Source organism: Passer domesticus, chromosome 2 (genome assembly GCF_036417665.1).
Source record: "Passer domesticus isolate bPasDom1 chromosome 2, bPasDom1.hap1, whole genome shotgun sequence".
Taxonomy (NCBI): Eukaryota; Metazoa; Chordata; class Aves; order Passeriformes; family Passeridae; genus Passer; species Passer domesticus.
In genome coordinates, this window is record NC_087475.1 from 100643573 (window position 1) to 100787751 (window position 144179).

Genomic DNA, 144179 nt, shown 5'->3' on the forward strand with positions numbered 1-144179 from the left:
CTGTTGAGTCACAGTGGCATGAGTATGAACAAGTCTCTACAAGAGTCACAAATGTGAGAAAAGATAATTATATCTGCACTGCACAGATATTTCCTCCTGACAATCAGATTTAAATCAAGGCAATTGGAAAAGGGAAAACTTCTCAGCGATTTCAGTTATGTTTTTTTATTAAACACCATGCAAAATTTGTTTATAATAGGGTAAGTAGATTTTGCATTTAAATAAAATTCTGATTTTATTTATCCAAAATTAACAAATTTTGCTAATTTTAGTGGATAAATAAAAAAATCCAATCACTGTGCAACTAACATTTGTAAAATTAAAAGTGTGAGATTGATATTTTCTGTCTAGACCTCATATTCTGTTGTATTTATGCAATGAAATCATTACTTCACTATTACTATATTCTAATGAAAAAAAAATTTAATCCTTTTTTTACCAAAGGGGACAAAAAAGTGAAGCTAGGTTTCGACACTCAGCACAGTACAGTTGAATAGATAGAAGTTTCCATATCATGGCCAGAAACACACTGCTGGCTCTACACCCTTGCCACAATGCAGAGAGAAACTGACCTGTGCATGTAAGGGAGATGGTATTAAAACTAAAAGCATGAATTTACTCTGTATAGTTTTTTTTCTCCCCACTCTACTCTGCAGATTTTATTAATAAGATCTTCAGGACATTTTTTGTGCCCTTTTATGAGTTTTTTAGGACTGAAAGACACACATAACTTGAAGATTTAGTTATTTAGTAATTTCTCTGGCCCATGAGAGACAGATAAGATATACTATACAGACATTTCTTTCCAGGAAAAAACAAAAACAAAACGAAACCAAACCAAACCAAACCAAACCAAACCAAACCAAACCAAACCAAAACAAAAAAAACACCAAAAAAAAAACCACACAAACAAACAAACAAAGCCAAAGAACATAAAATGATGATGCCTGCTCAACACTAGGCATTGGGAATTTTGAAAACTGCATCTTTGATCCTATTTTTCTGGCAAAAGTTTTGAACTGCATTTTGTTACTTAATTCTCTCTCAGACTCTATGAAGTATGTGGTGTTCTTGTTACTGAGGAAACGTTGCAAATGTCCTACCCTTGTTGCATTATAAATGGTGGCACAGTATCTTTGTGCTGTTCAGAATATAAAGAATCAAAGGAATGGAGAGCCAGAAATCAAAGGATTGCAGCTGGTAGGCAGTCAGTGTTAAACTGTTAAGCAATGTTCAAACTATTTTTTCACTATTTCTAAGATTTTCTTTCCACATCCAGAATGGATGTGGAATACAGTCTTTCCTTGAGTCTAGGAGAAGAAAAACAGAAACCCACAGGAAAAATTCGAATTTCACTTTGTAACTTTAAATATTGTATGGAGTTAACAAACACAATCTTATTTATTCCTATTTAATTAATTTTATAAATACCTATTTTATGAACTTCAAATATGAGATTATTTCCTATTAACCATATGAGTCATAGGTGATAGATTTGTAAGAAATAGTTGTATTATTGTTGTTTATTATGTACATAGACAGTTTTTTCCCAGAACAAATCAGATTTTGACTTCTGATACTAGCTGTTTGTTTACCATAAGGGAAGTAGTAACAGCAAAAAAAAGGCAGCTGGAATGAATCTATGCTTTTTGAGAACCCTTACCCTTCACTTGAATGACTGTTACTCTGAAGCAAGACAAAAGATTTTAACTGGTTGACCTTTATGGAGAGATAAAACCTAAACCCAAAAATTTTTGTCAAATGTTTTGGGAAACTGTAGTGTAGTATTTGCATTCACAGAAACTACTATTCAGTGAAATAGATGATGATGCCAGTTCAATACTTTTCCATATCTTGAGAGGCTGGACCTCCAGCCATCTACTTTTTTATAACAAAAAGGAGAAAAATAACTTCTTCTTGTATTTGTTCTATACTACTGTGAAAGCATGGCCTATGTTCTGAACAGAAACCGTATAGATAGTGTGATTTGGCCTAAAATGAGGCTTTAAAGATAATAAAAGACATCATTTCACAGGGACAAAAATGTTCAACCAAATCGCATAGACAAAACCATTGAAACAGCATGGCAACCAGGTCAGATGCACTTTAAGATGAAAAGTAGAAACTTCATTTTCTCCTTCCTTATGTCTGAAATTAAGTAACACTTAATACCGTATGGTATTATTTTATGACTCATACAGAACATTCTAAATATCAAGAAGAGATGCATCAGATTTCATAAAAGTTTCAAAAAGAATAAGGTTTGGGTCCAGTGTACTGCTCTGTACCTGGCAGTACAGTTTGCCTTACAGATGGAATGAAATGTTTTACCCTCTGAAATTCAAGGAAATTTATTTCTGTGCAATCTAAGAACTGTGGGAAGTAAGATAACTCTACAGACAAACACAATGATTCATGGTTAAAGATAACAGCAGTTCTAAAGAGACCAATTTTGATGCGGTTACATGTTATTTTCTGCAAGGGACACTTTGATCTCAGGCTTGGGTGGCAAAGCCTTCTTGTGTGCTCTTGCTGAAACTCTCTCATCACCACACAGGTTTGTTCTTCTGTACTGCCTGGGGGGATGGGCTGTCCAAGCCTAGATGCTTCCTGGGGAAGAGCTGGCATACAGAAAGCAATGTTGTATATGGTGCTGGCAATTCAGCATGAATAATAGCAAACCTTCTTCCTTCTTCCTGTCCCAGTGCTACTTATACACACAGAAATAGCCTCAGTGTCTTGCAGATGTTTCTTAATGTCACTGGTGTCAGCATTATCTTTACTTAAATATAAGGCACACTTTCAAGACTTTTGCTTTGAAAGTTAAGGGGCATGGCAATTATGTTCATTAGATATGAAATTAAATCCTCTTAGTTTATAGTCTATACCTGTGAGAAAATAGATTGCATAAAATTAAAATATACACTTGGGAACAAAGACTCCTGGACTCTCTGCTCCAGGCAGGTATTACCTATTCAGCAAGTCACTGAGCTGTTTATGCATCATAAATCCCATCTACAGAAAAGGAATATTCTAGTCAATAACTCTAGAAAAATACTAATAACCTACAGTTAACAAAACCCCCAGAAAACGAGGGGGGGTGGGGTGGAAGGTTCAATGATAGGGATTTTTATGTTTATTTAAATATCGGTGAATTTTATCTTTCAAGAAATCACAAGTTTTGATTTAAAAAAAAAGAAAATATAAAGATGTGTGTGGGTGAAGAGACAAAGCAGTCTATCAAAAAAGGAAGAGACTCGTTCTGTCCAATAGATAACCTGAAAGAACACAGATTATTATTCCATCTAACTGAAAATCATAACTGCATTTTAAGAGGAATGGGAAGTATTTATATTTAGCAATATATGCTCCCATCTTATACTCACTAGAGATTAATGAGCATTCAAATAATGAGCAAAATCTGCAATTAGAAATCATTTGTTATTTGGAAGGTGTCATTGATCAACATCAGCTTTCAACTGTATATTTGATTTCCATTAAAAATTATTTATTTTTCTATTCTTAGTAAGTATCCAAAGAAAGATCCTTCAGCTCCCATTCATGTGCACAGCCTGTGATCATAGATCAGACAGGGGTTGTTAATTTCTGAGGTCCTTTCTTGAGAAAATTTGTATGAGCATGCTTGAGAATGGTGAGAAAACAGTGTATGCTTGGTGTTCTAAAAAATTGTCTCTAAAAGTGCAGCTTCCCAATGCTTCTATAGCCAACAGAGAATTCCTGTTTTGTTAATCTGATATGCCAGTTTGTCTCCTTTGATTCTTCTATGGAGCCTGGTATGATGATGTTTCCAGATATGCCAGGTGCCTAAAGTGAGAGTCAAGGTTTCTACATAAGGAAACAATGCAGCTACAACAAATAGAAAGATGTTAATGTCACTAATGCTTTTCCACTCTTTTTGGAAAAAGAAAGTTTTTCTAACTAACAATAATAGTGGAAAAAATTCCATCTAGTCCTCAAGGAACAGAGTTAGAATTTTTATGAAGATTTTTCATCTTCACATGACTTATGAAGTGATGGAAAATTATGCATTGCCTCACTGCATTATCACAAAGCATATGTATCATGGTTTCGTTTGAATGACAAATTTGACATTTCTTTCTCTGTTATTAAAATTTAAAAAACTGCAAAACCTAAACCAAAATAAAAATAAATAGATAAACAATGTGAAACAAGCAAAGTAGTGTAATTAGATGTACTGTGTGAGGAGACGGTACATTCATTGAAGCAATGAAATTATGTTGCTTGAAGAGAATATAAACATTTTTCCATTCACCTGCCATTTCTTTTGCTGGTATTAACATCCAAAAGGATTTGGCCAAAGAAGCATAGGAGCCATTTTGAGATCTTCAGTGTCATGGAGCAGTCTTCACAGCTGTACACCAGCAGGGGATGCCAAAAGAAAGTGCAAAAGTCATCTTGTCCCATGAGCATATACCTCAAGGTATTTCATACCTTGGTCTTTGAACTCTGAAGTCAGAAGGCTGAAAAAAGAGTATTAGTAGGAAAAAGTTCACAGAATAATCACTCCAATGTAGTGATTAGTAATCAAGATGCAGTAAAACTTTGTAATGGAAGAAGCAGACTACTGTATTGGTATGCAAGTAGTGCTCTGAAAAATTTGAAGATAATAGGACTATTCCATGTAATAAATAGTAGGGTTGTAAAGAATCAGCCAATATGTATCACCACAGGAAAAACATCTCTGTTTTTTTTTTTTCTTTAAAGAAGTATCGAGGTCTGTTGTGGGAACTCAGCACATCTGGGTGTCCAGAGCTACCGAGACAACTCTTGGGGGGCTCGGAAGTCCTGGAATGTTGCCAAAAGTGTCTGGTGGCTTGACTTTGACCCTTCTAAGGAAGTGTCATCTGTGTATGAGGAGATGAGAGATTTTCAAGTTTGAATGGTGAAGGGATGATATTCACTGGGTGAAACATAGATTTTAAAGCACTGTACAGGGGGGTTTTGAGTGTTGTACAGGGGGGTTTGGAATCCTGTACATGGGGCTCAAGAGTCCCAAGATGGAGTGATTTGGGCGTGCCCTGTCCTTCTTCTTTCTTCTCCTTGGCATCCATGTTCAGGATGATGTTGGCACGTGTGGATTGGTTCATGGTGAAGGTGCACTTGTTAACAAGGGTGAAAAGTATTGGAAATAGAAGGTAAATATATTGTATGTAGTTTTCACTATAAAAGACACAATGGCCCCGTGGGCGGGAGAGAGTGCTTTTGGCTGCCTTGCTGATCAGACCTCAGCTGGGCAGACAGAAAAACTTTGTAGATAAGAAATAATAAACACAATTGAAGATCGAAAACTCAAGAGTCCAGACTCATTCTTCAGAGCGTGGCCTGCCCAGAACCACCTTTTCCTGTGTCAGGGCAGAGACAAGTAACAGCGGACCCCGACAGTCTGTAATTATGAGTTTAAGCCATCACAAGTATATATTAATGCATTGACATTTCTCTCTGCATTTGGCAATTGGTTTATAGGTTGCCTTATGATTTATCATTTATAGCATATCACTTTTAATACCTTTTTCTAATTGAAGTTCTATTTATATACCCGGTGGTAATTAAAACAATGACTTTTATTAAATGATGTATAGAGTTGAAATATTTTGCTTTATTAATTCCTCTTGACATGTTTGTTGGTTTTAACACACTTTTTCTTTGCAGCATCAGCATTTTGTGGTGCAGTTGCATTAAAGTAACAGAGCTAGGCAGACATTCGACCAAAAGACTTCAGTTATATGATGCTCAAAATTGTGAAATGTAACTGCTCAGTTCCAGCAGTAGAATTTACAATGCAGATGATTAAGTTTGCATAAACTGTGATTTCCATAAACCTCTTTGAATACTAGAGTACTTGACATGGAAAACAGAAAATAAGAAAGGGACAGACTCAAGTGAGTTGCTTAAACTGAACTGTCATGGTCTGGGAATCCCAAGACATGAAGGATGTGAACCCATTGAAACAAATCCAGAGGCGGCCATAAGGGTGATCAGAGACCTGGAACACCTCTCCTATGAGGGCAGGTTGAGAGAGTTGGGTCCATTCAGCCTGGATAAGAGAAGGCACTGAGGAGAACTTACAGCACTCTTCAAGTATCCAAAGGGGATCTTCAAGAAATCTAGAAAGGAACTTTTTGCAAATGCATGTAGTGGCAGAACAACGGGAAACATCTAGCAAATTACAGATCCATCTACTTTCTATTGATCTTGTAAGACCAATCATCCCAGCTAGCATTTACACCTCTAAAAGTTATGGGAGTTTGAGAGAAGATGCAGCCACAAAGAAAAGGCAGCTTGGGAAAGAATGTAAATGAAGAAAATGAACTGGCATCCATATGTATATATTACACGGCTATGTTCACTATGGCTCAATTTGTTCAGCAGAGAGCTTTTTTTAGTGACAACTGACCCTTTTTATGGCTTGTAACTTAGGTTTCAGTACTGTGCTTGTCAGATCTTGGTGTCATAAATACTTTGCAGAGAGTGATGTATCTGATTTTGACAGAATAGGGTACTGTTAACCTTGACACTTCATCCACCTCACATATATGTGTCCTGATACTGCCTTAAAATTAGCAGAGGAATCTGAAAATTACCAGGAAGTTGAAACGGATGAGACTAATGTGGTTATATATATTAAAATATTTTTGGTATAACCAAAAATATTTTAATATTTTATGTAATATGGTATCTTTTCAGAAATTTTAAAAATTATCCTGTAACTAGCAATGATATTCTCTTCCGCAGTTCAACAGGCTACATTAAGTTATTACTTCCATTGTTCAAATTCCATTTCTTCAACGAACATGTTGATTATTTTCTATCTACAAGGTTATTCTTTTCTAATCGTCTATTGCAGAAATGGTAGTTGGTTTTGCTGCATTGCAGCATCAGTTCATTGCATCAAAAATCTGTGCATAATGGGGAGACAAACCTCCAATCTTTAGGACTTCTGCTAGCTTTTATAATGTTTCATTTCCTTCATACTTTATATTATTTTCTTTCTGATTTCTTAGAAATTGATAAAGAAGAATACACAGACTACTTAAGTTATACAAGTGCAGAACCATTCTTCTCTACAAATTAGCTGCTGAAAAAATTAATTTCCCTTCTTCTTAATGTTGTCTAAATCCCAGTTTCCAAACATACCCTCCATCAAGACACTGGACATCTCCTTCTATTCACCTCTATCTGCTGTTATCAATCCACACATTTCCTCCAATTAAAAACTCAAAAAACAAGCTTTAAAAGAGCTTTTCCCTGCACAGGAGCATACTGAAAATATTTCTGTTACAGTAGGACATAAATAAATAAATAAATAAATAAATATGTATTTGATCTAATTTGCATGGCAACAAAATCTTTTACCAGGAAAAAATATACTATCAAAGTGTAAAATATAACAATTCAAACAATTAAGTTAGTCAGGTAGAAAAGAAGAACAGGTTCTGGAAACATGTTCTGATGAAAAGAATGTCTATTCACCTTCACTGATTCCCTTCTGAAACACACTGAACTTCATTCTTTCTTGACATGTCAATTTGTCTACTCCAGCAGAACCACAGTGGCACTCCTGTTCTGCAAGGTCTCCAAAGTTCGAGGCTCTGAAGACTTGCTATGGACTTTTCTCATGTCTTCTAGCCATTAGAAAATTTAAATAATAATTTGTTTTATTCTTTCTTATGTCATTCACTACATATACATGTTCTGGTTTGAAAGCAAAACCAGTGAGACACCCCAAGTAAGAAATACAATTTATTAGGAAAAGGAAAAAAACCCCAAATACATGCAATAATACAAAAGAAAAACCTCTGACAGAGTCAGAATACAACCTGACACCCTGGTAGTTAGGGTGGTGGTAGCAGTGTGGATGAAATAGTCTTGTTGAAGTGGAGATCCTGTAGAAATTATCTGGTAGCCCTTGTCCTCTGGAAACCAGTGGGTAAGGGTGGCCATTCCACTGGGAATCCAGTGGAAAGACTACATGTTGTGTCCCAAAACCCAGATTATATCCAGGTGGAGATGCTTAGCTCCTCCCTCCTGGGCAGAGCATCTCACAATGGGCTGATATCATTCTCTGAGTCATGCGGTGGGTCCTTGATTAAACAGAAATTACTCCCAGAGGGAGTTATCTCTGTGTCACGTGGCAAGACATTGATGGGCCCATTAACAGGAGATATGGAAAAAAACAAAGCCCCTCCTGGTTTCAGCATCTCTTGAGGATGGGAAAAGAATACATTTTTATATTGTAACCTAGGACAATACAGGCTGCAGGTTTTTACATTAACAGGAAATTTGTAAGGATTTGAAAAGTATCCTCATACCAGAGCCACAAAAGTATTCTCATATCCTTTTTAATCCTCTTCAAACTAAGCAATTCTCACAATAACCTAACTCAGGAATGACTTGCAAGTGAGGTGAAGAAGCACAGCTAAGATAAGTAGTTTTCAACTGCAGAGAATTGTTTAGGGACCCCATACCCTAAAATTTTAAATTAGGAAGCATGAATGGACCACTTTTTTTCCTTAGTTGACTACAGAGCCAGCAGTACTTTGCGGGAGGGTGTTTGGATTAAAGATGACACTGGCAACTAAGAGCATGGCTACACAGAAGATGCTACTTTTAGACCAGAACATTCAACTACTAAAAGGCAGATAGGAGAATATCTGACTAGTGACAGCTCTGACAGGAAGAGTCTGAGGATTACCCCGTGGGGTAATCTCATTGTGTGTTCCCATTGTGGGAACATATTAACACATTTCAATTTAAAAAAAAAACATCCATTTCAGAGGACCAAGCATCAGTGAAAATAAAAGGTCAAGTAAAGACATCCAAGTGTTCTTCTTATCAGAAATGTGTTCCTCCATATGAGAGTATTTAAGGACAGCATTCATAAGGAAAGGTGTGCCAGTTAGAAAACCTGTAGAACAATGCGAGACAAATTTACACAATATACATCATCAAATGCAAAATGAAGAAATAATCATTTCAATCTTCCATGGAATTAATTACATTTTATTTGTTATTTTCATTTCAGCTGCTAAATTATTTTTTTTAAGACTGAATTTTATGAATTCAGAAATGCTATCTTTTTGAATGTCTTCATACCCATGCTGAACACTGAGGTGACAAAGAGAACAGCAGTGGAAGGAAACCTGGTCCATTGCCCCCTCCTTGTAGCTTTAGGCCAGTGAGTGATTAGAATTTGGTCACTTCATTTGAGATAAATAGCTTTACCAAGATAGAGTATTATCCAGCCTTTATCTTTCCTCTTAGAGCTGTTCCACTTTGTAGTCATAAATTCTTGACTCGGTGAGAAACAGTGACATTACAGCCATGGATGTTAGAGTGTACTGATGGGAAATGAAGTTTTCCTTGCTTCAGTAAGTATTCAAAATTCATCAGAAAGAAAGTTCAAAGACCAGTAAGCCCCACTCAAATGACCTAATTAGAATAGTCTGTATGCATAAGAGACATCAAGCAGGTGCTCTCGTCTGTTAGGGGAATACCCAGCCAGTACATTATTGTCTAGTTAGGAGGCAGTAATTTTGGAAATAATTTAGTTTTTTCTATTTCAAGTGAATGGTTAATACATTTTATTACTGGATAAGGTAAAATAATGTCTTCTGCATCCTTTCAGACGGAAAGGTTACCTGGATATAAAGCTGCTCAGCTCCATGATAGGATGCTTTGTCTTAAAAAGGAACTCTATTCTTTATCCTTTTGGATTGCTTCCATAGCTTTTCACTCACTCTTTCAGGTACCTGTTAATATGTCCTATTATCCCATGCTAATTTTTTATGGGTGTAGTCACTGAATGGCACACATTCCATTAAGTCCACAGGCCCTGTTGAGATGGATCCACAGGTCTCAAGGGTGTTATCAGATGTTATTCTGAGGCCACTCTTAATAACGTTTGATGGATCATGGTGACAGACGCAAGTGTCCCAGAATATTTTCAGAATATTTTCATTTCACTTGTTACCTTAAAATTACTTAATTCTCATGTGCTGTATGTCTAGGAATATTTTCTTCTAAAAGTAGAAAAATTAGATGACATATTTTCAGAAGAAAACATTGCTTTATGCAATTTTAAACCATCATGATATGGAAGAATTTATTTGTCCCTCACTAAGGTGGAATAAGTATTTTAATCACAGACCATTTGCAATGAAATACTTTACATTTTTAAGACGCTTTCAGTCAATTTTGATCCTCATTGCTTATTCATCGTAAACAGTAATTTTTCAGTTAATGGAAAGTATGTGTGGTAAATCTACATTAGTTAAAACACCAATTCCTACTAATCGTTAGGCTGAACTACAGGAAATAATGTTCCAAATTATATTTTGCCTTCTTCTTTGGCACTTCATGAAATCCTAACACCCTCCATACCAGCTGAGCAGGCCTAACAATGCTGCTGCAAAAGTATTGTGAAAAAGGTAGGCACATTTTCACAGATGCAGAGGAAAATTCCCTTGGTTGATGATTCCTCAGGGAAGTGTAGCAAGTTATGTACCCTTATCTACTGTGCAATATCTAAGTTGGTGAGTTCACCATCTGTCAGCATCACTTTAGAAAATAAATGTTCGATCCGCAAAAAAAAATTTCATATGTGCTGTCTACATGCTTCATTTCAGCCAATGAATAGGCTATGTTCCATCAGCAAGGTGTTTATGGCCATATGTTTCTTTAAACTGTGATAATTCTTTATTTTTTTCTAAATCAGACAGTGTCTATTCATAAGATTCAGATGCCCATGGTAGGGGTGAAATTAAGTTTCATGTTCACTGAGTCAAAAAATATCCTTCTCGTTATCTTTTTATTAACATGTAACATCAGTCTGAGAGCTGAAAAAAAACCCTTAATTTGCAGGTTGCCAAGTACCATCTATGCAATGCAAATTCTACCTGTTAAATCACACCCACACATTGCCATATAATAAATACTACTATCAATGCCTTCACAATTTTTTCTTCATCATTAGGTATTTTGGTGAAGTGAATGATTAGAACATAAGCAAAGGCATTTGTTCAAGATGCTCCAGAAAGAGCTGCGGTCTGTTCTCTTCTTTGCTGCCTTTGTTAGCACTGAGCTGTAAAAAAAAGAAAGATTACTAGGAAAAGTGTTACTTTTAGTCTAAATTTGTAAATTATGTTTGGAATACCCTGTTAAATGACAAGATACTATTTTAAAATATGGCGTCTTAAGGGGAAAAGTCAGCTTTAAAGAGGTTTTGGGACAGTTTCTGGAAAAAAAAAATCGGAGGCATCTAAGGTCTTTAGCCATACCATTTTAAAGATTGATCTAAAACACAGTTCCTTCATACAGGAATAACAGAGGACCATAAATGCAGCCCATTTCAAAATGGAGTTATAGATGTTTCTCGTTGGGACTACTGGACATAATTCCTTGTAAAGTCAAGGGACTGCAGTTAGCTCTCCAATAATTTCCTTCCCTGAAATTCATTTGCATTTGCTCCTTTGTCCAGAATCCCCATTTATTAGTGACGGTGTACTCCATCTATGCATTAGAATATGCAACTAGAGTGTGTGTCTCATACTTTCTAGTTAAAATTGGCTGGAACGGAATGGATATTTACAGTTGCTTGTATACAATAGCCTTATTTTGACAAGTTTTCTTTAGACAATGTTTAAGCAGCAATAGCAAATAGGAAGTACAGCTTGCAGGAGAGAAAGACACTCCTCTGCTTTCTCAAATTTCCTGTAGTTAAATACACATCAAAAGGCTTTTCATAGTACTACTACTGTCTTGTAGGAATACTTGATCTAATCCTACCTTTGATAAAATTACTAATGGGCTACTTTTCCACAAGGCAGAGGTTTTTTTCTTTTAGTAATATATTTTTTGTAAGTTGGAAACATGAACTTGTGCACCAGTCATGTGGAATGTACTCCTACTTCTTAATAAGTTTCACAGCCTTATTTAAAAAATAATTCACTCTGTGTAACTTCAAAATAAGTATTCTGGGCATCTTCATTCTATTGATGTAATTTTTTTTCTACCATGCTGCTATTTTTTTATATTACACTCATTTTTACCAATAGAAATATTTTTCCATGACACCTATGGAAAATACCTATGTTTACTCAATACTGCAGCATCAGTACATTGTTTAGAATTATTTCAACATGGTCCCAAACATATCCGACAGCTAGACAGCAGAGGTTAACAACAGTGAATGGGAATAACTTCTGAACCATTTCAGTAGATTTCCCAGGAAGGGCTTGCTTTTTGCCGCTGCAAATTTTCCCAGAGATATTGTCTGGTTAACAGTTGCATAAAAAGAGTATTTTTGCACAAACCTTGGGGCAAGCTCTGTCTCAGATTTACTAGTGAATGCAAAGAGGGTAGAAGTGCTGCTTCAAACCCCTCTGTGCACTTTCTCTGCCAAGAGGGGGGTGACTCCAGAAGCAAATTTTTGATCTCTCTTCAGAACACAAGGCATGTATTCACCTCCTTCATCTTTTTCTGGAACTCATAGCATCTGAAGACTAAGAAGCTCTCTTGCTTGCTAAAGTGTGTTCAGCAAAAAAACCTTGTCCCATCAGCAAATTTGAACACAACTACAATAGAGTCAATTCCAATGCTGGCAGGGCAATATTCGAGCAAAGTAGTAACATGCCACTATTAGAAAAATATTTGTGTAATATTAAGTAATCGGAGGGAAAAATATTTGTGTAATATAAAGTAATTGGAGGGAAAAATAGAATTGGGAAGAACTGCACATTATTCTGGAAAAAACCTCCTACCACAGTCTTACAGACATAATTTGCTGATATCATTTTTAGATGGGGTTTAAAAAAAAATTATGAGACAAAATATTACTGCACCTTTATGCTTTCTTAATATAAGTACAGGCATTTCTTAACAGAATAGAAGCCATTTGAATATGTACAATTGGCCTTTTTAAATACATATGTTATAGCACACTGTGAAATTAATTTGCCATAAATAGAAATTCAAAGATTTAAAACTATTTTGAATAGAGTAAGTCTAATGTGGTAGAAGAAGAAGAAAACAGCAGTTTTCTTCTTCTGGTGAAAAAAAAAATTGAGGAAATTGTACAGTGCATGTGTATTGTTTCACTTCCTGAAAAAGAAGTAGGTTTGCTATTGCCAATGGTTTTCATTAGGAAGGAAAAGATTCCTTTTGGAAAAAAACCCTTCAAATTGACTTGACATAAATGTTATGGCACTTAACTTCACCAATCATGAACAAAAATTCTCATCACTTGATATGGAAATCATGATGGTAATGGAGACAAGGATATCAAAGCCATGTATCAGGAACATAAAAAAGCATTAGAATGCAGGTAAGACTGAGCTCCTGTACTAGTGAGAAGAGAATGCAACAAAGCCATTTTCCTTAAAGAGTCTTCAGGATTAACAGCAGATCATATTTTTTCACATGAAGTATTTATGAATAGAATTAACCTTTAAAATAACATTGTTTTCAAAAACCTGTTTACAGTATCTCATAATGATACACAGCTCTTATCAATAGAAAAAGAAAAGTACTTTTTTTCAAACTGTTGTGCAATCTCAAGCAATCTACAATAAAAATAGTATTTTTTCATGCTGGGAATTATGCTAATTACAAAAATGCCTTGTAGCACACTTGGCACTGTAGTCTTTTGATTAACATAGTTTTATTGATTGATCAAGTTTCACACTGACTATTTTTCAACTTTTAATAATGACATCTTTGTACTTATGCAGCATCCATGAAGAATTTCTTGGGTATTATTTTGTACTCGATCCTAGATGGCAGGTTCTCCATTCTGCCATCTGTCTAGCTTTCCTGTTTGATGCAGCTTCTGAGACATATTTTCAGAATTGAGGCCTACCTGCAAGAATGATGCTAAATACATGCATTTTATTCCTTGGTTAATGCAAAACTATTTTTCTTTTACAGCACAATAATAATAGGAAAATAATGATGGTAGATTAAATTCTTAGAGCAATACAAGGAGGAGTATTATCATCATTAGAAACCAAGCAAGTCATATTTATTGCTCATGTAGTACAAGAACTAATGCAAATTACTCTGTAAATTCAAAATGAATCTGTATCATAGGAGCGTATTGAATGTTTCTATAGATATTTTGCTTAAACCAGAAAATTAATTCTTTTTTCAGCTAACTCATATTTGCAATCTAACTTTCAACTACTACTTTCAAATGGTTGAAACATGTCTGTTTATAAAATGATAGGGTATAGTACAAAATACCAGATCTGGTCATATGGAGGGGCTTGACAGCTGGTCTTCAAGCAAAGCTGAGTTAATAGAAGAAATAACAATGGATGATTTTTGAGTGTATCCATAGCAAGGAAGCAGACAAGGCCGTCAGCATCGAAACAGATTAGAAAAGATACATGAACATTTCTGTAAGCTAGGCTACGTGCATAAGTAGATGTGAATAAGTGCCTTATAAAATTTATGTAAAACTTTTGCCAATTATATTGACGTTAATTGCTTTGCACCAATGAATATAATAAGTTATTTTGATGTCGTTCATGTCTTAAGATCACACTTTGTTAAGAGTATGTAAGCTGGAGAACACACAGAATAAAAACCATTTTCTTCTTGGATCCTGATCACAAGTGTGTATGTCACGTCTGACCTAACGGTGACAAGGTCATACACATTCAAAGGAAAAAAAAGATCAAAGGGCAGATTCATTCACATCTGCAAGCCCCCAAGAGGGTACAGGTCAAATGTCCTCAGAAAACTAGGCTAGTGGCACAAATTCTCCACGTTGACACCAGCAGAAGCAGCTTTATAGGGTGCAATCTTGCTTACATAACCCTTCAGAGCAATCTTCTATACCCCTGCCCAATACACCTTCTGGTCTATTCCTTGGGCTTCACGTTTGCATTTCTACAGAGTCCTGCAAACTGACTCAAAGTTTAGGTAACAGATTTCCAAGATTTAGAAATATTGTGTTAAGTTTATTTATTTCATATTTCATCCAGTCTAAGCATACTCTAACTTTCTGAAGTGAAACATGTCGAGTATGTCTCATGTATTTTGCATCTTAGTTCTCCTTCACATTAAAACTTCTCACAGACTCCTGTGATGCCTTACTGCAAAAATATATAGCTGCAAAGAGTGGTTGTGGGAAGTTTGAATAGCCAGAAAACTATGTCAACAATCTAACAATAGAGCCTTGAATTTCTGAATGTAATTGCACCATGTAAGGTCAAAAGATAGTATTTCAATTATTTTCATATAAAAATGAAAAAATGAGTGTGAAGAAGAGAGAATCCAGATAGACTTTTTTTTTTTAAAAAACATTTCCAGGAAAAAAATAGTCTTAACTTAGAAGCATAGCATTAAATATTTTTATACAGCATGAGTTCTCATTACCTAATCATATGATTTGTATAATTGAATTGGAAACCAGGAAATAAATAAAGAAAAATATTCAAGCTATAAAAGATGTGAGTTTTCTCTTACATTTTAAACTTTTCTTTGTATATCCAATTAAAAAATATTAGGTAGCTAAATGGTCACCCATTATTTTAAAAAGCATCTGGACATAAAAAATAGATAAATTTCTGCAGGACTTGGATGTCAGGTATTCCTGAAAAGCTTTATTTCATTGCTTCCCAACCCTGATTCAATCCACTTAAACACAGCTGTATTTCAGATGCTCAGTGAAACTGTGCGTGTAATGCATGTAGTTTACAAATAATCTGCAGAAAAAGCTAGATAGATTTGAAGATCTTTTTCTGTAAATGGAATTTAAATTATTGGTACAAATACACAGATGGGATTTCTGCTGTCTTCTTCAGGCCACTTTCTCCAGAGAGCTCTCCATTAAATCTCTATGGTTCTACCCTTCTGGTGATCCAAAGTCAGCACTGGCTGCACACTGAGCGTTTCTGTGTCCAGCATCACGTGAGCCATACTAAAGCCTCCGTGTTGGTATAAACAGAGCTAGCTCAGCTGGCTGACAGCAGGAACTTAAGGGACAAGATTGTGCCCTGATTTTGTAATACAGATTAGGCACTAAGAAGGAGGCTGGAGGATTTGAATATTTCTGCATCCAGCTTAAGCAACACTAAATCTTGGTCTTTATCTGAAAAAACTAGGTGAATTAACCCATTTGGCATTCATATGCCAAAAATGTCAGTAATACACCAGGAACTGTCGAAAGAGTAACAATTCCAAGCATTATTTTATAAAAATAATTCATTTGAAGAAGTGAGGAAGAAGGATAAAACATGCAAATATCCTACCCTGAGAATAATTTTGTTGATTTATACAGGTTTGTCATTATATTCCCATCTTATACATTGGACATGTGTGCTTGTGCTGACACAAATATTTGCAAAACTTACCAGATAAACCATGTTATCTTCAAACAGCAAAACATTTCTTTATGGTTGGATTTGCTAATTACATTTAGACTCAACGTTCTTAAAGGTCTTTTCCAACCAAAGGGATTCCATAATTCTCTAAGTCACACATCCTGCTCGTCCTGGTTTAGGGCAAATTTGGGAGAAAACTGCCAAAAGGGGCTCCCCCCACAGAAAGCCCATCCACATGGCCCCTCCTCCGAACCGGTTTGGGAAACATTTCCTTGGAGAGAAGTGGAAAAAACCTGTTTATTTAACAGGCAAAGCACTCCCCAGCACAAAAAATGAACAATACCATATGACAAAACTCATTCATCGCTCTGAAGAGACGACAAACAATTAACCATACGATTTCAATGGATCTCTTTTACTTTGTACAGCAGCAGATATGGTTTAGCACTCCACAATTCAGTCCCCAAAAGTCAATGGGTGTGGCAGATTTAACCTAACTGCCCAGTTCACCAGAATCCTTAATTATCTTTAAAAATGCTTTGCTATATCTCATTATCTGGACATGTCTCCCTATCTCCACTTTGAGCTCCTTGATCTTTCATGTACAGGATGAGATCCAATTTACCTTAGCAAGGATATAGCCTTTCAAAACCACATCTTTTATGTTCTGTATTCTTACAAGTATACTTCTACTGCAGGGAACAGTTTGGAAGATCCTAGTTTTTTTGTTTCTCAGATATGTTGCTGCATAAAATAGCTCTTCTTTTAATTTTTTCCCTGCTAAAGTACAGGGTCTGTGCTTAAATGATTGTGATGCTAACTCATTATTGTATATGCTGCAGTCTTACAGAGAATGCAGCAAAGTTTTCTCTTCTTCTGAGGACATTTTACTATTTTTATGAGAAATGCTGAAGGTCTGAATTTAGTTGCAAAGGTCACTGATTCACAGATTGCAAAATTGTTAAGTCTAGTAACAGTAGGAAAAGTGTGCTGTTGCTGTGTGTGTGAATGTCATGTCAGCTGTTGTTGGGATAAAAAGCATGAGCATAAGCAAAGGTATCTGCATGGGTATAAAAGAAATGAATAAGAAGACATTTGTTGTGATTTCTGCACTAAGGAACAAGAAGATGTATGAAGCACTAATTTCAGTGGCTAAGACAGTATCATCCTTGGGCCAGTTCTCTTCAACATCTTTTTAACGACTTGGACACGAGCCTTGAAGGAATATGAAACAAGTGTGCCAAAGACACTAAATTGGGAGGAGCTGTGAGCTAACTCCTTTAAAGATGGAGAGACCTCGCAGGGAGATCTTGACAAATAAGAGAGATGGGCAATTCTCGCTGGCTGGGGGGTCTATGTACAAATCACAAATGGAACGGGACTACTGGTGTGGGAATCCATGGGATTAGAGGATTTTAGGAAAGATGGGAAAAAGAAAGGCCTCAGAGACAGTAAGGATAGTGAAATGCTAAAGCAGCAGAAAAGATACATCGGCAGTAGCGAAGACATGCGAAATAGAACAATAAAGCTGTGTAGTTTGGCTTAAGTTGCAAAAAATATTTATAAGGTTAAATATGAATAGGGCTCTATGCCTCTTCTTTTATAAACGAACCATTGTATGAGAGAAAAAGCTGCTATTGTTTTAACCAAAGCTACGTGTGCTTCATGTGGTTGGATAGAACTACTGTCCATATGCTTTTGCTCTATGTAATTGGCTGAAACTGAGTCTGAAACTATCTTATAATATGTTGCAACATTAAGTTTCCTCGGCCTGCTGTCTGGATAGCGAGCTGCTCGCATCGATCCATTGCCATAGTCATGTAATGAGACTGATGCTTTTTAAATAAACAGCTCATGATGTTATTCAGGTGTGGTCCTGTTCCGTTCGTGTCTGTATATAAACTGCCGGCATCATACTGGGGAACGCGTCTCAAGCTATTGTATTTTCCAGCATCAGTCTCATTACATGGGTATGACAATGGGAAGATGCCAGCAGTTCACGTCCCTGGCAGCAGAGAAAGAACTTAACGTTACAACTTACTTTAAAAGTTTTTTGACCAATCACACAAAGCAAAAGCATATTGACAGTAGTTCCATCAAATCACTATAAGCACACATCCCTTCGGTTAAAACAATGCTTGCTTTTTTTGAATACAATACCTGCTTGTAAGCCTTAAGATACAATGCACAGTGCTCCATTATTAAGCTTAGAACTTCCTAACATCTTGAGAGATAGACTTTGCTGTACCTTAGGGAGTTATTCTAGACAAGCGTTAATATACAGACCATTGTTCTATTTGTCCTTACTTTTCTACTTCTTATATAATTTTTCTGCTGACAAAGCTTATGACTACTGCTTAGCTCCAATAGCTGTTCTGCTGTCTCTGAGGCTTGCCTTTTGCAGTTTTCCCAAAACCCTCTAATTTTAAGGATTCCCACAGGCCATCAACAACCATACGGAGTTGAACAAGGGCAAGTGCTGGATTCAGCACCTGGGACAGGGCAATTGTTGTGCGTATATAGACTAGGGAGCAAGGGGCTGGAGAGAAGCACTGCAGAAAGGGACCCAGGGTCGTGGCCAATGGCAAGTTGAATGTGAGTCAGCACTGCCCTGGCAGCCAGGACGGACAAGCCTATCCTGGGGTGCATCAGGCACAGCATCGGCAGCTGAGCAAGGGAGGGGATTGTCCTGCTTTGCTCTGCTCTGCTTTGCTCTGCTCTGCTCTGGGGCAGCCTCACCTTGAGTGCTTGGGGGCAGTTTTGGGTGCCACAATGAAAAAAGACATTAAGGTATTAGAAAGTACTCAAATGAGGTCCACAAGGACAGGACTCGGGGAAATGGCATGCAGCTGAGTCAGGGGAGGTTTAGGTCAGATATCAGGAAAAAGTTTTTTAACCAGAGGATGGCTGGGCACTGGAAGAGTCTCTGCAGCAAGTGGTGACAGCATCACACCTGTCTGAGTTCAAGAAGCTTTTGGACATTGCTCTTCAGCATATTGTGTGATTCTTGAGGATGGTCCCATGCAGGGCCAGAAATTGGACTTGATAATCCTGATGAGCCCCTTCCAAGTCCACTGATTCTATGACTATGGTTCTGTCCTGGCCACTCAAGGTATATTGCTTGGTCTCACAAGATTTTGATCTGCTCTTGTTGGTCAGAATTTGTCACTACTGGCTAATGATATTTTATCACAAAAGTCAAAGTGCCTTTTCTCAATTTTCTCAAGAAATTTGAACACGCACCCTATAATCCCAAAAAAAGTATTTTCCTTGAAACAGCACTGTCTTATGCCCAGTATTCTTTCCAGATCTCAAGAAGAAAGAAGGCAAAATGTGGAGACATATTACAATGCAGCATTGTCAATTTTCAGGTTCTTTAGCAGTATATTTGTACTTCCACTATTCTTTTCTATAAAATCATGGTTTTTTATAGCATGCAATTTTCTAGCAAGACACATTTTGCAACTGAGTCCATCAGTCTCTGTGAAAATATACTGTAAAAAGCACAAAACATATGAATTGGCAGTGACGAGTGAGGGAAAAAAAGCCTATGAGAAGCAGCTCTGTGATACCAAGTGAGACAAGAAGGAGGAGGAGGTGCTCTGGTTGACAGAGCAAAGAATCCCCCGCAGTCCCTGGAGGACATCATAGTGAAGCAGGTTGTTTCCCAGCAGACCCTGGAGAACCGTGGAGGAACACATACCTACACTGCAGCCCATGGAGGGCTCCATGCCACAGCAGGTGAATGTGCCTTGAAGGAAGCTGCAGCTTGTGGAGAAGGTCCAGAAAGCCATCCTTGACCTCTTCTTTAGTGGAAGAGTATGTGCAAATGTCAAACAGCTGCTAACTCTAATCTATTCTCTTGCCAGTTCTTGTCATAGGTAAGTAAGAAGACATATAAAAATTAGAAGCCTAAATTCTTTCTCTTGAGGCTCCCATTCTTTCTGCACTCCTTTAAAATTTAGTTTGACATGAAATAAAATTCAAGAGAAAGTTCTTAAGGCTTGATGTTCAGACTTTTCAGAAAACAGGGAGTGCAAATAACTCTTGCACTGTAATTTTTTTTAATAGAACCAAAAATGTTAAATTACTGTTTTCTAAGGACTTATGGAAATCAATTGGTAGAGGTGGTGAGACTGAAGAGCATAATTAATCTGAAAAGAGAATATAATTTAAGTACCTTAGTTGTGTACAAGTATTTTACCATGAACTCTAGACTTTTAAACAGACTTAGGACACAATAGTTATCTTTGGGAATATTTTAGCATGTATAGTACATTCATGTTTAAATAGCTCTATCTGTTTTATAGCTTTATAACTTACAATTTACATTTTATTTGATACAAAATATTTGTGATTCAGATAATTTACAATTCTAAAGCATTTCAGTTGTTGACAGTTTCTGCTGTCTCCTGAGGGCAGGAAACTAGTCTTTGACCAATACTGAAACAGACTAGATGGAAAAAATATTTTTCCTCATTCTTTTCTGTCTATTCTAACAGGCACAACAGCAAAACCACTGCTATAAGTCTGAGTTGCCCTACCACTCATGGATGGCAAACTTGTAGTGGCTAGTATTTTATTTGCACACATTTGTGATGCTGGTTGCTGACTGCTGTGCAGAAAGGTCTGTAAACTGTTTTCAGAGGAGGACTCCTGAATTGCTTCACTTGTCTCTGAGCCAGAGAACTAAGCTGGCACTCCATTACTGAAGTCTTGCAGTGCTAGCCCCCAGACCCATTTCATTAAAATGCATTTTACTTTAAACCAAAGCACTTAATTACTTCATGATGTAATCTGTTGTTATTAATGTTCAGGGTATTGTTTTATAACCATAACAACATATTCCAGTAAGCAGGTATATAGTCTGTCTTGAGTAGTACACATCACTTGGCTTTGGTTCATGGATCATAACATCTGCAAGGAATGTAATTTACAATCAATAGATGGGCTGGGGTAATAGGCCGCAAGTTTAGGAATCTTTCTCAAATTAATTTTGCTTTAAAATTTAGCTCTTGTAGTTTCAAGTGTGTCTTTATTAAAGCAAACAACTATTTATTACCTGTACCACAATGAAGAACAATCAACAGTGGCTGAGCATCACACAATTCCAAGAAGAATAATGGTCTGAGCCCCCAGTATAGCACAGGGAGTCTGTCATCAAGCCAGAGTCCTCCAGGCATCTTCTCAGTCTGGAGAAGAGCAGACTTTGGGCAAATGTTATAGCAGCCCTCCAGTATCTGAAGGCAGCCTACCAGAAGGAATGAGATGAGCTACACAAGGGCATGTAGGGATAGGAAAAGTGTTGATGGCTTTAAAATCTGAAGAGTATATGTTTCCTTTGTATGTTGGGAAGAAATTCCTTGCCAGGAGGGTTGTGAGACCCTGGAACCTGTTGTGGGTGACCCATTCCTGGAAGTGTTCAAGGCCAGGTTTAATGGGTCTTTGAGCTTAACACGGTCTAGTGGAAGGGGTCCCTGCCAATAACATGAGGGATGAATTTAGGTGAACTTTAAGATCGCTTCCAACCCAAATCATTCTGTTATTCTATGATAATATTCATACTGTAAAGTAGCAGTAAGTAGTTTAAGATAGAAATAAGAGACTATTGATGCTGAAAAACCACCATCCAATGAGTTTAACTGTTTTGATCTCACATATATGTTCAATTAAGCATTACAATATCTAGTAACAGTCCTGGCACTTAGGTATCATACACACAAATATTTCATAATTTTTAAGATTTCTGACATTTGGGAATTTATTTGGGAATTTCCTTCCTGCCTTCCTGCCTTCTTGCCTTCCTGCCTTCCTGCCTCCCTTCCTGCCCTCCCGCCTCCCTCCCTCCCTCCCTCCCTCCCTCCCTCCCTCCCTCCCTCCCTCCCTCCCTCCCTCCCTCCCTCCCTCCCTCCCTCCCTCCCTCCCTCCCTCCCTCCCTCCCTCCCTCCCTCCCTCCCTCCCTCCCTCCCTCCCTCCCTCCCTCCCCTTTGATGTTAATTTGCAAACTGTGAAGTAGTTACAGTAAATAACTCTTCCCTAAATATCACTTTGAAGCTTAGAAATTGAGAAATAACAAAAGTGTCTGGAGACAGAGCATTTAAAAGTGATTTTAAAGGGAGAATTAGAGTTCGATATTGAAAATTCAAAAATACAAAATTGAAATTCTGGAATGGATGGTTTTAAGGGATTTTCTTTGTATTTCTGTGATACAAATGATGATCTCAATTTTTACACCTTCTAAAAATACATCTTGAAAGTTACTACTTGGATAACATAAAGACTTCTAAAATAAGGGAATTGAAATGATATGAAAATATCATATTCTAAATATTCATCATTTAGTACAAAAGATTACTCTTACGCAGTAAGCTTTATGGAGATTTCTATTCTCACACAAACTCAGAAGAATTTTTTCAACTGACTAGAAAATCTTTAAAAGCAAATTAACCTTTGAAAAAAAAAAGTCAATCAAGATCAGGAAATTATATGCATCCACACATACTGTATGTTGGTTACTAAATATTGGATCTGTTTTGTGGGTGAGTACTCTTCCCATTCATACACACAGATAAACCTCTTCCCCCTGCAAAGAGATGTGTGATATTGGGTCACAAAGAAGAGACTGTCTTTTTTCTGTTCAATAGGTGTTGGTTCCCAAAGTCAAGGGGTATTCTTCCTGGATCTATTACCTGGATTTATTACCTAGAAGGTATTAAAATTAATTAAATATTTGGTAAAAACTGTCCTAACTACATCTTCATGTGAACCATTTAGTCTAACTTAGGTTGCTTACATACAATTTTGTTTCAAAGTATTATGGCAACTAAAGAATAATTACATCAATGACAGATCATATTTTGCAGGAAGACAACCATGGCATGTTTAGCACACACCTATAGCATGCATTTTTTAGATTATCCAAATTCCTATCAAGCCTTCTGGATTAGTATTTGCAAGTTTCTAAAATGTATGAACCCAAGTATCATTTCAAGTAATCTGCTTTGAAAAAATATGTTGAGCATATATGGTACCCTGTCCATAATTTCTAGCTTGTAAAATAAGAAAATAGCCAGTCTTATAAAGATGCAAATACAGCATATGCAAAGCATGAACTATAAATTCAGGTAGAAATTACAATTTCTTAAAAGGCTGATAACTGAAAAGAAAAGAGCAGAGGCTGGGCTGCTACACATCACTACAATTCTTTGTCCTCATCTGGCAGAAATCTATTGAGCTGGAAGCTCACTTGAACCTTAATGTAAGTAGTGACTAAGAGCACACGTATTTAAATAGCCTTCTCCAGATCTTTCTATTTCTTCTATTTTCTTTTAGAATATGGAGAACTTATGCTACAGACTGCAGAGGCACTAAGTAGTGACTAAAGGACCTTGCCTATCAATTGCTTAAAGGTAAGTAGTTTTCCCACTATCCTTCTTCCTTTCTTCTTTGGAAAATTTAAAATGTTATCATCAGAAACAGTAAACTAATCTGTCACAATATCCAATACATCCTATGAATGATGTAGAATAAATATTGTTCTCCATAGTGCCTTATTTTACCCTTTTAAAATTTGACTTTCAGTGGGAAAATGTGGTTATTTAATCTTGACTATTTAGAGACTCAGTGAAAATCCACTTTTCAAAAGGAAATTGTTAGGAATTGATTGTGAGGATTGCTTCTTCAGCAATATGTTTTAAAAGTTATTGCCAAAACATACCACTGAAATTTGGAGTGCAGGAAAAGTCTATTAAACCTATTAAACCAATTAAAAGAAAGTGACCTGATTTGTACAATCAGGTACAGACACATCTATATACGTACATCAATAAATATGAGTATTTTATTCCTGTAACCAAACCATCTTGCGCAATTTAAGGTGCTTAAAACCACAGAAATAATTACAAGTAATATTTTCAATTCTAACACATTGGAGAAAGCGCTGCTACTTACTTAGAACAGAAAATCATATTAGAAACAATATTCAGGCCAAAATATTTTCAGAAGCAATATGGTTTCAAATAGATACTTTCAACTCCTTAAACTGCCAATTTTACGTTGTGGAAGAGAAGTGAAAAAGTGGCAACAGAATAAACTGTTTCATTTGTTAGTTTGTTGGTGACTTTGAGCTTTTACGTTTTGTTTTTTGGGGGTTGTGGTTTGGGGTTTTATTCCTTGGTTTTATATTGTTTCTAACACAAGATATATTTATTACTTCTAATGTTCATTAACCCTATCAGGAGATATTTAGGTTCTGATTTGGGAAGTACATCAAATTTGCAACACTTTTTTAGAAGTTAGTGCCTAGAATACAACATGAAACAACTCTTCAGATGTAACGAAGTATTGTACACTTTTTTTCCTAGATACTTGGGACTATTTACAGCAGAATTCTTTACATTGTTTTGTGGATGTGGCAAATTTTCCTTGTAAATTCTTTTACTTTTCTGAAGAATACTGGAAACCAAAATCTGTAACAACCACTATCAGAGTACTACAAAATAATTCACCAGGAAAAAGATGGTACATGAGGAAATGCTTTTTTTTGTTTTTCAAGTCTAGATTCTAATAGTGGGGTAACTTCCCTTCAAGCATGATGGCAGAAATAAACATATGAGCATGTTGTTCTTAAAAGTCTGATGAGAAGCACTGTTTGATAATTTATGAGTGTGTTCTGGCATTCTGGAAATAACACAAAATTGTCTTTGAACAATGGTGGGAAAAATAGTGGAGAAGTATAATGGGAATACTCTTTTATTTAGTGACTTTTTCTTCTATAAACGTAACCACAAATGCTTTATAATATTAAATGACAGGGCAGCCAATTCATCCATTTCTGGAAATTTTTCCCAGTGTTCAAAAAAAAAGGCTTATGCAAATATTACGAAAAAAAATTGATCTAAAAAAATATTAAGTTATAGATTGTGAAGGCAATTAAAAATGCAACAATTGCCGATGGGATGCTAACTGGTGGCTAAACACGTATTCACAGGGCACATGTCTCTAAAAAATACTCTAACTAAAAGGCATTAATTCCTTCTATCATAACTTTATCCTCTGTCATATTTTAAATGTGAATGAAAAACATCATTAAGCACTCTGTATGTATCTCTCAGATTCATGTTACCTATAAAGCAAATATTTTTTCACTGGTTTGCTTGATGTTCTGCTGACTGCATTGCACATTTATTGGCATGCTTTTTTGATTCTTTCTGCTGTCAATACTGGGCAGTTCATGCCATCTACAAACAGCATGATTTCTCTCACTAAAGCAAATGTATTTAATCTTTAGGATCCCTTTCTATTAAATTCACAGAAATTTATTTATTCCACCTAACATTTGAGTCTTTTGGCAAAGGTCACCTTGAGAAAACTTTTTTCTGCCAGGATTCAACTCAAGGATTGGAATAATTGAGAAGACTGGTAGGCACTGGAGCATGGAGAGCCCTTCAGCCTCTGTGGACATATACCACAGAATAAAATTTTCAACTTTCTAAAATTCTTTGACTATACTGAGCAGAATTCTGACTAGAATCTCTATCACGCCTAGATACCCCTTTTCAAGACACACAGATGAATTTCACCTCGTGTTCTGTGCAGGATTTAGGATACCTAGATGAATTTCAGATGTCTTAAGTTAGGTGAGACAAAGCCCACTCTCAAGATCTAGAAACCTCTCCCTATAAGCTGCAAAAAACATAATGCTGCAGTTCTGTCAAATTTGTCAAAGCAATGACTATACCGTTAACTGTGTGCAGAACACCTGCACAGAGATAGTTTTCAAGATATTCACAAGATATTCTTCACATAGGAAGATTTGAATACACATCTTTTACCTCTTCAGTGAATAAAACCCGCAAAATACATGAATGTCACATAAGAAAGTAAAAAACTGCAAATCAGAACATTTGGGTAAAGTACCAGGATCCAAAGATATCAAGATCTGGATCAATATCAGAGTCAAGGGCACTGGTGAGATTTTCAAGAAGCAAGAGCATACGCAGCTGACTGTGCTTGTGAATGAAATTGTGCTTGAAAAAGGGATTTTGCACTTCCCTTCAGTGTCCACAAAAGCTCGGTGCTCTGCTGCTCCATTCTTCACCTTCTGTGATCTGCACAGTACTGAAACTCAGCAAGGCTACCTAGCCTTGCCGGTTTTCAGCATTTGTGCCACACATGTGCACTGTGACATCTGATGCGATCTTTTGCTTTGGTGAGGTTGTATTATGCCTGCACCTATTCACCTGGGGGCTGAGGGGGCAGAGAGCACAGCGATCTGAAAGCAATTTGCAGCTTAACTAGAAAAGAGCAGCCCTTCTTGAATGTGCAGCAAACACAAAGTTATGGGGGAAGAGCTGTGCTGGCACAGTTTCTCCTTGCTAGACGTAGTGGAAAAGCTTGTGGCTACAATGCAGGCGAAAAGAGATGCAGAATACGGAGATAAGGAGCTCTCCGAAGGTAGGTGCCGCTGCCGGGCATCTTTCAGCAGAAGCAGTGCCCCAGAGCGCACCGCGACTGGCATGGTGATCTCCGCATGAAGAAGCCGCTTCTTTGCCACTGGGAGATGGACAGCACGGCAGCTTCCAAGAGGTGAAGAACAAAGCTGAAAAACAGTGGGATGGTGTGCGCAGCTTTCTAACTCTTAGAGCTTGCCCTTCGCCTGCCCCTGAAATTCACATTAGCATTCATATGGAAGGAGATCTTGGACAACTTTCTTGAGCTTCCTGCTTCATTGCATGTTCAGTAAAGATTGCTATTTCCTAGTTCACCTACAAATTGCTCTCTGGCCCATCCTCCCCAGCTTGAATAGCTACAGGCACACGAAAACTTCACAAAAGCAGAAGATTCCAAGAGATATCACAGTGCATACATGAAGCACAGATGCTGAAAAACAACGAAACAGAATAGCATTGATAAGCTTCAGTCCTGTCCAAATCACAGAAAGCGAAGAATAAAGTGAAAGAGCACCAGGGCTTTTGTGCGCACTGAAGGGAATTGCAAAAACCAAGCAGCTACTCATCCACAAGCACAATCAGCTGCGTATGATTTTGCTTCTTGAAAACCGCACAGGTGCAGGAACCATAACCATAAACAATAACCCTAACCCTAAACTGAACACCTAATCCTAACCCTAATACTAAAGCTAAACCTACACCCTAACCCTAACTGTAAACCTGATACTAACCCTAATCCTAAGCCCAAACCTAACCATAAAGTGGGCCTAACCCAAACAATAACCCTAACCCTAAATCAAAACCTAAACCTAAGTTTAACACCTAACCCTAAACCTAAAACTTAAACCTAACCCTAACCCAAACCATAACCCTAAAGGTAACCCTAAACCTAAACCAAATCCCTAACCCTAACACTAACCATAACTCTAGCCCAAAACCTAAACTTAACCCTAATCCTATACTTAACTCAAAACCTAACCCAAACCAAAACCCTAAACCTAACCCTAATCCGAAACCTAAATACAACCCTAACCATAAGCTCTAACACTAACACAAACACTAACCGTAAGCCTAATTCTAACCCTAACCCAAAGCCGAAACTCAAACCTCCACCTCACCCTAACACTAACCATAATCTTAACCCTAACTGTAACCCAAAACCTAACCCTAACACTAACCCTCATCCTAACTCTAACCCTAAGCTAACACTAAAACTAAAGCTAAGCCCAACCCTAACCATAACACTAAACCCCAACCAAATCATAACCCAAAAGTAACTGAACCCTAAACTTAACCCTAAACCTAACGTAACCCTAACCCTAACCCAAACCACAACCCTAACCTTAAACCTAATCCTAAAGCTAAATCTAACGCCAACACTAACCCTAGCCCAAAACCTAAACCTAACCCTAAAATTAACTCTAAACCTAACCCTAACAATAACTCAAAACCTAAATGTTACCCTAATATTAACTAAAAACCTAAACCTAAAACAAACCCTAATCCTAACCCTAAACCAAACACCAACCCTAATCCTACACCTAACTGTAACCCTAACCCAAAACCTAAAAAAACCCCAAATCATAAATCAAAACCTAACCCTAACACTAATCCTAAACCTAATGCTAAACCTAATCCTAACCATTAACATAACCCTCACCCTAACCCTAAGCCTAACACAAAACCTAAGCCTAACCCAAACCCTAAACATAACCCTAAACCTAATGCTACTGCTAATCCTAAACCTAACCCTAACCCTAAACTTAACCCTAAACCCTAACACTAACCATAACCTCTAACCTTAAAGCTAATCCTAAACCTAACCGTAAACCTGATCCAAACACTGACCCGAGCCCAACACTAATGCTAAAGTGGGCCGAACCCAAAAAATAACCCCAACCCTTACACTAAACCCAACCCAAACTCTACACCTAAACCTAACCCTAACCCAAAGCCATAAAACTAACGCTAAACCTCACCCCAAACTCTACCTCTAACCCTAAACCTAACCCAAACCCTAAACCTAACCCTAAACTTAAATCTAAACCTAAACCAAAACCTAAATGCTAACCCTAACGCTAAATCTAACCCTAAGCCTAAACATAACCCAAACCCTAAGCCTAAGCCTAAACCTAAGCCTAACCCTTCCCCTAACCCTAACCCTACACCCTAAACTTCACCCAAAACTGTAACCCTAACCCTAACCCGAATCCTAAACCAACCGAACCCTAACCCTAACACTAACCTGAAACCAAAAGCTAAACCTAATCCTAAAACTATCTCAAAACCTAACACTAACCCTAAACCTAATCCTAACGCTACCCCTAACCCTAAGCCTAACCCCAACGAAACCCGAACCCAAACCTTAAACTATAATTCTAACCCTAACCCTAGCCATAACCCGAATATGAACTCTAACCCTAACCTAACACAAAAACTAACACTAACCTAAACCTAATCCTAATCCCAAACCCCAAAATAACCCGAATACTAAACCAACCGAAACCTAACACTAACACTAACCCAAACCAAAAACCTAAACCTAATCCAAAAACTTACTCAAAACCTAACCCTAAACCTAACCCGAACCCTAAACCTAACTCTAACCCAAACCCAAATCCCAACCCTAAACCAACCAAACACTAACACTAACCTGAACCCAAAAGGTTAACCGAATCCTAAAACTAACTCAAAACCTAACACTAACCCTAACTCTACCCCTACCCCTACTCCTAACCCTAACCCCAATGAAAATCTAACCCAAAACTTAAACTATAATTCTAACCCTAAACCTAGCCATAACCCTAATTCGAACTCTAACCCTAACCTAACGCTAAAACTAACACTAAACTAAAACTAAACTTATTCATAATCCTAAACCCTAAGGAAACTGGAATCCTAAGCCAACCAAAACCTAACACTAACGTGAACGCAAAACCTAATCCTAACTCAAAACCTAACACTAACCCTAACCCTAACCCCTAACCCTAAACCTAACCCTAAACCTAACTCCAACCCTAACCCTAATTGTAAACTTAAACCTAAAAATAACCCTAACCCTAAGCCTAAAGCAAATCCTAACCCTAAACAAAACGAACCCCAACCCCAACCCTAAACCAAACTGGAAACCTAACTCTAACCCTAACCCTAAGCGTAAACTTAAACCTAAAAATAACTCTAACGCTAACCCAAACCCTAACCCTAACGCAAACGAACCCAAAAATTAACCCTAACCCCAACCCTAAACATAACCCTAACCCTAACCATAAACCTCACCCCAAACTCTACCTCTAACCCTAAACCTAACCCAATACCCAAAACTAACCCTAAACCTAAACATAACCAAACCTTAAATCCGAACCTTAATGCTAAACCTAACCCTAACACTAAACATAACCCTATAGCTAACCCTAACCATAAACCTAACCATAACCGTAATCCTAACCCTAACCCTAACGAAACCATAACCCAAACCCTAAACTATAATTCTAACCCTAACACTAGCCAAAACCCTAATCCTAACTCAAACCCTAACCTAACACTAAAACTAACACTAACCCTACACCTAATTCTAATCCTAAACCTGAATCTAACCCTAATCCTAAACAGACCGAACCCTAACACTAACCTGAACACAAAACCCAAAACCTAACCGTAAACCTAACTCAACACCTAACCCAAACTCTAACCATAACCACAACCCTAACCATAACCCCAATGAAAGCCTAACACAAACGCTAAACTCTCTCTAAACCTAACCCTCACTGTATCCCTAACCCTAACCCTAAAGTTAAATCCTTTCTATGAACCTCAACCAAACTATGACCATGACTCTAACCCTAATTGCAACCCAATAGCCTAAAACTAATCTCATCCCTAATCCTAACCCTAGTCCTCACAGAATCCCCTAGCCCTCAACCAAACCTATTAATAATCCTAAACCTAATGCTAACCCTAACCCTAAACCTAACCGTAAACCTAAACCTAATCCTAACGCTAAACCTAATGTAACCCTAACTATAACCCTAACCCTATCCCTAAATGTAATCTGGACCCTAACCCCAACCCTACACCCTAACCTTAACCCTAAACCACAACCCTATCTATAACCCCAACCCTAATGATAACCAAAACCTAACACCAACCGTAACTCTAACCCTAACCCTAAACCTAAACCTTTTCCATAACCCTAACTCTAACCCTAACACTAATGCTAAACCCTAACCCAAACCCTAACCCTAATCCAAAATCTCACCCTAACTGTAACCCTAACCCTAACTCTAACCCTAACCCAAATCCTAACCCTAACGGTACCCTGAATGGTAACCCCAACCCTAAACCTAAGCCGAAGCCTTCGCCTAAATTAAGCCTAATCCTAATCCTAACACTAACCCTAAACCTAACCCTAACCTTAACCCTAACCCCAATGCTAACCCTAACTGTAACCCTAACCCTAAACCTGCACCTCTCAGTAGATATCTTTGGTTACAGTCCAGGTGCTTTGCCGCTCCCTGTTATCGAGTTCTTGTGGTCTGGAATTTGGTTTTTCAGCTGCTTCTTTCTTATTTTAGTACAGCTTATGTCTTAGTAACCTTGATGAATTCCAGAGGGCCCTGAGAATAGTCTGATAAGAACAGTTATGAGCTGGATGCCTGGTGTAGACTGTAGTCTAAGTGGTTCAGATACATTGCTACAATTCCCTCTTCTTCTTCTTCTTGCACCAGCCAGACCCTTTCCACCGTATTTTCTACCAAGCAGCTCACCAATTTCATGATGCATGGAATAAGACAAAGCAATATAATAATGACTACTACTAATAACAAAGCTGCCTTTACAACATCTTCGAACCATCCAGTTATTCCCCATCCCTCAAACCATTCATCCAAATCCCAGCCATTTGCAGTCAATTTCTTCATGTAATCTTGTAGCTGTTTCAGTTTCCTGTGAATAGATACAGCATGCTCAGATAGGTTCACACAACACATTCCTTCGAACTCCTCACACTCATGCCCATGTGCTAACAAAAACAAATCTACAGCAGCTCTATTTTGCAGTGTACCAGGTCTAATACTGTCTATGTCAGTGAGCATCTGATTTAAAATAGCTGAAGTTTAGTTGACTGTCCAGCATCCCAGCTTATTAAGCATAGCCAAACTTCAGCAGCAGCAACACATGGAGTACGGAATGATGCTATTATTCGTGCTGGAGTGCTCCAAAACTACACGATTGTCACAATCAGCTTGTGATTGCTCTTTCAGTTCTCTTGCTATGTCCCACTCTCCAAATAGTCAGATTCAACATTTTGTGAATGCTGGTAGCAAACATGGTTAGTTTTCCTAAGTAACAAGAACCACCAAACAAGTTACTTGGAATTGTGGCCATGCCCTATCACCACAGATTAAAAAGACAACTGGTGGAAGCTATCTTACAGTTGCATTTGCACCAGCACTTCCAGGATAAGTCCAATTGTGGCAATATTTGGTCACTTTCTGATACCATGGAGAATTGGGATTAAGGACGACATAATTATTTTTGTGTCATGGGACGAGGGCATTGCTCATAGAAGTTGATTGTGGTTAAAAGTGGTTTAAAACTGGTTAAAAACCAGGTAATAATTTCCAGGTACTGATCCTAACGAATCTAGTTCTTGGGGCTCTAGTCCGCTTTCATTCTGTGATTGTGTTATTATACCTGCTTGGAAGCCCTTGTCGTTTGCCTTAATCCCCAGCCTTTAGCATAAATCCAATTTTGTACCACCGCTGCCTATGTTACACCAGCAATCCTTTGCACTTGGTTTATTTGCTTCCACCAGTGGTTTTCCTCCAACTCCCACCCATGTTGCAACACCAGTACAGTTACTTATTGGGATACCAATTACACATGTGCAGAAAGGACCTCCTGGCATGGTTAAGGACAAACGAAATAAATCCACCCCAGTAGCATTGGCCCAAGTATGCCACATATTCTGTCGATGCCATCCCAGCAGGTTAGTGTCTTCTGCACTACAGATGTTGCCACATATCACAAGCAGCAGAGAGAAACCTCCAAAAACCTGCACATCTAATTTAAGACTATTCTTCATCCTTAGCATTGACAAAGAACCCTTCCCCTATGAGATGAGGGATAAAATCCAGATTGACTGTGACTCTTGCTCTTTGTGCTCATCTCCTATTCCATCTTCTTTGGTTCTTGTCCTCCTGCCTTTGCTTTGTTTGTTCCCACTGCTCAGGTCTAACTTCCCACATCCCAGGTGTTATAAATCGAATGAGGCCAAATTTCAGAAGAGAGGTTGAAACAGGCTCTTGTTTATTAAAAACAAGTCAAAGAGAACTGAAGACTCAGGATAATCCCAGGTCTTCCACAACAGCTCAAAATTCTAAAAGCAGCTTGCTTCTCACACGCTGGGTTCTTTCAAAAATAACAGACACCAACACCAACAAACCCGAAAAAACCCCAAAGAACTGAAAACTCCCCTTTTTATAACAGTCCCTGGTCCAGGATTGGTGGGTTTGGATCCGCGCACCGATTGGTGGAATTCGGGCGCTTTGATTGGTCCTTACTGGTGTTCATTCTGGACCAATCATTTCCCCAGGGCGTCAAGTGATTGGTTGGTGCCTTGGTCCAATCACTATCCACCTCCAGCCCCCACCAAGTCCTGGACGCTTCCCTTCCCCCACAACGAGCAACCCCCCATTCTTCCCCAACTTTATTAAAACAAAACTCATAACACCAGGAATAAATATTCCTTTTCTTCATTCAATGGCCTTGATCTTCTCTCCTTGATTTTCTCTCCTTTGTCCTGAGCTTCCAAAGTTCGCTATGATACCACTAAATAGCCTGTTCCAATTGCTCCCAAGACTCAAACTAATTCAGCATTTCTTGACAGGTTTCAGGGGACTTAACTATTATTCTTGTCACTTGGGATAACACCACCCAGGTTATTAAATTTTTGGGAGTGAAGATGTCTGCGCTCTATACACCTGGGGAAGTTCCTTCATTTAAACTCATTCCACCTATCTGATCCACACTCCATACATTCTAATCTCATCCAAGGATAACAAAAGCATTCACAATTCTGAGGGCAACTGATGTTTTCAGGAAGCGCTGGTTTTTGGTTCATTGTTGATATTAGGGATCAGAGTGTCCTTCTCAAGCCAAGGATGAACCCATTTCGCTGGTATCCATCAGGGTTCTTTGTCTGAAACGATACAAACATAACCCCTTCCCCACATCAGTAAATCTGCAGGTCCTTGCCATAACCCTGTCATAGGATTTTTATAATAAACTTTTGGTCAGTGCTGTACCAATTCAGAATCTCGCAGCAAACCTAAGGAATATGTTATTGCTAGTGGCTCACTACGATTACCTACTAATCATAGATTATTCATAACATAGAATGCTTTCAGCACTATATCCTGGGAGGTCAGCCCATCCTCCCCTGGTTTATGTTTATAAAGCAGTCCTTTCAGTACCTGATGTGTGTGGCAGTGGGAGTTTGAAAATGTTTAGTCTGTCTCAGACTGTGGCAGTGGGGGTTTGAAGATTATATGTTTAGTCTCTGTCTAAAGTTGTTTACCACCTGTCTTCCCGCCTTTTTTCCGTGGTAGTTATGTTTATTCTAGATTCTTCCCTGTCTATCCTCCAAAATCCTGCTCCTGCAGCCTGTAATAATTTGCTATACCCATTTATCCAGAAGATTCGCTGTCATTTATGATATTTTCCTTCTGTCATTGGTACGTACCTTTCCTGCTCCATTTTGTGCTTACATTTGTCTCCCTGGACCCCTCCTATCTAGCCGTTGATTCGTTAGACAATCTCCTCCTGGGGATCCATGCCCCCTCCATAAAAACAGCTGCTTTTCTCTGTTTCCTGCTCTTTGCCACTGCTCCCTCTTCAAGCCACGTGGCTTCCACACCCCACCCGCACCTGAGTGGCCCTGCAGTGCGCAGCCTCAGTGCTGCTCTCCACCACGAGAAAGAACATCCATGTGTCATTGTGTCACCTGCCCCACTTCAGTGCCACTCCTGCCGTGAGAAAGAACACCTGTGTGGTGCTGCGATACCTGTGCTGCTTCTGTGCGGCATCGAAGCTTCGGTGTGCTCCTGCCGTGGGAAAGAATAACACCACCATAGTGCTGCCGATCCCACGCAGCGCTGTCCCGGCACTGCTCCTGTGCAGGAAAGAATAAAAGCAGCTTGGAGAAGCAAGCAAAGAGCCCTGCCTTTTTTCCTTTACTCCGGTCCTCAGATGTGGGTCCATGTTTATTGGCTGCTCCCTGGCAGTCCGGGACCCCAGCCAGTGGCTGAACTGTGATCCTGCCTGCCAGCGGCTAAGGCAGGGCTTGGCCACTCCTGGCACGTGTGCCGATCGTCCCTCCTATGACTGGGATTCAATGTCAGATGTGTCCTTTCAATAATAGCTTGTCCTGTGGAGTTCCCTGGAATACCTGTGCTATGCTCCACCCGGCAACTAGCTAAGAAATCCTGGGTCTGTCAGGCTATATATCCTGACCCCTTGTCTGTTTTAATTTTCTGAGGCAAACACATGATGGCAAAGCAGTCTCGCAAACGTTGAATGACAAAATGAGACCCTTCGATTGTCACAGGAGTGGCCCAAACCATGACAGAAAAGTTGTCTATGGTTACACAAATGTGTTTAAAATGACCAAAAGAGGCACAGATTGTTACATCCATTTGCAAGGGCCCCAGGCCATGAGGGTTGATTCCAGGACCCAATCCGCCAATCATACCCTGGCAGTGTGGACAGGTTGTGCAATTCCTTGAGCATCCTGCAGTGATATTTCCAATTGTTTTGGTAAAACTTTTGCACTTTGGTGAAAAAACTCGCGAGCCCTTCTGGCTTGGCCAAACTTATCGATATTAGGAGAAGCAGAGGATCAAAGTGGTGCCACTAATTGGTCAGCCTTCTCGTTTCCTAAGGCCATACCTTCCATCAATGCAGAGTGACCCCGTATATAGGTAATAAAATAATCCTGTTTGCAAGAATTAAGTAATTGCTATCATTGCAAAAAGATTTGCCACAACCACCAGTTTTGAATTTCCTTGAGCAATGCTTGCTCCATGTGCTCAACAATACCTACTACGTAGAGAGAATCAGAAACAATGTTAATGGGACCATTGGGCCATTTTTCGAACACTCTAATAACAGCATGTAACTCAAGATGCTGTAAAGAATCTCCTGGTCCCTCAAGGATTTCACTGAGCCATTTGCCTCTGTCCTGCCATGTAAGGCCTGCTTTAGAAATTTTTCAACTGGCATCAGTAAAAACTGTGAGGCCTTCTACAGGTTGTTTTGATAGCCAAGGAAGTTCTTCCACCTGTTGATGCAAAGAAAAAAGCTTATGAGGGGCAAAAAGAATGCTAATAATACCTGGAAAGTTTAACAATGCCCATTGTAAGGTGTCTGAATTCTGCAATGACCACTGTAAAAAGTGTTTTATTAGTGGGAGAATAATGTTTTGGGGTTCCATTCCTGCAATTTCCAGTGTCCTCTTTCATTCCTTGATCACGATTTTTGCTATAGCTTCCATTTGTGTGGTCAACAATTCATTCAAATTACATGGTAAAAATACCCATTCCAGGATTTTTAGTGATTGATTAGCCTGGCTGTCCCACTGCATTATGATACCCATTGTGTGCTTTCCCCTATTCAGCATGGCCATGGACAATGGTAAACCAGGGACCAACGATCTGCAAAGGATCTGCCACCCAATTTAGTGGCAATTTGAGTCAAAGCCTTCTGTTGTTTTTCAGTTAGGTCATGCAGCAAATTGGTCTGCTTTCCCCCTTTCAATAATGGTATTAGGGGCTCACGGTCCTCATTAGTAATGCTACAGGTGCTACAAACCCACTGTATGTCCCCAGTTAACTTTTTGGGGGTCATCTGTCAAGGTCCAAATTTCTGTACAAATAGTTAATTTTTGAGGCCGAATTTGGGCTTCAGTGATAAGTGTACCCAAGTATTTCCATAGGACTTGTTGTTGGACTTTTTCCAGGGCAATCTGAAGGTCTGCCTTCTGCAATTGTTGTAAGACAGGGAGCAGGGCTGCTGTATCCGGGTGTTCTCTTGCTATAATAATATTATCCATGTCATGATAGGTAAGATACTGTGAGTACTGTTTTCTCAGCGGGGCTAGTGCCCAGGCAACAAACATATAGTTGGCACATCATGGGAGAATTTCGCATCACTTGTGCAATACAACCCACTGATACCTTTTTGCTGCCTCTGCTTTATTAATGGATGACAATGACAAGGCAAACTTCTCACTGTCAACCTCATGCAGGGGGATTGTGAAAAAGCAATCTTTTAAATCAATAATTAACAATTGCAAATTGACAGGTAACATTGATGGTGAGGGTAGACCAGGCTGTAGGGGTCCCATATCCTGCATTACAGCATTAATCGCTCAAAGGTCATATAATAACCTCCATTTTTCTGATTTTTTAGGAATTGTAAAAATGGGTGTGTTCCAGGGGCTCAGAGAAGGTACAATATGCTCCTATTGCAATTGCTCATCAACCAGTTCATTAACATGGGCAAGCTTTTCTTTAGACATTGATCAACCTAGATTGCCATTTCTGTTAACCATTTTCATTTTAGGGTTGGCAGCCCTTCAACGACCACTGCTAAAAATGCTCATTGGTGAGAGAGAAACCCATCTGATTCAATGCGTCTTGTCACAGCAACCAGATTGTTGTAGCCATCACATAAGATCTCATCTGAGCCCGGACATGTGCATCTTCATCAACCCATACTGTTAAGAATTTACTGTTTTACTGATTTGAGTAATTTGCACACCTCCCACCCCCATAACAGGTGTTCCCAAGATGCTCAGAGGCCATTTTGCAGGCCATGCAAACAAGAGGACAATGGGGACATCTGTGTCCAGTAATGCAGCTTTTGTTGTGAGAGCTCCTCCATCAGGGTGCTGAAAAGTAATGGGTTTAGTTGGTTTTGCTCCTGATAATGGTAACATAAACATTACCTGAGGGGTTCCTGTTGACCCAAAACCTCCATCCCCTCTAATGCATGACCCCCTGTTTCAGAACCTTGGCCTCAAAGGGAATTAACTGTACCACTCTAGTGCCTTTTGGAATATGGATAGGTGGCCTCCAAGTGTGCACCATTATCCAAATATTGCCTAAATAATTTGCATCAATCAGTCTAGGTTAAAAGAAAAAAAGCCTTGTTTTTATGTGGATGATCTTCTGTCAGTAGAACACAAAGTCCATAGCCTAATGATCCATTTGCTGTTGATGGTATGACGTCTGCATAGGTGTTTGTCAAAGTGATGTCTACTGCTCTCACCACATCCACTCCTGCAGATCCAGGTGTTGCTGAGTGGAGGACATCCAGGCAGCCGCCTGGTTGTGGGGAAGCATTTGTGTCATTGCACATTCCCCCTTTGCACTTGGTTTCCCAAGGCGGGTCCATCTCTCTTGTATTTTGACTTAAATTTGCTGCTCCAATGCCTGACCTTGTCATATCTGTTGCGGGTTTTTTTCACTTGTATGGCTAGTGATGTAATAGAAGAAATTCTTAGTTCTAGAAACTGTTACTAATCAACACAGACTGTTGCTCAGCCAAAACTGTGTTAAATTCCTGAAGCCAGAACAAGAGAACAGAGACTTCATAGAATTAGGAAGAGTTTTTTTTTCTTTCTTTTATATAGCAAAAGGGAGAGTGCATATTAAAGTGGGGCATAGAGTAAGCGATTCGGGAAGTCTGTACTGTCTGATTACCTCAGTCAATGGAGCAAAGAAGAGGGTGATGGAGGGGGAAACTTAGAATAAAAAGGAGGCTGCATCCCCCAGCCACCTGAAAGACCCCATGGGAAGTGGCCCATGGCCTCTCCCTTTATTCCAATAAATTTATGGGACTCCCCTGTCTCTTTTTGGGACAAAACCCTCTGGCATCAGGGATTAATTTTCCTAGGAAAATGAGCACTCATCTGGGGTCCTTCTACCATCCCATGGCAGTGAGTGGGAGCTCAAGGCGCATCTCAGCCAGCTTTGGTGATCTGTTCCATTTGGTGGCAGCCAGCACTGGACAATTGGTTGACTACCCAATAGTGTCCACTCGAGACAGACGAGTAGTGGACTAGAGGGTCCATGAAGAGTCCACAGGGAAGGACCACTGAAAATGTCACCAATCAATGGAATTTTTGGGGAGTAAACCTGAGAGGGCACCCATAGAGGGCTGCATAGGTAAAGCCAGCAATGGGTCCTGGCAAAAGGGATGACGATCCAGAAAGATTTCCAGAGAATCCCTCGGGAGAATGTTGAGGTAGATGGCACCTTCTCCCAGAGGTTATTAAGGACAATCCATGCCCGAGGAGCAATAAGGGGAGTTGGGAAGGGGTCTCGGCAACAGGGGACAGATGGTGTTGGTATGTTGGGAAAGAATGGGTTAAAGTGGAATGTGGAGGAATATGGGTAAGGCAAGTAGTAGCAGAAGGCATTTATCATCAAAATTTGCCAGCTGATTCAGATGCAGGTTCTTTGTATCCTCAGCTTCCAGGACAGGGAAAACAAGGAAGTCAGGATGAAGAGGTGTCTCTTTATGGTGGGAAGTGGCAGGACCAGGCACAGAAGTGAGGGACTGTGAGCATGGGCTTGGGGCTTGTGGGGAGGTGTGGGCCTGGGCTGGAGCCGTGGGGCACCCAGGGCTCAGCACCAGGCAATACCTGACCCCACTTCCTCATCCTAGACGGGGAGGGCAGCGGCCCCCAAGCACCATGAGGCTGCTGGACACCCCAGCTGCCTCTGATGCTGCCAGCTGTGCCCACTGGGTGTGCCAGCAGGGGCTGCATTTGGACACTGTGGCAGAATGGGGACTGGCTCTAGTATATGGTATATGGCAAAGAGGGTGAGTACAAAGAGAAGGAGCAAAGAATATCTGGGAAATGCAAATTGTACGTGGTAGGATTACGATTTTCTTTTAAGGATTTGATTTGTGTCACTGAAGAAACAAATGATTTTGAGCTGTGCGAGAATGAGCACCCACCGGCAGTAGCAGGGCTGGGTGCCAAAGAAAGGGCAGAATAAAGCTCCTGGATGTTAGAAAGATACAGCAAGTGTATGTGAGAAGAGATGAGGAAAAGGTGAAGGCAAAGGTGATGGCAGTGTTCTTACTGCTGCAGAGGGATAAACCGCAGGGCCCAAGGGGGTCCCCGGGACAGAAAGGACCAGTTTGGCCACAAGGACGGGGCAGAGGAATTTCCTCCTCAGCAGGGGAGAGCCCACCCAAAGAGCGTCTTGGAAGGAATCAGTCTGCAAGAACACTGAGAGCAAGATTGCCCGCAGAAATAACTGGATCCTCAGGAGGATCAAGTCCAGCGATGAATGGAGATGGATTGTTAGGGGTGTCAGGGGTTCCCATTACAGCAGGGACCCACCACACTGGAGTCTTGGAAGGAATCAGTCTGCAAGAACACTGAGAGCAAGATTGCCCGCAGAAATAACTGGATCCTCAGGAGGATCAAGTCCAGCGATGAATGGAGATGGATTGTTAGGGGTGTCAGGGGTTCCCATTACAGCAGGGACCCACCACACTGGAGCCATTGATAACATTTAGGGTGGGTCCAGAACAGGAGGAGGGGTTTTCCTGGTAGACACAGGGGCCTCTCAATCCAGTTTGAATTTTACCCCTTCAAGTGAAAAATTGTCAATAAGTTCTTTAATTCTTCAGGGGGTAAGCGAAAAAGAGGTGGGGATGTGTTTCTTTCAACCACCATTGGTACATATGGGGGTTAGGTGTGAAATGCATGAATTTCTGTTTGTTCCTACTTGTAATTCTAAGTTACTGGGAAGGGATTTGCTAGCTACATTGGGAATGCAAAATAACATTGTAAAAAGTGATACAGAAACTAACCCTATTGTACCTTTGTGTCAAATGTCTGAGAGAGCCTATGCTGCAGTAAACCCCCAAGTGTGGGCAGTCCCAGGGAAATCTGGAAAATTAGTTATGGGGCCTCTCCAAACTACTTTGAGAAGTGGTGTCTGAAAAGTAATACCCTCTTTCCAAGGCAGGGAAAGAAGGGGCTGCAACCTATTACTGAGTCCCTGTTAAAGGCAGGTCTTTTGGAGCCATGCACATCTCCCTAGAATATGCCTGTCCTGCCAGTTAAGAAACTGCATGAATGGACACCAGAAGGAATGCAGAATTTTAAATTGTTAGGAAAAAAAAAATGCAGATTAACTGAAGCTTGTGCCCTAGCCCTTCTGGATAGGGAAAAAGAATTTGAATTCTATGTAGATGCTAAATAGGACCATACTAAAATAATTTTACTGTGGGAACACTGAATTACACAGCAGCCTGTTGCCTACTTTTCTAAGGTGTTCAACCCAGAGGCCAGGAGGCTGGCCTCATTGTCTGCAGAATTGTGCAGCTCTGGCTTTATTAGTAACCAAAGAGCAAAAACTGGTGACAGAAGAATGTTTTATGAGACTTATGAAAGTCTCACATGAAATTTAAGTTTTGTGAAGTGAAAAAGCCTCCAAGCGGATGTCCAGGGCTTGGTTATTATAGTCTAAAACTTATTGAATGGAACAGAAAGATTTGGGATTGAGAAGTGGGGAAGGGTTTAACCCAGCCTCCCGTTTAACAAGGACTTTCAACAGTCCTAGAGAGGGGGGGCAGGAACAAACCCATGACTGCATTCAAGTGACAGATCTCCAGACCTGGGTTAGGGAATATTTACGAGACACCCCCTGGCTTACGGGAAGAAATGTGTTCATCAGTGAGCCTTCACGGGTAGTAGAAGGGAAGCGAGTTACAGAAGATGATATTATTAAGGGAAGAGAATTAGAAGAAGTGAGGATGTTGCTGCCCACATGGTCAGCTCAGACTGTGGAGCTGTATGTGCTTGTGGGAGCCTGTGAATTAACATTCCTACTAATCTTAAGCATGCATGAGGAGTGGTACACAGTTTTGAAATCTGTGGGAGGAAAGAGGTTTATTAACCTGCAGTGGAAAAACATTAGCACATGAGAGCTTAATTACTCTCTTGCAGGTGGTGAATTTACCAAAAAGGCGGGCAATGATGTACATTAGGGGACATCAGGCAAAGTACTTGGAGGAGGCAACAGACAATTGACTGGTGGATGAAGAAACTCAGAAAGGAATACTTTTGCCAGAACTCTCCAAGACCCTCCCTTTGCTCCCAGTGACTCAATCACTGTCAGAGAAACTGTCTTTTCCACCAGAGAAGCTGGAGCTTTCCACCGAAAGAGTGGGGCAGAGAGAAAAAGGGAATAATTGGTTTACAAGGATGGCAAACAATGGAGACCAGAAGCTTTGGCCATACAAGTATTAGAACAACTCTATGAAGGGAGTAATTGGAACTCTGGAGGATTGGCAGACGCCTTCCTCAAGATGTATTTTGCTGCAGGTCTTTTTAGTCTGGCAAAAGCAGCTGTTGAAGTTTGCTTGATTTGTGGTGAAGCCAATAACAGGGTTACAAAGAAAGCTGCCAGGGGAGGGAGGCCTTGGGCGGTATGGCCCTTCTAAAAATGCCAAGAGGATTTTACTGAGATGTCCCAAGTGAGAAGGCTTAAATAACTTCTGGTAATAGTATATCAGCTAACAAAGTGGCCACAAGCATTCCCAACTGCTTCAGCAGCTGCAGCATCACCTATTAAGGTATTTTTGGAACAAATTAGTCCAAGATACAGGATTGTAGATTGATTGAGACCCAGGGGAACTCATTTTGCAGCAAAGATCCTTCAAGGGGTTATGGGTACTTTCGGAAAACAATAGATCTTCCATACCTCCTGGCACCACCAGAGCTTGTGTCAGCTAGAAAAAAAATGAAGAGAGAAATAAAGAAATACCTTTTGAAGCTGGTAATAGTCACCAAGATGCCATGGGTAGGGCTTTTGCCATGCCTTTGGCAAGAATGAAGGCCAGATACAGAAGAGAGAATCAGTTCTCTTCCTTTGAATTATTGTTTGGAATTCCTCACCCAGGTAATTCTCAACCTAGTGGGGTGCAGAGGTAAGTGATGTATATTCAAAAGAATATGTAGCCAGAATAGTGTCTCTTGTGAAATCCCTTCAACAGGAAGCTCAGCTGGCAGTTCACAACATCCAACCAGGAGATTTAGTCCTGCTTAAGGAATGGAAAGATGGACCACTGGTGGCAAGTGGTGTGGAACTTTCCAAGTGTTACTGACCACAGAAACATCCATCAAGACAGCTGAACACAGGTGGACCCATCACGCTTTGGTCGAGGTCTCTAAGGCCCCAGAGATTTGGACATCTCAGCTGGAAAAGAAGGGCAGCAGGCTCTGACTGACACTCCGCAGGAGTGGTCTGGAGCAGCCCCCGTGTTGACACTGGGGCACGCTGCGTGTACCTACCCACAGACTGTGTGCGGAAATAATCTGTATAGGCATCCTTCCTTTAGAATCTCCATTCACTGGGAGGCTATTACTTGCTGTTTTTTTTTTATCTTAGGTGGTTTCTGTGCATTCACTGGTCACAAGTGGTACAGAAGATAAAATGAGACAGCTTGAACTCACACTACATTTACTAATCAAAGAGTAATTATGACTGAATTCTTTGTATGAAGCACTGCAGTGCTGGAATTCATATGAAGAAGAGAAAAAAGCACAAGCAGCAACAGCTTTACTCAGTGACTGGCAATAGCCATGGTCTGGTTGAAGACTGAACCAGCAGCCTCTCCAGCAGTGCAGAGGGGTTGGGCTAACTGGGGACAAGGACCAGCCCACCTGCTGCCAGGAAACTGTTGGAGACTGGGCATGACCCTGTGTAACTCACAAATAACCCTGGCATTTCCAGACTGCAGATGAATTCGATACAAGGTACGTGTTAACTGCAAACACACTGAGTAATATATATGTACAATTTATTTAAAATACTTTTTAACATATAAACCCCCCTCACTATTTATACAGTCTAAGTCCTAGCAACATATACAAATACTGAGCAACTACAATACATGCTGAGGTAAGAACATACATTCTGGGAGAATACACAAGCCAAACAAAATTGAAATACATTCTATATACATGTCTTCACATATAAGAGAGACCCATGAAATGTACCTTTTCTTTATTGTACACAGGGAAATTCTAGTCTTAATGTGCCATGCAAGATAAACCCAACTGTTACATGTTCAAATGTATATTAGCCCTAGCAGATAACATGTCTAAAGTCTGAGGCAGGAGCAAAGCCTGGGACCAAGTTCCTTCCAAAAATGGGCTTAAATTTTAAAAACTTCCATTTCTTTAACAGCTTATGCTCCTCAGATAATAAAGTTGCAATATGTTTTCTTAAAAAATAACCCACTGTAGAGAAACTGCATAATTCTTACACCACCTCATCCTTCAGCTATCCACAGTTCTACCATTCCTGGTCTGCAGTAAAAATCAAATCCAGATGTGTTATTTATACTGACTTGGACACATCCATTTATTTTTATGATAGATTAATTTTTCTATGCCTAAACTGGTACAGGTTCAGAATGGAAAGGATTGTTAACTTGCCTGCAGCTGTATTATCGCATCTTAGTGGAAACTAAGAACTTCCCACCCCTTGAAATAAAATCAGCTCAGATAATTTCAGTCATAGTTGCTGCTGATAGCTAGGAACAGTACTTACCTATTTTAGCAAAACTTAAAGATTGCAGACTTGTTTTGTCAGTCAAAAAAAGTTGCAGTAACAAAAAAGTACGATCACAGTCAGCAATTTGCTGTTCACAAATGGGTCTTATTTACCATCCTTACATTCACATTTAAGCTTAAGACACCGAGCTCTAAAACAAATAATTAAAAAAATGTCATTCTCAATTAATGAGAATGAATGATCAGAAATTGTACAACTGGGCTTTACGGTAGCACTGAGAATGTTCAGCATCTTTCTTGGTGACAGGGACATTGGGAATGAGCACATCCTCAGTGAGTTTGCCCACAGCACCAAGCTGTGAGGTGCGGCCAATATGCTGGAGGGAAGGGATGCCATCCAGAAGGACCGGACAGCCCTGAGAGGTGACAGCTCCTCGAGTTGAAGAAGGTATTGTCCTACACCTGGGTCAGGGCAATCCCAGGCTCACAGACAGGTCGGGCAGAGAAGTGACTGAGAGGAGCCCTGCAGAGAAGGACGGGGGGTGCTGGTTGATGAAAAACTCAACATGAGCCAGCAGTAATGTGCTCTCACAGCCCAGAAAGCCAAGGGGATCTTGGGCTGCATCAAAAGGAGCATGGCCAGAAGAGTGAGTGATTCTCCTCTGCTCAGGTGAGACCCTACTTGGAGTGCTGCATCCAGCTCTGATGCCCCCAATATAAGAAGGACATGGAACTGCTGGAGCAAGTCCAGAGGAGGCCACAAGGTTGGTAAGAGGACAGGAACACCTTCCCTGTGGAGACAGGCTGGGAAGGTTGGGGCTGTTCAGCCTGGAGAAGAGGAGATTGTGTGGAAACCTCATTACAACCTTCCAGTACCTGAAGGGACCCATAGGGAAGCTGGAGAGGGACTCCTTGTCAGGAACTGCAGAGGCAGGACAAGGTGAAATGAGTGGAGACTTGAAAGAGGGGAAGTCTAGGTTAGATGAAAGAAATTTTTTACTGTGAGATGGTGAGACACTGGAACAGGTTGCTCAAAGAAATTATGCATACCCCCATCCCTGGAAGTGCTCAAAGCCAGGTTCAATGGAGCTCTGATCTAGTGGAAGGTGTTCCTGCCCATGGTAGGGGATTGGAAGCAGATGATTTTTAAGGTCCCTTCCAACCCCAACCATTCCATGATTCTACATAATATCATATTGGAGATGCTGAACAGGCCACAAGTGATTTTTGACTCCAGAGTTTATATACAACCCCTCTGCAAACAGATTTTCAGGAGTGAGGATACTGTACTGTGTTAAGACATGGTGGTAGCCCTATGAACAGTACCGCAGCTTCCATTCAGACATTGTCCACAGCATTTAAGGACCTGGGCAGTAAACAAGGCTTTGAATTGCATCACAAACAAACAGTAACCCCTGAAGTCCATAAAACTGGGCTAGTGTGTAGGGAGGGGTTCCACATGTTCGAGTTGATTCAGCATCCTTCCAATAGTGCTGTTAGAATAAAAATACAGCATTTTTATAGTGGGGTTTTCTCCTGCTTAGGCAAGAAAGCTGTTTTGTTTTTTTTCTAACAAGATAAAAAATGGCAAATATGCCACTCAGACTGTTTTCATTTTGTGATTACCTAGCTAAAATGAGTCTACATTACCCCAGTAAATGACTGACTGCAATGTTTTCATAGTACAGAACACTGGAACATTCAAAGGATACAAATTCCAATGAGTAAGTTTGAAATGGACACTCTTTGGAATAGTACTCGTTCATTTGCAAAGGTTTTGGAATCTTTCATGCTTCTAATAAGAACAGTCGTAAAAAAAGCCCTAAGGCTAAATTTGGCAGCTGTGCTAAAACATGCCATATGTGCTAAATGCATGTCTGACACAAACTGTGCACCATTAGAACATTTGTGTGCTTCCTTAAGCACTCAAAAAAGTATGTACAGATCTTTTTGTGTATAAGCTCACACCTGAACACAGAATAATGGACACTCTGGGGGAGGGCAGGGCAGGGCCCTTCTCAATTCAAGTCACCTTCAAGACCTGAATGCTTCTTGCACTGAGCAGCAGGGAAGTCTGACTTGGAGACAGATGATATTCAAGTGGCCCTCATAAGCATAGGGAATACTGAAAAAGCAGTTCCCAGGTAGTTTGCTTTATCCCTAGGATCCCTAGGAAGAAATACGACCTAGTAGCTTAAGGCAAAGAGGCAGAAAAGAGATTATACAAGACAGCAGCTTCTAGTTTTAGAAGACTAACCTAACCAAAAAGGCAGGAACCTTCTGAGGAACATGCAGCTAGCTGAAAATTGCCAATTCTGTTAACAAAAGCTGAAATGACATAATTCAAAATCAAAACTATTTTATGCCACGAAGCTAAAGGGATTTTTGTCATCAGTCCTGATAGCAGCTTGTTAAGTCCAAAGTTGCGCAGACATTTTACAATGAAAAGAGGAATTTTAGAAGCTGTAGGGCTTGCACAGCAATTAAGAGCTTTGGGTATTGAGGTGGGGCTTTTTCCCCAAAAAAATAGTACCATTAGGAAGAAATAACTGGCTTTTGTACTTAAACTGTTTTTCCTAATTTATCACCCACATCTATGAATTATTGGAGCTAATCATGAAGAGTTCTCTCATGTCTGACAAACAATTGTACAGTAGTAATAAAAAAGTCCATGGTTTTGCAGGAGACAAGCTGTTGATTGTACATGCAGCTTAAGGAAAAGCAGAATTAAGTGTTTTCCCAGACCTCCCATACCACGTCTTTTGGTTCAACGTTGTATTATTTAAGACTAACAATACCAAAACAATTGAATTTAAAAAGTGAAACTGTGAGCTTTATGGAACTGGCTTTTAGAAACAAGCCACCATTCTACCTTACTCATGAGCTAATTTTGTTCATCCTTACTCACAGTGGGATGGGCCATGCACTGTGGCACCTGGTACATGAGTTGGTCTGCACTGCCTGGCCCCGGCTGCCCCTTTGGTATATCATACAATGCCTGTGCTGAGGATGCACTGTCTGTCCTGGATAACAGTTTATTGCACGTTCCAATCAGTGGAGGAGCTTGATTCCCTGCAGCTTTGAAGGTGGAAATGGAAGGAGCGCCAAGAGATGTGCTGGGATGGCTGGACATGTCCATGATTATTGGAGTCGCATACTCGGGTCCGGTTACGGGCAGTGGCTCGGCATAGGTGTGGTAAACTTCTTGGATGGGGGAATTGTAAGGGTCCAAGTCAGCGTAACTGGTTTGTTTTCCTTCCTCTGGTTTGAAGGTTGATCTCTGGTGAAGCGTGCCCACAATTCCCCCTACCAGAGGCTGAGCATATTCTGTGTTGCAAGCCCCAACAAAACAAAACATAAGTACACTTACTGGATTATTTCACAGTGGCATCACATTAAATACAGCCTGTCAATAGTCTGCCAGAGATCACTATCCTACATCAAACCAGTGGTCCATCTCTGTCCACCAGTGCCAATCGCTTTGGAAAAGGATTCCTTTCCACTCAATAGGTAAAGCCATTGAGACAGCCAAAACCAAAACATGCCCACTTCTCAGGTTTACACTTCCCAAGTGAGCTGCAACTTCCCATCCTGCAAATCTGCCTGAAAATGAAGCTGATTGAAATGTTCTTCTATTTACATTAGATTTAAATAAAATTATTCTGCCTGGATCTGGATAAAAAGTGGTCCTTAAGGTGGAGTGTTTGTCCTTTGAGGGGGGAAGCTTGAATGTAGTCTGAGGTATTTTAGCTCAACAGATAATCTGAGTTACAAAAGCTGGAGGTGAAAAGCCTGACTAGCTGGGTAAAAACAGACAAGCAGCCAAACAAGAAAACTAATTCTGCCTACAGTGAAGCTGTAATTCCTGCACATCTGCCCAATTCTGCCATCAGCAGGTAAGCGCAGAACCAAAGGCACAGTCAGTCATCTTCCTCCCATGCTTGGCTCACCAGGGACAGGGCATGAGGCACTATCCATAAACCCTCCTTTTCCTGATCCCAAGTTTGATTTAACCCATACAGTGAAGGTAGAGAATCAAGTGCCATATTTCCAATTAGTGCATAAAAATATTGTGATTAAATTATTTCCAGTGTATGAAAATATAACCAAAATAATACTTTCACCTTTTATGAGGTTTAATAACAAATAAGGAACCTTTCAGTTACTGCATTAACTTGGGAACTGTCTATGTATAGCACATGAAATGAGAGAGCAGACACGAAAAAGCCTGCATTTTAAGAGATATGCTTACCCACAGAACGACTCACTTCTCCTCTGTTCCCCTCCAAAACCAGGAAATAACTAAATGTAGCCAGATTCCTGACATATTTGGCATGTCATTCATATACATACATACATAAAAAACATAGCCCACAAATTACCTGCAGACTCGGTTTGCAACATTGCTGGGACTTCTCTTGGTCTTAGGTGACTGATTTCACTGCTGCTGTAGCATACAGGAGTTTCTTCATGTTCTGCTGATTTAATCAGGAAAAACTGCTTCATCCCTTTCCACCATCCTTCACATGGATTAAAAAAAAGCAAAAAAACCACCCAAGATTGCATACATACTGTGTTTTAAGCGACTAAAATACTTTTCAGCACAGATTATATTTTGTTGAAACAGGTAAATAACTCCATTATCACTATTTTGAGTAATACCCTAAGACATCAGAGCTGTGAGCTATCAGAAACAAATATGTAGCAAATTAAAGTGATTAAAAGGTTCCTTGTCTAAAGGGTAAGACATACTTAAGACTGCCAGTGAGCAGACACACAGGTGTGCAAGTTTTCAACAGAGGCCAGAGAAGCAAAGCACAGTCACCTAGCCATACCAACCCAACTGCTGCACTGCCCTTTGCACCTGGGGCACAGGTGGTTTCAGGACCATTGCAAAGAGCTGCCTGGTGCAATTGTCTGATCTTAAGTTTATGAGGCACAAGACATTTGGATGGAAATATACCTAAATCCGACATGCTTAGTAGGGCAATGAAAACAAAATTTTTGACCCAACTCATACACTATGATGGAAGATTTTTTGCCAGGACAAAAAAGTACCAAATAAATGATTATCAAATGTATAGAGACATTTGTTATAAATTAATTTTCCCCCTCATGTTGTATAATTAAAAGGTTTTCTACTTCGTTCACAAAAAAGCCTGAAGTGCTCAGATCTAACAGGAGACATGATGTTTACTATTTCTGAAAAAAAGAAATCAGAGAAAGAAGCAGTACAATTAAGCTGGTCCACAAAAGAAATTCAGTTTGCTATGCCTCACTCAGTTAGCATTAGAGAAGCTCTGCTAGTGGAAACTGTAACTGCAATCTGAAATAAACATTGAACAAAAAACGACTGAGAAAATTGTTTCATAAAACTATTTTGTTACCTGCACGATCCCAGTAAGGTAGATCATATGTGTCCTCAGTTGTTTTCTTACTGTTAACATAAAAAGGACAAAAGGGTTACTTTAACGAGTTTGTTAATCAAAAGATGCATTAATTAATGCTCAGCAACTATCACCTTGGCTGTAACTGGTCCTCAAATTTAATGTATTAGCACCAGTCACCTGGCTTCCCATCACCAGTCTGCTGCTACCAGAGAAACCAGTTTTCAGTCAAAGCACTTGCAATGAAAACAGTTAAAAAGCTATTTTGTCCTCGCTAGTCAAGCGATTATTTTCTCAGAAAGAATGCAATTCTTTCCACAAGTGCAGACCACAGAGTTCCCACAGCAATACATGCAGCATTTCATTCCCACACACCAGGCTAACATTGATTTAAAGCGCTTTCATCCATCTATTTATTTACCGGTTTCTCCAATGCCACGCACAAACTAAGATAAGAATCAGAGTAGTGAAGACCATCACCAGCACCGGAACCAGAACTGCTGCCAATGCCACATCTGAAAGCCATTAAATTGTGTCAGACAGAAAGAGCTTCTCATAAACCAATTTTTGATTTGAAAATTACTTGCATAGAGCACAGTTTTCATGTATAGTGTCTATCACACCAGATCCCCCAGCTAAGCTACTCTGCTGGATGCTCCCACAGTGCAAACTTCAATTAACATCTGGCTCTTCTACATGCATGCAGAGCTGGTGGTTTTGCAGAGCTTTTCATCGAAATCAATCAGTTTGTTTTAATATATGGCTTTTCTGTTACAATACTGTATTCTATTTTTTATGCAGAAAATCGCTTAATATCACCATGTAAGTTCAAACCTCCTTTAAGAAGTAAATTCCACAGTACCTTAACAGTTAATCCCAATCAGTCAGTGCTGGGTCTGTGTGTGATCCTGTCCCTTGCTATCCAAAGGACACTTCAGCAGTGTCCACATCTGCAGTGACTTTGCTCCCTTTTCTGACCATTTTCTTTGATAAACAAAATGATTATGCCAGGTGACATTTTTCAAATTTCATGTCAAAAAAATTGCTCCAGAGAAGATTTGCTATATCAACGATATAGCAAAGTTCTAAGAAATTATTAAATAAAGCAGCTACATCTGATTAATTCAGAAGGGAAGTCCAAATTACAACTTCTCCTTCTGACAAAGTTTGTTCAGTGATTAAAACCTGAACGTTGTTTGAACAAGCTCTGGAAGATGGAACTACTATATATCTATAAAATATATATTGTATATACATTTATATTATATATATTACTTGGCACATCTTCATGCAGCATGCAACTGCACATCTTTTATCATTTGTGTATTTAATAACTGGTAAATATTATAAATAAAATATTTATAATCTGCTGTAATTTGTTAAGTTTTGGGAAAATTTCAATGCAGAAAGCACTATGTATGCCAAAGCACTATAAGGAGTTCCAAACATTTCTACTGTTTAACGATGGATACCTTTGGTTACACTTGGAGTCACTGTAGTGTTTTTTACTTCAGGTGTGAAAGTTGTTTTATCTGTCTGCAGTGAAGTCTTCACTGAATGAATGAAGTCATCCACAAAGTCAGCATTCTTCTCATCATTCTTGTTCTGAGGCGGTGCTGGCAAGGTGATTTTAGGAGCACGACCTTCAGAAGAACAGAATTTATAAGGTAAGTTGTTTGAAGTGCTAGTTTTCCATATCTCCTTTTCAGGAGAAGACAGCCGGAACTGTTTGCTATAAAGCTTTTGTTCATTTTATATAATGAGGAAACCGCCCACCAGGAATCAATGACATGGAAAGCAAGTGATTGGCATCTTTTGACACACTTGTTTTGTAAATTACCTTATGTACACCTAAATTCAGTATTTTCCTGCTTAAGCACAATAACTTTTGGATAAACTCAGATATACCAGTTTAAGAAGTATTATGCAGCCAAGAAGTACTTCAGACTCACTGAAAATATACCCATGATATAACTTTTAATCTTAGTAATTTCACTTACAACTTTAATAGTTTCACTTCTTGTCTTGCACAGTTGAAAGTTTTCAGTTGTCTTACCTATACTAAACTGACATCCTAGCAATTCTACTTTCATTGCAATTTTCTGGTGCCATTTTAAGGGGTTAATCCTAAAAAAACGTGCAATAATAGGTGGAATGAAATTATTGCGAACTTCCTGGTACAATTCAGTATTCCCTTGAAATATCTAGAAAAGAAGGGGGAAAAAAGAGAGAAACATTATGTTCTACAAATACAATAGCAATTGAGTAAGTACTACCTATTTTGATCTTTTATTTAAGAAGAATAAACAGTGAAGGATTCAATTCACCCCAGAACAGTGCTGCTGCCTGCACTTGCCCACTCCCTTGGCCCCATTACATTTACAACTAAATAAAACAAAGAAAGGTATGTATGCACACAGTTACACAATTCAGAGTAAAGGTACCATGGAATATCCTACTGATGCTCCCCAAGCACAGCCTGCTGTTACACACATGTTTATGGCACTGAGTCATTCTAACTCCTTCTTGGTATTTTACACTTACTCTTCAAATATACACAGATAGCAATGAGTTGTGACACTGTGCAAGTTGGAATTAAGGAGTGCCTTCACACAACCCAGCAGTTCAGCACAGCCTGTCTGAGGATGGTTTTCATTAGAAAACACTGGGAGGCACCCTCAAGTGTGTAATCACACTGTCCTCTCGTGGCTGTTGCCTGCAAGTGCTGAGCCACAACAAAATAGAAGAATTTGGGTTCAGAATGCGAAAGCTCTCCTCAGTCTTACACTGAGCCATGAGGTTCTGCAAGAGAAGGGCACAGACTTTGCGTGAAGGATGTGCTCAAGCTGGTCCTTCACTGCCATCCTTGCACACAAAGAACTCGTCAAAATGTGACAACATACAATGAGTCTGGCTGAATTTTAAAAGCAGTGAGCAGAGTGCCTGTGAGATGCTATGCAAGCACACTGGCAGATTTACAGCCAATCATAGATTTATCACTCTCGAGCTGCTTAAAACAATACAGCAGCTTGGCCCAGTACTCCAACCCTCCCCTTCCTTCAGGAAGACTGGTTAGGCACCATGTCTTTTGGTAGGCAGTGAGCTGCCTCTCCATGTTTGTGCACAGCAGTAGGGCTTTGGCCCTGCACATGCAACTCTGTGGTGCTACTGCAACACAGGTCACCACTGGGATGACAGTAAATGAGTTCTTTCTTTTGAAGCACTGATACAGACATTGCAAATCATGGTGGACACAATGCAAAGCACAATTATGGCACTTGCTTGAAAAAACTCAGTATTATAAGGTATTACACTTACACCACTTGGTAAGCAATAAAGCACCCTGCCATTCTTAAAGACAGGCATTGCATTGTGCAACAGCTGATGTGTCTGCATAACACGGAGCAGTCAAGAGCTGTTAGCACATCTCTGATAAACACAAATCACTGCTGTTTCAATCTTGATACCCAAGAGAAGAGACTTCTGTATTGCATTGCTGAGTTTTTGAAAAAAAGTCTAGAATATCCCTAGAGGCCTGAAATAATTATTCTAGGAAACTATCCATTCAAAACAAGTCCCTGCTCTGAATTTAAGCTTCTTGTTCTTAAATATATTCAGTAGCAAGAAGTGAAGACACAGTAAATGCAGGGGCAAGCCTATGATGTTATTTTGGATATAAATTAGTAGCACCAAGTAGTTGAAGTTCATGTGCCCACAGCAGACTGGGTTCCAATTTACAGCCACTTTTCCCTTACTAGTTTGTTTTGGTTTTTGATTTTTTTTTTTTTTTTTTTCATGACAGGCTTGTAGCTACAGATCTCACTAACAATTTTTTTGTTTTGGTAAGGACGCAAGTGAGAAGAAAAATAAGAGAGGTGACTTCCTGAGGGGATGCACCCAGCCCAAATTGCTGTACTGTGTCCTTGTTTGTGCTGTGCCTGCCAGGCCCAGCACCAAAAGAAGGTACATCTGGCTACCCAAGCAACATATGCAGATGTTACAGAGCAAGGACACAGATGCCCAACTCTTAAAGCTGAATCTCATGTCAGGTTTCTGAGGCTGAGCATCTAACAGCAAGGGCAAAAATAAGCAACACCATCTCTTACTTTCAAGAAGGATTAACAGTAAAGATCTTTAGTCCAGGCTTTTGACATCCAGTGTTACAGAAGTAACTTAACTTTATCTGCAGCTCTGTGGTTTTTGTTACCCTAAATTTTGCATTAAAAAATAATTTGCTTCTGAGCTAAATACAGCACTAACTTTTTAATGAGAAATCACTTTCATAGTCTTTTTATTCTCAAACACTTTCCATTTCCCTCTGTGCTGTTAAACAAAGCTTTTCCAACACTGCAAATCTCATTTGTCCTTTTTCCCCAATTCAAGCATTTACTCTTTTTTTAATCCATGAAAAATGAAGAGAAGATTTTCTTGAGTACTGCCAAATCTCTAAAGGGTATTTGCAAAAAAGACTACAGGAAAGGCTTGGAAAAGCTTCTAGTCTCCTGAAAAATGTTAGGAATTCCAAACATATTTCATAAAACCAGGGACTAGCACCTCCCAGCTGGTCTGGCATGCTAAAAAGGGAGAAGCCTGTAAGCAAAGCAGATGCATCCAAAAGCAAATCTGTATCAAGTGAGGTGAAAGCAGACAGAGAGAAAATCTGATACTTTGAAATAGAAAAACTGAACCATTTTTTTCTGTCGTTTAACTACAGCTGCCAGTTCCTGGGTACATATGATTCTTCATGCCCTGTCCCTTAATGACACACAAAACACAAAGAAAGATCTGTTGCCTGTAATTTCAGGCTCCACAATTTTTTTTTCATTTCATGACCATGCAAAAGGAACAATACACTCAAATTCTAGGTAATAGCTGCAACGTTTTTTGAAGAAAATTGTCAAACTAACACTGAAGCCTAAATCTAGGCAGCTTGCTAACTGAGATCTTGTTTTATGGCCAGAAGAGGGCACTCAAAACTGGCAAAATATGCTGGTTTTTTCCTTTTTTTCTTGAATACTTCACACCAACAGTGACTTTAGTTCACATGTAGTTCAGACCCAACAGTAAATTCTTGCCCTCTCTTCCAAGAGTTTCCTACAGCAGTTATATTCAGTGATCAAATATGTCTTAATTTAACAAACTTCAGCCTATTACTTCAACAGGATGATACATCCTACCTTGAAACATTCTTAACCCAGAGTAAAGAGAAGACCAAGGACAAAGTAACCATCCTTAAAACCTGTTTCTAAAAAAACTACCAGACTAGTAGTTACAATTACATGTACTTAATACCACCAGCCTATAGAACTCAGATAAATTACATCCAAGGATTTTAAGAAAAAGAAGGAAAATCTAGTTCCAGTCACATTACTAAGAATCTTGTAATTTCGTTAAGAAAATCTGATCTGAACCACTGGGAAGACAAGAATTTTCTCATTTTTGCTGCCTATTAAATACTGCAGAGCTGTAAACATGGGGAAAATAAGATTATCTTGCTGCTAATATTAGGGACTTTTTCTGCGTGACAAAACATTTGCAATCTGAACATACCCCTCCCTCTGCAAGGGCTGTTCTCTTATATAAGAAACCTAGCAGTATTTGCTTAAAAATTAAAATTGACAGAAACATTAGGAAACATGAAAAAACATACAACCCATTACATTTATTCTGTAATTCTAAGAGGATAAGAAAATAAAGCTTAATTTTAAAATATATAACCTATTTTAAAAGAAACAGAATTATTATTGAAGAGATGCAGTACCAGAAAACCTACCAGCAGCAACAGAAGTTTCTTGTATAGAATATTCCCATCCCAAATAGCAATGAAAATAACACCTGAATTTTGGAACTGTTCAAATCCTTACATATTTGCATATTGTTATATTTTCTTCTGCTTATCTGTTGTTTATGATTCAAAATAACACTGAAAATAAAAGTTATTTAATGATTCCTCATCATAGCAAAATTACTTATATTTACAATTGTGAAATTTCCTTACAACATACCTAGAAAGTATGTGGTATTTTTACCTTATCTTTACCCATGCCAGGTTCTCTGTACACTGTCCACTTCTGTGCATCATCACTGTATAAAATTCTGTAGGCTGAGACATAATAGTAGTGCTCTGCTAAAGTTGATCCAGTAGTTATAATACCTGTGAAAATTGAGGCACCCAGTTAGGACAAAAAACTGGTACCACTTTGTAAAAATTAACAGATCTGTTTTTGAATCCAGAGCTGTATAGCAGAGAGTCTTAACTGGTCCAGTTAACTTCAAGAAGATTATCCAAAGGGCCAGGGTGTGAAGCTTCTACAGTGACTGAAACTTTGTAAACTCATTTTACTTACTTTGTATTTTAATTTTCATGGTATTACCTTGCTAAGCCCTTCCTCCCATGCCCCATTTCTTGATGGAAACAGCCCCTTCATTTGACCACAGCTCACTCCTGTCTCCAGCTGCTGACACAGCTTCTCCCTGCTCTTGTACTGCCAACCTAAAGGCACCATTGAAAGAACTGCAGCTTCCTACAGCTGACACTGCAGTGCTGCAGCACAACTCACACAGCAAAGCTGTTTTGGAAAGGCTTGTTAGCAGAAGAATTAGTGGAGTAATGCAAAATACAAAGAGTCTCCAGAGAGGTAGCAACAAAGGCCACTGGTAAATCCAAGTTGCTTAATGACAGCAAGCCACACTGCTGATAGCAGAGTGTGCAGCTGAGGTTACAGAGACCAACTCAGGCATTTTGGAAAGAGACAAGCACAAACTGATCAGTGGAACATGTTTCACAATAGCCTTAAAGCCCTGGACTCTATGAAGCACTCAACCTAAATCCAACTTAATTTTGATTTACATCAGATGACAAACATGCCTATTAACAACAGAAAATCACCTCTGAAGGATTAAACCAGAAAACACTAACACTGGCACTGAAGGTACAACTGCTACCCTGGAGATTCAACCCAAAATGCCAACACCTCAGTACTGATGTTTGATTCACTGTGGCCATGACAGGCACTAAAGAAAACCTAGGAACACAAGTCACTACACCTGCACCAGAAGTACCAGCTGACTGGATTTTGATCTGCATCTCCACGGAGACAATGAGCAGGAAAAGGGAAGAATCAAGGATCCAATAAAACCACAGGAAACACTTCAACAAATTCTGATGGAAGAGATGTAATCTCTACTACACCTCTTCAGCTCCAGGCTCCTCAGTGTATCAGCTAGGACATGGAATCAAATTAAGTGTAATGGTAATTAAGTGCCACCTGAGCTTTATCTAAGGCCCAGCACTGGAGAAAAGGATATCAGTAACTGAAAATTTTAATTGCTGCTGAAAAGTCACATCAGATTCACTTACCTGTTATTTTCTTTTCTTTATTCAAGTCAATCTGCAACCACTGATGTTCATCACTGATAAATGCAGCCCAAGAAGGTCCAAGCCTTTTTAGTCTGGCATTTTCAGGTTTCCAAATGTTTACTTGTCCTGTTTGGTTAGGCCACTCAAGAATCGATGATGATGTGATGTGGGAATCAGGAATCACCCCAGACTCCATACCCAGTGTCCCATAGCAACCTGAACAACAGAAAAGGCGATGATTGTAAATAAGAACTGAAGTTATGCTGCTTGGATTTTAAGACTTTACATGCCAATATTAAATTGCTATCTAAATTTATTCCATAACAACAATACCAGCAAAACACACTGTCTTTTGCTTTCTAACAGGGATGCTAGAACAAGAATGCCGTGATTTGTGCCTGTTCCAAGAGTAATGTGGATATTCTCTCAGTCACCACTCACACAGAGCACTCAACGAGAAGCACTGGGGAACATTCATGGTGTAAGAGTATATCTGGTTGCTGCAAGAATGGCCAACAGGCTACTGGTTCATTAGCTCCTTTCTTGTGTCTGTGTAACTTCTTGGGTTTTTAAACCAACCCCAGCATCACAGTGTTAATTTGAACAAAACCAAAGCATGTAGGAAGTCATGTCATAAGCCTGGCCTTGAGCTCAAACGCATCCTTGAAATTAGTTACATTTTTCTGGTTACCATTCTTATTAAATGTTTCTTTCCATGTTGCCTTCTGCTGGTGGCTGAAAAACGTCTCCTAAATTCAGGGCTGAATTTCTCGTTCTGTAATACCAATGTTTTCCCCTCTCACATGCACAGTTCTCAGAAGTATCAGCATAGAGCAATCTTTGCTTTCCGTCAGGCAGGCTGAACAACCCAGCAAAGTTTCTCTTCTCCTGCGAACTCCCCCTCTCCACCAAAGGGGGCACTCATCCCTCAAGGAAGGCACAGGCGGCATAGCCCATGTGTGACTGGATCCCAGAGAAAGTCTTGCCCATGTCCTCTGAGATGCCATTAGTAGTTTACTGTCTCTGCTGAATGTACGTCACCTGCCACAGCACAGGATCACTTCACTAAGGAAATTCTTTCCCTCATCTGTCATTTTCCATCTAACATGCTGCCACTTGTCAGCAGAAATGCCTCAGTGTTTAAATACCTGCTACATTCCACTCTTTGCTCTGTGACGCTTCAGTTAATTTCTATTGAGCCTCAAAGTCAGGCATAACTAGTCTCATCTTTCTCTGCACTGACCACGCCTCTAGCACTAACACACTCCTCTACTTCATACCAAGTCATAAAACCAACTGCAACAGCAGGAACACATTAGGACCTTCACCACAGTTTGATGAATCTCACTTGAACATACTACAGGGTTTTTTTGCCCTCACCTAAGTCCTAGGCAACCCAGCTACAGACATTTTAATCTAGAGCTACATCTTGTCTCTAGCCAATTCAATTTCTCATGTGTCACTGAAGTTCACAAAGTCTAGACTAGCATTTTTTCCTATCTCTTCCAATTTCCAAGGCCATTTAATTACTTTCATACATACTATCAGATCACATTGTGAAAGACAAAAAAACCCAGCAAACCCTGCCCGGATCACTGTGTTTAATATTCTTTATGCATAAGGACACTAGACCTGTAATTCCTTCCCTCAGCTCTTGCAGATGCCTGAGAGAGAAATAATTTTAATACTAAGTGCACTGTATATTCTAATTTTTCCTTATTTATACATTTCCATCACCAAACACTCCTGCCCATCAGATTCCTGTCTTTATATCCCCATCACGGTGCCTTGATTTATATATTAGGAAAAGCATTTATTTATTTTGAGAAGTATCTGCATGATTCCCCCTCCCTTTCTTTTTTTAACTTTATCATTATGAAAAACAGACATGATGGCTTTCTGGTCTTTATATTGTTCTTAGAATAGTTAAAGAGACTAAGGAAAGGGTACTGTCTTCACATTATTTCCAACATCCACTCAAAGATGGCATTTAAAGTGACTTAGAGAAAAACTAGCTTCCACTTAGAAAACTACAGCTCATTTATTTAATTAGCCTGAAAGAATCTCTTTCTGCAGATAAGCAAGGCTTACTCGAAACACTGCTGTACCTATAAATTAGTGATGATTAATCATCAAGTAGAGATAGTAAAACAATTCAAAAATATACATTATTGAAGAATGTGGTAAAAAAAGGTCTCACAAATGAGAAAAAAATTAAGAAATAAAATACCTGCACACCCACCTCTTCACAAAGTTTGTATGAAAGTAGTAACGTGTAACACATGTGACACTTACCACTCGTCTTAAAGGTGAAGAGACTCGTAGACAAGAGTCCCCTGCAGAGAACAAAAGATGATGTTTTACAGTTCCTCGTGAGAAAAATTGAAACAAACTGTCTTCAATTTATTTTTCTTGTCTGCTTGCCACTGAAACCTATGCACATGTGCCGGAACAAGCACTTAATGATTAACACATTCTGCCAGCAAGATGCAGCGCTTTCAGGACAAACACCTTCTCAAATGAAATCAAGTCCAGAGATACTGGGTTAAATACTTTCAAAGCAACATCCCCCAGCAAAATGCAAGACTTCATTAAAATGCTTTCTTTTCAAATTAAACTAATCATAGTAACACAAATCAGTCTCCTGTGATTGCTTTCATTTGTGGGACTTGAGATGATGAAAAGCTACACACTTTTCCTAACCTGAAAAGCTGCAATTAAATTGCGGTTTTTCCACAGACCAGTAGGAATTTATAGCCAAAAAGGTAAAAACTCCTCGCAGAATTTGGAAAATGAAAATTTATGGTCTAGAGATTAAAGTTATTTGGAAAAACAATTACACTATAGCAAAAGTGTGAGAAATTTAGAGAAGAGAACCAGTCCAGGTAACATATAGGTCCATGAGCTGAAATTAATCCCAGAATAACACCATACCAAGACCTAAGGTGCTAAAGATAAGGAAATTATACTTACACTTTTGAGGTGACATTGTTAGCCAGGGAGCTTTCATAGTACGGAATGCCTTTGCTGATTACAACATTAATTTGACCACCCAGAGTATTTGACATGACACCTGCATGAACACCGGCCATACAAAGTGATGATGACTTGAAGAAGGAAGGGAAAGAAAAATTTCATACTACTAAGTCAATAAATTAAACACCACACCATATATTGTAAATGCTACACTGTCCAGTTAGAGTCTTTGTTATTATTACATTAAAATACTATTCTTAGTTAATTGTTATCTTGGTTATTTAGAAACCATTCATCTTTATTTATTATTGAATTCATAAAAACACAAGAAGAAGGCCCTACACTTCACTGTGTCTTCACCCAGATGCATTCAGAATGTAACTGTTGTAATTAAATGACCTCAAACCAACACCAAAGTGAATCAGCCTAAAAAAGCCAGACAGGCAGGCTCAGCCTATAATAAATTATATTAGACAATAAAACATGTGAATACATAGAAAACTTTTTAACAGAAATCACATTGAAAGTGTGTTTGTTTATTTTCTCACAATTAAGGGGTGAGGCACTGCACATTTTGTAGCTTTTAGCTAAGGGATTTTTTTATCAGAACTTGTGGTTAAACATGGTTTAACCATCCAGCACTGATCCACATAAAGCCACAGTATAAATGCATACAACTCATCCTAAACAAGTCAATTACCTATGTTGTACAAGTCAGTGGAGACCAGTAATAAAAAATGTTCTTGCAGGGTATCATGTTTTTGCCTGGATGCAGGGTATCATTCTCCCTGGATGACAGAATCTACTAACAAATGTCACAGTGACACTTCACTGGCTTGCAGGCTACAGGTGCCACAGTGAGCAGCACTCATCACACCAAGTCTGTCAGGCTTGCCCAGAGTAAGCTCACATCCAACAGGTCTGGGATCAACACAGCTCTCCTCTCCATTAAAATAAGAGCATGAGATTCAGGAGGAGATACAGCTCTCTCCTCCCTGCTCACCAGATGTCAGCAGTGAGAGCTCCAAGCCCGCAAGAACTTTGGACATTAGGGTCACACAGAAAAGAATCAAGACTCTGTGTATTTTTTAAAGCAGCAAACAGTTCCCATATATTTGAAAGAGATGCATAAGAAATCCCAACCTGAAACTTGGTCTAAAGTGCTGGACAATTTCATTTTTTTCCACACAGCCCGACTTCTGGGAAATTCCTAGCCTTTTTTGGTTGATAAAGTATACAAAAAGAAAGTCACAAGGCATTTATTTCCTTAAGTTTCCTTAGGAAAAGGTTTCGTTTTTCTCCATAGAAAACAATTATACCAGATTTTTTGAAAAAAAAAAAAAAAAAAAAAACAAACTCCCAACAAGCAGAACTCCTACAGATGCTGCAAATTTGTGACACAGAGAATCAATTTAATATTATTACTAGCTACAAAAATTACCTTGCAGCCACTTAGTGCGGACTCACTGGGGACCAGAACATGTAATACAGTTACACTGTGGTGACATTTTTACATGGGGGTGATTGTTTAATCAAGTAGCCTGGGATTTACAAATATTTGGGGAAAAAAGAAACAGTCATATTTTAAGTTTGTATTTAATACTAAAATCTTTGGTTACTAACATTTTTACATTGTCTTATATCTGTACTACATCTAAGGGCTTATTAAAAGAGTATTTTAAAATAAAAAGCAAGGATTTAATATAATTTTTAGTAGACTGCTAGCAAAATTATAATAACTTAAAAATAAACAAAGCAAACATCTGCCCATCCTATGGCAAGTTCATTAATTGACCTGCAAAGGCTTACATTAGAAAAATACCGTATAGGGTTTTGCAGTGTTTTAAGTAAACAATACATTATTAAAGATGCTCATTACCAATTTATAGAACTACTCTTAGAGTATTAAATTTGTTTTGCAAATTATTTTATAGCTGCTGAGCCTAAACAGTATTTCATCTCTAAAGTGTAACAAAAATTAAGATCACCACTACGACATTGCTGAAAGAGGCATTACATTGTCAAAAACAAGAGGACATCATTAAAATAACTGGTTCTTTCTTTATAAATCCGAACTTCCCAGCCTGAGAAAACCAAGTAAAAGAAAACAGGGAGTTGAAAAAACCCACTCTTTTGATTGATCCACTCTTCTCTGCAGGACTTATGAAAGTATTTGAGACTCCACTACACTACTCCACTTCTTGGAGATGGCAACATCTAAAGCATCTGTCATTTAGCACCAGTGCTAAAAAATAAGTACCATGTTGTTCTCTTTTAGGAGGTACAAATCCTAGCATACAGGAAGCACAACTAATGTAAACAACTACAACTGACTTACATTATCCACCATGTGTTTTACAAAAATTCACTTTAGCCCATGGTATTTTCACTTACATCTCTGTATCCATGAGGAACAGTGCCTGAAATATCAGCAAAAGGAATCACACATCCAGCTGGACAATACTTACTGAAAGAGAACAGAAAATCAAGTCAGGATATGCATGCACCAACAACTCTCTTACTGTTATAAAAAAGTTACAATTTTGATTTACAAGACTCTGCTATTCATGGATCACTATGTAATGATATCTCCTAATTGAAGACCGATCAAATCAGACCAAAAATACTCAGAAGTACCCAACAGGAGGGCAGACATTTGAAAATGTTTTAAAATAAGTCCCAGCTGAAAGTACAGTTCCAGTCTCAATATGATGAACTAATAAAACATTTTATATTATGAATAATATGTGGTTCCTGTAAATTCAAAGTCACATAACTAAAAATATTAATGAACTGTATTTTATGAACTAGAGACCTTCATATCTATTTGTATGACACCCTTAAATAAAGCATCTGAAACGTAATGCTATTTTGTAATAGCTTTTGGCAATGCTTAGATCATAAAAACTGGCCAAATTACCACTAGCTCATAAAAAGCAAGAGGCAAGACACCAGCACCACTGGAGCAAGCCTGTGTTCATGTTCTAGCACCATTTCATACTGCACACATGAAAATTACATTTTCAAGAGCTAAAAGTAAAGTGGAGTAAAAGCATCAACATTTTCACCACAACTCAGCAACAGCTGAAGCAACAATGTAGGTTCCATGAAAACAGGGGAATTCAGAGACTTTGTCACACACTGACTAAGGCCAGAACCTACAACTAGAGCCCTATTTAGGAACCTGGGAAGATGAAGGAGAAATGCAGAGGTAGCACTTTGAAATGTTTCAGGCTGCCACGGCTTAAGTTCTCCAAAAAGTAAGCTTAGACACTTCATAGTAGTCTGCAGCTTTAAACATTGGCCTTGCTTTAGATGGAAATGGGGAAGGAGACAGCAGGGAAATGACACATTTTCCCCTTCAGAATGTAAAGCATTCTGTGTCTCCACAGAACCTCATTAATGAGCACCAAACTGTGAAATGGGTCTGCAATTTCTAATACATGTCATCATTTAGTGCTCCTTAGGTAACTGCAACACAAATTTCAGTAATTAAGTTGTGTACCTGCTAAAATATATTTATAAAAGCAATATTTTTTCTATGAAAATGAGATAGGAGCTCCTATGTGTTAGTACAAATTAACAAGGTTCTACCGTATACTGCAAGTAAATAGCACAAATGGGAGAGACAGGAGGAGGAAGGAGGAGTGCAAATGTCAAAATTCTTCAGCTCTAACCCTAATTAGTTTGTGTCTCAAGTTCTCTGGATGGCCAGTTTTCAAGCTGCATCAGAATATGTAACAAAGCAAAGCAGAAACACTAAAATTACTTCATTAAATAGACTGGAAAGAAAACAGGTAAAAATCAGTCTTACTTGAATTCTGGTTCGGAAAAGTGACTTGCATTGTCTAAACAGGTAATTAAGTCTGGAAAGAAAAAATGTAAGTCAAAAGGATGAAAAAGACAAAAGGTTGAATATGCTTTTTAAACTGCATGAATACATACATTTGAGCCTCTGAGGCTTAAAAAAAAAAGTCTCAGAATGAAAAAAACACATTCCTACTAAATTTTCTTGCAAGAGACTTTGTATCACAGCAGAACCTTGCTAATTTGTCTGAGTAACTGGGAAATCTACTGAGAATATGACACTAGATAATACTACAAAAATCCTTTTACTGGGCAGCTTAATTTTAATTTATAGCTATATTTCAGAGATCAATCAGAAACAGAAACATATGCTCCTTTTACAAAATTAAATTAATAAGATAAAGAGGCATGTGGTTTCACCATTTAATGGTTCTGCAGTGCTGAACACAAGCACCACAGAGAACAAATGTTAGAATGCTATGTTATTGGCATCTATGACTGATACCACAAATTTTGTGTTTGTGTCTGCTGTGTATCAACACATACAGTCCAAAATACAGAGAGGAAAGAATCAAAAACCCTACAAAATTAAAAACTGAGACTCTTCATCTATTCTTTTAATAATAACATCCAGATAAGGTTTTTCACCTTCTGAGGCAGTTGCTGCTGCTCCTTCATTTCCTTGCAGACCACATGTATCACTCACCTTTACAATGAGTGGGAGGAGATGCACAACAAATACAACAACCTCTTTCAGAGGCTTAAAAGAACTAAAACCAAGATTAAAAAAAAAAAAAAAACAAGAAAAAGACAAAAAACTAGTCTGCAGATTATGTCATTAAAGAGTTAAGGGAGTACAGGATGCTGCTACTGAAATAAAAATTTCCACTATGTTAGTCTGTGTAAAATATATATAGGTCGATAAGAAAACTTTTTAGCTATCTGCCAGCTTGACTACTACCTGAAAAAATGCATTTTGTCCTGAATCTGAAGCAGTCCTTTCATTTATAACAGACAATGACATTTTTACTCTGCTATTCAAGGTAAGCTTTGATACCATTTCTCTAGAACTACAGCAACTTTTAGGTAGGCAGTCAAATTTCCTACACAGAAGTATCATGAAAGTGTACTAAATTTTTAGAATTTGATTTGTAAGACTGTAGGAGTAAATGAACTGGTTCTGTGTTTTTACTAGACAGCTCTAATTCTGCCAGCAGAGAAAAATCACCAAATAATTATAAATACCTGATTTGTCAGTGGTTGAATAAGCTGCAAGAAATCCACGTCCAGAACTGTGAATTCCACTCATGAACTGTACTGTGACTTCATTACTTTTTGAAGTAATTAAACCATCCATTTGAAAGCCAAACCCACAGTATTTTCCTGTGGAGAGGAGAAGAGCAAATATTGACCCAAAACATCACATGTAATAAGCATCTTATTCAATTTCCAGCCTCTTATTTCATCTGCAGTGTAGGCTCACATTAGTTCTAGTGTATACTCAAAAGCAAATATATGAGAATGACACTAAATAATGCTTAGTGACCATTTAAAGCAAATGGTAGACTGTGAGTTCCACATTTGTTTTGTCACTGTCAAAGGTCTTACATACCCCAATACCTGCAGATAAATGTGACCTTATCCCATTCACCTCTAGCCATGTATAACCTTCATACTCAGAGCTTCAAAGAATATGAGGAATCTCACAAGGAAAAATATCAAGTTAGGACAATGAGAAGCATCTACAGAAGCAAATGAGAAAAAAGCCCTCCTTTTCCCAAAGCTGCTGGAGCACTTCCTCCTCATAGACTCTTCCATGTGACTCTATCACATACTTTCCCTAATTCTGGAAAGCAGCAGGCACAGCTCACTGCATTGCAGCAGTGCCATACATATATCACAGGTAAGCACCATTAAGATAAATTACCAGTTAGCTTACTTTCTATTTTATCACACCTAAATACATAACTGTGGTATTCACATATTCTTTGAACATAGAGAGACATAATTCTCTCTCTCAGGATTTTCCTGGGAAGCTGAAAGGCTGTGAGAAAGCTCAGAAAAACAATTCTTATCTTCACTTGCTGCATCTGTTGTATGGTACATGTGGAACGTGTTGTGGAGATTGCTTACCAAAAGGGATTTGTTACCTGGACACTGGTGATGGTGTTTTGGATTGACTGACCAGTTAGGTCAAAGCTGCGTCGTGACTGTCTGTAAGAGTCATGGGTTTTTCTTTAGTATAGTATAGTGTAGTATGTAGTATAATATAGTATAGCTTAATAAAGCATTTGTTCAGCCTTCTGCAATCATGGAGTCAATGCATGTTATTCCCTGGTTGGGGGTCCGCCTGCGACAATACATAACAAAGGTTCTGTACCTGGGTGCCTCTCTTGCCATAGAAAATAAACAAAAATAACACCATTTCAACTGCTGGAGTCCACAGATATTGACAGTATTTGTCCTATGAAGTTCTAGAATTGATACCACATTAATGGATGAATGACTGTTAAACAGGCCCCAGTCAATATGGAGTTCCCCAGTCCTACTAACTAGAAGCTTTAGTAAAGATACTGACCAGTTAATTAACTTGTTTAGAAAAAATAATCTTCTGTTCTACAGGCTACTATGATCATTCGATATTGTAGAAACCATCTATAACCCTATTCAAGATTCTGCAGTGGATAAGCAAAGTGGATAATCACCGGCAGTAAATGACACTGCCTCTGTTTTAGCTCATCATTCCACTTGCTTTCCTCATAATGAGTATGTTATCATATAGCAGAAAGAGCAGAAAAAGAGGCAAGACTCCTTTCTCAAATGAAGGCAAATTACCATACTAATGTAGAGGAAGTGGAGTAACACAGTCCTGCAGGAATAGCTCTTCACAAATAGAATACAAAATAAATATAATATGTATGTCAATTTCCTTTAAAAAGTGAACTGCACTCCCAAACACTATCAAAATAATTTAAAAAATTTAAAAGTTAAAGTACAAATTCCTGTCATTATTCAGAGCTTTCTAGATGACGCTTATTTCATATTTTTTTTAACAAAGCAAGGGTATCTTCTAATAAAAAAGCAGAAAAGTTTTTTTTAAAAGTTTGTTTTCAGCCACTGGATCTTGTTATATGAGTGACCATCATGAGACTCCTCTTAAAACACCATTTATCCCCTTCTTCAGGCAAATACACAGTGCAAGCCATTTAAATCCAGCTTGGATAAGTCTCCAGTGCTGCTTGCCCATGGACATACGGCCTTTGACAAACTGTAGAGTGATGCGCTTCATGATTCATAGCAAGGCATACTTTTGAGACTATAAATAATTTTTCTAACCCTTCCCTGGTCTCTTGCCTGATTTTTGACAATCTTTTAAAAAGCAAGCACTAGGAATGGACAAAGCATGACTGTAGCAACACCTCTGTCAACTGTGTGTGCATAAGATGTAATATTGCTATTTTGTCTGTACTTATGCATTGAAGGATCCCGAGTGCTTTTGTACAGCTACAATGGAACAGGAGAGGGAACTCTCATGTCTTAAATAAGTATATCTGATTGCAGATGCATAGTGATTTGACTGTACTGAAATCTTATAAACTTCTCTAGATCTCATTTACACTAGAGACAAACCTAACAATGAGCATTTGAATCTTCTTTTGATTTCTTCATGAATACTCAAAAGGCTTGGAATAAGCACTAGCCCTTAAAAGCTTCATTAGAAACACTCTCTGTTTTTTCAATGAACCCTCTAACAATTTATTTTTTTATCTAACCAGCCAACTTTTAAGTCACTGTCATGGACTGACCCTGGCACAATGCCAGTGCCCCCATGAAAGGTTATTTCCAAAATGGTTACCGTGAGATGGGACCGGGAAACAGAACAAAGCAGGCTCCAACTTGGGAATGGAGGGAAAACACAACACTTTATTAATCTATAACATAAAGACAAGAGGGGAAAAAAAAAGAAAAAAAAACCCACATACAATAATCCACAATGGAAAACCTCCAAAACACTCGTCCTCCCCCCACCCCTCTAACACTCAATCCCCTCTAACACTCAATTCTCAGTCCAATACCATCCTTCACACAACCTCCCCCCAGTTCATCAGGAGAGAGGAGTCTCTCTCTTGCACCATGGGCCTCCCCAGGAAACACAGCTGGAACCTCCTGTGCTTCTGTCACACGTGGCAGCTGCCTGGAGAGACTCTGCCGTGGTGACCATCTTCCTTCTATGTCCAGTGCTCTCACCACTGTCCACGGATCCAAATGGCTTGTTAGGTTCTTTTAAGAACGCTTTGCCTCGTTCCAAGAAGTGGCAGCCTCTTACCCTTTGGGACACCTGTCCCCCCCATATTTCACCCCCTGGGGCCGAGGGGCCTCATGAACAGAGATCCTTCTCTGCTGAAGGCAGAGGGCTCCACCACACCCTCCGCATCAGTCTCTGTTCCTTCTACTTCTTTTTACAACAGCTTTGCCGCTCCTGGCTTCTGGCCAACCATCTCCCTCAAGGTGCAGTCTCTACATTACAGGAAGAAATTGGTTCCGTCCCATGTCCATGTAAGAGAAAAGTCCAGCCAAAGCCACTCCAATCATCTCCTCCACCTAGGCGCTTCTCATCTGCTGGCATTTCTTCACTCACACAAGCCTTCTTCTCATTTGCCCATCCTCCTCTCAATTCTCAGCTGGGGAGGATCAATGTTTTTACAGCTTACACTGTCAGCACCGAAGGGGTTAAAATTTCAGCCGTAGTCTGCTGGCGGCTGGGCACCTTGCCCCGCCCCCGCCACTTCTTCTCCTGGCCCTGGTGCTGGCACAAGATATCAAATTTCAAGCCAGCACAGACTCTCTATCATTATCTCCCAGGGGGAGGCTGCCCAAAACATCCCGGGTCTCCTCCACCGCTGCACTTTGCATGAGCTCCGGCCTCCCTTCCCACAGGCTGCATGGCCTCCCCTCCCCCACCCAGACACAGCTGGGCAGGGGAAGAAGTCAGATCGACTCACCGCCACACTCAAAAGAGACAGTCCCTCTGGGAATCTTCTGCTTTTAACCCCTGTATGTTCTCAGAGGCGTATCCAGGTCCCCGGTGGCCACATCAGGTGCCAGTTTTCAAATCTGGCCACTGATTGGTTTGACCACAACCTTCTCATAAACTCACTTCCTGATCAAATCACGACAGTCATTTTGGGTAAAATAGGGTAAAAGGTATGACTGAATTTCAGATTTTATGTAAAACAAGTATTTTCATGTTAGACCATGTCAGTAGTCTTGAATGGAAAAACTTAGGATAAGTCCAGATTTTTTCCAAGAAAATTCAAGTCACTTGTTAGAGATATAGTTAGTAATTCATGCAGATAGAGTTACATAAAAGTATCTCTAATTTATTGTAAGCAGACAGAAAACAAAGTGGCACCTTTTCTTGCTGGTAATTTGGAACTAAATGGACATACAACCATAATAAAACAACTTGTAGCTTTTAGAAGAGAGAGGACTATGATTTTTTACAATATATTTAAAACGAACCTACTGTGCATAGGGGAAAGGAGAGGGAGAAATTTTTATCCTCAGGATGGCTAAACTTCGGCAGATGGACAAAGAGGCACCACAACATTTACATGTGAAGGAAACTTCAGCTGCACAGGAGATGGGCATTCACAAAAGCATGTGGCCAGTGATGCCCAAGAGACGATGGCCTGGACAAGATACCTATCTGAGAAGACCAGAGCCATCAACACCTGCCATCTGAATGCCAGATTCCGGGGATCGGGGAAATGTATTAATCAGTTCCCGGATGAAGGCTTTGTGCAGCCCGGACCGAGGAAAGAAACCAACTTGAATATGAAGAACTCTAAAAAGAAACAAAGGGATTCTGCTGCGGGCAAATTAAAGAGTATAAGAACCGCTGCCTCGGAGCAGCCGGTGTGGACAAGGGGGATTTGGTGCGATAGAGGCCATATCTATGCTCACCCAGCTTACCTCCCGGGAGTGTTATGCTGTCCGTTTGATTGTTGGCGGTCCGGACTGTATTACGGTCGCGAAATAAATTAGTTTTTTTTTTTTAATTATAATTGGGCATATTTTCATTTTTACTTATAACATCACTGTTTAATCTCTCCAGTGTCTGTTGCTTTAAACATTAAAAAACCCTCGAACCTCACCTCATCTGTACTTGTCACTGTTTGTCCTGTGATTTAATTTATTAAGAGCAGAACAACACATATTTCCCCAACATACTGTGCTGCTACACCAGCAGGCCACAGCTGAAAAGCAAGGGAAACAATAAAGCAGGAATTTACTTGAACCCATTAAGTCCCTTATGAAAGTGAGTAATAGCCTTATCAAAACTTGACGTTCCTTGCCATTTAAGGTATTCAGTGTTTCCTATTTTAGACCAAGTCTGGCTCAACAGCTCCAAGCACATATTTTCACACACACTTACCTAGGTAACAGTTGGAAAAGAGGGTTAATAAACCTAACACTCCACTAGCCTCTTTAGAAAAAGACTCACTTCAGCGCGATCAGCCTTTGAATTGCACAAAAACAGTGAAGTAAATATTTTTCTCTCTCTCCAAATTAAAACTTTGAAAGAAAATGAAGATCATCTGCATAATAGCTAATTTTAGAAAAAGAAGAATGACAATTCATTTTGAGTTTTATGCAAAGTAACCGTTAGAGTCTAAACACCCTACATACACCTTGATGTAGATGAGAACATCACACTGCTATTCAAAAACAACCCCACTGACTACTAGTCATGAAATTATTCTGAAGAGAACAAAAACGAAGAACATTATCAGAAGATGGAGGATATTTGGACTATATGCATTTTGAAGCCGGTCATCCTTTAACACCAGCTAGATAGATAGATAGATATAGATATCTACACCTTTTTTTTAATGAAGATGCTTCTAGTTTTACAGTTCCCTCTTCACTGCTTACAAGAACTTTACAAGCTACTAGGAAATGTCAGAGAAAAAAACCACCATATTGCAGTGGCGCTTCCTTTGAAAATCTTAAGAATCTGAGATTATTACAGGACCTGTGTTGCATTTATGATGCAGCTGCTGTTAAAAAGTAACAAAAGTAACAAAAGTACATCTGAATTCTACGCAAGACAACCGTTCTCAAATGGTGACAATTAAAGTTCCTACCTATTTCTGTCCTGTTGGGGCCAATGCCATTATGAACTCTCAGGTAACTGGAATGACAGGAATCAGCATCATCAATATCAAAATCACCAAACTTGAGCTGAATTCGCTGCCCAGGCTTCACACGGATTTCCCACTCACACACAGTGCTGTTGGGAGAGGTCTGGGGGTAGTTTATGGAGGCCAGGGTCCCACTCTCAGGGCCCAGTACAGTGTGTCCACACCCGTCACCTAGGAAAGAACAGACAGAAATCAGCTCCCACGTTCATCTTCAAAGCCTCATATCACACCATACAAACAACATTGTGAGAAAACTACAAGGTAACTCACATGCAAATGACACAGCAATGGTGATAAATGTCACTTAACTACCACAGCTTTTTGCTTAGCTTATCATCACAGGCAACCAGAGAGCTGCTACAACTTCCTCAATGAGATGGAAAGAGATCCATAATGACTTACACAACAGCATGGACAGTACAGGAAGTGTCCCTGCTATTTTGTATTTCCTCAACACCTCAGTACAGAAGGAAACAGATGCTGAAAAGGACAGAAAAACCTGACAATAAAAAAAGAGCACATTGGTTTTCCTGGTTTACTGTACTTACAACACAATGAAAAAGAAGTAGAAAGCCATTGGACAGGAAATAAAATACAGCATATTAAAAAAACCTCTGACCACTACCAAACCGCAAATATGTTGTTTTCTACTGTGCCACTATTTTAATCCTGCAATTCACTCCCAATTGGAGAACATACTAAATTTTTCAGAATTTTCCTGTGACTCCAACCTGGAGCCTTCTACCTAATATTTGAGTATTAATTTTAAACAGCATAACACAGTACTAAAACTAGTTTATTTAACGAACGGAAAACAATATCACAAATTGTGTATTGTCAATACTAAATTATAAAGAGCAAACTGATAAATTCGATTACTCGACAGCTAGACATATATATCACCCAGTATGTAGCATAAAAAGTGCAAGAATTTCTGTGCTGATTTAGAAATGTGAATGCTCTCAGAGTAACATTGACAATGATCACCATGATTCCTACTGACAGAAACTTGTTTTGACAGTTAAAAGTGTTTCATATTACACAATAATAAGTGTAGTTCCTCTACTAAATACAAAAAGGTAAGCTGAGCTTTAGGTACAAAAACTGTACACATACTTAAGAAATTCAACTAAATTTCAAAATTCTTAAATGTATTATATGTAAGACTGAGTGGAAAAGTAAGTCCAATGCACTGAAGCCATGTGGAAAAAACAAACCCCTGTGATTAAGTTAACTAGGTCTGATTAATCTGCTTGTAAATACAAGTAATTTTTTGTTAACAAAAACTATTCTCCTTATAATCTGAGCACTTTGAAAGACAGCTGCATGCTATAAAAGATAAGGTGCTGCTAGTAAAAACAGAATCATAAATGGATGCAGATGCAAACTGTAGCTGTTTATCTTGCTAGTAGTCTGGAATGAGAACGATACATCCTTGGAAAAGTTAACTGGAATATCTGCTTAGTAAAATTAAAACTTGTATCTGTGAAGCTGTTCTTCAGCCATGTTTTCATTAATGCAATTTTCTTTAAAATACTTTGTTTTATCCCATGGCAAATATTATTTCTGTTTGGATGACAGCTGATCAATTACTCTTCTAAGTTAGAGTTTTTCTAACACAAGACAACATTGCTGAACATTATCAAGAGATATTACTAAACTGCATGTTTTGTATCTCAATATAATCCTGGTTTCTTTCAAAAGGCATGTTATAAACCAAAGAAAAGTGAAAGCTTTATTATGCAGAGTCTGTATGGCCTTGGTTTATTAGCGACTAAGCACTCAAATGTCAGATTTCTGATTAGTCTTAATATGCTAACACTTAACAATAAAAAATTCCTTTTCTAGTAAAATTTTCACAAGCAAATACTCACATAGACTACAAAATGCATGAAATTTATTACATTAACAACAAAAACCAACAAATATATTCATGGTGATATACGGAGCTAGCATTTCAAAACTCTTTCTATTGTAGATATAAAAATAATTATCAACACAAGCAGCAGTTTTAGGCTATGTCCTAAACAAAAGCAATGAGCCATTAACCAGTTCTCTGCTTTTCCTGTCCTGTGATGGGGTAAGCAATTGCTTATTCATTCACAGATTGAAAATACTCTGCAAATACACTGACACAGTGGCCTTTTGAATATGAAATCATAGTAGCATTCACCTCTATGGGCAGATACACTGTTCTGAATGCATTTTAAGAAAAATAAAAATCCTTGCATGAACTATAATGCTCAGAAGTTAATTATTTCTCATTTCAATATGCCTGTTATTGCAATGCAGTCACCACACAAATACTATTTCTTAAAACCAAGAATACCAATAACGCACATGATTCTGTATCTTTGATTCTTCTCCACCTTCTTGCATCTTAAGCCTATGCTGCTGGAAAGCAAAGACAAAGAAAAGCCTGTGTCTCCTCTTTGACCCAAAATGTGTTTAAGCTGTAAATTTCTCCAGATAAAACTAGAAAAGATCATGCCTAACATTCATTTAAACACTTCTCTCTGCTAGCTTGCTGTTGAGTTGTCATGAAACAATACCTGCAATGTGCATGTTTTCTGCACAGCTTTCTGATGAAAAAAAGCAAAAGAGCTCCAAAACAACTAAACAGATTTAGGTGAGAAAATGCAAATAAAATATTTTAGGTTTTTAAAATTGGGACTTTTCTTTTAAAGACACATCATTAAACATTACCTCTTGCAGTTTGGAACAATGTCTTGTTTCCCATGGCTAAAAAGAAAAACTAATTTCCTTCACATAATTTAATGGAAATGTGAATCTGAAACCTCCCTTGTGTTGTAGGCTTTCTTAAAAACATGAGAGGAAAAATACTCCTCTATGCATATTAAAAACCTGCTGTCAAATCATACTAGAAAGGCAGGGGAAGGAAAAACCGTTGTGCTGAACTGCAGCATCTTGCTATGAAGTCAGTTTTCAAAAGTAGCTTATTCTGAATGGACACTTTAGATCTTTTTATTGTATTTCATTTAGGTTAGTGATAACAGAAATGCCAGACACTTCATGCCTGAAGAATCTGAAGATTACCATAGCATATACAGTCTGCCAAGGGCAGTAGCATCACTCATGAGCTATTTGGAAAATTTTAAAAATCACAATTCCAGTGAAACTTGCAGATCCATCTTGCTTAAGATGTATATGCCTATAAAAGGGCAGTTCTTTAGCCTCTCCATATAATGTGGTGCTTCATCATTTCTACCACACTTCTTTAAACATCACTGATGAACTCCAGAGACACATACACATCCAGCATCAAGGGAGTAATCTGCAATAGTCAGCAATTTCTCCAAGAAAAGTACAATTCTTTTCACTACAGCAGCATATATAGGACAGTAGTCACTTGGTTAATGTGCAAGTCATTAAGTGCCACAGAATCTTTTGCTTCTGTTAACCTGTGAGAATAAAATATCTAAGAACACACAGAAGACAGACATAAATCCCATAATCAATTATTCCTGGATGGGTTAACAACCTCTGTTGTCAGTACACAGCTGAACAAGTCTCCTGCTTTCTTTCAGACTTCTCTGTCAGACTACAGGCCTCCCACACTAGGTAGGTAGGTAGGTGGATAGATATGGATAGATAGATATGGATAGATGGATAGATAGATAGATAGATGGATAGATAGATGGATAGATAGATGGATAGAGCCCTTTGTAGAAGCACCAGGTCACTGGTGTGCACACATCACACCTAACACGTGGAGGGGCCACAGATGTGCATCCATTCTCACATGTCCTGGGGACCAAGTTCACAGCAAAGAGGAAAAATTCAGCTTATCACCAAAACTTGTGTTAGAAACATGGGCACCTCTTAAGCAGCTGACAGAGGAAGGCAGACTGCTGCCATCAGAAGCAGGATCCATTTCCTCTGCAGGCACCTCTGAATGCAGCCTGGATGAACGCTCCTGAAGGAGTTCATATGACCCCTGTGCTATGGCACACTGATGTCTGATGCAATCATGCAAATCACTAGTGCCAAGTTCTTTACATCAACAAAATATAGGACTCAGACCAACACAAAGATATCAAATCTACAGGATTTTTATACTTGAAGAATATGTGGAATTTAATAAAATGAAAGAATACTGAACATGCAGGAGTGGGTGCTAAGTTATTAATACCCACCAAAAATCCAAAAAAAAACCAATTAACTATACTTTGTAGTTGTGGAAGTCAATCACAGCTTTTCCCCCTGGAGAACAGCTGCTGTTAGTGAATGCTAAGCTTGCACTCACTATCAAAACATGTTTAAAATAATTTTTTAGACCAGTGAATATTTTCCCATTCCTGACTTGGAGAAGAGTGAATGATAAAGACATTAGACAGTTCAATATTATAACCTATAAAGCACAGCTGATGCATATCAAAACACCAATCTCAATTTTAACACATGGCACTGCCTTTTGAACAGACTCAATTTAACCAGTGAGTTTCCTGAGAAGAGTTTACATATATAAGCTATTATTTTCTGTATGTTTGTGACTAAATATTGGATGTAATTGAAACTTTTTAACTAAACAAACCTATAAGAGTCATGTAGGCAAAAAAGGTTATTTTAAAACATTCATTTTAACTTCAAATACACAACTCTTTCTGATTCAATGCATTACTATAATTTCTCCTCTTCTGTTCAGCTCCTGTGCTCTGCATTTCCTTACTTTTTCCTCAGCATACCACTAAAAGCCACTGCATCAGCTTTTTGCTTTTCTCAGTGTGGACAAGAAAGTTTACACAAAGAACAAAAGAGTTCCATGAATAAGAAACACTGAGGAATTAAATCACAGAGACATCAAATTCCAAACAGCTTTTCCAAGTATTTTCAAATGCCCTTATTTGTGTCCTCCAAACTCACTGCTGTTTCCACCAAATTCCACAGAGTGATGTTCTTCAGGAAGGAATCTGTTCCACTGTCAGGATTAATTTTCTTAACAAGCCAGCAAGCACACAGTCCACTTTGATCTTAATGTCATTTACTTGCCTCAGTAACAGTAACTGGTTTGGGCATTTCATCCCACTACAGGTGTTTCACAACATAAAATACCCCACACTGCCATAAGCAAGGCCACAGCTCAATAAACACTTGAAGGCAGTTTAAATCAGCACAGCCACAGACAAAAGCAAGCCTCTCACTTTTGGCCACATGTTCTTACACCCTTTCTGGTACCACAGGCAAATATTTATGCAACCACATGGCCAATCAGAGCAGGGACTTGGCATAAAAATAGCTGTTGGTTTTAACCTAGATGAATCCCCAAATTTATTTGAGTATGCATATGCAGCAATGCCTTCCTTGACAGAGAGTTAAGACAGTAGGAGAACACCAGCAACCGCTTCTTTCATCAGCACTGCCAACCCATGTTTGCATTTTAAACAATCTTGAATGCCAACCAGAGAGGCAAAAACCATCCCAACCCTGAGAACAGTGGTGCACTGGCTTGAGGAACAAGCTGGCTTCAGAGGAGAACACCAGCAACCGCTTCTTTCATCAGCACTGCCAACCCATGTTTGCATTTTAAACAATCTTGAATGCCAACCAGAGAGGCAAAAACCATCCCAACCCTGAGAACAGTGGTGCACTGGCTTGAGGAACAAGCTGGCTTCAGAGCATGCCCCAACTCACTGCCACCATGCTGGGTTTCGTCAACCCAGCTCTCTGAGGTAGCTCTTGGTGACACTGCCAATGGCAGGGCAAGGAGTAAGAGGGCAGGTGGGATTATGACTCACTCAGCTTGGATTGATTTACCTGCTGTGGGGTACCCTTAGACAGTTAATGAAATTATGGGATGAGGTTTAACAAAGACAGGACAAAGGCACAATAAGCATTTTGCTTTCTAAAATGTTGGCAGCTCAGTGGACTAACAGGAGAGGGTGAGAGGAGACAGAGGCTGATTCTTGTTCTTACAGCAAAAGTACAAAATTTAATATGCCATTACAACAAAATTTTACTGTTTTCATTTACAATATGGGCCATGTGCTGGGCTAGTGATAATCAGCACTTTATTATTTTAATCTGTACATGCAGCTTTACAATCATCCTCTCTGGAACTCCAGTCTTAGCTATCAGCCACTAAATTTTATACAAAAGGGTAACACTTAGGAATCCTAAATTTAGCATCCAAAATATGATACCATTTAAAAATAATGATCTAAAATTATTAAGTTGTCAGAGCAGGTAAGACATGTGCTTCCTGTGCTGTGATGTACTAACTGAACTGACTACTACTAGAAGAACAGAAGAGACATCAGCTGTGTAAGACTGTTTTGCAATGCTCTCACTTACTGATGCCAGGGAAACTATGTAAGTCCCCAGGGACAGCTATGACTTGCTTAAATAGTATGCTGGCAAAAGGAGCCTACAAGGACAGGCTAGGCATGGTGAAAAGTGATTTACATGAGGAATCTGTGAGAGAACAGTATGCTCAGTGGTACGTAATGCAGAAGCCCCTCTGATCTGCTGGCTGGACTTACTCACAGTGACACTCACGCTCTGTGTCTTGTTTGGCTGGCACATGCCCACTTCCCAAGATACAGTCTTTACTTTGCAATCTGCATCAAGATGTTCTTAAAAATAAACACTGTTGTGCTTCAGTGCCTTAAGCGCTACACAACAGAAACACAGATGATGAATAAATGAAAAATAACACACAGACAGTCATGCAAAACACTATGACAATAAGCAATGGTAATGGTCAGAATGAGCTTCAAACCTCCTGGAAGTTCTTCAAACTCCTCCCCACACGAGGACCACATGAAATTTCACAAGCCTCATATATGTCAACTAACAGGCAAAAAAGTTGTCCAATCATACCAATAATTCACATGCTAAAGTAACACTACACTCAACACTTCCCCCTTCTTTTTCCAGTTAATAAATGAGACTGCACAGCCTAACCTGCAGATCCATGGTGGCAGCACCAACTTGCATCTCAGGAGCTGCTGCCTTTTCCCTGCCCCAACCCACTGCCAGTGCTCACTGCACCCCTGTTGGGCTGCAGCCCAGTTCTCAGCCCAGCTTCCCATACCAGCTGCCCTTTGCTAGGTGAAGGATGGGCATGGCCCACCAGCCAGTGAGCCTGAGCTATGCAGAGGATGCAAGGCAAGGACAGGGAGGAGACAGCAGCAGCCACAGGTAAGAATAGTTTTTGGTACCACGGAATCAACAGAAGCTGGCAGGGAGGAAGCTCCTGGTTTGGGTATCTGTGGAGACAGATAGGCATGCCATCCCTCTCCCTTGGAGAGGTATCCCTTGAATGGTCTATGAAAAGATCTTCTCAAACCCTCCTGGGATTGAGAAATCCTCCATGGTCATGGTGAGTTCTCAGCATGCCTTGGAACCCCATGCAGATTTGTTGGGACTGATTGGTTTTTCCCCCTTTGTACCAGCCCCGCTCTTGCCCATAAAACCCCGCTTCTGCTATTTGCACCCCACAGCTGCACCAAGAAGAGAGACTTTACATGTATTTCTAACCCTCTTTAAAGGTTATAATCCAATTGATGAAACAGTCCCACTCCACATCTGTGCACCAGCAGTTCCTTCTCCCAGTGTAGGTGGTATATAGTATCATCTTGATTTCTAAAATTCATTTTCTAATCTAATTTCAAAATTACAATGGGGACTATTTGGAGTTTCCCCATTTTGAATGACTTGGCTTCATTCTAGCATCACAAAATTTAATACACAATCTGTTCTAAAAGGCACTTCATTCTTAATTTTGCCCTGTAGATATTTCCTTAAAACAAAGATGTTGCCACACTTTTGACCCTATATGAATACAACCAATAAAATAAGCATTATGTATTACTGAATAACAAGATGATAAACTAGGAAGATGACAGTAAATTTAAATGTTTAAGTCACCATTTTTAAGTGCCAAATTTATCATAAAAAGTATAGCGAGAGCATTTAGGAAGTCAGTGTGTGAAGCTTCAGTAAAAACTGTGAACTTTAAGTTTGTCCATCAGCTTTGCTGCATCTTCTTCGCAGCAAGACAAGAAGGAAATGATGCCTCATGTAGGAGGACTGGAGAATTTGAAAACATCTCTTCAAAAATGAAGACATAAAGTAACAGAAATGCTTTATTTGAGATTTTCAATTATACTTAGGAAAAAGACAAAAACTGATCATCACTGGACTTAGTACACAAGTGTTCAAAAGCATTCAATTTAACGCATTCCTCTTTCTACCCTTGAGATGATGAAATGTACTTTGACACCTGTACACAATTGCATAAAATAGAATTTAAAATATTGCATAAAATATTGCATAGAATTTTAAAAAATTCCATAAAAATAGAATTTAACAGATAGTGTGGTTTAGGGTTTCTTGGTTTATCACAAAACTCACAGATTCGCAAAAGAAAAATTAAGCACCAATGGCTTCTTTCCACCACACTGAACAAGGCAAGATGTTTTTCTTCATATCTTAACCATTCTGGAGCAAAATTAAAATAACTTTAACCGGCTACAGTCTTGCTGAAGATACAGAGAGCTGTGACACAACTGCTAAACAGTGCAGTGTTATCATTCAACATCAAAAGCAGCAACTGGGCACTGAAACAAGTACTCCTACTCCAAACTGCAAGAATTTTCAATTAAGAGACCTGAAAAGATTCCCTCTTACAGTTAAGCAACATCTGAGGTCTGATGATGGCCTGATCTAAGTTTAGGAAAATCACAAATGGATCACTGAATAGGAAGAGAGAAGGGTACTTAGGAATGAAAAATAATTATCCTTTTCCAAATCTGGAATAATTTTATAGAACATTTATACACAAACCTTGATTAAATGTCAGGTCACAATAAACAGTTTGATGACTGACAGCATCACTCTGGGAAGCATTTACACCATTCTCCTGTTTAGAAACCATGACAGAAGAATTATCTGCTCACAACCATTCTCAGAAGTATGTCAAGCTTTTCAAGTTTCTTTTTCTACCATTAGTAGTATTCACAAGAATGCATCAAATTATTACCTCTGACAGCAATTAAAGTAAAGAAACAAGAAAATCAGAGGGGCGGCTTTTAAGAAGTGATTCTATCAGAAAAATCATTTTGGGGAAAAAAATTTTAAGAGAATCCATGTGACCTCATGCACAATCCATTAAATTCCAGGAAGACTGACAATCCAAAGATAAGTAGCTGGCAAGAATTGTCATTCTGATGGATAATATTCCAATCCTAGATAACAAAACCTCTTCCTTGAGCTAAAAGTATATTTAGAAAACTTGAACAGCTGGGAGGAAGATTTAGAGGTGGGATTAACTAGTGAAGATGTGAAGTTGGAAGGGGAGTGTTTAATAAAACATACAGATGATCTGACCATTGATTTTATTTCCACTTTTCAGCTCATAAATTATGCGTGATCTATGGAATATGGTTAATAAGGCAGTCTCCTGTGATTAGTTGAATCAAGTTGTCATATCATGAAAAATGTTAAAACATTATACACTAATTTAAAACTTTTACTGAACAATGAAAAATGTTAACAAAATCAAATATCCCCACATAGAATTTGTTTTTTTTCTTTAATACTACAATTAACAAAACCACTGTAATACAGTTTTGCCAATGAAAGACAAACTCTGGCATAAAGAAAATGTCAGAGAAATATAAAAAAAATAAATATTGAAAAACAACACAAATAAAAAAACTCTAGACACTCTCAAAAAGAAAAAAAGCATCAAGTTTGAACGTGAGTGATCCGAATTTATAAGTCATTTTACACAATGATGGTTTCATAGTGTACTGAAGCACAGAAAGGCCCTCTAAAATATGATTTCTTGTACACCTTGACTACTTAAGAGTTGGTTAGTGACTATTCTAAGGGGAATTCAGGAAGTTGCATTAAATTTCTTTCCAGAACGTTTTCAGACTTTGGCAAAGGCATGATGAAAAGAGACTTTTTAACTATTTCTAAAGCTAGCATGCTTTAAACACCTGGAGAAGAAAACAACAAAATACAAAAACAACCCCCCATCCCCACCCCATCTGTTTCTAAGACATTCTTAAAAACACACCTACTAGAATTGCCAGGAATGACACAACTGAGTTCACCAACTTGGTTCGGCTTCCATGACATTTACTAATGCGATAGCAACATATGCAACCATCGCAGCCATGGTGCAGAACTGGGACCTCCTAACTGTGACACTACTCAAAAACAAGAAGCGTGGGATACTCACAGGACAGAAGTTTGCATTTTCAGTAAGACACTGAGAACAGAGGTTCTTAAGATCAGCAGTCAAATAACTGTAGGGAAATAATGATTACCTGAGTCACAATGCACACCTCTTGTACAAAGACCAGTGACCTGGCGAATGCATCCTCCTCACATCAGCTAACACTAAAAACAAGCATGCCTGACATGTGCATAGTCAGCCCCCATTTATACATATTCTGCTTCCAGCAATTCTTTTTCTTCTAAAGAATGTACTTTTTTAGAAGCAACTGCCAAAGGCTGCTAAGAATCCTTGCACTTCTAATGGTTCGTGGACTTGCATTTCACATTGCTACTGCAAATATATTCCAGTTGTTTTGTAGTTAGAGAGGTCACCTCAAATCACAGTCATACTTCAAACTTGCAACAAAATATGTAGAGGGATGAGTTCTCACTTACTACAAAGATGAACACTTATATGCTTGATTTTCAGGATGCAACTCAACTCACCAAAATCAAAGAGATAACTAATCACTGAGCTTCAGTATCCACCAGCTGTGGTGGTCCAAACTTTACAGACTACTAACTCACTGAAACTTATTTTTATTTTGATATTGGCAAAGAAAAAAGAATATAACCCAAACAGAAGTGACAACTCCAAACACAGAGATTTTGAAGAAATGCCAACAGGAAGCATGCAAATGCCATAAGCAGCACCAAATGACTGTGTTACAATTCCATGATACAATTGATTGAAATAGTGAGATAGATAAACAAGTACAAATTATCTGCTTTAATTTCATTTTTGCAGAGTTAGGAACCACAGAGGAATGTTATCCTCTTTCAACTCTTCACCAAGTGAAACTAAGTGGTCATGCAGGGAAACACCAGAAAGTACAAGCTAGAAAAGAAAGCACAGGTTAAATGCTTTTTACCCATTCAAGGGCTGGTGTTCAGGTTTTTGGGTTGTTTTTTTTTTTTTTTTCATGCACTAGACAAAAAATGCATGAACCAGAAGCCATTTTCAAAATCTGTGTTATTCTGTGGCCCAAACGTCAAGTCACTATAAAATTTTCACGTATATTTTTTGTTTCAAATAACAAAGTGTTCAGTTATAAATCAACAAGCTCAAACAGACTATAAATATCACAATTCAAACTGTTTGCCTCCAGTAATGGATGGTAAAGGATTCAGTTTAGCAAAATTTGATATTTCATTACTGCATTAATGAACAAGCTTCACAGGTAACAACCCACCATTCTGTATATAAAAAAAAACCCAGGACTGAAAATTTTATCTTAATACAAGTTATCACATGGCCTTCTACATCACTATTACCCCTGCTCTCCCTCTCTATCTTCCCGAACTTCAGTTTAGTAACAAATCCACACGCTATGCTTGGACTATAGTTTCAACTACACTGTCTTAAATAAAAGGATGCTGAATGTTCCATAATATTTGATTTAGAGAAATTAATCTAACAGCAACTCAGTCAAAAAATGCAGGAGGGAAGGAAATACTTTGACTACAAAACAAATTCCAGGCTTTCCCAAAGCGCAGGGTGCAGTTATAAAAGGGGGGTGACAATCAATGGCTTTTTAAAAAGCCTTTCAAAATATGAATAAAATAACCAATATAGAAACATTTCACAATACACAGAAAAACATTTCCAACAAGGATTGCATTTGAACTGCTGACTATCTGACCTATGAAAGCTGATGCATTCAAGGCAGCCCTTAACCAGCTGATGACTTAAACTACACAGAGCAGCAGTGATTGCATTAAAAACCTAACACATCATTTCCCACTGCATAAAGCAGGCTGGCAGAATTGCAGAGAAATGAGACATTTATTTTTCTATTATAATAATAACATAAGAAAACACTTCTGAAAACCTTGAAAGCTGAACATCTCCATACAGCAGCAGGAAAATAATTTTCCTCAAGATTGCACTAACATGCTAGGTCACTGGCTTGAGATGCACACAGGAACAGCATACAAGCTTCTGAAAGAACACTTACATTCCTTTATTAACACCAGCTTAGATGCTTGATTTTTATAGCCACAGACATATAGTTATATATATAAAACCAACATGCACTGTACTGCTTTATATCCAAACTGCAGAACATTCTCATGAGCATGAGGGCTACAAAGGGTATTTACACAAAAGAGTGATTCCTTCATTCTTTACAGGAACACACAGCGCTAGCACAAACTCAACAGGCTCCCAGATGAGCTGGGCTGAACCAAGCCAGTACTGGGAGGCACCCTCCCAGAAAAGATGCTCTGCAGAACACACAGGTGTACGTTTTGCCAAACAGATTCACACACCCACTTCAAATAAGGCTCATTAACTGGAGGGGGAAAAATAATGTTGCTGAGATTCTTGTTTTCAAAAGTAAAGAATATCCATCCACTCTTGTTAGGTCTATACTTCCAGTACCAGCTCACTTCCCTTCAGGAACAGCATTCCTCCACAAAATTCTTTACAGCACTGCTCCTCCTCTCTAAATATATCTTCAAGGCACAATGCTGGGATGTTAAAAAGAGCATCAGAAAACCTGAAAAAGCCTACTGTAACTTTAAGCCCTGGTCTTGAAAAATTCTTCCATATTTCTCAACACAGGGATGAAAGGGATTTGGCTCAGCAGTCCTGCCTAAATAGTACCAATCCCTGAATCCTCAAGCTGTACAACTGCATCTTCAAAACATTTTGCACTCTTAAGTAAAACTGTGCCATTAAAAAAGCAAAACAGTTAATTAGAGCACTGCCCTACTCCTCATAAAACACTTAATCTCATGTTAATTTGAGGGACAATAAATCTCCCATGCAAAGATCTGAGGGTCTTTTCAACCAAAATAATTCCTTTTGAGTTTGGCTGGGACTCCCTTTCTTCCAGATGAGCCCAGCCAAGGACAACAGATACAAAGAGCAGTGAGACACCACCCAATCTAATTTAGCAAGAATAAAAACTGGCATTTGTGTGCAAGGCAGCACATGGCAATCGCTCATGTGACAGACGGTTTTGTGGCAGTGCTCTGTATTCACATGCCCAGAGCTCTCTGCAGCAGAAAAAGACACACCTGCAATGGGCTATCCCAGCAGCTGGAACCTTTGTCAGCCCCTGGCATAGCCAGAGATCATCTCTTCCAGGACTCTGAAGGAGAAGCTGCAGTCTCCCTTCATCTTGCTCAGCCGCTGGATATGTAGCTAGAACCATCTTCTCTTTGCCTGATTCCTTCTCCCCAAACTACAGCTGACGGATCAGCACCTGCCCAGTTCTGGACTGGCCACAGCCAGAGCCACCACTGCCTACTCCCTGTGGGAGGGACAAGCAGAGGTGAGACCAGGAACACTGTGGAGAGGAGAGCACACCGAGGAACTGATGAGAAATAAGGAAAACACAAATGATCCACGAATACTGCAGCTGAGACCCCGAATACAAGGCCATGGGAAACCATTTCATGAGGCTCAATGTGCACAGGGACATTAGTTCTTTCACTTTATTTTTCAGATGACGTTAACTCAGCACCAGACATTCAGAAATTATTTTTCTCGGCTACACTGCAGCAAACATTTTTAAGCTACAGAGGTGATTCAGTTCTTTGCATTTTCTTCAACAAGGCTTGAGCATACAACAACATCCTGATGGGCTGCTATTTGTTTAGAACAAAATATGGGAATCTCATTCAAAAACAAGCAACCAATGCTAGGTTTTTGGTTTTTTTTAAACCTGCAAATAAATCTGCTTCAAGTCACTGGGGAACAGCTTCAGAATAAAAGGTTCCTTTTAACTTTAGGCACTTTTCCCCAGTTTTACAGGTACATTGGTATCCATTAGGAATCCCAACAGATGGCCACCAAATTAGTTTCTGTGTTAACAACGTTCTTACTCTACAGACCCTACAAGCTTCATACCTTCAAAATTACTGACACATTATTCTACATCTACTTTGATGAAAGCTACGCAATCATTCCTCCTCTAGCTGTGTTTTTCTACATTTATAAAAAAACCCGGTTAATGAACAGACCATACCAAATTTGTTTCTCAAAATGCAATCCACTAAGAGCAGCAAGCTTAGCTGCTGGCTTGCTTTCATTCTTGCTTTCATTCACACCTGCTCAATTACAAGAAAAACAAAAAAATCCTCTAATGTATTTTTCAAATATCAATTTCCTTGCAACCAGGATCTAGAATCACTACACAACTGTTTCAAAAATCACAAGAGCTGACTTGCACAGCCGTCAGCTAGACAGTCCCCAAGGCACAAGATTATGAAATGCAGCACAGGGCGCTTCTGAAGGTGTTAGAGCTAATACAAAATGCTCAATTTTCGAAGACAACAACACATTCAAGTTCAAGTCCTTGACCAAGGAATTCTGAATTACATACACTGAATGATTTTAAATATGATAGACTGAAAAAAATTTCACTTGAATCCTACAAGATAATACAGTGCACTACTGTGAAAAACATATTCACCACAGCAATACCTGTACTTTTTCATTTCTCAGTTTGCTGCTGTCTGGAAGGAGAGGAGCACCATTTGACCAAATACTAAAACCAAGCTTCATGTCGACCAAAATAATGCTATTTTTAAATCACTTCATACCAGTAAGGTGCTCTACAGAAAAGTATTTGAGAAATGAAAACTCTATCTTCAGAAAAACATTTAAATACCATGTTTAATGTGCGGCTTAAAGCTGCTGAACAGTAAAAAAAAAAATTAACAGTTACTTAGTAACAGAGGATCAGCCTCTCTAAGGTAATGAACAAGGCTAGGTTCCTACACAGTATCACTCACTGTACTTTTATAAAAGAGCTTAAAAGCACCTTTAATTGCAAAATTTTCCATCTTGTTTACTTTCATTGTCAATCAAGATATTCTCTTAGAAGCCTGATCACAAATTTAATGCCCTATTTGAGTAGTAACTTTGTACAGACTTTCAAGAGCTAGGCAACAGCTTCATTTCTATATGGGATTCCTTAGCCAAATTAGAATTATGCCAGCATTTAGCGATACAGGACATAGGCTCCCTAACCTTCTCTAGAATAAGATAAATGAAAATATTTTGGCAAGGAAACAGTCCCTCACTAGCAGAACTCTTCTGAGAAGCTCTAGCAGTTTCTCATATTAAAGCATTATATTCGACAATAGCAGAGTCCCCCACCTTACAACAAGCTCTGCTTTTGTTAGCAAATAAAATGACACGTGTCAATAGAATGGTTCCCCTCCTGCTCAAAAGTGAAACTTCTGAGCTAACTTTAAGCATTAACTAGAGAAACATTGCTAATTGAAATGCTGGGTAGAAGGTCTTCAGCAGTTACCCAAAGTACAGAAAGATGAAGTTTGACACATACCTAAAAGCCTGCTGTCCTCACAAGCTCCTCTTCTTGCTGCATGGTCCCACTCCCTCTAACACATCCCTGACTACTCAGTGAGCCAGTCTGACTCGATCATATGCAGGTAAATTATGACTCTTCCCTATCCACACAGTTATTTCAGTCTTCTCCTAGAATAACAAACTCAGTCTGATCACCAAAAGGTCACACAAGTGTCAGGTCAGCACAAGCATGATGCTCCTACAGCATGAAGTAACACCTTGCTGCTGCCTGTCTCATCCAGCAGCTATCTTCAAAAAACAGACTGTTAAAACAGCCCAATTTCCTCTCAAAAACAAATGGGTTATTGTAGCAGTCCTAAGGCCTGCAAGGCCTCCTTGGAGGTCAGAAGCCTGAGCTAGGAAATGCCAAGTCATGATGACTGGGCCTTAGAAGCCCCTCTCTTCTGCCTTTGGACCCTGCTTACCTCTCTGTAAACCTATAGGTCACTTTCCCCTGACCCTTACTAATGGACAATTTCCAAAACCACTGTAAGGTATATAAACCCCTAATTCTGCCTGGTTTAGCAGAACTGTCACTGAGAATCTTCATGGAGATCTGCAATAAAGAATTCTTCGGAACCTCACACAGCCTTCTCCTCTCTCTCCCTGCATCTGCTGTGGCACCAGCAAGCTAAAGAGCTGAAATCACAAAGAGCTAATAATCACGAAGAGCTGATATCACTTGAGCTGCCTAAGGTTGCTTGCGGCTAGCAGCTGCTTGGGAACTCGGACTCTGTGCTGAGCACCATTGAGATATCCTGGCCAAGGCAGCCCACTGGGCATAGCCCGACTGGAAGCCGCCTCAATAGGTTCTTCTCCACCTCCATTATAAATTACAAGAAAACAAACCCAACTGTGTCAAATGCTTATTAGCATTTGTTTTGTAGGTGTATACGAACATAAATGCAATTAGCTGGAAATAAGAGGAAAAGGTCCACACAACTACCTTGCTCTATGGTAGCCATTGAGCTCTCCCATTGAGTTAATTAATTTTAATTAATTGTTTAATTTAGATGCATAAACAGTAAAGTGCATATAGTTCCTATTTCCTTTGTGCATTTAAATGCAGCATTTCTGAAATTCAACCATATTTCCATCTCTGAGATAGAAAGAAAAAGTTATGTGACAACTTAAAGCAGTTTCTGAGGAGATCAGTTTCTGAAACGATGTAAGACCAATGCAAGGAGCAAGTGGAATTGAAAAACACAAAATTAATCTTCTCAAACCCAGAAGTGAGTTTCAAGATGCTGTCAAAACACTCACTCCCAGCACTTTGTCCCAAGCACATGATCAAAGTGACAGTCACAGTGGCATCCTCTGATCTTCTGCCATGAAGTGACCAAATTGTACCCTGTAATTTTCACAGTGCTAAAGCCTGCTCATTAATTCCACCCGAGGAAGAGAAATCTCGTCAATTTCTAAAAAAAAAAACCCAAACCAAACATAAAAAACAAACAAACAAAAAACAAAACCCGCAAACAAACTAACAAACAAAAATCCCAAAACCCAACAACGCCAACTACTCTGTCACACGTTCCGGACTCTCACCCCTATATACACTTTGCATACTCTCGGGCGAGTGTAAGTTTATTTTCACAGCAAGCAGAATCTCCCCTTTACCCGCTTCCTGGCTCACATCCAACATTTCACAGCCTGGAAGAGGGGGTCACCCGCGGGCCGGGCATGCCAAAACTCACTCAGCCCCTGCCCTGCCCCTGTGCCCCGAGTTGCCTCCACAGCCCCGGCTCCCCGCCGAGCCGCGGTCGAGCCCCGCCCGAGTGAAGCCCTCCGGCCGCCAGCTCCCCGTGGGAGAGCGGGAGCAGGCAGGAAAAAATATGTTTCTTGTTTAGTTTTTGTTGCGTTTTTTGTTTGTTTGGTTTTTGGGTTTTTTTGTTTGTTTTTTTGGTGTTTTTTCGGTGTTTTTTTTTTTTTTTTTCTAAAACAGGGCTCTTCTCTCGCCCTTTTTGGGCCAGGCAGGGGACAGGTTTGGCGTGAAGGGCCACATGCCGAGGGGCGCCCCCTCTCAGCAGCAGAGCCCCGGAGGGGTGGTTTCCCTCCCCCGGCCGCTTGGGCTACGGGGTCGCCCGCCGCCGCTCTCGCACCCACCTTTCTGCGCCTCGGTGCTCCGCAGCAGCAGCAGCAGAAGGAGGAGGCTGGGGCAGAGCAGCGAGGCCGCCCGCCGGGTCCCCGCGGGGAGCGACCGTCCCGGGCTCACCATGCCCCGCAGCGTGGCCGGCGCGCCCGGCGGTCCCAGGGCATCGCGGGCTGCCGGGCGGCCGCGCCGGGCCGCGTCAGAGCGCTGCGCGCCCGCCAGCCCGCCCGTCCCCCGCAGCCGCCTAACCGCTTCCGGGGGCGCGGCGGGGCCGCCCCGCTTCCTGCCGCCCCCTCCGCACCGCACAGTCGGCCCCAGGCGCCGTGGAGCCCCGGGCAGCGGCAGCTCCGGCCAGGTCCCGCCGAGCGTGGGGCCCCACTGCTCCCGCCCCGAGCTCCGCCCGCCCCGAGCCGCGCCCTCCCCGGCTGCCTGCGCGGGACTCACGGCTCCAGACCGTGTCTCCGGGACCCAGCGCCTGAATTCCCGGTCTGTTCCACCTCCGACCTCTTCTGCGAGCTAGCTACGAATATTTCACTTTTTGAGCTTTTTTTCCCCTCTCAAAGTAGAGATTAAGACAAAATTTCTGGGAAAAACCCAAACAAAAGTCCTTGGAAACACGAGTATTGCTGCTGTTAATAGAAAGGATAATCTGGTGTTATAGTGCTCCACACGCAGATGTGAATTCAGCTCTAGATGTGGGAGGGCTTGGCTATGAGGTCCCAAGCCATTGCAGCTTTAGCTCTTGTACCCCGGCTTTTGAACATACACCACGTGTGACTGGAGAGCTTTCCAGTGGTTGCGCTGTAAAATTTGTCTTTAGGAAGAAATTGTTCTCCACTTCTCCCAAACAGCTGTATGAAACAGACACTGTTTCCTGGCCAGGAGTGTCCGGTGCTGGCCTCACCAAAATGGTAGGAAAACCATTTCAGGAGCCTGTCTTACCCAATCCACAGAGTTGCTTGAAGAAGTATTTAGATTGTGTTTAGTCATTGTTTTAACATTACTATTCCTTATTAAGATGCTGAAGACTGAACTATGTCCAAGTCTATGCCTATAGCTTATTTAGGGTTTCTTATAAGGGCTATTATAACCTGTTGACAAAGAAACATGGAGGGCATTACCTCTCCTTCTTTGAGCATATCATCCATACCACTTGTGCCAAATCACAGAATATTCCAGAATAGATTTGGATGCTCAGACTAAAGACAGCAACATTTTGTTACATGTTTTTTGTTTGGCCCATACTTGTGCCACAGCTGCTAGAAGGCGGCTTCTCATATTATTAGGCAATGATAAATATGAGCATTTTAGAACATTTCATCTTTTTCCCCTTTTGAAACCTTTTAATGACATGGAAAGAGACCCTAATGAAAGCAAAGTCAAAGAAGTGATGAATCTTTTTTTAAGTCATCTTGTAAGACATAATAACAACCAAGATATCCTCCAACACATAATGGAAGGTGAATCAAAAATAATTTACATATGTGGCTTTGTCTTCCATTCACCAGACACAGCAGTTCATGTCATAGGTCAAGTGAAGCAGTCATATCACTACAACAATATCCATTCTGTACTACAGGGACCACATTCCTAAGATCACCAGTCATTGACGGTATTTGCTGTGTACTGGAAAAAATCACTCCTTGAATAATTTATGGCTTAGTGGTGTCATGCATTAAGAGGAGCATCTGAACATCCTACATGTAATTCAGTAACAGTTTCTGGTGGACCTGACAGAGGTTTCCTCCTGTCTTGTGTTCTGTTGTCAAGGTATTTTGTGAACTTGATTTAACTATTCTAAATTTAGGCCAAATTTGCCTAATCTATTTTGGAAATTTATCCCAAAGCTACATTCCCTGACCACAAATGGTTTTTGTGGACTCTAGCTTACATCTTTTGCAAAGGGAGCATCACCATCCTGACAGAAGCAATTACAAACTATTAAAGGTTATACATCTTAAAAGACTCAGAGATTTATAGAATCTACAGAGCCCAAGGATTACCAATGCAACTGTTTGAAAGACTTGTCTTAATGCATGGTTTTCCTGTAATAGAGCAAAGTGAAGACATAGATAAATCCAGATGGTAACTACAGCTTTCAGAATCTTCCTTCTGAGAAGAATCCAGCACAAAATGAATTTAGGTACACCAGCTGCAGAGTACTGCATATTTTGGTCTGTGAGAGTTCCCAGGCAGCTCCTCGGGGGCAAAAAATTGTGTAAGAAAGACTCAATTTTAGTTTGTGACTTAGAGCTGTCACTGTTGTCAAATCAAAACAGATACAAAATTAAAATGTTGTGGGAAGCAAACATATATATATATAAAATAACATATGATACCAATCTCATAAGGCAAATTGCCAATACCTCTTATGAAATCAGCACAAATACTGGTTTTTAATATGGTAAGACAGAAGACCAAACCAACTCCTTAGTGCTGATAGAAGAATGATTAGCCAACTAAGCATTTCTGTAATGTTTTCTTCCCATTGTGAGTAACTTCTAGAGATAACTGAAACTATGATCTCCATCTGATTCTCTCATTTCCCTTGAGAAACTTCTGAGTGCTGGGCTCCTTTACTACCGCAGGTCTCTAGACTTTACATTCTTTTGTTGCATTTTGAAAGCTGAATTCAGCTGGAGGGCAGGGCTGGTATTTGGAGAGAGTTCCACCAGAGCAATTCCAAAGTCTTGCATCTGGGAAGGAATAGCCCCATGCAGTAGTACAGACTAGGAGCTGTTTGGAAGCAGAAAAGGATCTCAGTGTCCTAGAGGACAGTTTGAATGTGTGTCATCATTGTGCCCTTGCAGCCAAGGTGGCCGACAGCATCTTGAGCTGAATTAACAAGAGGGCATGGGGAATGATCTTTCGTAACACCTCATCTCAGTACTGTCACTGGTTTGGGGCTCCCTCCAGTACAAGAACAATATTTACACATGGAACAGAGTCAATCAAAAGGCCTCCAAAACTGACAGGGACTGGAGAACATGCATATGAAGAGGCTGATAGAGCTGGGTATTTTCAGCTTGGAGAAAAGGAGACCTTGCTTCTTACAGCTACCTGACTGCAGGACAGGACTGGAAAATGGAACCAGCCTCTTCTCATAGGTGCACCATAATGGCACAAGAGCCAACAGACACAAATTGCACCACAGTAAATTACATATTGTAGGTAAAAGGGAAAAACTATACCATGAGGATGGTCAAACACTGGACTGGGTTGCTCAAATATGTTGTAGAACCTCCATATTTAGAGATGTTCAGGACTCCCTGATCAATTTGGTCTGATAAGACCTGTTTGAGCAAGGAGTTGAACTAGATAACCCCTGAAGGTGCCTTCTGACCTCTTATGACTGTATGATTCTAAGGCACTAAGTGATATGCTGTGAGTGAAAGTCCTATGGTTCCAGGTCTAGATGTTCTAGAACCTAGCTTTTGTTGCTTTTGGCAGCTTTTTTCATCTCATTTGGGATTTCTAGATTTTGTTATACCTTATATATATAGATTTTGTTTATTTTCAGTAAAAATTGTTCTACTCCTCTCTTTGCTCTAATTTTTTCTTTGCTCCAGTTTTTATTGCCTATTATGCTGATTATTTTTAAAAATAACAACAAAGTTGCATAATGGGTTTAGATACATCCTTTTAGAAAGGAAAATGGTTATTGATTATATATTACATCAATGTATGTAATTAGTCTCATCCTCAGAAACACAATTATAAAGCCACCATTATATATTTACCTGAGGTTCATTATTAATTCACTTCAGATAGAAGCCTCATGACTGTACATAAAACGCATTTATTTGACACTCTAGAGTTTTTTGGTTGCTGAGTGGTTTGTGTTTTTGAAAGAGAATAAACAACATTTAGTTCTGGATTATTTTAGTAAGAAACATCTTAATTTTACTCTGCTGAAAATGATTATCTGGGGAAAACATTAGCATAAATTTCAAGAATAATTTTCTTTTTACATTTTTACTGCACTGTATATATTAAACAATTCAGGGATGCTAGTGATAAGAAAAAAAACCCTATTTTTTCTTATTGAAACACTGTAAATAGAGAAGGAAGATATTAGGGAGGATCTCTTACTGTCTTCTACTCTTGAAAAAGTTCATGTTTATCCGATCAATGGCCAGTACTGCCTAGATCCTTCAAGCAAGAAGAGTTAAAGAACATGAAAGACTAATTGTATCTTATAACTGTGGGTTTTATACATTTAAACAAAAGCACTATTTTAAAGTGTCAAGCAATTTAAATTCTCAGGCTAGTGAATCCTGTGGCTCAGTGAAAACTGAAGGAGGAGCCCATGATTACTATAGGATTAATTAAGCACTTAAACCCATGTAAAATTTTAATGATGGCTTTAGTTTCTGTGGGAATTAAGAGCATACTTAAGTCTGTATCTATTTTGCTTAATCAGGAACTATGAATCTTCTTCAATTATTTCCATGCATTTCCTCTCTATTTTATAGTTAAGATACTTCTCTTCAAATTCTCTTCAATGTATTGCATTTTTGTCAGGATTTAGTTTTGTCTTTTAGCTTTTCTTCTTGCATGCAAAGCACAGTTTGAAACAATCTTTCATGACTTGCACCTGCTCCAAATTCTGTATCTTGTCTATATTGTTTTAGTTCTCTTCTTGGCCTGCATTCTTATTTGTTATTAGCTCTCAATTGTTTTAGTCACTATACCCAATTGAATCATTATTTGATTTACACTGATTTCTGCTTCCAACCTCATGGACCAGTGGCAACTCAAAAAACTAGATGTCGGGCTCCTCAAATGCTGCAGCTTTTTACTGACGCATTTACATGCTTGAGGAGAACAGAACACATTTATGATGAGGAAAATAATTAAGAGCACCCTTTCTTTTGTCCTTTTGAAGGTGAAGAGAGGAGTTAAATGTGGCATGTTTCAGGGCTTTGTATCCAGTCTAAAGAAAATACTATATCCATACATCACTGTCAGAGACCAATGTAATGTTTAGTAGTAATATATTTCTGCCTAATGCTGTCTACAGGGGAGCCTCAGATGTCAACAGAACCTTGAGGTGAGATTATAATGTAACAACCTGGGACCTGTGAAGACAATGTCTGGAAGCTGAGATCCAAAAGGAAGAGCTTCAAGGAAAATTTCTGTTTCAAAAATAGGTGCAAATGAGATTGGTAATTTCCTTAGCAAATAAATTAATTTGTTTCAAGAATTTATATTTTGTCTGTTCTTAAAATTGTGACTTGGGGTATGAAATTGTTGATATCTTGGGGTATGAAATTGTTGATATCAGCTCTTTCTCTTCCAGATAAAGAAACTGGAGAGCAGCTTGATTTTGTCTGATCTTTTGCTGCAGTCCCACCAAGACAAACTGAGCTGAGCTGAGCTGCAACCATATCAGCACAGTGAAGAGTAAAACAAACTGTAGTAAAAAGAAGAGAATCAAAATGTGAAGGTATATTCTAGAAAGACCAGATTAATTATGAAAATCTTTATTGCGGCAGTTTCCAGCCGTGCTGTGCCCAGTGGGTGCCGTGGCCAGGATAGCTCAGTGGAGGCTCAGCACAGCGGCCGAATTCTCAAGCAGTTCCCAGCTGCAGGCAGCCTAAGCAAGCTATAGTGATTTCAGCTCTCAGTGATTATCAGCTCTTTGTGATTTCAGCTCGTAGCTTGCTAGGTGCCACAGCAGCAGATGCAGGGGGAGAGAGGAGAAGCGCCGTATGAGGTTCCACAGGATTCTTTATTCGGGTCTTCTGTGAAGGTTCTCAGTGACAGCTCTTCTGCTGAACCAGGCAGAATCAGGGGTTTTTATACCCTACAGGGGTTTTGGAAATTGTCTATTAGTAAGGGTCAGGGGAAAGTGACCTATAGGCTTACAGAGAGATAAGCAGGGTCCGAAAAGCAGAAGAGAGGGGCTGCTAGGGTCCAGTCATCATGACTTGGCATTTCCTAGCTCAGGCTTCTGACCTCCAAGGAGGACTTGCAGGCCCTGGGCCTGCTACAAAAATCCTTATATCTTTTGTACAGATATAAGCAATGTACTGCTGATGGACAGCCCCAACTGGTGCTGGTGAAAGTCAGAGCTAGAACTATAGGTAAAAATGACTCAACTTCAAATAAATTGTTGTCACATTTAACTGAAATAGAAGACAATTATAATTTTAAATGGAAGAAAGCCTGAAAATCTTAAAAGCTTTAAAGGAAATATTACACTTTGCTAATAAAGACATACAAAAATATTAGACCTTTTGATCAAATTTAAAGAAATAATAGGATTATTTTATGTGAGATCCAAGTTTTCTGCACAGGGCTAATTCCTCTCTCTGGAGAACCGCATTGCCAGTTACTAAAAAACCCACAAACACAAACTTGGGAGTTTTTTTCTGATATTGCAAGCACTTGGATGCTGGCAAGGAACAACTGTGCAAGAATTTGAAGAGTCAAAATCCAAATTAAAAATAAGAGAGGTAGAGACAGATAAATGATGCTACAAAAGGGTAGGTTTCTGGCCCTTTTGATTGTTAAAATAATTTTTAAAAATCCTGAAATCAACCACAAAGTTTAATAAAAACAAAAAATAGAAGAAAGACTTCCCGTCCCTGCATCTTCTTTAAATAGTAGTGTCTTTTCAAGCCTAGTTGTTTTGCCTTTTTCTTTTAATTTGTGACTGATAATACTCAGTTCCCCAGTCTCTTTGCATTTTCAGACATAAGGGGCAAATGACACCCACTCCTCTTAAGGTGCAACACCACAACTTCTGTGCCAACAGAGGCCCTGAAGTGTTCTTTGGGCAAGACTTCATGCAAATTATGTGAGTTGTTGGATGAGATTGCAACCTCGTAGTGTCAATCTCCTGTGAATGAGATAGGAGTAATACAAATATTAATGAAAATGGATTTGGAGAGACTCCTGAAGAACTTGGACAGCCAGTTACAGCAGATGGGAAGGAAATGGTTCACTATATTACATTTTATGGGCATATGTAAAGGGAAGGAATTACCATATTGAATACCAAAAGGCTGGAGCAGTAACTCACAGGTGTCCTGAGATGAGGCCCAGCAACACAAATGTGCAATGTTTCCCTGGGAAGTCCTGGACTGAGTGTGTATCTTCAATAATTCTGTTAATGCACAGATAGGGGAAGCATGGCAACCCAGCTTGCTCTAGCAAAAATAAAAGTTAGGGAATCCTTGTCAAAGCGGTTGAGTAAGTATAGAACCCATACTTTTCAGGATATTTCTAAATGTTAGGAATTAAAGCCTGCAGCTGCTTGTATGTTGAGAAAGAAAAAAGCGTCTTTCCAGACATGAATATAAATAAGTATATAAAAATATATATAATAAATATTATGTATATTTTACATTATATAAAATAATAAATATAATCTTACATACATATACATATATATAAATAAATATAAAATAAATACATCAAAATAATACATAAATATATTTTAAGCAGAATGGCTCAGTAAAATGTTGCAGATCAGGAGGGCCTTTTCATTAGGTTGATGACCATTAAGTACATGACTATATCTCAGTGTAAGATGAAATCTTCTGGTTTGGAGCCCAGTTTAGTCCATGAGGGTATCAAAAATGAGTATGGCTTTGGTGGAAAGTTATATACTGAGATATGGGGTCCAGTCTCTTAAACAGCTTCACAGCAATGGGAGAAAGGAGGTGAACTAAAAGAAGCTGTTCTTTCAGCATGACCATGAAAACCTCCTGCAGCCTCTCATGCAAGCTGTAACAACGAGAATCAATCAGCAACATTGAAGTGCTTCTTTTATTACCTGCAGTATCCATAGGCAGCAATAGCACCTTAATTTTTATGTCAGTGAGCAGTGTTCTCTAGGTGTTTTATGTTTCAGTAATGATTTATGTTCAATCTGCTGTAACAAAGGCCAGATGATCAACTCTATTATGCAAATGGAAGCATGGAGAGAGCAAGGAAGTCCTCAACTTGAAGTGGCAGAAGGAACAAATGCCATTTTGTTCATGGGGCTGCTTTTCTTCATCCCTTGACCTTTCAGTAGCTATTTTGCCTGCAAATTCTTGTTCAAGGGGAAGGATGCAGCCAGCTGGGGGGTGATGAATCCTGTTAGAAACCACTTCATTGAAGAGGGTCCCACAGAGAGTTGGCTGAGTAACAACAATCACACCAATATGGCTATATGTTGTTCTAATTTCTTAAGCAATTTTGGCACATTTATGCTTCTCTATACACTGTTTCATGCCACTACTGCCTAATGCTCATTGGTTAAGTGTCTGCAATCACTCATACATGTTACTTGATGATTGGTTGCCACGCTGTGTTTTAGCTAAGGTGTGCTAAATTAGCATTTCTCATATGGTGTTTGGCATCTGGCTTCGTCTTTGCAAAATGCTCATTCTTCCTTGTTGTATCTTTTCAATGAATGGTACATGGTCTATCTTGTTCTTTTTCAAGGACGGTACATGGTCTTCAAAGTAACTCTGTAATCTGCAGGCCAGGGCTGTCCAGTCCCTGCAGGAGTATAGCATGCCCTTGTTCTGGCAAGAATTCCTCTACACATCCTGCTTTTTCTTTTTGGACAACCCAGGCTCACTGAACAATTTATTCTAAACCTTTTTTCCTACAAGAAAAAATACAACAAGAAATAATAAGCACTGCAAAGATAATAATAAAAAATCTAATCCCTTCCATCAATAGGGTTTTCAACGAACCAGTGATTCTCCATTCCTTTAGCCATCATCAAGAGGATTTGCAACAACATTGAGTTTTTTTCATATTGTCTTGCAATTGGGAAAGTTTTTAGTGAATGGATTCAGAATGATCAGAAAGATTAATACAGCGCATTCCTTCAAAATCCTTGCAGCCATTTACTTGTGCTAATAACAAAAAATCAACGGCTGCTTGATTTTGTAATGCAGCATGTCATACACTGTTGACATCAGTGGTGCGTTCATCTAACACTTTAGAGGTAATGTTAATTTGTTTTCCTGCCCAATGGGCCAATTTTTTCAACTGAGTGAGGGCCTTGGTAGAAGCAACTTGTGTTGTCAAAAGTGAGGCTAAAATGACAGATGGACGCCCGACAGCCCAACATTGTCCTTACACTCGGGTCCTAATTGACACACTCTGCATCTAACATATTTAAATGTGTGACTTATATTGAGCATTTGATGGATAATGGGGGCAAATAATGTCAATTTACCAAAATAGCATGGTCCTGCTTGTGCCTTTGCAGGTATGGCAGGCCAAGCACGATCTCCACAAATGAGGAATACTCCTGGAGGCAACATTTTTGCTTTCTCTGCTGCCTTACCATACCATGGAATAGTAAGATAAGCAAAATGAATCCTACCCTGTTCTGTTGGCCCAGGTAACCCACATGTTCACTTGTGGCTGGGCAGGAGCCCACACCACCCCTTGTGAGGGCATGCTGATTATTCCTATGAGCCTTACAATCAAATTAAGCAATTTCATTATTTCGCAATTCTTGTTCCCAACCAACAAGATAAGCACCACAAGCCAAGATCTTGTGTTTTCTTTGTAGCCAAAACAATAGTTAAGGCTTTGGTCAAGGCCCACCAAGAAATAGCTTCTTCTCTGCTGTCAATACTTGCTGGTATCCTTATTTCTGGAAAATGTTTATTTGGCTTAAGGTTCAAAAATCTTCTGCGAGTATTTTCAAAAGAGATATAAGCATAGCTGTTTTGACATTCTACAAAGCATGATCATTTTGCAAGTGGCTAGAATGAATAACAAAATTCTGTCTACAGTTACCACTACTTAATACTATTTCTGCTGGTTCCTTATAATTTGCACAAGCAGCATTCTTGGACTTACAAAGTCTTTTTAACACAGCATTAAAAACTCATGGCCCGAATGATTGTTCTGTTGCCGCTGTCAACAGCACGTCTTCTATGGATGATGGGATTGGCCCAAGTTCTACACAGAGTTTGTGGAAGACTGGTTTGAGGTAGCATTGTCGTGTGTATTTTTTCTCCGTTCTTCTGGGGTTGACATGCAGGGTGGACAAATCACCTAGGAACCCAGAGAGGCCCTTTACCTATGCAAACACAAAAATACCCTCGACCGATAAACAATACTGGAGCAGGTCCTTCACAGTTACCTGTAATCATATTCTTATAATGTCTTCTTTGCTGAAGGGTATTGCACAGTTGTATAAACAGTTCACCAAGATGTTGATTTTTTGTTTCCTTTAGCAAGGCATCTTCAATGCACTGCACTACGCACTACATACAATGAGTCTGATACTATGTTTACAGGTGTGTCATTCCAATTTTCTAGTGCCCAGCACACTGCTTTCAATTCCAAAGTTTGGAGGCTGTCCCCTGGCTCTCCGCTGATCCCATGTTTCTGACTGATTGTCAGATTGCCGTACACACACACCTTTCTTCATTTTTCGTCCTGCATCTGTAAACACTGTTGGCCCCTCGACTGGCCTTTCTGAGCACAGCAGCCTTTTGACCCATTGGTAATGCTCTAGCATCTTCCAAAGAGGTTCTTTTGGCAGTTGTTATGTACAATTCCTGCATCAAGGCTTCTTGTACTTCTATTGAAGGATCCATTCATAATCTTCTCCAGGGACTGGAATACTAATGTCTGCAGGTTCAGCTCCATCAATTTCAATGATTCTGTCCCTCCCTTTTCTTATCAGGGCTGCCAAAGCTCCTGAACTACTCAAAAATATGATGCTTTTGTTGCATTGGTAGGAATACCCACTCAATGATGATCACCATATCCTCCCGCTTTTTGTTTTGCCATTGTAAAATAATGGCAAAAGAGGAAGTTGTGGCATTGTAGATTAAAAGAGATAGTGGTTGACCTGCCAGCCAATGGCTACTCCGTCTTGTTTGAATTTTCTGAGTTACTACATCTAGGGTAGCTTGTTTTGGTGAAGAGGTTCTGGGACTGTTGGCTTCAGTGCCATGTAGCCATAGGTTGCAGACTGGAAGGGTTGCAGATCATCATTGGTGATGCCAACGGTATTACAAACCCGTAGTAGATCTCCTAGGAGTTTTTGAGCACTGTGTAAATTAGTTATCTGAGCAGTAATTGCCACTTTCTGAGGCCTGATCTGAGCAGCTGAAATGAACCAATCCAGGTATTTCCATGGTGCAGGACGCTGGATCTTACAGTTAAACCACAAGAATGGGGCTTACAGTTAAACCACAAGAATGTAGAAGATCAATGAGCTGGTGTAGTTGAATATCAGATATTGCAGTTTCGGCAGCAAACAAAATATCATCCATGTAATGATAAATAAGTACATGTGACCAATGCTGTTGCACAGGTTGAAGTGCCCAATCAAGATGTGACACATACTTGGCAAATTTTTGGAGCCCTGGGGCAAAACGATCCATTCATAACGTTTGGCAGGGGCTGCACGATTCACAGATGGCAGAGTAAATGCAAACTTCTGTGTGTCATCAGGGTGTAAAGGAATTGTAAAGAAACAGTCTTTCAAATCTCTCACAAGGATCTGCCAATTTTGAGGAATCATGATAGGAGCAGGAAGATGAGGTTGTAATGCCCCCATGGCCAACATCTCTTCATTAACTTTTCGTAAATCATGTAAAAGTCACCACTTTCCAGACTTTTTCAGTATGATGAAGATAGGAGTGTTCCATGGGCTTGTGGAAGGTTGGATGTGACCTTTTAGCTGTTGTTGAACTAACTCTTTGCAATTTGCAGCCGTTCTGAGGTCATTGGCCACTGGTCTACCCATACTGGCTTTTCAGTTAACCATGTGATTTTTAATATGGGTGGTTGCTGCTCAGAGGCCACAAATCAAAATGCTGATCAGTTGTCATAACCAGTCCTAATTCTGATAAAACATCTCACCCAATCAAACCTGGTAATCTGTGTGGAAGTTGCATCACATATGGTTGAGTTACAATAGCTTGGCCATCTTCAAACTGCAGTGTAATCAAATCTTTGTTTTGGCACTTTTGCACCTCCTACTCTCACCACTTGGGTGACTGGAGATTTGTTGTGGTGCAGGGTTCATTTGGTTTGTTCTGTTTCCCCCTAAAGTTATAATGGTTCGGTCCTAGGGTCCCCCCCCCCCCCCCCCCGCCCTCCCCCCGGCAACCCCTCCTTTTGAGAGTGTCAGTTTTTTGTCTCCACCCCTGTTCCCCTGGTTACCCTCTGTCAATCCCTCCCTGAGTTCCTGTCCATCAGCCACTGTCCCCTTCCCTATTTCCAGAAAGTTCTCCCTTCCTCGGTGGGTAATTGGATCGGGAACAAGGGTCCCTCCCTGTCACATTCCCTATTGGCTAGCCAGCATGTTTGTCACGAGTTTGTTCCCTCCCAAGTTCTCCCTCACTCGTTGAAGTGTTGTATGTTCCACCCCCTTTATAATCGGCTGTACCCTCACCTCGTGGTCCCGACTCGGCTGGCCTTCCCTGGAGACATTAAAGAACTCTGGACTTTGCCCCCGAGACGAGACCCTCTTTTCTACTTCGCCTTCCTGCTGATCACTGCTGCCTCCTGCTGAGGCGCTCCCCGGACGCCCCTGGCACATCTGGGCAGTGCCCCCCGGCTGTCAGTTGCTGTGCCTTCAGCTCGGCTGGTGCAGCCTCCTCCCCTGCTCGGGGGAGTAGAGAAAAACTCAGACAGCAACTCGGCAGAGATTGCAGTTCCCATGTCTGAGGCCACATCTGTTGATTAATGATGGTAACATCTGCTCTGGAGTCTAACAATGGTTCCAAATTAATTTGTTGACTGCCTTTCTTCAGTTGAATCTTTTCGTATGGTCTCTGATTAAGATCTAATGTGAAAAACACTTCACGTCCAGTAGATCCAAAATCATCTTCTCCTCTTATCTTAGGTGTTTGGCCTTACTGTTTGAGTTTTAGAATAGTGACAATGTGTGACAATGTTTTCAAAGGGAAGTATTTGAGCAATTTTGCTTCCTTTTGGAGTTTTGACAGGTGGTTGCAATGCATAAGTCATGATTTGCACTTGTCCTGTAAAGTCTGCATCAATTACTCCGGGTAGTACAATTACTCCTTTTTTTCCTGTTGAAGATCTTCCAAATAAGAGCCCACCAAGCTGAGAAATTTTACTGTATAAAGGACCTTTTACTTCAATTGGAATCAATGTCACTTCTTCATTACTCAAATTACTTATACGGTGGTTGCCACGTCCACTGGGACGTGCTGGTATAAGAAATTATGTTCTTCTGGGTCGCTGGAGTCTGAACTTGTGTCTTCATGTGCAGACCAGGCATGCTGTACTGCAAGTTTCCCAATTGCCCTCATCTGCATGCAGCTGTGGCATGAGTATCAGAATTACATATATGACACCAAATAGTTTTAGAGCAGGTTTGTTGCATATGTCCTGGTTCACCACAACGGAAGCAACTGCTGGTTTTGATGTTATTGTTACTTTGATTTTTCATCTTAGCTCGCTTATCTCCAATTCCAGATAATGCTGCTGTGATTATATGTCCTTGCTCTTTCATTGCTGCTTCCATTGCTGCAGTGAATGCAGCCATCCCATTATTCTGTTCTGCTTGGGTGGCTTTTACAAGCATTTCATCTGCTGGACTTCCTTGGGGTAATGTTGCTAGGATCACTCTTGTCCTTGGATTAGCTCCTTCGAAAGCAAGAGTGTGGAATATATGTTCCTGAAGTTCAGGTGGTAAATCCAAAGCATCTTTTATTGCTGCTGACAAGCAATCTACAAACTGTCCATAAAGCTCTGTTGCCCCCTGATGGACAGTGGTGTAAGGAGCAGGCTTTTTCTTACATGGTACAGACAAAAGGGCTTGATGTCCTAAAGTCTGGGCAATTTGATGCATCTGTGTGGAATACTGCAGTTGAACTTGCATGGTAGAGTAAGGTCCTTGTCCAGTTAACATGTCTGCTTGAAATCCATACAGTTGGTCTCCTACAATTTGATGTCTTTTTGCTTCTTCCACTGCTAGCCTCTTCCATTCCCTTTCGAACATTAAGTATTGAGATGGTGTGAGGAGTAAGGAGGCAACTCTGGCACAGTCAGCAGGAGAAAGGACATCTGCTGTAAAAATAAATTTAATAATTTGACAAGCAGCTTCTGATCAGAGACCATGCGCAATAACTGTTTGCTTCGTCTGTTGCAGTAAATTCCAGTCATGTGGCTCCCAATTTGCCTGATTATTGGTAATCTGTATGGGACAGGTGAGAGAATTTGCTGCCTGCCATTCTCCTTCTAAGATGGCATCACGAATGACTCCTGACCAGTGTTGCTGTACCGGATGTTTGTCTGGCCTGGGAGCCTGCAGAGGTGACATGAGCCACCCAGGCATTGATGGAGCAGTAGGAATGATAGGCATTGAAGTGGAGTGTAGGTATAACTGCTGATTTTTTCATGTTTTCTGCTTGTTTTTCTAATTGTTCTTACCATGTGGATAATTCTGCTATTTTCTTTAGCACTTCTTGAAGCGCTAAAGGTTTAGCACTTCTTGAAGCACTAATTAGGTTCAGGGTATTTTGACTTATGAGTTTGATCTTTTTTTCTTTTTTCCTTGAATTCATTCAATGATGTTTCAGGCAAGGGAGGGGACAAATGAGAACGGCAAGGAGAACGACACAGAGAACGACAACAGCATGGAGACCGACAACAACACAGATAACAGTACTCTTTTTTCCTTTTGTCTTGCCTGTGAGCTGTGACTACTCTTTTTGGTCTTGCACCACTCGCCGCTCTGAGTAACTTCTCCTTCTGCTCTTCCCCCGCTAGAGGGGGGTTGATTACTTCTTGGATTTGGTCAGTTGTAACAGTCTCTTGTAGGGTAACTTCTTCCTTTTGTGATACACTATCATTTCTTGCAAAGTAGAGCAGACAGGAGCTGTAATTCCTTTCATAGGTCAAGTGTGCCTGATCCCAAAAAAGGTAGCAAGATGCGATGGCTTGGGAGGTGGTTTCTTTGTCTCCTGTTGCTTTTCCCTAACATTGTTTCCCAAAGCCTCAAAAGCTGTAGCAGTTAGCTTTTTCTCGCCTTTCATAGTTTCTAACTAATTGCCGCGTCTACTTCCATCATGGTCTTACCTCGGTTGGGGCTTGTTCAGCCGCTCAGGCTCCGAACTCTGGTCTCTGCTTTTGCCTACGAGGTCTCTCCCGCCTCCGACTCTCCAGCTCCCAAATCGGAATTCAGTCCGATGCTTGGAGTCTTCTGCATTTAGGTGAACTGCATTCAAGTGTCTCAGAGTTTCCCTGTTCATGGGTGCCAGTATGAAGAGGGTCCCACGGAGAGTTGGCCAAGTAACGACAATCACACCAATATGGCTATATGTTGTTCTACTTTCTTAAGCAATTTTGGCACATTTATGCTTCTCTATACACTGTTTCATGCCACTACTGCCTAATGCTCATTGGTTAAGTGTCTGCAATCACTCATACATGTTACTTGATGATTGGTTGCTTCGTCCTTGCAAAACGCTCATTCTTCCTTGTTGTATCTTTTCGATGAATGGTACATGGTCTGTCTTGTTCTTTTTCAAGGATGGTACATGGTCTTCAAAGTAACTCTGTAATCTGCAGGCCAGGGCTGTCCAGTCCCTGCAGGAGTACAGCATGCCCTTGTTCTGGCAAGAATTCCTCTACACTTCATGTCCCAACTGAGACTGATATTAAAGGTGTCCAGTAACTAAAGGCCTTGTTACTTTTAGGCTTTTAGTGCACATAAACTCTCAATAGTTTAAGCAAACAAGTTGCAATGCATTGGTTGTTAAGACAGAGACTTATTTTAATGACATGCAAGTAAATAGGATTCCTGTGCTTAGGGAAAGAATAACAATCTACATATAATTAACAGGAAATATACTTAATATAGGCTATAGTTTAGTTATATTTATATGTCATTGTTCTTTTACATTTGTCTTTCTAAAGATGTGAATTAAATATTGAACTAAATATTAGTCATACCTGTCAAAAGCAGACAGTGACTGTAGACCTCCAGGGGTGAATCCATTCTCTTGAGCATAAGTTAAATAACCAAGCTCCCAGGAATTTGTGAGACAAGAACACTTGTAAAGTAAGAGTTTTTCTCCACCAGCAGACTCATGCCAATATAATTGTGTCATTCTAGCTGATGTAGCTTACATTCAAACATTGTATGCCATAAAAATGATAGTATAACACTTCTGATATTTAAATATTACAAATACTAAAAATTATTTTATAAAATCTGTTTTGAAGATTTAATTCTAGGTGTTAGAGATTCATTTGGGAGGCAAGCCCTGAGCCTTGGGGAAGACTGTATGATCTGAGAACATTATGAATAGTCATATCTTGCATCCACTGAAATAGATTCAGTTTTATCTGCATGGGATTAATGCATGCATTTTTTATTTTCTTTCTTTTTTTGGTGAGGATGAAGAAAGAATTCTGGAGAAAAACAAGCAAAAACAAATACCCCCACATGTGAATTAACAAATTGATATATTGATATTTGTATATATACATACAAAATTAATACATTAGTAAATTATATTAAATTAATAACTCCATTGAATTTTCAGAAGGTAGGGAGATAATAATTTTATTTCTATCTGTGAGAGTAGCATATTCAAAATCGTTTTCCCAGGACAGCAAATAACGTAGGCTTGCAGCCTCCATTTTTTAATGTAAAAGCTCTGGTTCTGAAAACATCCTGAGCTTTGGGAAACTTCATACCTGACTTAAATTTCATGGCAAAATGTTTCTGACATGTGTATCAATGCTCTTGATTCTCTTCTGCCAGTTGTAGTCCTCCTTCAGTGAATTAATTTCTGAAGTTTAGCCCATGTTGAAGGAAAATGCTTATGTATGGCATATTATTCCTTCTCTTGCTAACATTTAATTTTCTTCCTAGGTCTACTTACCCTGCCGGGGTCGGCTGTTACTTGTCTCTGCCCCAGCATGGGAAAAAGTGGTTCTGGGCAGGCCACGCTCTCGAAGAAGGAGTCTGGACTCTTGCTTTTGGTCTTCAGTTGAGTTTATTGTTCCTTATCTACAAAGTTTTTCTGTCTGTCCACCTGAGGTCTGATCAGCAAGACAGCCAAGGGCACTCTCTCCTGCCCACGGGGCGGTTGTCTCTTTTATAGTGAAAACTACGTAGTAGATATTTACCTTTAATTTCCAATACTTTCTGCCCTTGTTGGCAAGTGCACTTTCTCTATGAACCAATCCACACATGCCAACATCATCCTGAACATGGATGCCAAGGAGAAGAAAGAAGAAGGACAGGGCATGCCCAAATCCCTCCATCTTAGAACCCTTGACCCCCATGTACAGAATTTCAAACCCCCCTGTACAAGGTTCAAAATCCCCCTGTACAGTGCTCCAAAATTTTTCCCTTCACCCTGTGATTCCTACTACTATGCTACTTAAAGTTTTGTGGCCTGTAATTCTTCATATAAGGTTGGCAATTTGCTCTATGAATTAAGATCGAATTTCCAGGTGTCTTTGGCTTCCTGCCAGGGTCTCCAAGCCCCTGCCAGGGCTTTGAGACATCCAGGGCATCCAGAGATGTCCTGGGTCCCGACATTACCCATTTTTTTTTTTAAGAACATTTTCTTTCTCACTCTGTATTGAGCTTGAAGTTTATGGTTTCCGTTTCACACCTAAAGAGGAATTTGCATGCTTAAAACATTCTTTTTTTACATCTTGTTGCCTTGATGAAAAGACATTGCCTCTCCCTACAGCGCTTGCCTGCATGCCTCCTGAGAGAAAAAAATGCAAACTGTAATGACAGCAGTCCACAACTTGCTCAACAAGGAAACCCTCACTGGAAAGATTACCCTTACAGTGAGCCAAAGTTTTGCCTAGTCTGACATGTCGGGTTTTGACCCTGTGCTTCTAATATTAAGTCCCTCCCAGAAGAACTGAATCAAAATATCTTAGCTTAATCAACATCATATTTATGTATAAAACAGACTTACTGACCTTTTGGTAAGTGACCTACTAACAAAAGCAAGGTTTCAAAGGATTTACCCGTTCATGCTCAGTGTGGGCCAACAAGCCAATATAACATCTGCTCAGTATGCATTGCAAAGCAAATGAAAAATGCTGACACCATTAATCAGCTTGTCCAAGTGAATAAAATTTCAAAAGCTGATGTAAGAAAGCTTGGCTTTAAAAGCAAACATTTCATGTGGATCTGTGTGTGTTTGTCTAATGATGGATTAGTTAACCCTAAGATGAAGAATTACTCCAGCCCTATGTTTGAGGGGGCAATGCATGTAAATCTGAAAATGTGCAGATAAAGATTGTAAAGAAATTAGAGATATGGGAAGTAGTTTTACAAAAATTGATCACTTGCCATTGGTGCCTCCAACTTCAGTGCATGGTATTAAACACAATGAATAAAAACCACCTTGTTTTCAGTCCTATCCACAGGCTGCAAGCTGTGATTGAATGTATGTTTTTTTCATTCACAGAACTGTTAAAATGCAGGTATCATTTTTTTCTTTTTTCCTCTCCTTTGCTGGGCCACAGAGAGGAACTGTATCTCAAAGAGAAAAATTGCCTGCAATTAATTTCAGTGGAATAGATCAAAGCAGTGCAGCAGCAATTTAAATCTGGTGTTATATTAGGAGTGAAAACTGAGGAAAAGTCAGTAAAGGGATCAGATATTTCCTTATTTAATGACGAGTAGAACATATGTCAGGGAAAGAGAAGGTAGGGAACACAGACACATGGAATCTATACAGAGAAGCTACAGATGAAAAAAGTCTCTGCTAGCCAGCTTAAAAATGTAGGCCCTATTCTATTGCTTTGTCAAACCTACTTTTGAAAGTCCAATACTTTTCTGCTTCCATGATTCCCTTTGGAAGATGTCTCCAGACTGTAGTGTATTTTGGTCTCAGTGTATTTTTTGCTGATATCCTTTTTTAAAACCTGAATTTCTTTCCATAATTACTGTCACACTCCTTTGGAATACACTAAAAACTCACCTCCCTCGGTAACCACTGCCTTTTTTTCTCTTATGTATTCTCAGAATACCATGCCCAAAACTTACTCCAGTGGAAATATCAGGATTATTCAAGTGGCAGGGCTCTAGCCTCAAAGAATAAAGTGGGCATCACTGGAATAGGTAAAATGTGTCTTTAAAAACCTGAGACAAATGTTTTTTCATTGTGGAGAAAAGACTATATATTGAATGCATCAGTCTCTTAATCACTATAAATCAGAGACTGGATAAAAAGAGTGTCCATCACATGAACTGAAAGATGTGCTGTGCTGTTCTAATAGAAGAAATAAATTACTTTTCTGTTGTATTGTTTTTCATTTAGCTTAGGAAGGAAAAAGCTTGAGAATCAATTGAAAAAATGCTACTGACTAAGGACTGTGTCTTTGCTCCAACTAGCTAAAGGACAACATAGCATAAAATAATTTTGGATCTGAGGATTATGAGTTACATCAGATCAATATAAACTAAATTATTGTATATAACCAAAAAGAAGTGCTAGGAAAAAAAAAGGAAGAAATTTTATAAAAGAAAGATAAGTATTTTGAGAAGTAGGGTGGACAGAATAGTTCAGAATCCTGAATGTTGAGAAAGTTTGGGAGGATTGGTAAATAGATTTAAACACCCTCAATAACTCTTAGAGAAGGGCTCTTACTGTAACTGGATGAGCAGCTACCTGAAAAAATATGTTAGAAATAAACAAAAACTTAGGAAAAAATCTGCCTTGGAGATGAGAAAAAATAGCAACAACGTATGAATTATCAAAAGACAAAAAAACAAAAGGGGTGGGGAGGTGGAAGGAGACTTAATTTTTTTTTAAAAATGGATCACTGTGCAATGTTAGTAAATCAGAAATTAATGATTATCTTCCAAAGACACCAAAAGAAAATGGGGGCTATTTTTTCCATCTTGTATAGGAAACAAACTTCTGTATTTAAGAATACAGAAAGAACATGTTGATGCACTTGTAAACTTAGTGTAGTATACAAGGCTTTAGAACATGTTGTAAAAGAGAATACTCTACAAGGCATAAAGGTAGCAAAAAATAGGATAAAATAGTTTGGCTTTATGAAAGAAACAGATTCTGATGCCACTGTTTTACACAGCAATCAGCTTTTTTTTTTAGGGAAAGAAAATACAGTGAATTTATCATGACTTCTGTAAAGTATTCTCATACAGTTCATAAATTAAAGTGGAAAAGAGATGAAATAGCATAGGAATCACCTGACTATGTGAATACAAATTATTCTGATAATAGCAAGAGGATTTGGCAAGGAGAGTAGGGGAAAGAGAGAATGAGGTTTTATCACTGAGAGATCAAGGAAGATTGCAGAGACACATCCTCCAGGTCTGTTTATGGATCTCAGTATTATAAAATACTCTCCTGGATGGCCTTGGCACAAAGAATAGGAGGAAATTAATGAAATCTGATGATGATACAGTGGGAGGCATTTTCAGTATAGTGATAAAATATTGCATAAGGAGCGGGAAAAGATTATCATACAAGAAAGATTGATTTATAAGTCAGGAGTAATAGAAATGTGATGAACTACAATTAAAAAGACTAATAAGAATTTCTCATTTAAGTTGACAATTTATTATTTGAAGGCAGGGAAGATGACCTGCTTGTTTAGTTAATGGCCTAACAATGAGATATGACTGATAGGAAGATATGAAAAAGACAAATGTATTGCTCAGCTGAGAGATTAGATATTTTAACAGAAATGAAGAAATATTAAGTTAATTTTACTTAAAATAATAAAATGTCTCCTGGAATGGCTCACCATTATTAAAATAATTAATTTTATCTGAATTGGGTACACAGAGAACACCTTCAGAGATGGGATCCTAGACTGGTCAGGAGACTGAATTCTATATTAGTGAAGAGCCTATCTGGATAAGGTACGTAAATGAGTGATGTTCAAATGAGCAAATATGTGAGGTGATAGATAAGAGGAATTTGCTCTTCTCTGCACAAGATGGTACTGGCAAAAACAGAGGTAAAGCATTTCTAAAGATTTCTAAAGAGTAGAGCAGGCATTTGCCAAACTGGACTGGATTAGTTATGTTTTTAAAGGACTGTCAACAGTTTGTGAGTAGATTTTTATAAAATCTTATTATAAAATAAGATTAATATTTTTATTTTTTATAAATCTTATTGCCATAACAGCAGATTGCACTTTGTGGACCTCTGGGTTTTTATATAGAACCTCACAACCTTTTTTCCCTCTACTTTCTTCCAATGGAAAGCAAAAAAAAGCAAAGATGAAGAAAGATTTTTAAAATTGGCATTGCTCTTTAGGAGTGAGGAACCTACTCAAATATGGACAGTTTGAAACACCCCTATGGCCTCTAAAGCTGTAAGTAGTGTTTAGCTTCCCCTCAGGCTCTAGTGAATTCACTACTTGCTCTTTGAATCCTCAATACCTCTCTGCATCGTTCTGTAGAACTCCCACTCCTTGTTATAGTGCACATCTAAGTTCAGCTTTTTCTGGTGAGGCTCAAATAGTTCTTGTCTAGGCTGTGTTTAGGCACAATTTTGAGTGAGTTTGGAAATTCTGCAACATCCTCTGACTATGTCTGATCATGGTCTGCTGATGATATCAAATGCCCCCTTGACTTTTGCTTTCCCAAGGCAAATGTCACTGCTTTCTTGACCTAACTGTATTTACTTTGAAAGCTGCCAAGCATCCCCCAAACACACACTAACCCAAGTCATGGCTGGACAATGACAGCTCCTCCAGTGGAGCTGTGCTAGTCTGGAATACCAGCAGTCAAATTTGGGATTCCTAAAATCATGGTTAGAAGAATAAAGCAGAGACATATCCACAAATTCACTTTCCACGCATCACAAACTAAGTCTTAGAAAGTCTTAGAAAAGCTCCAGAAGAGATGGGGAAAGTAATTCTAAGACATGTCCTTGTAAACTGCAGTGCCAAGCTCACTGAACTGGAGTGCTGATGATTAACACTGCTTGATTAACATTGATTACTTCCACTCTGTTGGCTTCATCTTCCCCTCCTTGGGCTTCACAGGCTTTGCACAGGTGTCCTGGTGTGATGCTGTGGCTGCTGTTTCTATAATCTGTTCCCAAGCACAATGAGGCAGCACAATGTAATGGTAACCAACAAACAGATGTCAAAATGAAAATAAAATGAGAAAAGAACAGTCTGGGCTTCTGTTATCACCACAAAATATTATCAGAAAGGAGTGTGAATGTATCTCAGACCTGCTAAATGAGAGTTGCAAATTGAAATTTAAAATAAATATTTTAAAAGAAGTCAGATTTAAATAGAACATAAGATCTGATTCATTAAAAATCATCATGTTAGTTGTGTACCTGAGAACTCAGTATGAAACATTCTGGAATATTAGAAATCTCACAGATCTTTCATTTATATTTTGATGAGTAAGAGTTTCTAAAAAGATATTTTGAGCATTGACTCAAACAGTCCAAAGACGCTCTTCAGTTTCATACTCATTATAATACTTTTCATACTATTCATCTAGTGGCAGTTACATTTGCATGACAGACTTCTGTAATGGTTGGAGAGGCAGCCTGGGCTTATGGGATGAGTATGACTAGAAATCAGAGTTAGAGGATTACTCTGCAGTGAGATGGTTAGTTGTTCCATTTCTAAAGAGAATTTTCCTTTCCAAATTTGCCTTCCATCCCTTCCAGATGATCAGAGCTCATCCTTCTCACAGTTAACACTAAAGCATAGTTCAGTACACTGATGATCCTTGGCTAGCACTGTTAAAGGTATTTTAATACTCATACACACTTGAATGTTACTCACTTTATATTACTTCCCATTTTCTTAGTTATTATTTTTTTTATTTTCAGGGGTATGTGTGTGTTTGTTTGTTGGTTTGTTTTTTTTATCTTTTAATCACAGCTCTTGCAACTAGTATTATGATTTACACCTTCTGGTGCAGTTTTCTGTTCTAGAATCTGTGTTCATTTACCAGATGTCTGCAAAGTGCCCACTACAGAGACTTCCCTTACAACTTCCAAATTCCTTCCCAGTCCCTTTTATATAGTAACTAATAAAAAGCAAGAGTCAAGACCACAAATCTTCAGCAAATTCCATTGCTATGGATTCACAATATACACAAGGCTCTGATAATATCTGAGTATTTTGTGTATAATTTTGTTTCTAGACAACTGCACACAGGGTCAGATGCCTTGGGAGTTTAAATAATTTTGTTTCCTATGCATTATCTAAGTGAGGAATTGCAGGCAGACATAGATTGCCTCCCATGTTATCAGGAAGCATCTTGAAATTTGACCTATGTTTCAGGATGAACTTCTCTGTACTGAATTTCTGATGTAAAAGTCCTGCCTGCTCTCAATATTTGTCACCATGCTTTATTACTTTATCTACTTTTTATCAGCTTTCTAGATACTGTGTTAGTTTTTAATTATACTTTCATACCACTCTTATGCATTCAAATCTATTTGTCTATCTGCATCACTGTTCTGAAACAACTTCCTGAAATGCTCCTTAACAGTGATCTCAAAGAAGAACCCAGGCCTGATTCACTTCACATAAATAAGAAGAAACTCCACTGAAGTTCCTGGAGATCCATAGATTTCACAGGCTGGTCCTTTATACCCTTTTTGACTTAGGAGTACCCAACAGCATTAAAATGTAGCAGCATTGCTGTAGCTACAACAGGACCAGCTGGTAGAACTAGCAAAACCCAAACTAGTTTGCATATTACAAACATACAAATATGTTTACCTATCACATAATAAAAACTTTTTCTCTGGATAGTTTGATGAAAGGACCAGCTGGTAGAACTAGCAAAACCCAAACTAGTTTGCATATTACAAACATACAAATATGTTTACCTATCACATAATAAAAACTTTTTCTCTGGATAGTTTGATGAAAGGCGTGACTTTCTAAAAACTGTGTGTGGTACTTAAGAGCAGCTCCGAAGCGATGGTTTTTCATAGACCCAGCCCATACTGCTCATTTCACTGTTTATTAAACATTTCTAGACTGGTGAGAAGGGAATTTTGTCTTCCATTGAATATGCACTGCACTTATTCACACATTCCCATCCCTGCTACACCTTGTTATCTTTTCTTTATATTCTGCTTTACATAAGCAGTTGTGTTGTATTATCTGAACATCCTCTTCAAAACTCAAAACTCACCTCAAAAAAAAAAAAAAAAATAGCAATTATTCCCCCAGGGCTAAGGGGAAACCTGACAAAATCCCTCAGCATTTCTTGTCTCAGAAGGAGCTTTGGGTTATCCTTGGGTGGGATCCTGAGGAGCCCCACAACATATGGTGTGCTTCTAGAGAATATATGACCAGATTTGCATACTATTTCTTGATATCCTAGACATTTTTCAAAACATCTAGTTTATAATTTCAATCAACCCAAATAGACATGCATCAATTACTAGAAAATGTTTGTTCCTGAGAAAGAAGTGTGCTATGTCTTTATCAGGAACAGGCTGGAATTGTGGAATGTGTATTGCTCTGATTAAGAATCCTGGAATGAAAAGCTGAATCCTTCCTCAAAAGCCTGCTTGCTTGCTTTCCTTTTGGTTTTTTTTTTTGGCTCAAGAAGAATATTGACACACTTTGCTGAGCCTTCTTGCATTACTGTGAAAAAAATTCCCTCATCACAGAAAAACACAGTCCTTTAGTTAGGAGGCAGTAAAAGAACCAGCACACAGTTTACAGACATATTGCATTATAAACAGGTTGTAGAACATTTGAATCTGTGATTTTGAGAATATAATTCTGTGATTTTTGGTGAAAAATTAAAAGGAAAAATTCTTAGGATATAAGAGCAGGACCAGATAATCAGCATATTTACATTTGGGAAAGTTGTGGTCCTGTGTAGCAATATAGTAAGTTTTTCTCAACTAACTCTCAACAGAAACGATCAGCCTAAAGGAGATGTCTGCAGAATTTGTTCCAAAAAATATGCTCCCTTACAGAAAAGTAGAGTCCTTAGAAACTTGTCTGTTTACCACAGATCATTTTCAGCTAGAATCAGTCTCCTGGTGCTTTGAAGACCAAGCTTGCAATCTTGCTGGAAAACTGTCAGGAAGCTACGGAAACAATGAAATCTTTAGAAGGAAAGATGTATCCCAGAGTGGATGGTAAAAAGTCTTCATTGCCAGCGACTGCTGCACCTATTTCAGGAGCTGACTCAAAGATTTCTCCTGTTTCATGACTTGACTTTCTGCTGGGCTGTTGGCCAAGAGCCAGCACTCCAATTAGGCATGAGCTGGAAGAGGGCCCACAGATCAGTGCTTTTCCCTGGACACCAAAAGCAGCAGTAAGATAAAATCTTAACTGACTTCTAGACAACATCAGACTGCAACCATCATTTACTCATTCCTCATCTTTCACATCTGAAAATTGGGGGATAGTAATGTGTGAAGCCTGAATGGACTTTTTAATGTATAGGGAACAACAGAGAAAAAGCTCTATGAGCAGGAGAAACAAAAAACAGTGGAAGGACTCTCGTTGAAAAAGATAGCTTAGTGGATGGAGGTCACGTGACTGAAATAATTTCCATCATTACAGCACATTTTTGGAAGCACTGTAAACAATTTATTCATACAACTGCCATTGGAAGAAAGAAAGCAGCATTTTTCTCATATTATGAATGGCAATATGGGAAAAAACAATTTGAAGGCACAGAAAACAGTGATAGAGCTGGGTCTGGATAATCAAAACGTTAAGTAATCAACTGCTGTACACAGCTTAAAGTCACATTTTCGTTGAACTGGGCCATGCAGGCACTCACATAAACTCCATGACCTGACTACCTCTGTAAAACAAGAAAACAACATGATCCTCCCCTTGTAGATACGGAATTGAAATGCAAATGTATTTTGTCACACAGGAAAAAGCAGGATCTGAACCAGATGTTCAAAGATCTGGCCCAGTGCAATAAGCACAAAATAATACTTTTAACTCATAAAAGTGCTCAGACAAAACTGTTCTTTCTTACCTTTTATGATCTGGTTTAGTAAAGAAAAGAAAATAGAGAAAGATCAATAGTATGCTGTTAAAGCAAGCTTAGTGATAAGACAACATGCTTTGATGACTGTGGAATGTTATTTGACTTTTTGTTAAAGGGGGGGGGGGGGGCGGGAAGGAAGTGTCTGTTTTGTGTATTTCCAGACTTGAATCCTTTCCCTCTGTAAATTCCTTTTTTCCCTTTGATACATTTTTCCCAAAATTACCCAGGGTCAACCCGTATGGATGGCACTGTATAAACTGCCTAAGCTTGCTTTCCAAACTGCAAATTCTTGTGAAAACGTAGTAGGACAACTACGTGGATCCATTATCTACACTTCTCCGTCTGCACTGGGAAAATGTGTTTCAAAAGCATTGTTTCTCCAGTGTCGCATCATCACACCACAACACTCCAGAATGTGTAAATAAATTTGACTAGGGCAGTTGTGCAGAGAAATGCTGTTGTGCTGTCATCTGCTCACACCCTGCTGGATGTTGGATGCCTTGGCCCTGATAAATAGCTGCAGCTCCTGTGGGAGCAGAAATGTGCTGACTAAACAATTGTTCGTGTTATCTGGGTTGCCTGCTATGCTGGGAGTTCTTTGCTTTAATTTCATTAACTGCCTTAAAGCCCAGCCATGTGCAAAATGTCATATTTTTCTCAGCAAAATCTGCATTAAGGCAAAAAACAGTGTTTAATAGCCTAGTTAGTGGGGTGAACAAAGAGCTGCATGACAGGTTTTTCATGCCAGTGAGTGTCAGTTCAAATCTATTTAACCACTGTAAATTGATTTGAAGGCAGCACCAGATGTGCCACTAGATTTTCATTTATTCCTCACCGACAGTCAATTAAATTCATATTGTCTGGAAATTGTCCCAAGGAAGCAGATGTGATATATTTCTGGAGGCTTTGACAAAAGACCATTTTTTGAAGCTTCAGACAGGAGTTAAGGGTGCTCAGCATCTCCCAGGAGACTCACAGCATAATGGCTGGCCAGTATAAGTGGAATCTGCTTTGAATAATATGATCTAGATTCAAGAAGTCTTTTGAGTAATTCTGTGAATAGAAGACTCAAATCAAATCAAATCAGATATTTAAACCACAATAATCCTTTCCTACAGAACCCGGATGAAACTACTTTCTTCAATAATCAACACCATAATTCTTCAGCTCTATTTTATTTTGGAATGTTCATTTCCTGCAGCCATTTTCTAAGATCTCAGCATTTACAGGAAACCTAACTCCCTAACACATCCACTTGGAGAGAGTTTTCACTGCTCACAGAAAGGTACTGAAAGGTGCAAAAGTTCAAACATACTCAGCTGCAGATGAGCTCACCCTCACCAGTTCTCTGCAGCTGATTATAATAAAAACACCACCTCCCTCCCATGTGATCAGCTCTTGCCATTGAAAAGTAATAATGTCATCTCCAGTGGGATCCTAGATGACATACAGCTAGTATTAAAACACACATATTTCTCCGCAGCCTGTAATTTCCTTTAGGGGAACAGCTGTGTGGTTGGGCAGAGTTTAAAGAGGGTAAAGGAATAAACACTCTGTTAATATTAAAGGGAAACAAAAAAAATGACCGCCATAGTAAAAGAGATTGTAGCTTGGCATTTGGGGTAAACATGTTAGGCAGCACTGATAATAAGTGTTGATATTTATTATTTATTATATAGGAAGTTATATGGCTTTGAATTGAAAAAGTTACTATTCGCATTATTCCTTCAAGCTGAAGATGTTGTTGTCAAGTCTGATCAAATAGCCCATGGAAATATTTGCTTTATGGGGCATTTAATCAAGGGATCAGAGCATTTAGATTAGCATCTGTTGTACAAGAAATTTTCCTTTCTGTGCAAGAATGCTATCTCCAAGAAATGTCACAGACTTCTAAATTCCACTGTGCCTGGTGGCCTCAAGCAAGACAAGAGGTATTCCTGTAAAAAGAATAAAGTCCAAAATATTTGCTGAGTACTTGTCCTTGCTCATTATAGATGCATAATTGCTTGCTTAGCATTGAATTTGTGGCAGTCTTCCTTTCTAGAAAAAAAAAAGCAAAACAACAAAACATACCAAACATTATATTATGCATATCTGTCATGAAGATTAAAGAGAAGATTAAATACTATTACTTGCAGACAAAAGAATTTAGAAACCTTATGAAACATCAGATAAGAATGACAATATACCCCAGAGTTTGCTTGAGACAACCAAAGCCGGAGGAGGCTAAGCACTTTCCAGACACTTCTCTCAGCTAGATTCCATCACCAGACAGAGGGATGTATTGCAATAAAAATGTGATAACATTCCTCATGGTTTTAAGAAACTATCTCACATCTTTTGGGAAAGCAGTAAAATAAAGCTAAGAAAGGAATCTCCTCAGAAACATCCCACCCAAACTAGAGAGTCTGAATGCAAGAAACATGGTTACTAAAAATATTCATGTTGACTGAGACTCGTTTTGAACACAGACAACATATTTTCAAAATAAAGGATACTGTGTTATTTTAACAGAGCAGAAGGAATTTCTAGCATTGCAGACTAATCAGTGCACTGGAAATTGCTGAGTCAGTACTGCTTTATCTTCGCAAAATCCAAACAGACCCTAGAATGTGTATTAGCTGCTGGTGGTTTCACTAACTTCCTTAAAAACTTCCTTCCTCTATAGCTCTTCCCAGCTTTCTATTATTTCTCTAGGAAGAGAAATAGTCAAAGGACTAAGTGGGCCTGAGATGATTAATAACTTACAGTGTACTATCTATCATGACTTCTTGAGATTATTTTTAGGAGGTAAGGGCTACAGAAAGTGTAAGGTAGGCCTACACATGACACAGCCCAAAATGCGAGAAGATATGGGGCATTTTAAAAGAAGTCTTCAAGGTTACTGCTGCCCATGTCATGAGTGCTGAGGCAACACTTGGGATGCTTTAGAGATCATGAAAAAGAAGGATTAAAAGGCAAAGTCTTGGTCTATTGAGATTCCCCTGTAAGAACTTAAGGAGAACTTGTAAGTCAGGTTAAGCAGAACTTTTTATTCAGAACCAATACCCAGAGTCTTCTGTAGGGCCATATCCATACACAAATTACCTCTCAGAAATTGTTACACCTCAATTGAAGTAACACCACAAGTTCTCTGAACTTTGGATGGCAAGAAATGGCCACCCATAATTCAGCTTCACTTCAAAACTGACACAAGTTGTTTGTTTTTAGCCCCAGAGCTAATGAGACATGTTCTGTGTAAACTGTCTATCACTGCATTGTCCAGGGCTCATCAATGTTCACTAAGCAAATGGACATTTTCCTAGAGACAAGGCAAGGCTGAAACAGCATTTCTGTGAAGGAAGTGTTTCTGTAGGGTTTAGAAGATGCAGGAAGAGTCAGATGAGCTTGAAAATAGACATGGCTTTTCTGAAGTTAACTAAGAGACACTATGTAGTAGAGACTTGGGATCTGAATTAGAGATACTTAATTATGTGCTGTTCCCAACAACTGCAAAACCATTTTTGAAAAGCTGCTTAATGGATACCAATTTTACTGCTCTGAGGAAAAGTGTCTCTGAGTGTTACATGTGTACTCAACGTGGCACAGATAAACATTACAATTCAAATGTGAGTAGAGACAAACCCTGAATTCCCTGTGAGAGCTGAGGGTGACCAGACTCAGTGCATTACAGTGAGTGCCTGCAGAGAAGCAAGAGCACATTTGGCAAATGCTGTAGATATAAAACTGAAAGACAGAGATACAGGCAGACAGAGCTACAGGCTCTTGGCTCTGCTTGTTGAATGAACACAAGACAATCCAATGCATCATCAGAAGGGGTTCCCCTAAATGTCCTATTACCAATTCAATTTTTTTCAAAAAATTACAGAAATTCTCTTATGAACCAAAAGAGATTTAGGGTTTGATAATTTCTTGCCAGGTTGGAAATGTTATGCTTGTAGAAGCTCACAACAGAAACCCAAATTACAGAAGGTAAAGCTGAAGTAAATGTGTAATAAAACTTGCAGTTTTATGTGTCCCATTCTAACCTGGCTTTCACTCATCTCATTTAGAGTTAGTTGCCCTCAATCATACAAAAACTTCAAAGCTTTGCCAAAGTCTAATTTGTTGCCAGCAACTTGCTCACCACAGCTAACAGGAGAGCATTTGACAAACTTAAAACTTGGGTATTAGAAATCATCCTGCGATTTCATCTTAAATATTCATAGTTAAGCAGCTTTAGTAAAGTAACTCAGTAATTCCCTAACAATACCTACGCCATTATCTATACCTAGCCATAGTGCATATGTGCAACTCCAAACTTGCATTTCCTAGATGTTGACTTCAGTTTTGAATTTTTGGGTATAAAGAGTGGGAGTAGGCTTTTTTCAAGTCACAAAACAGTCCATTTGAAAGAAAGAATTATTTTATAAACCATCTTTTTATTAAAGCAGCCTGACTTGGAAAAATTCTTGTCATTCACTTTTAAAAAAGAAACAACAAGCTTAGACAAGTAGGACTCAAAGAAACAGGGATATAGAAGTACTACCCAGGCAATATTAAAAGAAAAACTTAAATGTTTTCTGTGTGTCATTTTTCTGCAGATTTTTAGCTACTGTGAGGTATCTGAGTGTGAGGAACAGCAAAGTCCAGCTGTTCTCCAACACTGGGGAGAAGCTGGAAGCCAAGCATAACAAGGACAATAGGGCAGAAGCTGTGTCAGCCCCATGCTACTAGAATAAACCAAACAGGGCCAGCCAGGCGTGGCAACCAGAGACAGCCCAGAGCCCAGATTATACCTAGGGGTGAGCTAGGCCTAAGGAACACAAACAAGAACCAAGGCAAAAGCTGAAGTAATGAGAAATTTAGAGCAATTAATTGCATCTTATTAATTAGGCAATAAGTGTAAGCTCTCCTTGTCAATCCCTCGGTAGAAAGGAAGAACCAGCCACATCCTGTGATGATCCACTGTGAACTGCAGTGCAGAATCTACAGCTTATCCCCTTACTAGCATCCTTTCTACCTCCCTGAATGGATCAGATTTGTCTAAGGTAAGATAAAATATGTTTTAAGACAAAGACCCTGTTTTCCTGTGTGCTTTTCAAAGCTGATGCAGTTTCTGTGCTTCCCATCTTGGAAAGCAACATTAAGAAAAGAGCAGACTGCAGGCTGGCAACATCTGCAAACTGCAGTAGAACACAGCTTGTTTATCTGTCAGCCTGTCAGGTTCACCTATGTTTTAACTTCTGTATTTTCTGCGTCCATGAGAAATATTAGAGGATCTCCCAGGTCAAAGGTATCTCAGAAGAAAGAAAACAGGTGCAACAGCAGCTTTGTGAGTATTTTGATAGTTAGAGATTTCTGCCAGTGATAAAACACATGCTTAAATTTTATTTCACTGAAAAACATTCAGTAAGGAGACCAGGTATCCCTTTTGAGAAAAAGCTAATGAAGAAACTTCCATTGACTTTAGCTGTTGGGTGAAAGGAGCGAAAAAGGTTGAGCAACTTTTGGAATGATAGCTGGCTTCATGCTGTCCTCTACTGGTGAAGAGCACAAGTTAAGGTACTTGTGCAAGCAGTGCTCAAATAGTATGAGATATTTTAATAGACCTTTAAAGAAACAAAAGGTGTAATAGCTGTACCAACTAATATATTGACAGTATAAAAATTAAATACTTAACTTTTGTGTGTGTCTAAAAGCACAGTCTTCTGACTGCAGTTGCTTCAAGTAAATCCATCAGTTTAATGTAAACTTTCTGCCATTACTGTGTATGCAGGAAAGACATTAGAAAATGTCCTGCAGAGCTTTGTTTAACTGCAAGAGTAAATAGCAGATGAGGAAAAGGACATGGCACACAGGCAGCATTCATCCAAACAGATTGCTCATTGTTTTACCTAAAGTGAAATCCAGAAAGTTTAAACATCCACCTCTCTCCTGGAAACCTTGGGTCGCAAAGTGTCTTATGGGTCTCTGCACAGACCTGAAGAATTCATAGTAAATGAATTTTTATTATTTGGAGAGGCTCAAGCACGGTCTGATTTCTGAATCTGTATAATGATTTCAATTATTTTTTGACTTACATTTTGATGGCTGGGATACAAGTTTAGTTCTCTGTTCTACCTTCCTCTGTGGCTGCCCCATTTCTTCCCATCCTCAGTAAGGATTCACAGGAATTAAAAGCAGACTTACAGCCTCTTCTGTGGTAATCATGGCAGCATACCAGGGCTGATGAGAAATTCTGAGAGTTCAAAAAAGAGTTGCTCCTGCTGTGATGCAGAGTAAGACTAATCAACCTTTCCCCCTACTTATCTGGAGGCTCATGTGCTATACCAATGCCCAGAAACAGCTGTAAACCACCACTAGAAAGGGACAATTTTGCCTCAGGGCAGTCCAGAGGGCGCATGAGATGACATATCCTGTCTTCACATATCCTTGAGCTGTTTTTTGCAGTAAACAGAGTTACACCATAAGGACTGAAATGGAACTGATGCAAAGGTCATCTTTGTTACATTTGCTTTCTGAGAAAAAAAAACCAAAAAACCCATCCATTAAAGGCTATCAGAGAAGGAACTTTATTTTTAGAATGCTCTTGTTCCCATGAAACTCAAGAAAATTTTTATCTTTGATCTGAAGAACAAAATATTGCCTTTGGGGAATGACTTCTTGCATTACTAAAAAAGAAATATGATTAGGAAAACCTGCAGAAAACTCCAGGCAATTGCTGTTAAAGAAATTTATATAGAGAGAGAAGTGTTTGTGTTAATTCTAGAACATTATTTTGTCATGCTGTTAGTTTTATAAGGGACTGGTTTACAATATCTTCCAGAACCTATAAAAATTAATGGGGATCACGCTTTTAAAATTAGCATTGGATTAGAAGCATGAGAATTTTACAGAGGAAAAGAGAGATAATTTTATTTAATCTTTTTTGCAATAAGTGAAAATATCTTCCAACATATGCAAATGTAATTAAAGACAAAGATAAAAATCCCATCCAACAAAGCTCTATACAGCTTAGATCTGGTAAAGCATTTGCACATTTACTGGAGACAGTGTATTTGTCCTTGCACAGTGTTTCTGATATTGAAGAAGCCTTCATGTTTTTTCCTTTTCTATTGAGCTGTAAATAAAGATTTTCTGTTAGTCCTAGTTTGTAAAAGCACTGACAAACTACACTAAAACCAAAACTCATTTCTTCAAATGAAAACTGTTAAAACTGATATCAGTACATTTAAAAATTGTTTTCAAGCAACAATTGAGAAAAAGGAACATATCACTGGAAGACAGTTTTCCTGTATTGGCGTTTTTGCTGCCCTGTAAGCCTAATTTCACAGGTTTTCCATCTAGCAGTGGAGATATGATTAGTCTGCAGGTGATTAATTACGTGGAGGAGAAGAGGACTGGTTGCAGCTGAGGTTACAATTGTGGCTGTTGCTCTGGAGTGGCAGACATGAGCTGTATGGCTAGAGCTGGGGTTAGGGTTCAGGAGAGGAAGAGCTGGACAAATACATTTACTGCGGGATTTTGTCAGTGTGGTGTGTCTAGGATGAGGCTGGTGGTGGCAAGGATTTATAGCTTCTGGCTAGTTGCAGTAGGAACAGCAGACCAACAGTTTCAGGACTAGTTCTCTCAGCAATGAAAAATGTGTAATTCATCCTCTTACAGAAAACAGTGACTGGGCTAAGGATACAAGTGTATTCACTGTCAGGAATGCTCTTAGGTGGCTTAGGATTACAGGTCCAGTAAAAGATGGCTAAGGTCTTGGTTTTATGTTAGTTTCTTCAAAAGCTAAGGAAAACCAGCAAACTTTGATATGTGATAAGCCACTCATTGTGGTATGAACTCAGTAGAACTTATTGGTATTGTATTTAAAAAAAAACATCCTGATCTTGAATGTTATGGTTCAGGAAAGTGGAAGCTACAAGAGCAAGTTAATAGGTAGACCTACAAAATTATGCAGGAATCATGTATGAGCTACTATTTGTAGTGAGCCATGTGGTGTTCTCAAAACTTAATTTTTAGGTCTTGGTTGGTGGGGTTTTATTTTGTTTATTGGATAACATTGAGTTTAAGGTAAAGAAAGATGAATGTAGAAAATTTTCTTAAAGGATCCTGACAGGTTGTGGCTGATCCTTCCTGTGAGAGTGAATGGTAGGAAACATTGACGAGGTTTTGAATATGATAACCAATAGGACTGGATTTGAAACTAGGGATCTGTGAAGTAAAATTTAAATACCAGTGTGGTTTCAAATATTAGAGTAGTTTCTTGCAGGACATTGAGACCTAGAACAAGGAAATTGAAATTTAGACATTGTTAAAACTGCAGTTCAGGAAAGCAGGGGCAGCAGAGGTCAGCTTATTACTGGAGTCCTTCAGTTCTCTAGGGCAGGATAAAAGACATGGTTAGGAAGGGTTTGTGCTTTCTCAAGGGTGAGTAAGGCTACTGATGAGAGGGCAGCAACGGCTGGTGCTGTGTTTTATATAAACAAAGCCTGAGAAACATGTTCTGTGCCTGGGTTCTCTGAGAAAAATAATTCCAATTTCACTGTTGATCTAAGTCATGAAGAGCAGGAATGTAGTCTGTGAAAGAAGTTGGGGCATGGATAAAACTCTGGACAAGACTTTAAGTTGGGATTTGCTTTAGGTCTTTAGTAGTTGCTCCATGTTCAATGTGAGTTTTGATAAAGCTAAGGTAAAGTTTGACATCAAGAAAGGTTAATTAATATACATTTCAGTATGGCTGGAAAGGAGGATCTGGAGAAAAGTGATTTTGCCAGTTGTGTTGGGATAGGATAGAGATTGGACTTCAGGATGGAGATTGGATTTATGCCTTCTGGTTATTTTTGGAGAGGGGCAAGTGTTCACAGGGGTCTGATGAAGGCTAAGATGATTTCTTTATAGATTATTTTGAGACTGGATAGAATCATTTGCTGTAAAGAAAAGCAAGCAATCAAAAATCACAGTTTTGAGCTCTTTGTGAGGCTGCTACATAGCATTGCAATTGTTTCATCCCATTCATGCATATTTCATTTGAAAACTTAAAGATTCTTTCCTTTTTATTTTATTTGAAATGCATATATATGTTAAAATGCCAAAAAAAGTTTTTAAACTAAACACTATATTAAATACTGATGGTTGGGACAAAATATGTGCTTTTATTAATGGTAATTTTTTAATTCTTGTGCCAGGTTTTTCAAAATAGATATTTCTCCCTAACTTTTCCATTTGGCTAAATAGCCTAAAATCCTCTTCCATAGTGCTAAATTCCTTTGCCATACCAGATTTAAATTCACGCATGGAGACAGATACAGACAGAAAAATTAAAGAGAAAAAGATAAATGTTGATAGTGACAAAGTAAACACTTCAAGTGTTTAATGTATCACTATGGCACAGCACAGAGGAGCACAAGAAGTCTGTTAATGGGATTTTCTGCCTAGGCTTATACTGTTCACCTCTGTTGTTTTCCGTGTTTTGCAGATGAATGCAAAGTTTCAACATTCAGAGTAGTCCTCCTGGCAAGCATTATGAATATTAAATTTTCATGTATGAAATCTGTTCAGATCCAACCTTGGAATAATTTTGAGTTTGTTTATGACCAATTAAAATGCCATATACATTTCAGATTCTGCCATCTGAGTAGGCTGAATGCAGAGAATGAAAGACAATATCCTGTACTTCTAATTTAATTTTCCCATCAGTGTTTGCTTGAACTCTATCTGTGGGTCAGGACAGTGGATATCTGTGCAAATATTTTCTGCTTACACCAGCAGGACTGTGTGCCTAATTCCAGTTAAAATTTCAGCAATAGTTTATAATCAGTTAAGATTACTTTTTCCACATAGAAAATAACACTTTCAGATTGAGAACTTTATTAATGAGATATATGTGCCACTTGCCTGTGGCAAAACTTTGTAGTTATGCAGTCTGGACCTCTCTCTGGCTCCACATCTTGACTGGAGTTTCAAGAATCTTATAATCTACAGAAAATTAAATTTTATTGAACTTGGAACAGTCCCACGAGCATCAGAGATTTGCTGTGCACACAGAGAAAACAGAAGATAAGTAATTGGCAGAAGAATGTAGTGAGTCAACCTGCAGAAAGAAGGTAAAACATGTGGAAGAAGACAGCAGCAGGTAGAGAACGCAGTTCCCCTTTGGGTCAGCTGGATGTGGTTTTCCATCACTTTTATGTTTTATCTCTCATTCCAAGTGTGATGAGCCTTACTTAAGAGTGACAGGGAGGCAGAAAGTGGTGGGAAAGGTATTTCCATGATTCTCAGCTTGGAAAAACAAAGTGGGAATATCTGTCAGAGAAATCTGGACACTTTGGATTTTCTTGCAAGATCCAAACATTGGAATTTCCTCCAATTTTGTATGCAGTATTTGAAGGAGAGTGACTTGTAAGTGTTCCCATGGTCTTTGCATACACAAAGAGGAATAAGACATTTTCAATGGCATTTATTTTAGATTGATGGAAGGAACAAGGAGCCAGGCAGCTTCCAGAAGGATGTTTCCATACTGTGACCCTGAACATAGTTTGAGAACAGTCTGGCTGCTCCCTCTGAGCAAGACACAGCTCCTGGAAAATGAAAAGGTGCCTGCTATCAGCAGTAGATAGACATGGCAAGCTCATGCAGCAAAATTCAGATATTAACTGGGAAATGTCCTCAAAACAGCGAAAGCTGGAGTCAGGATTTTGGGTTTGATCACTGAGAACCCCATTGGAGAGACAGGCCTGTTTGCAAAAGCTGGATGAGTAGTCAGATTGCAGTTTTGAACACTCCAAAGATACTCAGAAATGGGCAGTTGAATTGGATACAGCATCAAGTGGGCTTATATTTTTACTACCAGTACTGTGTACAGAATAAATGTGAAATAAATTCAGATGACCCCCATTACAAACGAGAAAATGAATTAGTTTCCCCCACTGTGTGTCTCATATCAAGACCACTTTGAGTACTGATCACTTCAAACCTGAGATGCAGCTGTTTGTAAACAGTTTCAGGCCCAGTTTGCTCAGTCTGTATTTCACATCACCTCAGTTTTTTGGATAACAGTCCATACTACTTTAGGTAAAGACTCCATCCAATCCCTGCCTGAAATTATATAACTCTTTTGGTTCCCTCATAAATTACACAGAAACTAACAGAAATGTAATAAATCTGTTGTAAGTCTTTTCCTATTGAAACACAAACATCCAGAGCAACCAGAAGACTTACAGGTTCTTTCAGATTTAGGCTTGGTATGAAGATCATGGTAGTTTTACTTTTATCTATGACAGAGCAGAACACAAAGAAAATGTGTCATGTGTAAGGGAAACCGAAAAACATTTAAACTATTCATTGCCCAGCTTACTTCTTCTCCCATTGTAGAGAAGTTTTTCATGGCTAAAATCCTACTTCCAAATAAGACAGATTCTTTCAGAGCACTTCTACAATGTCAGTTTACTGGGCCTCTTGTGATGATTCCACTCTTTCCATGTTGAGGGCTGGGACTGGATGATCTTTAAGGTCCCTTCCAACACTTGACATTCTATGATTCTGTGATTCCATGTTGCTGAAGTGTGAAGCTTTTCACAGTCATGGTTTTCTTTAGGATGGACACTGAAGAGTGATGAAGTGGACAGGAAAAAGGAAACAATACCACCTCAGAAGGCAGGACAGGAAATCTGAAGTTGGTTTTGGAAGAGGAAATATAAAAAATCCCAGAATCTTAACATTACATTTTGGCAGTATCAAATGAAAATTATCTTTACTGTAGACTCAGAGGTCTTTGGCTCTGTTTACATTCTTAAACTCCTACATATATTTGAGGTTTAGAAAGAATGAATCCTGGAAGACTCAGTTTTCAAATGGTAAGAGGGAGCCTTGAAGCTGTCCAGATTCTGAAAAGGAATTGCTCAAGATCTTACTTGCTGCATCTTTAATATTGTTGTCCCCAGAGCTGTTCAGATAGGGCTCCAAAGCTGTGACTCAGGAAATGATGGCTCCCAGGGAATTTTTCTCACTGAATAAATGCAGCCAAAATCCAGGTTCAGCATCAGAGCAGGCTTCTATTAGAAGTGTCTTAGTGTAATGATGGATTCCTCTGAGACATGTTAGGATGACATCCATGATGATAAGAGCTCTTCCCAGTCAGTTTTCCTCTGCCTCTGTTCAGTGACCCTCTGGAAAACAACATGAAAGCTGAAAAACACATTCCAGGAACATTACTTATGGTACATTTTAGTGACTTCAGCTACAAATATTTCTTCCTATTTTTCTCATTGTTGTAATCATTGCATGACCAAATAGTTCTAAGTATCTACTATCACAATTGATTTAATCTCTGTACTATACGAGCCAACATATCTGCTTCTAATTTCATTTTGCTTTCAAAACAAGTTTATATAACAGGAAGAGATGGATTTCCAACAGCTCCAGACAACCAATCTAGACTTCTGTGGCTCTCAGTCACTTGTAGATATAACGGGATAATATCTCTGAAGGAACCTTTGTCAGCATGGCAGCAATGTGGCAGGCCAAACTGCATAGATGGAGGGGCTTCAGAGCAATACTTGGCAGAAAAAATCCAATGTATTGGCGACTTACAACTGTTCAGTTCAGTATAATAGGACTGAAGTCCAAATGAAAAAGGGGTGGCATTAAGTATTTTGGAATTAGAAGGGGAGTTCTGATTTCAGCTCACTTAATTTGTCAGAATTTCTGATTCTTTAACAGCAAGCTCTGCAGAATCAGAGATATAGCTTTTAAATACATTTAAAAACATTAAAATTCAGTGGAATGGCAGTTTTCTGAGAAGTACAATTTCTGCCAAAAGCAGAGAGAAGCCATGTCATTTCTACCAGATGTCATCTTTCTAAAGCTACCAAATTCTCTTTGCAGCTACAAAAGTAACTCTATTCTTTTCCCTTCAGGGATTTGAAATATTAAGAGCCAGCATAGTTGTCTTTTATTTCCCTTACTCTGTCCTTTCTAGTTTTTGTACTTTCCTTATTACTCTGCATGTCACTGTACACAGTCTTCTCTGTACCATTTTCCCAGCTACTGAATGCAGAACTTTGTAAGAAATCCTTAAAACTATCAACCTGGGTAAACTGAATTACAGATTTAAGAGCAAAACAAAACCAGAGCTCAAAAGTTCTTTATCTCTACAATCTTTGGAAGCATTTCAGGACAGTGTCAAAAATATGTAATTCAATTAAGACACTGTCTTCTGGCATTGGCGCAGCTGGGACTAATCCTCTTCAGTGCTTTGACTCAATGATAAATATTTCTAATGGCTATGTTTATTGCAAACTTGGGACTCCTTCAAGTCTGGACATGGATTCTTATCAGGCAGTTTAAAGCCTTGGATTAACCTTCAAGCAATCAAAGCATTAACTCTTTTTGATTGTGAAGAGCTAACTTCCCCAGACATGAGTAAGTATATGGCTCTTGGCTGGTTCTTAGATATATTTTACATTTTACAAATGCAGACAGGAAGACAGAAAAGTTTGGGCAAGGTTCACAGTCAGTAGGAAGCTGCAGTGATCACAACTCCAGGAGAGCCTTGCTCCCCATTCACACACTGCCTTTGGACTGGCCAGACTGAAGCTGTTTGTATGTTCTTGTTTTGATATGAAACAAAAAGACATGAAGAGACCAACTCTGGAGAGCAAGAGCTTGTATGAAATTGCATGTTTTTATTTACTGCACCAATATTCTGCCATTAAAAATGCTGATAGTTTATGTGCCTAGATTTTCAAACATAAATGAAATAGATTCAGTTGTGCCCAGAACTAGCTGACACAGCTGAGATGTACCATTTATTTTCCTTAAATAAACCAAGCTTGTTTTCCTCATATTTCTTTATTTTTATATGGTCCTATATTGTATATTGTAAAAAATTTAAATGATGAATGGAAGACTCTCCAGGGTGTTCCACTACATGAATGCATCTGCCATTTGGTAGAAAGAAGAAAGAGCTTTTTCTTTCTTTCTTCACAAACCAGATGCAACAGCATTGGATATTGAAACTGCAAATAGAGTAGAGACAAATGGTAGATTTTTAAAGGTTGTGCTTGTCGCCTTTTAGGCAAGATTTTTTTATTAAATTCTGAAATTTAAATTGAACAAAAAAGTCTTTGAAGTACAGACACTGATACTGAGGCTGTCATTAAGTGAATCTCATTAGAGTTAAGTGTTAGGTTTCTTTTTCTCAGGCCAGGTCTTATAAACCCTCAAAAGGGAACCTAATACACCCAAGGATAGCTTAGCTATTACCTTTTGGGGGCAAATAATAAGCAGGATGGCTTCTGCTGCAGTGTTAGAAACAAAAAAGATTTAATAAAAGGCAAAATAACAAACAGAAAAACTTGAGCCAGGTACAGAGGTCTGCTCCTGGTATAAACACCTCACAAAAGCCTCGTGGTTTTTTTGTTCTCTTCTTTTCTACCTGATGGGCCAGGCGGGACTTTTTGGCTTCTATCCCATTAGATGACCCCAAGTTTTTGGTGAAGTCTCTGAGGTCCTATGAGGTGGCTTTTCACCTAATCATTGAGAGAAACTTCTGGGCTTCTTTCCTTTTTTGGGGGACAAAGGCTAGTTTTGCCACTTTTGTCATTAGGGGGCACACTGCTACAGTTAAGGAGAGATTCCCTGTAATGCAAGCCCTTGGAATAACATTTTACCACTTCAGTCTGAAGCATAGACCTGTTCACATAAGTGAGTTGATCAGAGATAATTTTTGGCCAAGCAAATGTTCAAGAAGATTAATGGCAAACATATGTTGTATTTTGTTATCTAAAACAACATCCAAATTCTCAACTGAAATCTAGGTTATGTGATGATATAGAGTGTTGGTTAGGGGTATTTCCTGGTTTTGGAGTGTTAACGCAGTGTTCATTTTTGTTTCCTTTTGGAGAATGCAGTTGAGCTTTTTGTAGAAGAATTTCACTCAATTACTAGGGAAAGGGTGAATTTTCCTTCCTACTGTAGGGCAAAAAAATGTAGGCCTGAGAGGTGCAGAAAGGATGTATGTAGAGATCACAAAATTGTTTTATTCACAAGGACAACAATGAATTCCTAGCAAAAGCAGCTCCTCCCTCAATTCAAGCTATTCTGTGGTGTTAGGATGCTTATGACACAGGTTTGGTATTACCCTGATTCACCAGAAATCACAGTAATGTGCTGCTGGTTCTGTCAGTTCTAGGTGGTTGACTCCATTCTGCTGAATTGATCAACAGCCTGGAGGCCTTATTAGAGCTTCCAGTGCTACTGAATAATTAAATAGCACTGATGCAGAAATGGTCTATGATGCATAACAGACCAGGCATGTTTACCTTTGTATTAAAGAACAACTCAAGACATTAAATCAAGGAAGCTGAAGAAAGCTACCGCTGGAAGTAGCCATTAATATGGAACTGGACATCAAATGGATGTCCTGGTAGACAAGAAGTTGAACCTGAACTAGAGATGTGCTCTTGCAGCAAAGGTGGCTGTTGTTGTGTAAGGGAAGAGCATGGCCAGTAATTTAAAGAAGGTGATTCCTCACTCAGCCTTGTGAGGCCACACCTGGAGCATTGGGTCCAGTGCTGGGTTCCTCACTGCAAGAGGGATGTGGGCATAATTCAGCTAGTCCAGGGAAACTTCACAGAAATCCCAAGTGGATTGGAGCATCTGACATAGTAGGAGAGGCTGAGGGCTGGGATTGTTTGACTTTGGTAAGAGTAGGGTTAGAAGGAATTCTTAACAGCATGAATGAATACCTGATATAGTGGGTGTAAAGAAAATAGATCCAGACTCAGTGGTATCTAGTGGAAGGACAAGAGGCAATGAGCACAAACTGAAATACAAGAAATTTCATTTGAACAAGAGAAACCTTTTTTATTTTAAACTGAAGAATGATTCAGGATTTTCACAGGTTGCCCAGTGAGGTTGTGAATCTCCGTCCTTGAAGATATTCAAACCCATTTGAGTATGGTCCTGAGCAACCTGCTGTAGTTGAGCCTGCTTTGCCCAAGGGGTTTAGACTAAACAATCTCTAGAGATTCCGTTTCACCCTAACCATTGTGTAATTCTGCAATTTTAGGCTTAGCCATGCAAGTGAATGTGATACTGGGGATTCATTGTCCACGTCTCAGCTGCACTCAATACAGATACTAGCTTAAAATCACATCCTAGCTGAGCATTTAAACTCCTATGGGAGTGAATACCACCTATACGTTTACTCCTCAGTGTGTCTCTGGCAGCTGCTTTCTACTCTATGGTTCTTGTGTCCTATCTGTCACTATGAGAATCATGAAAATGCAAGAGCAAGAGACAGAAAAGGTTCTAGGATACGTACCCACATAACACAGATTGCAGCAGATTGTCCTGCCTGGCATAAGAATGATCAAACTCATCATTGTTGCTGGATCTACAGACCAAAGTAATGTTTTCAAATTGGCACTTCAAAAACTCTGCCTGCACTGGTTCTGTCCATGACTGCATTGCTTATTTCAGGTACATCTGCTAGCATTAGTGCTGTCTTTCTATTATATGTTGTTTCTCTTCAGTGAAGACTGAAGAAATACTAGCCCTTGGCCCACACCAGGCCTTGTCACGCACCAGTTAGTGGCTATCTCCATTTTATAGAGGGAAAACTAAAGTCAAAATATAATCTATGGCCTCCAACTCATGGCTACAAGTGTTTATGGCCTCCAACTCATGGCTACAAGTGTTTCTAGGAGTGACAGCTGAATGTCACCCCCACAGATGACAGGCTGCAGCTCTGTGCTAAAAAAGCCAACAATGGGATTTAGGATGACAAAGTGTGGGCCTGCTTTTGTCAGAGCAGCATAGAAAATGTATGGTACATTGGAAAAAGAACCTAGGGGTCTCTGTTGCTGTATCTGATCTCCACTTTATATTTTGTCCAACAATAAGTCCATCTCTTGCCAACTAAGTTCTAAATGATTCATTTTGTTACTGGATAGTCATATTTAGGGGGTAGCCACTAGTCAGTTTGAGTTATTCACTTCTACAAAATACTTCCTCTAGAAGGCACCGTAAACAGAATTAATTTTTAAATAGTTTGAGTTGTTTGAAAGACACGAGGTTATTAATATTGGCACAGAATAGATCACATGCTGATGATTCAAGGGATAGAAACTGGAACATTTTGGATAGAACTGTTTTTATATTCACTTGCTTTATATCCAGACATTCAGGTGATATGTGTTAATTAATACCCAAGACAGCAAAGTGGGGAAGTTACTAATACATGTGGTAAATTAAATCTTTAGATGAAGCAAACCTTGTATATTCAAGTAATTTAGTTTCCATTTCTCAGTTACAACATGCAGTTTTGTTATGCATCTCTTCTGCATGACAGAGGAGGAGGAAGGAGTTTGTCTTATTGAAGGCAGTGGAAAGCATGCTTGTATGCATGTACAAATATGGACATGAAGCTGTGAGACTGCACTGCTAACAGCCCTTACAGATGCAAAGAAGCATGCACTCAGATTCCTGAACAACCTACAGTGATGTTTTCACTTGAAATTTTTTGCATTGAAGCTCATTTTTGTGATAAAAAACATGCACTCCCCAGCCAGCTGGCTAAACAAGCCAAGAAATCTGGCCACTTGGTGATTGCAGCCTCATTATGACGAGCACAATTGTACACTGTTCTGCTACTCAAAAAAAAAAAAAAAAAAAATTAAAATCTCCAAGTCTTGCCACTGTTTGGAAGGAACCTATATTTTTTTTGCATATGTCTAGATTGGTTTATTGTTTTTCAGTGTGACTTCTTGTCATGGTATCAGCCAGCTGGTAACAGCCAGTATGTACTTTTTGACTGCTGCTGACCCAAGGCAGACTCTGAGAAGTCTTCAAAAGCAAAAGAATTTGCCAGTAACTGAGTCAGTTTTAGCAGCCTACCAGGAATTTGTAGCATGCCATACAATACATTTTTGAGTCACCATCTGAACACAGCCTTGATGAATAAGTACTTGACAAGAAAATGAGTCTGAAATTCCCAGCTGGTCTTATGCCAGGATTCTGCCATGTTCTCTTTGTCTCCAAAGTCAAGGCACTTGAAGTGATCTCAGTATAAATGACTATTCAAAATGTCCCATTCAATAAGGAGCATGATCTAGGACTGCACAGGGGCTTTGATAATGCCACCTTCTGTGGAGACACATGGAAGTCTGATGCAACCACACACACACACACACACACACATTGCCAGAGACTGTAACAAAAATGAGGAGCTGCTTGGATATCCAGAGCTGTGAGGGTAATACCTACCTCTCTCACATTGCAATCTGACCAAGAACAACGTACCTGTGGCAAACACTCACAAATCCTAAGGGAAATAGAAATTACTGGTGTTTAATTCACCACTAGGTGTCATGACACCTTCATTTTTAAGCAGACTGCTGAGTTTTTCTGTCTACAGGAAAGAAAAAGGCTCAAGGTGAAGGCCAAATGTGTATTAGCCAAATACCTAGGCCACCTCCAATCTAATTTTTTTAGTAAAGTCAGGTTGGTGGATAGGATATTCAAAAGAAATAAAAATTGAGAAATCATCTCCATCCCTTTTGCAGATTACTTCTATCCCACACCCACCACAGTGAAACACTAAAAATGTCATGAGTGCAGGTGGTGGTAAAGTTCAGCATGCTTAATACATCATGGGATTTTTCTTTATATTTGTTTGCATTACCCTACCAGAAATGAGCCCCAGATGCAGTAGCACTACAGGTATATTAAAGTGAAAAATGTTTTCCCCCACACTTACAATATGATTCTTCTTTCCAAGTTGTCTCAGAACAGCTGATATTGTTGAAAGTCCATCCCTGTTGTTCCTGACAAATGATGTAATTTTTTGTGGTTTTGTTGACCAACAAATACACAGACGCAAATCTATGTACATATTTTAATATAGATTTACAGGAAAAACATGGGTCAGGAAGAGTTAGTGCAACTACTCCTCCCATTGCCATGTACTTTTCTTATGCTGCCGTGCTCTCTTGGGAGGTTTCACCACCTCCTGTTTTGCTGGCTTTTCTACTGAAAAAGCTGGTTTTATCTTCTCCATTGAGATGAGAATTTTATCTCCTTTCTTGCAAATAGACAAATTCTCTTCAGGGTAAGGCTGGAACGTATTTGATTTTTAAGTGTGGACTTGAGGAAACCAGCAAAGGGGTGAGGAGCTCTGTCTCCCTCTCTACAGTTTCCACAATCCCCTTCCAATTGGGCTAAAACACTTAAGAGTTGTGGCCTTGTCAGGAGAAGGACAAACAAGTGGTTGATGAGTGCTTTGCCCCTTCTCTCTGCATATTACATGTCACATTTAATGCACAAGGGTCTGGGTGGACATGAACCCATCAGTCCAGGAAGAGGCAGGAGACCTGATGCATCAGCCTAGATGCTTCTGGGCACTTTTAGGAATTTGGCAACAAGAGAGGACTGAAGCAGCTGCCCAGTATGGGGAGATGTTTTTTCCTCTGACCACTTGTAAAGTACACATTTACTGGATGATGTACAGTTTGTTTCTGAGCCAAAGGAAAAATCTAAACATTGCTGGCTACAGTCAGATTTTATTTGACCTCTTAAGTAGTTTAACATGGTACTGGCCTTCTTTCCCATTTTACGTCTTTCCTTTCCTAAAGAGCAGAAGGGATTTAATGATACAGCTTCTCAGGCACCTACCTAATGCCCTGAGCTAGATTTGTCATAATTGTCTTTAAGATAAAAGGTATTTTGTTCACTTTTTGGGACATCCTAGAGAAACACAGGGAAATACAGAAGGGAACCTCACAAGTGACTTTTTCTCTTCTAGATGCAAAGGGTGTTTTTATTACAATGTTCTATGAGTTCCCATCTTCCTATCTTTTAAGTTAGGAATTTGAGAATCAGCATTTGCATGAGAATTTAAGACTACAGTTTCCTGCATCCTTCAAAGTAAAGTCACTGGGTGGTCTTGGCACTGAGCTCTCATATGGGGCCTGTAAAGGTGACTTTTATAAGTACAGAAACTGAGAGATCTGATTCACATTAAAAATGTGTAATTAATCTACTCCATAAATTAAGATTGATTCATATTCTATATTTTGTGTTTCATATTCCATATATCTGTGTTGAAGCAACACAGAAAGATTTCACCCCTTATGATTCAGTGGGAATTTTGGATATTTGTATAAAAGGGAGGCTGTTCCATTTTTTACTTTTCAGAATTGTCTCTTAATATTATTCACTTAATATTCCCTTTGCTATTACAGAAATTCATATAAAATTTTCTTAATATTTTTCCAGTTTATTTGCCTTGGGCATTTGACAGTATCTTCTGTCTAGTCTGCTTAACTTTTTTAAAATTGGAAAGTGTTATAGTAAAACCACAGAAAAGCAGGGGAATTCAACAGCAGGTGCTGGGACTAAGAATATTTTCCACTCATTCTCTAAATTAATGGAGTGTATTTCAAACTGCTGGAATATTTAATCTATAGATTTAGTTCATTAATTCCCATTCTTAACAAATACAGGGCAAACTGAATGTAATCTATTATTTATTTATTTATTGCATCTGGTAGGAAACAGGAATATAATGCTTCCATTTATTTTCTGACCCCTCATTTTCAGGTCCTGAAACATAGCTCCATGCAGTCTAGATTGAAGAACCTGCCATTTCTATAGCTGTATGTTCCTTCTCCTCCAAATCTGTTTAGCTATGTCTTCTCTTGTGCAGATGGGTGGTTTCTGGTTCCGTAAATATTTGTTGACTTGCATAAGAACAAATAATTCTGGAGCATTTTTGCCCTACAGGATGTAATGCCTGTCTAGTGAGAATATAATGGAAACACCCTCAGGATATCCAGATGCTTTGCTTTAGTCAAAATTATATCTGAGCATCAAATAGGAGTAAAAGAAATACATATTTTTTCAAGAATTTCACATAAACTAGATTAAGTATTGAGGAGAAAATGCTAGAGATCTCCTAATGTTCCTACAGAAACATTATTAACAATAACAATTTATTGCATCTCCAATACGTAAATCCTATCCATGTCAGTTTGCAAATTCTACTCAAACTGTAGTAGAAGGCTGGGGTGGGAATTATTAGAGACATCAGATTAAACTCTTGAATAGCAGATCCAGGAGTAGATGAGTCTTGCCAAATCAGAAGCTCTTCTGAGCATATGTAGAAACACGGGTTTAGTGCCTGGGAGTTCCTTTCTTGACAAGGCTAGAGGATGTGAGTTCTTAACAGAGTCAGATTCCACACCTGGATTTGACATCTAAACTCCATTTAAATCTCACTTCAGATCTGAGAAAGGACATTTGCACTTGGTCTGCACTCTTCTCTTTGATTCTATTGGAAACCAGGGAAACTGTTTCATAGTGCTCCTCTAGATCTACTGCCAGAACCCATCTTAGGAAAGGTAGGGATTGTTACCTGTGAGCAGAGAGCTCACACATCAGTGAAGGAAGGGGAGCTGTCCTAGGGCCTATGAAGTACTTGTACACTGTGACAAAAGGGACAATGACGAGAACCTCAGACTTACACGGATCTGCTCTTATTCTCACACATCACAACCTGAACTTGAAGAGTTGAGCTTGAAGGGGCCTAGACAAACACCTAGAGGGCAGATAGTAAGGTTTCCTTGTACCCTTAAAGAGAGACAAGTGCTGATTCTGAATGAGAATTTTGACTGCTTAGGAACAAATTTGCTTAAATGTAGGAGATACGCAAACATAGAAAGACCATTTCATAGACAGAAAGACCATTTCATAGACAGAAATCCTTGAAAAGTTATACCTTAAAACAACTGACTGTAGGACATGAGAGGCTGTAGTATTTTCATTAGACATGCAGAGGCGTGAAATACTGTGAGATCAAATGACAAAGAGAGAAACATCAGAATATGGCATGGATAAACTGTGAGTTGAACATCTGTCCCTGGAGACTTAGAGTAGGCAGCTGGACTGCTCTTCTCTTGCAAACTTTTTCAAGTGCTGAATGGAGATGTGTGCATCTCTTCATGAGATGGCTGCAAACTAGGAGATCACTCTGGCTTGTAGAAATTTAATTAACAATATTCACTTGCTGTTGTGTATTGGTTTTTGGGAGATGAACCAGCATATAACCCATGGATATGGTTAATTACAATGCCTCTGAAAAAATGAAAACTAGTCAGGATTGAATTGTTAGAACACTGTAATCTGTAACATGGTGAAGTCAGAAAGTGTCTTTAGGAAGCAAAAGAATGTTGCTAGGATTTAAAGCCATCAAAAGGGGTGTCTTTCAGGGAGCTAAAATAAACCCACTGAAGTAGTTTAGTGACCCCAGCAGCAGGCAGTCAGAACTATGTCTTGGAGGACCCACTTAGCTCTGGAACATGTCACTCCATCAGCACAAGCATCTGTTTCAAAAAGGCATGCCATCAAAGAGGCCACTGAGATGAAATTTCAACTATTAGCCAAACACATGCTTCATAAAATATGCACTCAAAGCACAGAACTCAAACCAAAAAAAACCCCAAGTTCTCACTGTTGCTCTATAATGTTCCTTAAATAGCAGCTGGGGAAGTCAGTTGACTGCAAATCTTAATTAATGAAATCTAAACTTGCTATATCCTAGCTTTTGAGTAAATGTCACTGGTGGGTCATTCACCAATGATACTGTTCAGTTTATTGTCCTTTTTATTCCAGACTTGTGTGTCTAAAAGCAGTCATTTATGACAATGGTCTGATTTTCACAGCAAGTGTTCCAATATGTTTCTGCTGAAATTGTAGTTTTCAGAGTCTCTAAACAAGCCTGGTTTTTTTGAGTGGTTAAAGATGGCTTTTAGCTGTGTAACTTTCAGGCATCCTATATAGGAGAGTTCAGGCCAAGTGGAGAAAGTTACAGCAGATCTCAGGCAGTTACTAAGTCCTGCCAAACCCCAGGGGACAGCTTATTCATCAGATTTTATATACTGAAAACTTTATGTCTTTGCTATCTGGGAGTCACACAGTCAGTCACAAATCTTGTCAGGAATGAACACTGCAAGCAGCACCGGAAAAAATGTGGGGGCTTTCTGTTTGTTTGTTTTGGTGTTTTTTAATGACATGTCTCTGACCAGCTGGACTAAACATCCGGGCAGTCCTAATGGGGACTGGTCTCCCTGATGACCACAGAAACTGCAGATGCTCAAGCAGAGCACACAGAGAAATAATCTGCTGAATGGTAAACTGCTGACTGATGCAATTACTGAGCAACTTGTTCTTGATTAACATTTTGCCAGTCAGTGTTAATTGGTCAAGCTTTAGTACTATTTAATTTTGGACAATCTTTCCTTGCTTTGATTATGTCTTTTGGCTTTGTAGAGCTGTGTTGTCATGTTAATAAAAAGCTATTCAGGGAATTCAGGTGGTATTCACATTATTTGAGATTTCTATGGTAGATGGCATAAATTTCAACCTGCTTGTTTTGTCCTTGACCAGGAATTTTTTTGCACTTTATCTTCCTTCTTTTGTCAAGGAGGGAAATGCAGATGTGCTGGTACCTGATTTTTAGAAATAGTCATTTGATTGATCTTATTAGGATCAACCTGTCAAAGTAATAGACTACCTGATGGTCATCCATTCAGGAGTAGGTAATGAAGATGGGACTTACTGTTTTCAGATTTTTTTGGGCAGCATGCCTTGCTGGGCTGTCAAAGTTTGTGCATGCTGAGCTTACTGTAGAGGGAATAAGTCCTATATAGCCTGAGAGAAATCACATTTTTAAAATAACATTTCTAATTTATTGGGCTATCTAAGACATACATGTAGAAATGTCACTTTGGAGCTGGTGACACAGTTTTCAAATAAGAACTCCTGTTACTGCCAATTTGTCCATAACTGGATAAACACTTGAGCTATTTTTACTCTCATGCCATTCTGTCACAGTTAGTACTGGTGAGTGCTTATCCATGGATGCTCCTGGGCTGAGCAATAACAGCTCCAACAGGCTACCAAAATCCTGTACACAGTATCCCAACTTTATGGAACAAGAGCTGAAACCTGTTTAGCTGTACTTCATGTGTTTGACATATATCATGTGTTCTGTCCCTTAACATATCATTGCACAATTCAATATATGGCTTTGATGCCACTGGGGGGAAGCCAAAGGGAAAGGAAATACTCTTTTCACAGAAACACAAGGACTTTGACCTCATTTTCGTAAGGGAGGGAAATCACAAAGAGATAGAGGATCAGTGAAGAAGTGCAGAAGCTCTCTTGAATCTACTGGATGAGCACCAACTGACAGTAATGCTTCAAATCCCAAACATTTCACTATTTTCAGCAGACTGAGGTTCCTATAATCCCCTGACAATACTGTAATGGATGAATGCCCAGTTTTAAAATCCAGAGAATAACAGTTTTCAAGAAATAGAATGTATGGGAAGTACTACATGCCTTCCTTACAATTTACCTGTACAATCATTATGATGATTAGGCAACAGTTCCCTGAGGGCCAACTGGGTCATATGAGGTAAATCATGTATTGAGCAGGGTTTTTTTTCACCAGACATTGGCAACAAGAATTGAATCTGACATGTTTTACTAGACATTAGTCACTGGTTCTCTGGCTCTGGCTCGCAAATGCATCGCCAAGAACCTTTGCCATTCCCTTATGACTAGTATTATTCAGAGTTATAATTTATTGGAGCTTCTGTGATCTTCTTGTTTTGACTGGAATAAAATAAAATCTAGAAATGTCCATTTCTGTTTATGACCAATAAAAATATTGTCAATATAGAGAGGTAGAGAGGACAAAATACCTAGAAATAACAGGAGGAAATTTTAGGAAATTAAATCTATGTGAATATCTTACATAGGAGTCTTTTTGAAAAGGTCATTTTAAAAAGAGGGTTCTCATATTCTTGAAAGGGCAGGACAAAGTGATGTTAATATGAAAAATCCACTTAATAATAATGAAGCAGCTTTCCTTTTTGAATCTGTGCTTGAATATATTCTGTGAGCAGTTAATTCCATTGATGGATTGTATCCACAGATTGAAAGGTGAGATTTTATTGGAAACATGTGTTTCTGCAAAACTTAGTTCAATACTGATTTAAAAAATTATCTATGTACCCTATCCTTTACCTTTACTTCCTCAGTGGAAATAGATTTAAAATCTAAAAATCTTGTCTTTTATGTAGTTTGCTATTAGTGTACTACTCTATTTTTCTTTTGGTGGTATTATTAAAAAAATTTTGACATACCTTCTTAATCAGTATTCCTAGTTGTAGGACTGCTTCTGAGCTCACTCTCTGGTAATCAGCTGCAGGATTCTAAAGCAGTTTTTAGTACAAGCTTTGCACGTTGCTGTTCATATGATTCTGTCTATCCTTAATAAAACCTCCTTGTAGTCAATCTGGAATTGTTAACTTTTCCACACTCTACAGAGGACTGACTAAAAGCATGGCACGGATAAATGCTTTACTTATATTTGTTCCAGGTCTTTTCAAGTATCAGCAGAGACAATCACTAAAAGGCAGCTCTTTGAATCTAGATTTGTCTGCATTTCAGTCAAAATGCCTTGATTACTACAAAGTCTTTGCCAGTCTCTCAAAAAACGTTTTGAAGGCACAGTCTCCATAAAGCAAGAGGTTGTTGCAAAGAGAAGATGTGTGCGTTTTTCTCCACATGTTCTCCACTGCACTGCAGCTGGAAAAAATATGGAGATTCAGAAAAAAACACCAGAAAACATTTCAAAGCATCAAATAATTTCAGCCTGGGATACATGACAAGGGAAAGCAGCAGAGTTTCTGTGGCAAACTTTTAGTATCAAGCTGGATTTTTTTTCCATCAGCCATAGCTAGAAGAAGTACAGTACAGTGTAGTTCATCCTGCATATGGTAACGGGTGGACTAAGCAACCTTCTACAGTCCCTTTTTACTTCTGTCACTTTGCAATTTCAAGGACCCAGAAGGTCTACACATCACAATTCAATCTTTTGATTCAGTACCAGGTTTGAAAATATTGCCATGTAACTCTAAGAAGTGAGGATCAGCCAGTTTCATAGACACTTCTATGTGTATTCAATGATTCCTCAACCAAGTACTTTGTGTTGGAAAGAATTTTGTTAACTCAGGCAAAATAGGATAGACATTGATCAACCATTGTTATTATTGCAAGGATTTTGGATTAGATTCCTGATGAATACTCAAACCAAATGTTATCTATGTAACTTTCAATTGCAGAATAATTTCACATACAAACAACATGCCCAGCATGCTATTAAAACCAGTTTTTGATAGGCCTAATCATGGAAAATTAGCAGAAAATCTGTGAAGTCATATATCAGGACAAGAATTATGCTCAATAAAAGATTGCAGAGTAAGATGTATAAATCTCCACCTAATATACTTTATGTGTGCAAATGTGAGGGGGGGGGTGGGGAAGGAACATACAGCTCTTCACCAATGTTGCTGGTATTTTTAGTGGGTACCACGGTTAATATATGCCCTGCCTGTTCTACAGTTTCTGAGGAAGAGATTAGCAACAAGTTTGTATCATGCTTCAGTAAGAAAAAAACTTACTGGTGTTAATTGTGTGTGATAGATTAAATTTGATGCAAAATAAAACTTTGACTTTGTATCTGCAGTAAAAATATAGCTATAGAGGGAAAATAGGATGTTTTGAACAACTTAGCATTTATTGGACAAGGAGAGGTCTGAAGAGTGCAGAATGGAAAATGGCAAACTTCTTTCACAAAAATAAGAATTGCCTCTGCTTCATAGACCTGGATAGTTTGCATGTGTGTTACAAAAATGTGTAATGGAAACTTGGGAAACAAAGAAGTCTTTTCAAGCTGAGGATTCCAGCTGTTCGCAGACTGTGGAAGAGAAAACAGACTTTATTGAATGTCTGCAGACGTTTCCAAACTTTCAAAGTTCTTAAATTTAAATTCAGTTACCTAATCAATATTAAAGATCTGAGAGAAAATATGTTGCCCATTGGATACGGTTTAAGTGGTGAGGAATACAAAGGATTCAAACATTCTCAGGCAGAAAGATCTGGTGGTTCAGAGGCAGCAGCAGATGAAAACAATGACTGGAGACAGCCCATGCTGGAATGATAAATGAACATTCGTTTCCCAGCTGCCCTGATGCAACCTCACTGGCTTTACTGAAGTGTGGTATAATTCAAGTGTAGTTTACCTACAAGGCCTGATCATCTGGAAATGAGGACAAATACCAACTTCAGTGGTGCTAAGATGTAATTCTGTGCCTACAGGATTCACAGCTGACAAAATAGCATCAACAATGTGTTTTACAAATTTGGCAACAAAATAATATGCAGCGTGAGATTAAAACATATGGATTTTCTGCTGTCCAATCAAACAGGCATTAAGTTTGACATTTTACACGCAGTAACTTGACATTTTCATATAGCATCAGCAATACAAACTTGTTTTACTGAAAAAGCACACACAGAAGAAGTGAGGCCTCTTTTCATCTCACGATGAAAATTTTCATCTCACTAAATTATTCTCAAGTGCAGAGGTGGTCCATTAATAAAAGGGGCCTAAATATATCTCATGTCAACCCCAACACACTAGGCTGCATTATGGGATAGAAAAAATTCTTTCCTCTCTACCATCTCATATGATGACATCAGAACAGAGGTAAAAAGATGGGAACTGGTGCCCTTAGCAATTTCTGAGATTTTTGTTTGATAGTATTATGGAAACCAAAGAAATTTCAGTTTCTTTGGTTCTGAAAAGGACCAAGCACTGCATGAGTTAAAGCTTCTGGGTAAGAGTAGTCCAGGTAAGTAGATGTTCTATGGAAAGCCAAATTCATATGAGAACGAATCCAGAAGTTTTCATCTAGATGAATTGGTTCAATAAAACAATACAAGCTCACTTGGTCTATTGTTATATCTAGTTTAATTTAAAGGTTTTTAATTTTCTTCATGTGTAATAAAAATTAGTTTGAATCACCCATATCTGCATTCAGGATTCAAATCAATACTATATAGCTGAAGATCAGAATTTTAAAAATATTTGTTAGAAAATAACAGAAAAAAATGACAATGCAGAAGTGTGCTGCTGGGGATTCAGGGGAGATTAGATGAGGAAAGAAATTAGAGTGTGCTGTTCTCAGTACATGTATAGGCAGATAGTTTTATACGCCTGGCTTTTAATGATGATGTGGAGCATCTGTGTGCCACATCGCTGTGTAAGAAGGGAGGGAAGTAGGGGAAATTTACTTTATGCTCTGTTCAAGATTCATTTAGAAAACTCCAGCTGCTATGCCTGTGAGAAATAGGCTTCAGCTTGTCTAACTTCAAATGTGTTAAAACAAGTTCTGTATTATAACTAGACAAACCCCAAAGCTTTAATGCTTTTTGGAGAAGGAACTTTTTCTTCTCTGTGTTTGTACAAAGCTAGTGTGCCCAGGAGTGGCACTTTGTTCTAATAATGAACATGGAAACATGTAACCAGTCTTAACCCAAATCCTGAATTACACAACCTCAGTCCAAGACGTCTTGCCACAGTCCTGCCTCTGTGCATGTACGTATTACTCTCTAAAAGTTACACTCAAATTTGTATTTTTTTAGAGCAATCAATAAGAAAGCCGCCACAACAAAATCCTTGTCCTGCAGATGTCATAAATGGCTTTGTACAGCACGTGAACTTTTGACTGAATAACCTCTGTCCTGCTGCTAAAATATCTGATGAGTAACTTTCTTTTGTTTTTGTGGGCTCCTGATGGATGAAGGTAGCTGGGAACTGAAAATCCTGCTGTGGTTAAGGCAGCAACTTACTTTACTTATTGTATCTTCCCAAATCTTAGAAACATGTTGATTTGCTTCTCACCTCAGATGGCCTTTCTTACATCTCACCTTCTGACAAATACTCCAATTCCTAGGCATTTTTGATCCATTGTTTAATATCTTTTTATAGTGTGACGATCTCAAGACCTTCCCTTCCTCACAAATCTATATTTTCTTACTGCTTCACAGTCCAGGGTTGGCACAATTATTTCAAATGATTTGCTTTTCAGATGATTCCCACATCATTCCCAGACTGTGAGACAGCCTGTTTATGTGATGGAAAGTACCAGAGGGAACCTTCTACTGATAGGCTAATTGTTTACATGAGTGAAAAAAAATCAAAGTAATTTTACTTTCATACTCTGCATGTTCCCATGCTTCTGTCTGATTGTATCAGCCTTGGTTTCCTGTGATGAGCATCTCTCTGTCAAGTTAATTTCTTCCCCACCACCTCTTCACTCTGGTCTATACTCCCTGTACAGGACCACCTTAGTTTCTGGAAGATCTCTTGCTTTCTAAGCAAGGTGCTAAGCAGATGGCATACTTACCATCTCAGTGTTCTTGTGGGCAAGACAGGACAACTATAAGGAAGTAGCAGAGTGATGACACTGAATGAAGAGTGAACTATTGCAGAAAAAAAAAA

The 144179-nt window shown here is 39.1% G+C and overlaps 2 protein-coding genes and 1 long non-coding RNA gene across 6 annotated transcripts; 2 read left to right on the plus strand and 1 right to left on the minus strand.

Moving 5' to 3' along the window:
- Window positions 1-33093: 33093 nt before the first annotated feature.
- On the minus strand, window positions 33094-89008 carry DCBLD2 (discoidin, CUB and LCCL domain containing 2). Of its 3 annotated transcripts, XM_064410011.1 has the most exons (16): window positions 88848-89008; window positions 71108-71335; window positions 65202-65339; window positions 63964-64015; window positions 62544-62616; window positions 60147-60280; window positions 59469-59509; window positions 57174-57389; window positions 55843-55967; window positions 51870-52017; window positions 51286-51456; window positions 50235-50328; window positions 49814-49863; window positions 48809-48946; window positions 34881-34988; window positions 33094-34016 (listed from the first exon to the last, which is right to left on the minus strand). In XM_064410011.1, exons 1-16 carry the CDS (start codon window positions 88957-88959, stop codon window positions 34003-34005), a joined length of 1842 nt encoding a protein of 613 aa, XP_064266081.1. In that variant the 5' UTR covers window positions 88960-89008; the 3' UTR covers window positions 33094-34002. The 3 variants fall into 3 exon arrangements, with proteins under 3 accessions (XP_064266081.1, XP_064266079.1, XP_064266080.1); XM_064410009.1 differs by lacking the exons at window positions 33094-34016; window positions 34881-34988 and adding an exon at window positions 43692-47753; XM_064410010.1 differs by lacking the exons at window positions 33094-34016; window positions 34881-34988; window positions 88848-89008 and adding exons at window positions 43692-47753; window positions 71567-71591.
- Window positions 88950-95414, plus strand: LOC135294568 (proline-rich protein HaeIII subfamily 1-like). 2 transcript variants are annotated; one of them, XM_064410013.1, is made up of 3 exons: window positions 88950-89319; window positions 93857-94001; window positions 94136-95414. In XM_064410013.1, the coding sequence occupies exons 1-2, from the start codon at window positions 88958-88960 to the stop codon at window positions 93888-93890; spliced, it is 396 nt and encodes a 131-aa protein (XP_064266083.1). In that variant the 5' UTR covers window positions 88950-88957; the 3' UTR covers window positions 93891-94001; window positions 94136-95414. The 2 variants fall into 2 exon arrangements, with proteins under 2 accessions (XP_064266083.1, XP_064266082.1); XM_064410012.1 differs by lacking the exon at window positions 94136-95414 and having other exon boundaries at window positions 88950-89744; window positions 93857-94115.
- Window positions 95415-105688: 10274 nt separating this feature from the next.
- Window positions 105689-109675, plus strand: LOC135294569 (uncharacterized). Its single transcript, XR_010356638.1, has 2 exons — window positions 105689-107899; window positions 109599-109675. It is a non-coding gene; the product is annotated as an uncharacterized LOC135294569 (long non-coding RNA).
- Window positions 109676-144179: the final 34504 nt, after the last annotated feature.

Excerpts from the sequence above, each read along its gene's own strand:
- LOC135294568 (XM_064410013.1), top strand. The coding sequence starts at position 88,958 with ATGCCCCGCAGCGTGGCCGGCGCGCCCGGCGGTCCCAGGGCATCGCGG. Across the intron at positions 89,320-93,856 it reads ACCCAGCGCCTGAATTCCCG|GGGAGCCTCAGATGTCAACA; the intron begins GTCTGTTCCACC and ends TGCTGTCTACAG.
- DCBLD2 (XM_064410009.1), bottom strand. The coding sequence starts at position 88,959 with ATGGTGAGCCCGGGACGGTCGCTCCCCGCGGGGACCCGGCGGGCGGCC. Across the intron at positions 65,340-71,107 it reads CCCCAACAGGACAGAAATAG|GAAAATACTGTGGGTTTGGC; the intron begins GTAGGAACTTTA and ends TCCTCTCCACAG. Across the intron at positions 52,018-55,842 it reads CTGGCATGGGTAAAGATAAG|ATATTTCAAGGGAATACTGA; the intron begins GTAAAAATACCA and ends CTTCTTTTCTAG.